Source organism: Triticum urartu, chromosome 2A (assembly GCF_056163025.1).
Source record: "Triticum urartu cultivar PI428250 chromosome 2A, HENAU_Tu73, whole genome shotgun sequence".
Classification (NCBI taxonomy): domain Eukaryota; kingdom Viridiplantae; phylum Streptophyta; class Magnoliopsida; order Poales; family Poaceae; genus Triticum; species Triticum urartu.
Window position 1 is genome coordinate 688,613,586 of NC_141874.1, and position 144,179 is coordinate 688,757,764.

Sequence of the window (144,179 nt, forward strand, 5' to 3'; positions counted from 1 at the left end):
AGTTATGATGCGTAACCATGATAGCTGGTGTTGAACTCATATACACACTAATGTTCTGATATGCCAAAATAAACTCATTAGAATCTTTTTAATTATCCCTACTATTTTTCAGAGGTTGTTCTGCCGGTGCTAATTATGATGTTCTGCTACTGCTATTGCATATAGAGGGAGATCAGGGAGGAGAGCAGCAGCCTGCTCCTGCGATTTTGTTCATGCTGTTGCTTGGTTACTACTACACATCTATACAGAGAACACACAGAAGGCTGCTACTTGCATACGTAACTCTGGCGAGTCGTGGTGACGAGATTTTGATCTTTAGATTCAGAGTGGACAATGCATCCACATCAAGGAAGTAAATGTGCCCGTGCGTTGCCCATGCGCTGGAAAGTGTTTCATTATAAAAAACTGTGGCTGCAAAACCAACGCTCAAATTGAATATCCATTCCATTGAACCGTGGGGACAACATGAGGTATTTGTCTCTGATTTGTTGTTACTTTGGTAGATAATATGTACTGTGCGTGCGTGCATGTGTTGATAAGTAGCAGATTTGCTTGGCCGCCTATGAGACTCATGTCAAATCCTTGACATTTCTGGGGTTATACAAGCATCATGTTTTCTAAGGTTTTGTTTTCCCTGCCTCCATCTCTTCCATGGCAAGCAGCACAAGTTTCTTTGTTTGTAAATTAAGCAGTCTGGTAGATTTGGAAAGGAGGAACAGGGTACTGAACTTTTATATATCTGCATAAGGTACATCCCAATTAAGCAGATTTGTTTTTCTGTTCTGAACAATGTACTGAACTTGATAATTTTACCTTTCTGTTCTGAATTGCAGATTTGCAAGAATATTATGTTATGTAAGAACATGGCAGTGCAGTCACCCGAGGTGAAGAAGCTCCGTCACCTACCAACACCTCCTCCACTAGGCTGACAAGCACAACTGCTGACAACTGACAAGTTTGCTAATCCACCCTCATCTGCATCGCTTCCTCCCAGCCTGTGGTTTATTACTTGGAGCATGTTGTTCTTTTAAATCTGTCCATGCTTAAATGTGGTCATTACGTTGTGGAACAGGAGAAACAATATAGTGTTATTTAGCAGATGCAAACCTGTCCATGCTTGATTTGGACCAAGAATTACTGGTGTTGCCTATTTGGTATGTAAACATATTTTTTTGGATGTCACAGAAAATTACCATGCTACTACATAGGTTTGAATCAAACAAATTAAATTTGGAATAGGATCCCTGAAAGTAATAAAGTGCTTCTTGAATGCATGGAAACAAAAAGTTAGATATCTCAGAGGTACTATGTCATATATTCTGAAAGTGGCGCACATGGATATGTATATTCTTGGTTAGCTTTATGTTCAATTTCTGTTGTACATGCTCCAAGAGTAAATGTGTTATTCTGAAAGGAGATGAAGTGAATTGTCTTCTACTGCAACCAATGGACATTTCATTCTACACATATGTCCTGATATTGTAGTGCCACTTGATTTCCTTTAAAATTTCAGTACCAATTGAGCAATACTGGCCTTTCCTTTTTCCTGTATTAAGTAGTGATCATGGAGTCAAAGCTCATGGAGATGGTCTGTTACTGATTGTTGCACCTATAGAGCTCACTAATATAACATTTGCTGGTTCATCTAACTTATTTGATCTATATGTTGTTTTTACCTGCAACACGAATAGAAAAACAACCTCGATTAGTTCATAAATTTTAAAATTGTACATTTTGTATAATTTATGCTGGTTCCAGTCACAACATGCCAGCATCTAATCCTTGCAGCAACACCAGGACAAGACTTTGGATATTTTCCTATACATTTGACATTAAAGTTATACCAACTTGCATCCATCGATCACTAGCTATTACATGCAGTGTGTAATTATGCGATGCCAATGGAACATACAAATCATTCAAATACGACCTCTTATTCTACACAATTGTTTATGCTTTTACAAATGACAAAGCAGAAATCAATTTTAAGATAATCTATAATTATAATAAAAAGGGATTGTTTTCTTAAAGGAAAAACAAGGGATTGTTTTCTTGAAAGAAAAACGAGGGATTATTAATATGTTTAAATATGAGGATTTGCAGTACTGTAGGTCCTTACCTCTTCTTTTCCAAAGTAGAGAAGACAAAAAAAAAACTGACCCCACTAATCGGTACGTGCAGCAGTGAGGAACCAAGCAAAAGGGGAGCTTGGCTGCCAACGGGGTGATGGACAGATTGTAGGGGGTGCTTGCCACATATCTTCAATGTGAGAATATTGATTTCTCTTCTACAGTATCAATTAATAAGCATTTTCCAACCTGTACGGAAAGAATGTTCAGGAGTTAATCTACTTTGCTTACTATTCATGCGAGATGGCAGAATACTTTGCTTACTATTCTCTTCAATTATTTCCAGATTACAACGATGCCAATGTTCAAGAGTTAATCTACTGCAGAAAAAATGACACACCATTGTCAAGTTGGTAGGAAATCAGCCTGCTGTATCTGTTTGTTTTTTTGCTTCTGGCATATCCATCGACTCTGTTAACACCAAACAAAGTAACAAACTTGACAAAACTGAAACTCATCTCCCAGATTTCTCTATGCACCGCCATAGATTCTGATTTGTCCATTGTCTTTATAATTCACATTTTGTATGTATCTGGAAGCTAATTCAGCATGACCCACGAGTGTTGATTTGTATGTTAGTGTGATAGCATCTCACTGAAAATATTGACAGAATAAAGGAAAATATATATTAGGTGTGTGTTATAAGAATTAGTAGCCCATGCTGCCATGCAACCAATATGTAGTCAGACTTTAAAACCATTGTCATGCAAAAATTACGATAACTTTTCGAGTACTTCGGTTATCCAGGTTTTTATATAGAGGTTCCCTTTGTTGTAGGATGTCTCCATCTATGGTCGAAATTATTTTATTTCAAAGAAATTCAGTAAAAGTGCTCTTTTCTACACTCCAGAATTCTTCCTGACTGCTCCCCAAACTCAACCTCGGTCATCATTTCCTTCTAAAATAATGTCACCACTCATATAGTTTTTCAAAATATTGCTTCTTACCTGAATTTAAGAATGTATTAGAAAACAACACCAACTCACGATGTATTAGAAGTGCTCTTTTCTACACTCCAGAATTCTTACTGACTGCTCCCTCAACTAAACCTCGGTCATCATTTCCTTCTAATAATACTAAATAATGTCTCCACTCATATAGTGTTTCAAATTATTGCTTCTTATCCAAATTTAAGAATGTATTAGAAGCATTTATCTACTGGCAGGTTGCAGACAAAGGAATCCACCCACCTTGTGACAGTTGAAGAGAGCGGTGCTAGCGGACTCAACATGATGAGTTCTATGATCCAGATAAGGTTTACCCTAGCCAAGAGGGGCATTCAGGTGATGTGGATGCTGATATTGTAACATGAGTCAAGAAGAAACTTATTCTTTGAAGAGTTGTAGTGTCTTCTCCATGGTGGACCGTTGATGGCTTTGAGGGGAGACGTACAGACTGTTTCCTATAACCTTTCTATTTTTTTTGCTAGGCTCATTCAGTAGCTTTTGTGATAACAGTTGTGGCAAGCTTTTGTTGTTGTTGAAGCTACCAAAGTAGAAGGGCACAACATATTTTTTGCTTCCCTGTTTCTTATAGTCTGCTTACTTCTGAGGGTACATGCTCAGATTCTTTGGCCTCGGAAGGTGTTGACGGAAGACTTGATGTACTATCAGCATTTTTGGGCTAATAGAGGGATAATCGTGTTCATTGTAAATGAAATGAATTAATCTTTATGTTAACAATTTATATCGGGGAATGCTAATAGAGGCCATTTTGACATGTTTGCGTGCGGCTCTGCTTTAGATGAGGATGGAAAAAGTACAATGAGATACTTGCTTCCGGCTTATGTTAGACACAATCTACATGACATGCCATGCCACTACTGCACATAGCGGGTGGAGTTGAGAAAGATATCCTTGCCGACTTCCGGTACCATCCAAATGTTGTCATGCCACATCGAGTTCTGGTTGGACGGTGGTCGAAGTCGAGGAAGACAAAACCTAAGAAATTTGATTACCCCGTTGCAACGCACGGGCATGTTTACTAGTGCGTATTAAAAAAAGTACTATTCAGTAATCATTTTACTATTTCTCCAAAAAAAATACTTACTTTAATAAATGACATTTTAGTGAATAATTTAACAGGTCAGTAAAAAAGTTTCGTCTCGTATTTAATTTTGTTCATACGGCTTTGTGAAACTTATTCATGTATGTTAAATTAAATATTCACATTATTAGAAATAAAATCTTACAATTATATTTTTTTGTTCAAACCCATATTATACGTGAAATAATGTTTTCCTTATAATTTGGAAATATTCATGCATTTCAAATATATATATGGTTTGCATATCTTAAAAAGTTGCTTAAATATTTCAGATCAAAATGTCCAGATGTGTGAAAATTAATGTCGACACATTCATGATGAAGTACTAGTAAAAAAGGAAATAAATAATAAATAATAAAATAAGTCAATTAATAGAAAAAGTCTCATGTCCCATAACAATAAAATAGAACACTAAATCATAAAACTTTAAATACAATGTGACATTTCTAAATTGAAGAGGAAAAAATATAAGAAAACATAATAGAAATAACATAAATGAGAAAATAACTAAATAAAAAAAGGGAAAAAATTGAGAGATTAATCTAAGCTTCAAGGGTTGCATCCTCTTTAGTGAAGGGAGCATGGCATTTGTTGGTCGAGACTGAAAGAACAAACCAATACATTTGTTGTCATTGAGGGCATAAGTTGGCTTCCACCTGTCCGTGGAGTTTAGCAACCCCAAACCTCCCATCCCAAGGGTATGAACTCCGGGATAACTTAGCAAGTGCTATCTATTTTATCATATATGTTGTTCCACTTAGCGATGTGCATAAATTTAATTCCGTGATCCCAAAAATCAACTAAGAAAAGGTTGAAATTTTAGTCGCCTATTCAACCCATGCCCCTCCCTCTGGTAGACATCTTTGATCCTTCATCCTAACTTAGGCATTATCATGTATTTGGTTAGTTGTGAGACAAGGAGACCATATTGAGGTGAATTTTAACTTAACGAGGAAAGGGTAGCTCACCGTAAATTAGAAATTCGACTCATTCCGTCCTAGGATCAATTGGCTGGTGGGTTTACTAAATTAGTTCGATTTGCTTAATAGTTTAACACATACACACGCAACACCCTGCATGGGTGTAGATACGCTTCGTCGCATATTGTAGTCCTCTATTCTAGCAACAGGGTTATAGGATTTTTGACCCCGTTTCAGCGTTGTCGATTATGTCCTCGAAGATGCTCTCTGACCTAAACATCCTCTGGTCTGAAAGCCCACCTTCAAAGCAAAGAGACGAGACGATGAGTGGCTACATGACTAGGGCTTATTCTGTTGATAGGTGAGAGAGTAGTGCCAAGGTGAGGGAGGTGAAGTCGATGCATAGGTGTAAGAGGTAGTCTAGCGTTGTGGGTTGTGTGAATTGACAACTTCGATGGCCTCCTGCGTGCAACATGTGGAGCATCCACATTCTATCACCATATTACCCGCTTCCTATTGACAACTGGCAAATATATAAGTGTTGACCTAAGCCCATGTGCAATGGCTCGGCTCCCAAACTGTGCTGAGCAGTATATTATGGTTCTCCTAAGAAGGCCGAAGCCCCCAAGTAGTGTGAATTGACAACCTCCACGACCTCCTGCGTGCAAGATGTGGAGTGTCTGCTCATATAGGTCACTGCACTACCACTTCATAGGAACTGTGGGGATGGACCGGTTGGAATTTTTTTAAACCGGATAGCTTTCTTGCGAACCATTCAAAATCATGTCCAAAATGTAGAATTGTTGTGGACCAGCCGGTCGCAATGTGCAACAAACGACAATAACCGATTCAAATTGTAGCAACTGCCACTTTGCTCTAAATTACAATTTACTACTCCCTTCATTTCTAAATATAAGCCTCTTTTAGAGATTTCAATACGGACTATATACGGATGTAGATTCACTCATTTTATTTCGTATGTAGTCCGTATTGAAATCTCTAAAAGGGCTTATATTTAGGAATGGAGGAGTATAATATTTATTGCTACTCTCTCACCTATCAACAGAGTAAATTGGAGACCAAAGTTGATTCTTATATATAATTATTAGTTAGCTTGTTGCACATTTTGAAAAAGGTGTGCAACAATACACATTCCAAGACCAGATAGCACCAAAGCCCTTTTATAATTGTAGGCTTGACGATGTACAACTTGGCCAACTGAGAAATCAACCAACCGAAAAATAGTGAAGCAAAAACAAAAAAAATCCAAGCAACTTGACTGCAGTTTATTGTTGTTGATATGTTTTTTTCCACCAATGGGTGCTTATGAAGGATGATGACAAATGAAGAATGAATTTCCGAGGATGGGGAGAGCTGAGTTTGCACAATCACGTCGAGAAACAAATGTGTTTCAGGATCCGGTTTTGATTTTGGGAACGACCAAATAAATATCCAAATGATAAGTGTCACACGAGTAGCACGAAGTAACACCGCCCTCACGTTTCTACAACTACATTTGTCATAAAAAATAAAAAAAAAAAAAAACTTACCATCCAAACAGAAAATTGTCATGCTTCACATTAAAATTGAATAAATCTAAAAGAATGAAGAAAAAAGGTGCAACTTTAGATTTGACGATATGCAGCACTACACATTTCAAGACGAGATTTATATACTTGATATCGGAATGGCCATGAGCATATGACTTATGCTCCGTCTACATCCTCGCCCCGTCGCCATTGTCTCGGGCGACTCGTCAAACCCTAGCCGCCAGATTCACCACCACCTCTCTCCCTTCCCTCTGCGGCTTTGCCTCTATGCGGAGGATGCTGCTGGGCTAAGGCGGGTTCTCCTCCCTGGCTCACATAGGAGGGGTGGGGCGGGACCTCCTCGCGCGAGACGGCGCGACCGCGATCTGACCCACTGGTAGAAAAAGGGCCTATAGTCCCGGTTCGTAAGGGCCTTTAGTCCCGGTTCCGGAACCGGGACTAAAGTGTCGGTACTAATACCTCCCCCCTTTAGTCCCGGTTCAATTCAGAACCGGGACTAAAGGCCCTCCACGTGGGCAGTGCGCACAGCCCAGTCAGGAGACCCTTTGGTCCCGGTTGATGGCACCAACCGGGACCAATAGGCATCCACACGTCAGCACTTCTGTGGCTGGGGTTTTTGTTTTTTTTTTGAAAGGGGGGGGGGGTGGTTGGGGGTTTTGGGGGGTTAATTTAGGTGTTTCATATATTGTGTTAGCTAGTTATAATTAATAGAGAGAAGTGTCCTCTCTTATGTCCGTGCTTGGTCGACGCTACGTACTATACATACGTATATAGAGAGGACTAGACACGCTAGCTAGCTAGTAAGCAAACGAAGGAAACAGAAGATCGTCATGAACATATATGCATATATACAGAGAGAAGTGATATCGACCACCTCTCCTTCTCCGAGAGATTGGTCGAACAGCAAGTTCTCGTATATCTATCTGACACTACCGGCTACATATATACAATAATTATCTCTTACAAATATAATCATACGGACTCAGGGTCTACATAGAATTCTCCGTCTTCAGGGATCACGTGGTCAAGAAAGAATGCCGCCAATTCCTCTTGAATTGCTCGCATGCGAGCTGGTGCTAGGAGTTCATCCCGCTTCCGAAACATCTAATTTGAAGAAGGGGGTCAATACATATATATATATATATATATATAAATGAATGAAACTCAACACAAATGATGGTAATAAAATAAAATTGTGAATATTGTTATTTACGTACTTCATATTGTTCGTTAGAGTACCCGCCCCGCTCACAGGTCGTGTGGCGGATGGACTCGCAGATGTAGTATCCACAGAAATCATTCCCTTGTTCCTGCCACAACCACTTTACAAGAAATAGAGGTCAATCAAACTGATAAGCAAGAATGCTAAATGGTATTGATGAAACTAGCGCTTGAATCACTAGGAGATGCGCGGAACATGCTACTATAGTACTTACTTTCGGGTGTCTAAATTCCAGCTCCTTCGGCAGTCCCGGAACTGTTTTGGTGAATTTTCTCCAAACCCTGCCGGACAAAGAAAACAATTACTTGATATCAGGAAATGAACAAAGTTGCTGATATGGTGGATAATGATCGATTTAACTTACTTCTTGAGGATTTCAGTCATGTCCGCATACTCCTTGGGATCTTTTCGTTTAGAGTCCAAGACGGTTACTACTCCCTGCTCAAGCTTAATCTCTAGGAGAATATAGTGGTAACTGCACACACATGCATAACTCATCAATTACATTACTATAACCTTGACTAATATATAAGGGAAACCGAATACGCACAAGACAGTAACACTCACCTGAAGTTGTAAGGAAAGAGTATTATATCTTTGTTTTGATTTATTATGAACGATCGTAGCAAGTTGGCCTCGGTAGCTGCGGCATGAAGTTTAACCTGAGTTGCATCTATGAGATATGTGTTAATGAACCCAATATCACCGACTTGTCTTTTCTTCAATTCGGCGATCTTCAATCTGCATAATATAGTGAGGATGATTATAAATACATGCAATAAAAGAGCTAAGCTATATAGAGAAACTTAATGACAGAAATAGTACTACTTACAGACAGTAGCAGGCGACCGTTGTTTTATCGAGGGCCAATTAATTGAAAAACTGATAGAACTCCTCAAATGGAACAGGCAACAGATCAATTCCAACGAGGTCATGCTCCGGTTTAACTCTCGCATACAAAGTACTCCTCCCCCCAGAGTCTCTGCAGATTTTCAAGTACCAATCATGCAATCTTCGCATCATCGTTGATAGAGATCTTTCAACTTTGACGAGAGGCTTCCCGTACTCGTATCTTTGTATCTGCACCTCCATGGGTTCATAATGTACTTCGTCGGGCAGGTAATCTGCAAGATTGCTATAACCGGGCACCATCCTCGGATCATTATCGACGTTGTGGCTAGGCACCTTGAGCGGGGGGCACGATTGCTTCGCTTGTTCGCCGAGCTGGGCAATTTGTTTCCCAGCTCATCGTTCTTTCAGCCTTTGATCACTGACAGTACTTCCCGACCGCTCCGCTTCGGCAAATTCCTTTCCAATAATGCGGTCATAGTTTCCTTTCGGCGGATCAGACTTCGATGGTTTTGTCAGGGCAGCCAGAGTGCGCTTCACTTTCATCCGATCTACCTTCTCCTCCGGAGGTGGATGTTTCTTTGCTTTCACCCCTTCAAAGAAGTTCCTCACTTCTTCTCGCGCGATCTCGGCGTTCTCCTCCAGGGTCCTCTCATATGGTAACTTCTCTGGAGTCTTCAGAGAAGGACTGAATCTGTATGTCCTCCTGCCTCTGGTTGTACTGCTAGACGCCGACCGAGCAGACGGAGCGGTTGTCTTATTTACTTGCTTAAGCGATGGAGGAGAAGGACTACGACGCGCCGGAGCAGCTGGAGCGGCGGCAGGTCTCTTCCGCCCTTGCTGACGAGGCGGAGAAGGAGGAGGTTGGCTGCTCGGGCGCGTCGGCGCAGGCGGAGAAGGAGGCGGAGTGCCGCCACGCGCCGGAGAAGGAGCCGGCCGAGGGCCCTGATCGTCACTCGCTGGAGGAGGAGGCGGTGGAGGCGGAGTGCCCTGACTCTCCGGAGGAGGAGGAGGAGGCGGTGGCGTCCAGTTCGGAAGGTTGATGAGCTCCTTCCGCCATAGGCATGGAGTCTTCAGAGCAGACCCCAGCCGAGTCTCCCCTTCACCGGTAGGGTGGTCAAGCTGGAGGTCCTCAAATCCCTCCGTTATCTCATCCACCATCACCCTAGCATATCCTTCTGGAATCGGCCGGCAGTGAAAAGTTGCGCCGGGTTCAGTAGGATAAACAGAGCCAACAGCCGCCTTGACCTTCAAATTCATCCATTGCGTCATAAGGTGGCAATTTTGAGACTCCGTTATAGCATCCACGGGATAGCTGGCAGGAGCCGTCAAGGCATGCTCCAGCTGAAGCAGCTCGGTGGAAGCCACACTGCTTCTGCGCTGAGATGGCGGGGTAGCTTCGGGGGAGGCTTCGGCAGTACGTTTGCTGCGATTTGCTTCTCGTTCCTCTATCGCGTCTACCCTTGCTTGCAGCACCTGTATTTGGGTCTGCTGCACTTTTTTCCTCCTCTCATGGGATTTGTAACCGCCTGCGTCCGGAAACCCAACCTTCCACGGAATGGAGCCTGGCGTGCCTCGTGTCCGTCCAGGGTGCTCAGGATTCCCGAGGGCCATTGTGAGCTCGTCGTTCTCTCTGTCTGGAAAGAACGTCCCTTCCTGCGCTGCTTCGATATACTGCTTAAGCTTACTGACCGGTGTGTCCATTTGATCGTTCGTCCAAATGCACTTCCCTATTACAGGGTCCAGTGTTCCGCCAGCCCCGAAGAACCAAGTCCGGCAACGGTCTGGCCAGTTAATTGTCTCTGGTTCGATCCCTTTATAAACCAGATCATTCTCAGTCTTGGACCACTTAGGCCGGGCTACGAGGTAGCCACCTGACCCCGTGCGATGGTGAAGCTTCTTCTTCGCAGCATTTTGCTTGTTTGTCGCCGACATCTTCTTACTCTTTTTTGATGTCTTGTGGGCCACAAATGCGGGCCAGTGATCTCTGATCTTCTCATATCTGCCCTTGAATTCTGGTGTCTCATTATTTTCGACAAACTTATTCAGCTCTTTCTTCCACCTCCTGAATAGTTCTGCCATCCTCTTCAGAGCAAAAGACTTGATTAATTTCTCTTTAACTGGGTTCTCTGGATTATCCTCAGGCGGTAGGGTGAAATTTGACTTCAGCTCAGTCCAAAGATCATTTTTCTGCATATCATTGACATAAGACACCCCAGGGTCTTCTGTAGCCGGCTTAAACCATTGCTGGATGCTTATCGGGATCTTGTCCCTAACCAGAACCCCGCACTGAGCAACAAATGTGCTCTTTGTCCAGAGGGGTTCAATAGGTTGGCCGTCGGGCGCGATTGCTATGATCTCAAACTTTTCATCCGAGCTCAACTTTTTCTTCGGGCCTCGTCTCTTTACCGAAGTTGTGCTCGATTCGGAGGGCTAGAAAAAAGAACAAAGACTTAATTAATATGTGTACATACCAAAACAATGAATGCATCAATCAGCTAGTCAGCATAGGCTTAACTAATATATATACCTGGCCGGACTCGGTTCGGTCACCGGAGCCGTCATCACGGTCTCCTTCTTGCACCGGCATTGGGTCACTGGAGCCGTCCTCATGTTCTTCTTCTTGCACCGGCATTAGGTCACCATAGCCAGCTTGTTCACCCTCTCCTTCCAGACCATCGGTTTCGTTGAGAAACAACGAGATGGCATCACTTCCTTCTGCGATTATGTCCCTCAACAACGCTTCTTTTGTTGCTTCGTCTAGGGTGGTGTCCATAGTTTCTACAAATATTTACAACATGGCAATTATTATTCAAACATGACAGATGGATATATTAGTGCCAAACGTAGAACTAGCTACCTAATCATAGTAAGCTATCGGGAGGGGGTATATATCGACAACGACGACACTACATCTATGTCCCTCGACGACCCTCGTTCCCGATAAAAAAAAGAGGAAGAAGAAGAAAAAAAAGAGGAGAAGAAAGAATAGAGGAGAAGATTCTCCTCTATTCTTTCTTCTCCTCTTTTTTTCTTCTTCCTCTTCTTTTTTTATCCTCTTCTTCCTCTCATGTTCGATAGGATCGCCGAGGGGTCGGGAGGTTGCCTAGTGTCAAGGGATTCAACAAAACCATGTCTTCATCATTAGGCGAAAGTAACATGTGCATGATGGTACGAAGCTCTTCAAAGTTGTTCTGGAACGGAGTCCCAGATAGGATAATTCGCTTTTTGGTACAAAGTTCAGCAAGAGCCTTCCGAATATCGCTATTTGGAAGGCCTTTGCTGAATTCGTACCAAAAGGTGGATTATTCTATCCGGGACTCCATTCCAGAATAACTTTGCAGAACTTCGTACCAACATGCCCTGGTTACTTCCGGCTAATGATGAAGGCATGGATTTCTTCAATACTTTCACACTAGGAAACCTCTCTCTACTTCCGGCTAATAAGAATAAGAATAAGAAGAAGAAGAAGAAGAAGAAAAGAAAAAAAAGAGGAGAAGAAGAAAGGAATAGTGGAGAAGAAGAGAAAATAGAATATATTCTATTTTCTCTTCTTCTCCACTATTCCTTTCTTCTTCTCCTCTTCTTTTTCTTCTTTTTTCTTCTTCTTATTTATTTCTCCTCTTCTTTTCGGTAGAGGAAACCCTAAATAGCTAGCAAGTATCGTGGGTGTGAGATACATGTGGCCTTCGGTGTCGGACACTACATCCACGTCCCACAAGTGACGTGGGCGTCGAAGCCCGCGCCACTTGTGGGATGTGGGTGTAGTGTCCGACACCGACGGTACATGTATCTCACACCGACGATACTTTCTATTTAGGGTTTATCCTCTACCGCTCCTCGACCTCTCGACGACCCTCGTTCCCGATAAAATAAAGAGGAAGAAGAAGAAGAAGAAAAAGAGAAGAAAGAATAGAGGAGAAGACTTCCTCTTCTTCCTCTCCTCTTCTTCTCCCTCTTCTTCCCCTTCTTCCTCGCCTCTCTCATGAATGTCCGGCGTTCTTGACCCCCCCCCCACGTGTCGAAGAAAAAAAAGAAGAAAAAAAAAGAGGAGAAGAAGAAAGGAATAGAGGAGAAAAGAGAAAATAGAATATATTCTATTTTCTCTTCTTCTCCACTATTCCTTTCTTCTTCTCCTCTTCTTTTTCTTCTTTTTTCTTCTTCTTATTTATTTCTCCTCTTCTTTTCCTCTCCTCTTCTTCTTTCTTTCCTCTTCTTATTTTCTTCTTTCCTATCCTTATTTTTCTAAAATTGTAACTTTTGCATATATAAAACTCTTCTAAAATTGTAACTTTCTATATAAAACTTTCCTATCGGGAGGGGGAGAAGATCGAAGAAAAAAAAGAAGAAAAAAAAGAGGAGAAGAAGAAAGGAATAGAGGAGAAGAAGAAAAAATAGAAAAAAATTTCTATTTTTTCTTCTTCTCCTCTTCCTTTTCTTCCTCTCCTCGTCTTCTCCTTCTTCCTCTCCACTGACATAAAATGCACTAACCTAAAATGCAACAAATATAAAATGCACTAAATCGATCAACTAACCTAAAATCAGTGATAAAATGCACTAACCTAAAATCGATATCTACTAACAACTTAAAAAAAATAGCACATATATGAAAAAATGCATATATGAAAAAAAACATCATCATATCATCAACAGAAAAAAAACATCATCATATCATCAACAGAAAAAAAACATCATCATATCATCAACCTAAAATCAGTGATAAAAAGGGCGCCGGCGGCCAGACCAAAAGTGGCGGCGTGTGGTCGGGGCGACGGCGACGGGGTTGGGGAAGGGGCGGCGCGCGCGGCGACGGCGACGGGGTCAGGGAAGGGGCGGCGCGCGGCGGGCGCGGGGCGGGGCGGGGCGACGGCGCGGGGACGGGGCAGGGCGACGGCGCGGGGATGGGGCGGGCTCGGGGACGGGGCAGGGCAGGCTCGGGGACGGGGCGGGGCGACGACGGGCTCGGGGACGGGGCGGGGCGACGGCGGCAGGCGCGGGGCGACGGCGACGGCGACGGGGTCAGGGAAGGGGCGGCGCGGGGCGATGACGGGCTCGGGGCGGCGCGCGGCGGGCACGGGGAGGCGACGGGCTCGGGGCGGTGACGACGACGACGAACGGCCTGGGGGCGAATGGGAGCGGTTGGCCAAAATTTCACAAGTGTTGGCTTATATAGCCAGAGCAATGGTCCCGGTTCGTGGCATCAACCGGGACCAATGCCACCCTTTAGTCCCGGTTGGAGCCACGAACCGGGACCAAAGGCCAATTTTCAGCAGCCGAAAGGGCGGGAAGCGGCGGCCTTTGGTCCCGGTTGGTGGCACCAACCAGGACTAAAGGGTGGCATTGGTCCCGGTTGATGCCACGAACCGGGACCAATGCCCCCTTTAGTCCCTGTTGGTGCTACCAACCGGGACCAATGGCCTTTGCTGCCCCGCGCCCAAAAGTATAGTCCCACATCGCTAGCTGAAGGGCGCCGGCACTGGTTTATAAGCGCGGGTGTGCCTCCCCATTCGAGCTCCTCTCTAATGCAGGCTTTCGGGCCTAAACTTGCTACTGCCTGTGGGCCTATTGGGCCTTCTGCGGGCCTGAATCCTGGCCCATGTAGGGTTTCTAGTCGTATTTAGGCCGTGGAGGCCCAGTAGGAGGCATTTTTTTTGGTTTTTTCTTTTTTATTTCTACATTTTTTTGGTTTTTTATTTTTTTTATTTCTACTTACAACTAAATACTTACAGTTTTTTAGTGATTTCTTTTTCCTTTTAGGTCACAAAAATTATAAACTTTCTGTTAGTGCCATTAGTTTTAAATTTTGAATAGTTTAAATTTGAATTTTTAAAAATATGTGTGAATCACTAGTTTATGAATAACTTTACTAAAAAAATAGAATTTTTTTCTATTTATTTTTTATTTATACTTACAACTAAATACTTATAGTTTTTTAGTGATTTCTTTTTGATTTTAGGTCACAAAAATTATAAACTTTCTGTTAGTGCCATTAGTTTTAAATTTTGAATAGTTTAAATTTGAATTTTTAAAAATTTGTGTGAATCACTAGTTTATGAATAACTTTACTATAAAAATAGAATTTTTTTTCTTCTTTGCTATTTATTTTTTATTTATACTTACAATTAAATACTTATAGTTTGATTTTAGGTCACAAAAATTAAATACTATAAAAATTCTTTTTGCTATTGAAGAATATTATAGTTTTATTTTAGTTGATCATAACATAATATTTTAATTGATTGTTTTTATTTTCATAAAAGTTTTGTAGTTCATTCTGTTTGCTATTAATTCATTCTTTGAGCTAAATGACTCTGAAATTGGAAAGCATTTCAAAATGAACTCTGAAAAGGTTGAAAGTTGGCATGGTATCATCATTTCACCCACATAGCATGTTCAAAAAGTAGAGAGGGTTACGACAAAAACTTGATGCACTTCATGTACAAAATGGACAATCACTTTCGAAGTATCAAAGTTTCAAACCATAAGACATGAAAGCATTTCAAATGAACTCTGAAAAAGTTGAAAGTTGGGATGGTATCATAATTTCACCCACATAGCATGTGCATGTACAAAACGGACAATGGTAGCATGTTCGTCTGTTACAAATTTGGCATGGTATCATCATAATAGTTGCGGGAGAAAGTCTTCACTTTTTCTTCGCTTGTGTCATTTGCTTATTGCGCCGTAACCATGGATAATCTTGATTGTTTATCAGGATGCTTGGGTCAGCCTTGACATTGAAGGGAGGAATTTCATGAAACTTTTCATAATCTTCAGACATGTCTGTCTTGCCGTCCACTCCCAGGATGTCCCTTTTTCCTGAAAGAACTATGTGGCGCTTTGGCTCATCGTATGATGTATTCGCTTCCTTATCTTTTCTTTTTCTCGGTTTGGTAGACATGTCCTTCACATAGATAACCTGTGCCACATCATTGGCTAGGACGAACGGTTCGTCAGTGTACCCAAGATTTTTCAGATCCACTGTTGTCATTTCGTACTGTGGGTCTACCTGTACCCCGCCGCCTAACAGATTGACCCATTTGCACTTAAACAAAGGGACCTTAAAATCAGGTCCGTAGTCAAGTTCCCATATGTCCACTATGTAACCATAATATGTGTCCTTTCCGCTCTCGGTTACTGCATCAAAGCGGACACCGCTGTTTTGGTTGGTGCTTTTTTGATCTTGGGCAATCGTGTAAAATGTATTTCCATTTATCTCGTATCCTTTGTAAGTCAATACAGTCAAAGATGGTCCCCTGGACAACAAGTACAACTCATCACAAACAGTGTTGTCACCTCTGAGACGTGTTTCCAACCAACTGCTGAAAGTCCTGATGTGTTCACATGTAATCCAGTCGTCGCACTGCTCCGGGTGTTTGGAGCGCAGACTGTTCTTGTGTTCATCGACATACGGGGTCACCAAGGTAGAGTTCTGTAGAATTGTGTAGCGTGCTTGAGACCAAGAATATCCGTCCCTGCATATTATTGAGTCTCTTCCAAGAGTGCCTTTTCCAGTCAGTCTCCTCTCATACCGCGATTTAGGGAGACCTATCTTGTTAAGGCTAGGAATGAAGTCAACACAAAACCCGATAACATACTCTGTTTGATGGCCCATGGAGATGCTTCCTTCTGGCCTAGCGCGGTTACGGACATATTTCTTTAGGACTCCCATGAACCTCTCAAAGGGGAACATATTGTGTAGAAATACGGGCCCCAGGATGACAATCTCGTCGACTAGATGAACTAGGACGTGCGTCATGATATAGAAGAAGGATGGTGGGAACACCAGCTCGAAACTGATAAGACATTGCGCCACATCACTCCTTAGCCTTGGTACGATTTCTGGATCGATCACCTTCTGAGAGATTGCATTGAGGAATGCACATAGCTTCACAATGGCTAATCGGACGTTTTCCGGTAGAAGCCCCCTCAATGCAACCGGAAGCAGTTGCGTCATAATCACGTGGCAGTCATGGGACTTTAGGTTCTGAAACTTTTTCTCTGGCATATTTATTATTCCCTTTATATTCGACGAGAAGCCAGTCGTGACCTTCATACTGAGCAGGCATTCAAAGAAGATTTCTTTCTCTTCTTTCGTAAGAGCGTAGCTGGCAGGACCTTTATACTGCTTCGGAGGCATGCCGTCTTTTTCGTGCAAATGTTGCAGGTTCTCTCGTGCCTCAGGTGTATCTTTTGTCTTCCCATACACGCCCAAGAAGCCTAGCAGGTTCACGCAAAGGTTCTTCGTCACGTGCATCACGTCGATTGAGGAGCGGACCTCTAGGTCTTTCCAGTAGGGTAGGTCCCAAAATATAGATTTCTTCTTCCACATGGGTGCGTGTCCCTCAGCGTCATTCGGAACAGCTAGTCCACCGGGACCCTTTCCAAAGATTACATAGTGTAAATCATTGACCATAGCAAGCACGTGATCATCGATGCGCATGGCGGGCTTCTTCCGGTGATCTGCCTCGCTTTTGAAATGCTTGCCTTTCTTTCGACATTGATGGTTGGTCGGAAGAAATCGACGATGGCCCAGGTACACATTCTTCCTGCATTTGTCCAGGTATATACTTTCAGTTTCATCTAAACAGTGCGTGCATGCGTGGTATCCTTTGTTTGTCTGTCCTGAAAGGTTACTGAGAGCGGGCCAATCGTTGATGGTCACGAACAGCAACGCCTTAAGGTTAAATTCCTCCTGTCTGTGCTCATCCCACGTACGTACACCGTTTTCATTCCACAGCTGTAAAAGTTCTTCAACTAATGGCCTTAGGTACACATCAATTTCGTTGCCGGGTTGCTTAGGGCCTTGGATGAGAACTGGCATCATAATGAACTTCCGCTTCATGCACATCCAAGGAGGAATGTTATACATACATAGAGTCACGGGCCAGATGCTGTGATTGCTGCTCTGCTCCCCGAAAGGATTAATGCCATCCGCGCTTAAAGCAAACCATACATTCCTTGGGTCCTTTGCAAACTCATCCCAGTACTTTCTCTCGATTTTTCTCCACTGCGACCCGTCAACGGGTGCTCTCAACTTCCCATATTTCTTTCGGTTCTCACTGTGCCATCGCATCAACTTGGCATGCTCTTCGTTTCTGAACAGACGTTTCAACCGTGGTATTATAGGAGCATACCACATCACCTTCGCAGGAACCCTCTTCCTGAGGGGCTCGCCGTCAACATCACCAGGGTCATCTCGTCTGATCTTATACCGCAACGCACCGCATACTGGGCATGCGTTCAGATCCTTGTATGCACCGCGGTAGAGGATGCAGTCATTAGGGCATGCATGTATCTTCTCCACCTCCAATCCTAGAGGGCATACGACCTTCTTTGCTGCGTATGTACTGTCGGGCAATTCGTTATCCTTTGGAAGCTTCTTCTTCAATATTTTCAGTAGCTTCTCAAATCCTTTGTCAGCCACAGCATTCTCTGCCTTCCACTGCAGCAATTCCAGTACGGTACCGAGCTTTGTGTTGCCATCTTCGCAATTGGGGTATAACCCTTTTTGTGATCCTCTAACATGTGATCGAACTTCAGCTTCTCCTTTTGACTAATGCATTGCGTCCTTGCATCGACAATGACCCGGCGGAGATCATCATCATCGGGCACATCGTCTGGTTCCTCTTGATCTTCAGCAGCTTCACCCGTGGCAGCATCATTGGGCACATCGTCTGGTTCCTCTTGATCTTCACCAGCTCCCCCCGTTGCAGCATCACCGTATTCAGGGGGCACATAGTTGTCATTGTACTCTTCTTCTTCACCGTCTTCCATCATAACCCCTATTTCTCCGTGCCTCGTCCAAACATTATAGTGTGGCATGAAACCCTTGTAAAGCAGGTGGGAGTGAAGGACTTTCCGGTTAGAGTAAGACCTCGTATTCCCACATTCAGTGCATGGACAACACATAAAACCATTTTGCTTGTTTGCCTCAGCCGCATCGAGAAACTCATGCACGCCCTTAATGTACTCGCGGGTGTGTCTGTCACCGTACATCCATTGCCGGTTCATCTGCGTGCATTATATATAATTAAGTGTCCAAATTAATAGAAGTGTACAAATCTCGAGGAAAATGGAGCTTGGAGGTCGAGCTTCGAGAGGAGAAAGCTTAAGTAGTGTGGCTCGGGCATTCCATCGAACACCTCATGTTCATAGGAGGTGAGCTAGAGCACCACAAAGCCCTCTCCCCCTCGGCCAGAAAAAACATAGCACTGTGCTCTGCTCTTGCGCGAGGGGGTATATATAGGCACCTCACTGGTCCCGGTTGGTGGCATGAACCGGGACTAAAGGGGAGCCTTTGGTCCCGGTTCAAGCCACCAACCGGGACCAATGGTGGTGGGCCAGGAGCGAGGCCCATTGGTCCCGGTTCGTCCCACCAACCGGGACCAAAAGGTCCAGACGAACCGGGACCAATGGCCCACGTGGCCCGGCCGGCCCCCTGGGCTCACGAACCGGGACTAATGGGCTGAGCCGGCCTGGACCATAGCCCTGTTTTCTACTAGTGACCTATGGAGGCGCGACAACGTGCTCCGGGCGGCGGCGAGCCTGCCTAGTGGCGGGCCGCCGCCAACGGCGTGGAGAGGGCACAGTGGAGGTCCGGGTTGGCCAGATCGTGGCGGGTGCATGCGTGCGTCTCCTGGTCTCCTGGCTTGGATCCTGGGGCGGTGAGCCTGGAAGGTGGAGGCGGGTGAAGCTCAAGCGACCCGCGGCGGCATGGAGTGTGATGTCCCTGGCCAAGGAAAAACTCCACCGGCAATCTGGTGGCTTGGGCTTCGGATTAGACCAGATTAGTGACACGGCGACTGTCGAGGTTTGGCGAGGTGAGGTGGCAGTCCTCCCCCTGAACTCCAGTGGTGGCACACGCAGGTAGTGACCGGTGTGTCAGGGCTCCCACGGTGTCAATGCTTCTAAAGGTGGTCGCTGGACTAGAAGACTAGATGTGGGGCTTTGAAGGTGTTCTGGCCGATGCACAAGATGTCGGATGGATGCATGTGGGACAAGATCCAGGTGAAAACCTTATCTACGGCCGATGGCCGGAGCCGGTGATGGTGACACTCTTGGCGGTTTCCTTCTTGGAGACATCATCGAGGTGATGTTCCCGCCTCCTTCCGCTACCTTCGAGGGAAACCCTTGATCATTCGATCAGGTGATGGTGGGACTCAGGTGTCGTTCCTCCCGTGAGGGCGTCATTATTGGAGGTGGCATTGGCTTGAGGGACTAGTGGACGGTTCCAGCGGTGGAGAGGATTTCCATGTGACGCATCGACAACGTGGAATCTCGGCGGCGTGGCGCGGCAGAGTCTCGCCGATGGATGTGTGATGATGAATGCGCGTAGGGATGAGGTGTTGTCTGGCGCCGTGGGGGCGTCGACGGCAGGCCTGATAAGTTTGATGCGTCAGTACCTGCTCTAAAGATGGATCGGTGGAAGACGACGGCGACGGCCTCGAAAGTGCGCCGGACCGGTGTGTGTGCCCCAGTCCCGGCAATGTGGCTTGGTTGAGGCCTTTGACTTTAGATGTTAGGCTTTGGTGCGATGTCTGTTTAGCATACGGCTCGGACAATCGGCACTCCTTCATCAAATGAATAGAAGTAGCGACAGATGCTGACAAGATGGTGGCTTCAGACTACTTTGTAAGGTCTTTATATGAATAATTAATAAAACGTATGTATGCATCGTCCGGATGCAGAGGCCGGGGGTTATCCTCTTTTTTAGAAAAATGGACTTGATTGAAATCAAGCCACCGGAAAATAGTGAATCTAAAAGAAAAATCTAAAGAACTTGGCTGCAGTTTGTTGGTGCTGGTGTTGTTGTTGCTCTGTTCTTTGTATGCCAAAGGAGTGATTATGCTTGCGAAGGATGATGACGGCAGGGAGAACTGTCAAACACGTCGGAAAACTTATCTTTCCCTCGAAAAAAAACACGTCGGGAAACCAAATCTGTTTCAGGGTCCGGGTCCGGTTACGGTTACGGTTTCGGGAATGACTAAAGACTCTTCCACTTTCACTTTGGATTTCACAGTTGATTGTTCCTTTCTAATGTTCTCTGGAATCCAGATATAAATAAATGATTATCCCTCTCTTGGTCTTTTCACTTTGTCCGTTTTGTCGTGTGTGCTAGCCGTACGGGGCCCCTATAAAATCCTCCAAACCATTTCGAGCTTTAAACCTCAAGTGCAGACGACGAACAAATACAATGGTGGATTCCATGGCGAGCGTCACCGAGCTCGGTGCCATGATCTCCGACGCGTGCCAGGAAGCGGAGAAGCTGCCCGGAGCTCTCATCTCGTGCGGCGTCGTCGAAGCGGCGGCTGCACTCTGCCTGATCATCTCCAGCGCGCCCATAGGCTTGTTTCTCCACCACGGCAAGGCGCCTTACTACTTGTACTACGGCATCCTGGTCGCCGTGGCCATCTTCGGGCTCTTGGAGGCGTCGGCCGGCTTCTGGGTGTCCGGCGACGTGGTCGGACGGCGTGCCGTCGGGAAGACGATCATGTGGGTGTCTATCGTGCCCCTGGTCAGCGTCCTTGCAATCGGAGGGTTGGTCATCCTGAACGTGAAATAGCTGATCCTATTTCTCGAAGTATTTCTGGCTTGTTTCGTTTGCTGTCATATACTGCTAGTTTGGTACTGTTGCAAAATAAGCAGGGGTGAGGTGCGTTGCTTTGTGCCAGTTGTGTCTGTACTTGTAATCTGTATGTGTTTGCTATGTTCGCGAGAGTGAGCATGTTTGCTATGTTTGCTACGTTTCATTTACGCTGTGATTATCCTGTGCCTTTTAAGCGATGTTTTTGTCATCAGTTTTTTCAATAAGAAAGAAACTCCATTTTTTTTACGTGAGAACGAAACTGCATTTGTTTTGATCGGAAGCAGAGGAACGAGACAGTCTTTTTTTTTTGAGAAGAAGGAACGAGACAGTCTTTTTTTTTGAGACTAAACACACTTTATTAATCATAAAAGTTCATAGGAATACAACGAATGTCTGGTGGGTTTATAAGCCATACATGACGCCCATAATCTAGGCCGAAAGCGTGTTTAGCGAGGCTATGTGCCTCGATGTTTGTCGATCTGCCCTCAAAGATGAAGTTGCATTGATCAAAGTCCGGTGCCGTCTCCTTGATCTCCTTAATAGTAGTAGCATATAATCCTCCTATGCTTTCTTTGATGTCCCTGATCACGCCCTGGCAGTCCGAAGCAATAACAAGCCGGGGAAGATTCAAGTCCGATACTAGAGCAAGCGCCTCACGACAGGCCAAGGCTTCTAGAGTTGCCGGATCCACCACTCCTGGGATCTTGATCACAGAGGCACCTAGGAATACACCCATGTCATCTCTGCATACGGCGCTGAACGTACCATCAAGGGTATTTCTCGCTGTTGCTCCATCAACTCTAATCTTCGCCACTCCCGGCGGCGGTGGTATCCATTTAGCCTGATCCTGGACCGGGTTTTGGGTCGCAGCTCCTCGAGTCACTTTGGGCTTGCATTCCTCGATCTCCCGAATGTACTTTGAAATGAAGCTATGCGTTGCCAACGGGCTCTGGAATACATTCTCATGCAGCGCCTGTCTCCTTGAGTGCCACAGCGCCCACATGGTGACCGCGACCTGGATGAACTCAGTCGGCGACAACATTTCCAATAGGGCAAACAACCACCTCTTCGCGTCCGGCTCTGTTGTGTTGTTCAGAGCTTCAGCTCCGGATCTTGCAGCGCCCACACACAACGAGCGACTGTGCAGTGTAGTAGCGAGTGTTGCCATGAATCTTCTGCCCCGCACAAGCCACACCGTGTGCTTGTGGACATGTTTCGGTGATGAAGCAAATCTGCCATGGGGATAGATTGCTGAGCAAGCCTCCATAAAAAGATCTTCACCTTGGGGGGTACATTAACTTTCCATAACTACTCCCACGCCTTTGAATCCCTGTCAATATCTGAGGAGTTAGCTCGGCCTTCTAGCCATGCTTCTCTCCTCATCTTGGTGTTAACCAGCATGCGGTAAGCGGACCTTACAGAGAACACCCCATTCTTTTCATGGATCCAAGACCAGAAATCCTCAATGTGTCTTGTACATAAGGGTATTGACATAATCGCCTGTGCATTTGTTGGAAGAAAAATCTCTGAGATCGCTGTGCTGTCCCATTGTGCACCTGGCAATATTAGTTCGTTCACCCCCTGAGGTGGATTCGCTATTCTGCTCACTATCGGTCTCATATTAGCCGGACATGGTAGCCAGTTTTGGTTCCAAATATGCGTGGTTAGGCCATCACCAATACGCCAGATTAGTCCCTAATTTAGCACTTCTCGTCCATCCATGATAGCTCGCCAGATTTGGGAGGGGGCCGAACCCAGCTCCGCGCTTAAGAAATCCGTTGTAGGGTGGTACTTTGCTTTCAGGACTCGGGCGCTAAGGGATTGCGGATCCGTCAAAATTCTCCAGGCTTGTCTCGCTAGCAACGCTAGGTTGAAAAGCTCAATATCCTGAAATCCTAATCCACCATAGAATTTTGGCATGCTCATAGTGCTCCATGAAACCCAGCTCGCCTTCCGTTTCCCTTCTTTGCTACCCCACCAAAACTTTCTAATGAGCGTGTTGATATGCTCACATAGGCCTCATGGGAGCTTAAAACATGACATGGAGTAAACGGGAACCGCTTGTGCTACGGATTTAATCAGAACCTCTTTTCCTCCAGCAGACAATAGCTTTTCCATCCACCCCTTAACCTTGCTCCATACTCTGTCTTTAAGAAATTTGAAGCCTCCGTTTTTGCTCGCTCCCACATCGGTGGGCATGCCCAAATATCTATCAGAAAGAGATTCATTTGGAATATTCAAAATGTTTTTTACCTCCGTTTTCAGCGAATTCGGGGTGCCCTTACTGAAAAACACTGAAGACTTTGCTAAATTTATTCTCTGGCCTGAGGCATTACAATAACTATCCATCAAGGAAGACAACTCATTTGCTCCAGTTGAACTGGCTTTGACAAACAGCAGGCTATCATCTGCGAAAAGCAAGTGGCTTACCGGCGGTGCCGTCGGAGCCACTCGAATACCACCGAGGTGCGATGATTCATCTTGGGTTTTTAAGAGGCACGAAAGGCCCTCCGCTGCGATCAAAAACAGTTATGGAGAAATAGGGTCTCCCTGACGGATCCCTTTGGATGGTGTGAATTCCTCAAGCTTGTTTCCATTGAATAGGATAGAAATTTTTACTGAAGTCACCATTCTCATGATTGAGGCTACCCAAGTAGGTGCAAATCCCATCTTGGTCATGATAGCCTCAAGGTAGTTCCACTCAACACGGTCATAGGCCTTCATCATATCCAGTTTAACTGCACAATATCTATTCCGTTGAGCCTTGTTCCTTTTCATGAAATGCAGGCATTCATAGGCTGTTATGATATTATCCGTGATTAAACGGCCAGGCACAAACGCAGACTGCTCCTCCGAGATGATGTCAGGCAATATCTGTTTCAATCTATTGGATAACACCTTGAAGGCAATCTTATATAAAATGTTGCATAAGCTGATGGGTCTAAACTGTGTCAAGTCAGAGGGATCTTTTACCTTTGGTATTAGGACAAGAATTGTCTCATTAATAGCCTCCGGTCCTTCCTCTCCACGCAAAATGCGAAGCACTACTTTAGTTACCTCGCCACCACACAGCTCCCAATGTCGCTGGAAAAAGTGCGCCGGGTATCCGTCCGGCCCCGGAGCCTTCGTAGGATACATTTGGAAGAGGGCAGTTTTCACCTCGTCCCCACTATACGGAGCGGTGAGTAGCAAGTTCTATCCGGGGTGACCTTGGAGGGAACTGCATCCAGCACCGTATCCATTCCTGTCGTACCCTCTGACGTGAATAAGTTTTTATAGAACTCATTTGTGATCGAGGCCATCTCAACCTGATCATCGGTTGACGTTCCATCCGCTCGCTGCAGGGTTTTGATAGTATTCTTCCGTCGACGCATACTTGCCCTTCGTTGAAAGAACTTGGTATTTCTGTCCCCTTCAGTGAGCCAGTCAACACGCGAGCGTTGACGTTGCATTATTTCCTCCATATGATAGAGCTCAACAAGACGATCAGAAATTTTTGTCTCTGCATGTGACGGCGCGATTCTCTGGGGGTCATTCTGCAAAGTAGCCAGCTCCCTCTTTAGTTTCTTTATTTCTTTTCCCACACAGCCTATCGTCGCCCCGCTCCACTGTCGCAGCGATGCCGACAGGTCGCCCAATTTTTTACTCAGTTGCATGATGCTTTGGCCAGCCGGAGAGCCACTCCACATCGCCTCCAAAGAAGGACCAAATTCCTCGTGCCGTTCCCAGTACATTTCATACCTAAACAACTTTTGTTTAGCTTGTGATGCAGTAGGAGGTTCCAGCTGCAAACGTAATGGGCAATGGTCGGACGAGGCAGCAGTCTCATGAGACAGTTGGGCCTGAGGGAAGGCAGCCATCCAATCCGTATTTTAAAGTGCACGATCAAGACGTACTCTGCAATATCCTTCCCCTGCCGTTTTCTTTTCAAAAGTCCAAGGCTTGCCGTGGTATCCCAGATCAGTAAAGGCACAAACATCTACCACTTCGCGGAAAGCTTGAATTTGTGTGTGCCTTCTCTGTCCAGTCCCCATGTGTTCATGTGGGTTAAGAACCTCATTAAAATCACCTATGCAGAGCCATGGCAATGTGCTCGCGGACACAAGTGATTTAAGTAGATCCCAGGTTTTATGTCTCTCACTCACCTGGGCTTCACCGTAAACGCATGTCAGCCTCCAATCACTATGGTTGGGCATAGACACTTTAGCATCCACATGATACTGAGAATAGCCGAAAACATCGAGATTTATTCCATTATTCCAAAACAAACCGATTCCACCGCTGCGGCCCGAACTGCCAACAGCATAAGCATGATTAAAACCTAAGGTACTAGCAAGATTTTTGACACGTGCTTTTGAGATCTGAGTTTCTACAATACATAGCACTGTCGGGGCAAATTGCTTCGCTAAGTCGCAAAGCTCTCGAATTGTCGCGGCTTTGCCCACACCACGACAATTCCAGCATAGGACATTCATTGTGCCCGACGATCCTCCTCTCGGGAGGTCGCCGATTTTGCTTGGTTGAGTTTCTCAGATGCTGCATTCTTTTTCGGGGCAGTCTTGTCAGGGTTGACTCGTGGCCGCTTCGGGTCCTGCTTGGAGGAAGGGCTGGCAGGGATCTCTGGAGGCGGTAGCGCTGGTGCTGTGGAAGACGATGGGAGAGCTAGCACGCCCCCTCCCTTAGGCTCTGACGTGCGTTTCCTGCTTCCATCAGCATCCTGCATGAGTTCGTCAGACTTGTTCACATAAGAGTTTTCCATATCAGGCTCACTTGGGGTGTCATGCTCCTGGGTACGGCCTGCTGATCGTCCTCCACGATGACCCCGCGTCGTCCTCTACCTCGCCCCGCTCTCGGGCCTGTCCCAACCACTACAAGAAATTTGTTAATACATGACGGATCTTGTCTGTCACGGATCAGTGCAAAACTGTCATGGGTGCCCATCCTTGACGGATTTGTAATCCGTCATGTATATCGCGTCATAATTTCATATTGTACCTTCCATGACAGTTCTTGGCCGTCATGGATATGCCCCAGGCCCGCCCAAGCCCAGACCTCTATGACAGAACAATCCGTCATAGATTAATGCCATGTAGGCGCCACATAGGATTTTCAATTGACCAAATTGAATGACGTGGCTGCCTACGTGGATACTATTTTCCGTCACTAAATTTGGTTGAGCCCATTTCTTCTCGCCCAACATTGACCCAATACGTTTTTAGCATAATATGTTTCACAAATCCTAATGCTAATTTTGGCCCAACAAAAAGTATTTGCAAAGTGTCAAACATTAGGTTTATTTGATATGCTGCCAGCCATATTTATGTATCTACAACATAGCAGTTTACAAAATCCTTTATGAAATGATAACTAACAACATAGATTCACAAAAATATATTACACAACAGGGTTAAGAACCAGTACAATCCATTTTACATGAACATAACATATAAACTATTGAGGTTGTCATTCATGCTCTCGCGGTCAACGCTCTTGATGGCAACTTATATGTCGTGGCTGATTGTGATGTGCAGCACCAAGTAGCCTGCGATATGATCGTACCTAGCATATTTACAAGAATATTAGACATTTGTAGATACACATAGATAGTAGAAATAAGAGAATTGCAACAAACATAAAAATGAATTACATGATGTCCAAATTCTTAAATCGTATAGTGCCTACAAATGAGAATAACATTGTATCTACTATATACAAAACAAGAGTAAACATGAGGTTGCTTAAAATTAATCCAGAGAGAAGTGTGTAAAATGAAAGTCAAATGACTAACAAACACACATCACAAAACTCAAGTACTATAGCAGTACTGTAGTAAATAAAAATAATACTTGCTTGCAAGTGATTTTCAAATGGCATGAAAAATATCAACGAAGAATATGATACAGTTTCCTTGAGCGATATGCCACATTAAGCCATGTACTGTTATTAGATGAAAAACACAAATGGAAAAAAAGTTCTTTCTGAGTTTTTCGCCATCTCTTCTCTCTAGACAGGAGTGCTCAAAATTTGTAATGTAGTGGACTATGAAACTTGAAAAATACTTGATAAACAGTGAAACAAAAGATAGGAAAGTGTAGCTTGAAATGATCATGCGTTATTTATATATTCATTCAGGATAGATAGAAAAGCACTTTTCTATCATAAATCCATTGGTTCAATTATCCATGTTAATTCTGTGCATAACAATTCCATATGCTGCCCACTTGACCAACATACTACTATTATTTATAACAGGAAACAGTAATGAAATGTAATGTACCAGTATATATTTATACAATGTGATGGCAGTAGGAACAAGGCTTGCCCATGTGTAGCAAACCTCATCAGCTTGAACAAGAATTACAAATTTAGTCTATACATGGCTTAAAAATTACTTCACGATTATTAAGGTATAAGCCGAATCAGAACACATGAACAGCGGGTAATGGCCAATCTAGTAGCGTATCGAAGCAATGCAAAGTTGTTAAGGTAGAAGCCAAAGTATGAAGTTGCTTTTTTTCGTTGGTTCATCCTGTACAGATTGCATTTTAGATATGCTCAATCTAGGGGAACCCAAAAGGTATCACCATGAAACAAAAAACATTGTTTAACTATAAAATCCACACTTATGGTTGTAGAGGAGGAACAACAAGCGTAAGTACTTGCATCTGATTCAGAAGATAAAAGAGAGTAGCAAAAATTAAATTGACCATTAACAGCAAATCAAGGAAAGGAGAAGGTGCATGATAACTAGCTGAGGAGCCCAGGCTAACTAGTCCTCTGCACTGAATTTGGTGTAAGGTGCATATATTGATACTACAGAGCCTTATTTCAAATATCTGCTGTATCCTCACTGTGATGTTATAATTCAGAATTTATGAAACATTTAACAAACCTTCTCAAAAGGCTAGCTTCTAATGAAATCGATTTTCCAAGAGCTGTTATTGAATACAATATGAAATTAGGAAGCAGATCATGCGCAAAGCTTGTTGCGCAATACAAAAACAGTAAACTTTATCAAGATGAGATACACCTGAATGCTGACCTTAGGAAATAAAGCATCCACTCAGCTTGTTATGCAAAAAGCACCTAAGAAACAACATGCAGGCTATCAGATTAACAAGTTTCCCTCACTGTCCAACAAACAATTTAAACAACTGGAGGTGCGCAACTCCTACATGAAGAAAATAGAATTCCTACCTGCAAAATTATTTCTTTCTTCAGGCCCATACAAGCTAGTAATCTACATGTAACAGTGTACAAGTTTAATCACGGGATCTGAGCAGAGGAGGGATGCAGAGGTACGGTGCTCACCGAAGAGGTCTGTAGGCGATGCGGCGGTCGCATTGCAGGTCGGCGTTCGCCGTCACGCGGCAGAGGGGGTCGCGGCAGGATGCACGGCCGCGTGGGACACGAGGCAGAGGAGGTCGGGGTCGCCGTCGTCCAGCCCAACGTGCGCGAGCGGACCAAGCTAAGGGTGCCCGCCATCCAAGAGGCGGAGAGGGCGCGAGGGGGCGCTGTGTGCGACAGAGAGGAGCCGCCGGAGATGCGCCGTCGATGCAGGTGACACCGCAGCCGAAAACCTAGCCATGGGCTAGGGGTCGTGGGCGAGCGTCGGAAACCGGGAGCGGCGGATCCAACCGACCTGGAGGACGGAGGGGTCAGAGACCAGGTTGTGAGTGTGTTGCGCGGTGGCCGACGTCGCCGGAATCGGCGTGCGTTGGTCGCGGTACGAGGGTTCGCACGAGAGAGAGAAATGGGTTGCGGGAGGGATGGTTTGGTTGGGGAGCGGCGGATCTGGCACCGGCGGAGCCGCGGAGCGGCGAGCTGAGGTGAGGGGGAGGCCCAGCGGCGAGCTGTGGGAGGACAGAGGCGAGGATGTGGTGGGTGGCGGCGATGGGGAATCGGGAGGAGGAAGATAGGAGCGGCGCACAGGAGGAGGGTCTTAGGGTTACCTCCTTTTGTACTGGGAACGGTTAGACGGGCTTCAGCGGGCTTGCACGGGCTTACCAGACCGTCCATGACGATTTCCGAAAATGTCATCAGAAATCCGTCATGAATTAACACATTTCTTGTAACACGCATATTCCAATCTGCTCTCAGATTTTTGAAGTGTAACGCGCGGACGGAGGGTGGATCCCATTACCATGCTCCTTATAGGCATGACCAAGATGACCACAGACTGCGCACCAGTCGGGTAGCCGCTCATACTTCACCCGATAGATCTGCCTCTTGCCATCGCGGATCATTGATACCGCATTCTTCAGAGGTTTGTGCACATTGATCCTTACCCAGACACGATAAAAATTACCAGCAAAGTCTTGGGTCATTGTTTCAGTAAAGAGGACCTCGCCAACTCTTGCCGCCAACGGCTCGACTAGGTGTGCATACAGGTCAGGCACATCGTGGATTTGGATCCATATATCCAGAGTGTCCAGCTTTACCTCAGTTGGTTTCGTGATCCCATCGTACGACGCAATGATGACTGCATCTCCTCTGAAGTTCCACGGCCCCTCCTGCATCACTCTTTCCCAATCACCGAGGCAGAAAAATTGCAATGTGTAGAGGTTGTCTTGAAGGGGTCGGAACTTCACATCGTGAGCCAGATCCCAAGCTGCCCTCATGTTTTTGAAAAACCAGTATTGGCTGTAGGGTTTTTCAATATGAACCCTAGCCACCGCCATCCACCTGATTGCATCTGGTGGAGCTTGCTTCTCGTCAAAGACAACATCATCGAGATCTTCCTCGCGGAGTCCCAATTCTGCCATCATCTTCTCTACTTCCGACGCGGAGGAGGAACCCGATGCTTCGTCCTGCTTCGATCCCATCGCCGCTGAAACTTGAAACCCTAGCCCGAAAAAAGAGAGATCGGATCGTGCAACGAACCCTAACTCTCCCAACACCGCCAGAAGAAGTCAATCAAGGCCGGGAAGTGATGCTAGATCACCCCTTGATCAGCCCGAATCGATCTCCACCGGGGCAGAACGGGAGGAGGGAAGGTGAAGGCTCCACGGCGGCGGAGATCGCCCCGGGAGAAGGAAACCCTAACCAGAGGGAAAAAAGCACCACAGAGGAACGAGACAGTCAAGAACAGAACATGCGTCCAGCAAGTCTGGGCCGAACTCACCTGGAAATAGCGCGTCTAAATGCCCAGTAAACGCACAAGGGCCACGCGACTGGCCCGGGCCCTGAACGCTTGAAGGTAGCGACTCGGACCTAACGACCTATTTTTCCCTGTATCGCTTTCTAGCGTCTTTTTACGTTTTCAGTCATGTTTTTCATTCGGTTTAAAAATATCATTATAATAAGTGCAAAACTTATAATAAAATTTATTAAGCGAATTTTATATTTTTAAAATTTTGATTTTTCCCAAAAGGAACACTTAAAAACCTGAATATGTTTTTAACTATTTAAATTTGAAAAGGTAGAATATTGCAAAAAAATATGAAAAAAAAATTAAAGGTCAAAAATAAAATATGAAAAATAAAAAATAAAAAATAAAGACAAAAATGGACTGGAACATTCTCCAATAGATGCAATGTGCCTTATATAATAAATGTGGATGAAAACATCCGATCAAACTTCTAGTTTTTTTTAGAGAGAAGGTCAAGCTTTTTGTTAGTCTTTTTTTTAAAACACCTGTATCTGTATTCATACTTGTAATCATTAGAAATACTCGCAATCATTACAAGCACACTGTTTTGGATATACGACCCAAAAAAATTATAAAGTAACTTGTACAACTAAGAATTAAAATGAAATTTCCCTAAAGAAAGTAATTACAACAAAATTTCTTGTAGGCATCCTTATTGTAGTATCAATCTTTGCAAGACAAAAACTGTCAATATTTTAGTAGAGGGACTACAGTTTAACTGGAGTAGTGATACTGTCACTCATTTATCTGCACCGATTTTGACTACTGATGAAGGTTTCTGAAAGCCCCTTGAGTTATTCATCCGAAAAGATGGGAAGCCGTGAATGATGGACCCACTTGGGCCAGTGATGATTTCTTACAAGTGCAGACCGTTGAATCTCAAAATATTCACTTTAACGTCGAGAAAAGATTTCAAGTCCACAAAGAATCAAACCAACAAAAGCAACATGACACATAAACTCACCAGGTCTGAATAATCAGATCCGCGAGAACATAGACCTCTCAGGGTACATGGCACAACCACAACGAACCGGCGTAATTTATTTGTAAAACTCCGCGACTACCACTAGATGTTGATGAGGACTAGAAATTTCTTGAAGATTCGAGATCTCCCACCTCTCAACATCAAGATGGCAGCCAGAGGCGAGGGAACGAGAAGGTTTTCAGCCAGGGCTTTACTTAAAGAAGCAGGTGCTGAAAAGTACACCACCAATCAATGAAGGAAGGGATGTTGGGTTTCGTTACCCGGCTGACCACTTGGCGCAAGGGCCAGTTGAAGATTGTGTAGATGTTATAAGATGAAGGGAACATCACCCTTGATGAGACCCGAACGGGTGATATTCCACAAGTTACGACAAAAGAGAATGGTATCCTCACGACACCTTTCTATGAAGAGGAGGTCAGAATTGCGGTGTTCCAAATGGAACACAGCAAATCTCCAGGTCTAGATGGCTTCCCTGTGGAATTCTATCATACTTTCTAGGATGTCATCAAGGTTGATCTATTAGAATTGTCCAATTATCTTCATGCTGAACAACTTGTCTTATTTAGGATTAATTTCGGTGAGATTGCTTTGTTGCTGAAAATTAAGGAGGCTGGAAGAATCCAGCAATATAGACCCATATTCATTCTTAATGCCAGCTTCAAGGTATTCACCAAAGTGGCTACTAATATGCTCAAATCGGTAGCTGAGCATGCCGTCCATCCATCTCAAATGGCTTTCATGCAAGGGAAATATACTTGACGAAGTAGTAATCCTACACTAGACTGAACTGGAAAAACATGAGTGGAGTGGTATTAAACTTTGACTGTGAAAAGTGTTATGACAAAGTCAAATGGTCATTTCTTCAATAGACCCCAAGAATTAAAAACTTCTCATGGAAATGGCACCAGTGGGTCCAAAATTTTGTTACTAAAGGTAGCGTTGCTATCAAAGTCAATGATGAAATAGGCCTACTTTTAGACAAAAAAGGACTACGTTAGGGTGACCCCATGTTGGCTATCCTGTTTGATCGCATCAAGAAGGATGGTCAGATTGCAAGAGTTGCACCACATATTGTGGATGCTGGATTCCCCATTTTGCAATATGCCGATGATACACATCTTTTTATGGAACATCACCTGGATAAGGCTGGAAATTTGAAGCTTTTGCTTTCAGTTTTTGAGCAAATGTCAAGTTTTAAATTTAACTTTCATTAAAATGAATTGTTCTTCTTGGGAGAAGCCATTGAGGCAGCGAATGAATATGTTACCTGTTTGATTGTGCACAAGGCCAATTCCGATTAAGTATTTGGGGATTTTAATTCATTATCGGCTAATGCGGAGTGGAAACATGTAAAACAGTTTTAGAGAAATGGTTGAGTAGTTGGAAATGCAAGTCGCTCTCCGTTAGTGGATGGCTGGTCTTGATTAGTTATGTCCTCACTAATATGGTTCTATGTATGCTATCCTTTTTCACACTCCTAAAAGGGGTCCTTGAAAGGTTGGATTAAGATTTATTTGGCAAGGGGACAACGAAAATAAAAGGTACAGACTCACTGAAAGGAGCATGTTATGTAGGCCAAAAGACCAAGGCGGTCTAGGATGCCTTACTTAGTAAATGATTGTACGAAGTACTTACTGAGGATGACGTTCGACAAACCCTACTACGTAATAAGTTAGGCTAAAAAGTTGTGTCTAAGGCCTGTTGAAAACCTGGTTATTTACACTTTTGAGTTGGTCTAATGGGGACAAAGAAACATCATTTCTGCTTTGGATCCTTCGTGATAAAAGACTTCTCAAAGATACATCTCTGGTAGGACAAGTGGCTAGGTAATGTCACTCTTCGGGAACGATATCCAACTTTATACTCCCTCCATTTCTAAATATAAGTCTTTTTTAGAGATGTCAATACAAACTACATACAGATGTATATAAACATATTTTAGAGCGTAGATTCACTCATTTTGCTCCGTATGTAGTCCCTTATTAGAATATCTAAAAAGACTTATATTTAGGAATGATGGGAGTACTATATTGTATCCAATGATACTCTTGCGCAGGTGCTCAATTCATTCCGGCCGGAAATATCATTCAGAGGAGATTTGATTGAGCCCCGTCTTTTGTGATGGCAAAATCTTCCCTATCATTTGGACTCGATCAACCTGACACAAGGACGAGATGTGTTTGACTAGAATCTCACTAAATCGGGGTCCTTTATGGTCGACTCTATGTACCGTGCACTTGAGACCCCAGTGGATAATAACATGAAAATTTGAAAGACGAAGATTCCACTAAATATTAAGATTTTTATCTCTAAAGGGGGTTGTACTAATAAAAGATAATCTCGCCCATCGCAATTTGGCAAGGAAGTAAGAAGTGTAGTTTTTGTACTGACCGACACAATCAAACACCTCCTTTTCCAGTGCAATTTTGTGCGTTTTACCTGGTCAGTATTCCAAATAGCATTCAATTTGTATCCGCCCGCAAGTGTTGCTAATATTTTTATCACTGGCTCGATGGAAACCTAAATAGGTTTAAAACGCTAATAAGGATGGGAGCGCATGCCTTATTATGGCCGCTTTGACTGTAGAAATGGTTTTGTTTTCGATGGCAAAATCTTCTCTTTCCAGGTAATTTTTTATTGTACCCACTAGCTTCGTATGTGGTCTATACTACACCGAACGGAACATCAAATGTTGTTTAAAACGGTGTGTATGCAGTTGGCGCGAGTGACCAGAAAGGTTTTTACTCAACATGAGCGACATCATAATCTCCGGATCGGTCCACCACCTCATTCAACATAGGAATATTGTTGGTCCTATATAAATTTATTGTTTCCAATATGTTGGTTTATCTTTAGTTTTTTAAATTATTGGTGTGCTGCGGTTGGCCTGGGGCAGAGGTAGTGCGATACAAGAGCTGACTGCCAGCACACGTGCGCGCACACAGAGAGAGAGAGAGAGATGTGCCAAGGCCGACGCATGTGTGGGAAGCACGTCACCTGCCAAGACAGCGAGCCGATCGGCGAAGGTTGAGATCGGTCACCCGACCCAAATCGTTTATCTTACTTTTTTGGTAGAACGAGTAATATATTACAACATGAGGGGCGCTGCTACGCGTCCGCCGGCCGATGTTTAGATATTATTCGTCGCCTTGACGGTCGTTGGATGCCCGAGCTGATAGCGTCCGATCTAGTGTCCGCGCCCCGCACACCTATTTGTTATTTCCCGCAACAGACGCTATGTTGCAAAAACAATACACTCTTGCCCCAGCCCCGACAGAGCTGCGTCCCACGCGGCGCCACCGCCAACTCACCCATCAGATCTCACACCATCAAGTGACCGAGCTTCGTCCTTCCCACTCCAACAGAGGTAACGTTGCAGAATTTTTTTGAAACAAAGGTCGTGTTGCAAAAACTTTTGTAACAGAGGTCATGTTGTAAAAAAATTGCAACAACATACTTGTTGCATTCCTTTTTGCAACAAGGTCTATGTTTCAGAAAAGCATCTGCAGCACGCAGTCAGCTCGCAGTCGTGTCCATCGTGGATTTTTTTTGCAACAAAAGTCTTGTTGCAAAAAAAAATTTGCAACAGCGGTCTCGTTGCGGAATTTTTTCCTGCAATAAAGGTCTTGTCACACATTTGTTTTGCAGAAGTGGACGGTGGCCTTTCCGTCGTCAATGGCGAGCAGAGATCATCTTCTTCATCACCCGGTAGCAACAAGAGCGGGCCACGAATTCCGCCAGATGGTGGTGAGGGAGGATCGACGCCGCCCGTCCTTGCCTTCACGCCGCCGCAGGCGAGCATCGGACCTCCAACCAGGTCGCCTAGCTGTCATCCCTTCCTTTTGTTTTTCCCGTCTGTCTGACTCTTGCCGTGGGAGCGCCGAGCGTCACCGTCATCGCGGGTCCTCAGCCGCCAGACTTCGCCGAGCGGAGCCCCTACCGCTCCCGGATGTCCCTGCCTCTTGCCCGCTCGTCATCCTCGCTAGATCCGGCGAGATCCGGCCAGAATCCTTGCTGGCGTCGCCCTCCCATACGCACGAGTCTCCGCCCGCCACGGGATCTAGTCAGGCAGTTGCAAACTCTATTTTCTGAAACAAAGCATGAGTTGCAGAAACGTGGACACAGAGAGGTTAATCTCGACCGTCTGATCAAGAGTCAATTTGATGGACACAAAGGCGGTGGACGCTCGCACGCGATCAGCCGGCTGAAGGTAAACTTTTCCCTTACAACATGGGAGTTATAAAATACACTAGGTCTTCAACATAATGTTTAGATACCATAAAAAGATTGTACACCGTCTATTTTTTAACAGATTGTACACACTAGAGAAAACCCTTTCTCCCATCTATCTTTCCGCAAATTTGTCTGCTTTTTGCAATGCTGCTTCGGTGACCGTGGCGGAGAGGGAAATCATGTTGTCTCGGTTCTGGCTAGTAAATATGTTAGGATTTTAGTCCTCGCAGGGGGTGCTTCACCTTCGAGCCGGTCTTCCGGGCTCCCCTCCTCCTCGAGTTTGTCCATCGGGACATATTCGACAACATTTGTTATTTGGTTCTTCGGATCGATTCGAGGGTTCAATGATGACGAATGTGGCTTTGAAGCATTGGTCCTTAGAGGCATGTGCACAAAGACTTCTCGCCATCGACAAGGTTGGATCGGCTCCGGTATGAGAGTGGCAACCGCGGCGTGCAAGGGGTCAGTTAGGTAGTGGTCATTCGACGGTTCAGAAATTCCAGTGTAATTTCCATTATGTTATGGATTTGGATGTTTTGTATAGATTTGGGTCTTTTGAAGAAAAAGTCACAAATAACAAATCGCAGACCACGAGGATCGAATCGGCCGCCGAATGGTCTGGCAGCGGCGAAGGCACGAGGAAAGAGGAGAGGGGGTTACGGTGGTGGCTGGAGGCCTCCGGCTCCAGGATCATCGCCCGCGAGAGCGACCCGGCCGGCAGGCACGGGCGTGAACACCTATGTAAGAACAGCTGCCATGTAGTAATGGACACCCCCGCTTCTAGTTCCTATCGCATTGTGTATTGTTTCTCTCCTCTGCTCGGCTGCTTCCTCCTCTAGGGACTGACCATCGCTGAAACTGCTTCTGCCGGATCTGATGGAGGCCGCGATTCCATGGCTGGCGCAGACCATCCTTGCAGCCCTCCTGGTTGACAAACTTGATGCGTGGATTCGCCAAGCCGGGCTTGTCGACGACATCGAGAAGCTCAAGTCGGAGGTGAGGAGAGTCAGGCTGGTGGTCTCTGCCGTGAAAGGGAGGGCGATTGGGAACGAGCCGCTGGCTGAATCTCTCACCCTTCTCAAGGAGCTGCTCTGCGACGCCGACGATGTTGTCGACGAGCTCGACTACTACAGGCTCCAACAGCAGGTAGAAGGAGGTACGCCCACTGCCTGCAAATACACGTTTGCTTGCTTCCTTTTATCTTTTCTGTTCAAGCAGGATCATGCCGACTCATTTGCTGTGTCTTGGCGCACCCGCAGTTGACGATCCCGAAGGAGTGCAAGCAGCAGAGCAAGTACATCCATCAAGAGGCAATTCTGACATCCCAAGTAACCGTGGCGGCAAGAAACGATGGTCCAAGGCGTGGGAAATTTTTGATGTCACGGAAGAAGACGGCAATGGAAAGCCTGTCAAAGCGAGATGTAAGCATTGTTTCACGGAGATCAAGTGCAGAACCCTGAACGGGACCTCTGGGATGCTCAGCCATAACAAGGCTTGTAAGAAGAAACCAGCTGGATCAAATGGCCACCCACCAAACCTGTCAAGGTAGCTAAGCAATTTTTAACTTTTTTAGAAGTAGTTGAAGCGGCTTAATCGTGGTTCTAATGGCCAATCCACCGCCTCTATTGCAGCACCGGTGATTCAACTACCAGAAAAAGAAGGAGAGAGGACGAGGAGCCAACAGAAATCACCGCAGATGACACGCATGTCCATTGGGACAAGGCCGAGTTATCCAATAGGATACAGAAAATTACTAGTCAGTTACAAGACATCAGCGGGGAAGTGAGTGAGTTCCTCAAGCTACATGGATTAGATTCCGGCTCTGCTTCAAGTTCATATCATCACCACAATACAGCCTCACATCAGTATGAAAGAACATCAAGCATTGTTCCAAGAAGAGTGTATGGGAGAGTGGCAGAAAAGAACTCCATCATAAAGCTGATACTAGAAGACAAAACAGATAATCTTAGGGTTCTGCCTATTGTAGGCATTGCAGGTGTTGGAAAGACAACTCTAGCTCAACTCATATACAATGATCCAGATGTGCAAAGTCAGTTTGACCTCAGGATATGGGTTTGGGTTTCTCACAATTTTGACCAAGTAAGGCTCACAAGGGAGATGTTAGACTTTGTTCCTCGAGAAACACATGATTATGCTTCTCTTCACAAAAATGCAAGTCATGAAGGAATACACAGTTTGGCGAAGCTTCAGGAGATCTTGAAGAGTAACACAATCACAAAGAGGCTTTTAATTGTTTTAGATGATGTCTGGGATGACATGAATGATTGGCAATGGGACAAAGTATTGGCTCCTTTGGTATCGAGTCATTTGGAGGGCAGTGTGATTCTAGTCACAACTAGAAATTTGTCTGTTGCCCAGAGGTTTGGCACACTCAACACGGTGAAGTTAGGTGCTTTGGGCCATGATGATTTTTGGTTATTGTTCGAATCACGTGCATTTGGTGATGAGAACTACGAGGAGCATCAAAGTCTAAGTACCATCGGGCGGAAAATAGCGGAGAAGTTAGAAGGCAACCCATTAGCAGCAGAATCTACAGGAGAACTATTAAGGAAGGAACTTAACATTGGTCACTGGAATAACATTCTGAAGAATGAAGATTGGAAATCCCTGCAACTTAGTAGAGGAATCATGTCCGCTCTGAAACTTAGCTATGATCAACTTCCCTACCATTTACAACAATGTTTCTCCTATTGTGCTATATTCCCCGACAGTTATCAGTTTCTTGGTCAGGAGTTGGTCTGTTTTTGGATATCACAGGGATTTGTAAAATGCAACAACTTTAGTCAAACATTGGAGGAGATAGGACAGGGCTATCTGACTGATTTGGTTAACCTGGGCTTCTTTCAACAAGTTAAGAGAGAAGAATCTCATCTATGCAATCAAATTATGTATGTTGTGTGTGGTCTCATGCATGATTTTGCGATGACGGTTTCAAGAATAGAATGTGCAACTATATGTGGTCTACAGTGCAACAAAATATCTCCGACTACACGACATTTGTCAATATTAACGGATTCTGGATACATCAAAGATGAGCATGGGAACATTCCTCGTAATGAGAAGTTTGAAGAAAATCTGAAAAATGCAGTTACTTCAGTAAGCAAATTGAGGACATTGGTGTTACTTGGGCAATATGACTCTTTCTTCTTACAGTTGTTTCAAGATATATTCAAAAGGGCATACAATTTACGCTTGCTACACATGTCTGCCGCATCTGCTGACTTTCTAAAATGTGGGTCTGATGAGGTGGATGGGGCTTTCCCTCAAGTATTGAGCAAGCTGTACCATCTTCAAGTATTACATGTTGGGTCATACACTGATCTTAATATACCTGATGGTATTAATAATCTTTTTAGCTTGAAGCATCTTGTTGTATGGAAGGGGGTGTACGCTTCCATTGCTACCATTGACAGCATGACATTATTTCAGAAGCTACATGGTTTTAAGTTTCAAATTTCTAGCAACTTTGAAATAACACGATCCGAATTCATGAGCAAGCTTGTACAGGGTCGGTTGCATCAACTGGACAATGTTAAAACTATGGAGGGGGTTTATGAGGCAGTACTGAAAGAAAACGAACTGTTAGAAAAACTGCACTTATCCTGGAAGGAATCTTCTGCGGAAACAGGCATGGCGCTCTTGCCAATGGATGAAAGTGGCCCAACTTCCGAGCCTTCTGTGGGCACAACAAGAGAGATGCTTGAGGAAGATGAACTCTGTTCGCACTTAGTGATTCTCCAGATATCTGGGAACAATGATGCTACCACACCAAATGGGCTTGCCAACATTTGCTCAGTTACCTCCTTGGTGACGCTTCATCTGTATGGTTGTGGAGAATGGCAAACACTTCCATCTCTAGACAAGTTTCTGTTTCTGACAAAGCTGATGTTGAGCAACCTGCCGAAAGTAATAGAACTATTGGTTCCTTCACTGGAAGAGCTTGTTTTAGTTGAAATGCCGAAGTTGGAGAGATGTTCATGCACTTCCGTGGATGGTATGAGGTCTAGCTTAAGAGCATTGCAGATTGAGGATTGCCAAGCACTGAAGGAGTTTGATCTGTTTGGGAACAATGATAAATTCCAAAGTGAGCCAAGGTTATGGTTGTCTGGTCTTAGAAAATTAATTTTGCGCGATTGCCCTCAACTGGAAGTGTTGAAGCCTCTTCCACCTTCGACCACCCTTTGTGAGTTGAGAAGGACTTCGGTACAACCCCCCCCCCCCCCAATAAACTTTTAAGGGGTAGTATTGTCCATACTAAATTATGTATTAGTGTACCCGCCGTCCGTCGTAGGGCCGGCCGCCCGTGTACGTCGCGCCCCGTACTCCCGCGTCGTACGCGTGCGGTTCGGTAGTGCGATCGGGAAAGGAAAAAAAAGTACGCCCCACCCCGACACCCCATCTCCGCGTACGAAACCCTAGCAGCATCAACGCCGCCGTGGTCCACCGCTGTCACGATGTCGGGCGGCGTCCGTAGTCACCCACGCGCCGTGAAACCGACACCCCATCCCCGCCTAGGAAACCCTAGCGGCATCAACGCCGCCGTGGTCCACCGCCGTCACGACGTCGACCCCGACGTGCCCGTCTAGTCGCGAGCACCGACGGCGTCCGTAGTCACCCACACGCCGTGTCGCCGGTGAAACGCCCAGCGCTCCCGTGAACGTTCTGTCCTGGTACGCGCCCTCCACGACGTGGGTGGCAGCAACGCATCGGCGTCGACCTCGACGGTGCACAGTAGGTTAGGATGGCTCTTTTTGTTCTTTTTTTGATTTGTTCATTGCATTTTTGTGCATTTTTTTATGCAAAATGATTCCCTACTTAGGTAAATAAGAGAGGAGAGTAGTGACCTCTTAATGACCTCATAATGATTTTGTATGTTCAAATTTGTATGCATGCCACATAGTCATGTCACTGTTGACGAATTTACTGTATTCGCGATGATGTTTTGTGGAATGTTGGCATTGATCTCACACCTTATTTGTATGTGCATAGATGGAGCAAGTAACCGGATACGTCAGTGATGATTCCGGTAGCGATAATGGATCCTCGTCATTGAATGCGAACCAACCTCTCGGAGACAACTATATGAGTCAGGATGAATCGTACAGTGGTAATGTAAGTGCCTTCAATGTTGACCAAAACATATTGAATACAAACTAGTTATTTGACACTAACATGTCCTTTTAAATTTGTACAGCTACATGGCAATGCTGACAATGAGGAATATGATATAGATGAACAATTTTATGCAGATAGTGTGAGCCAGGTATGTTGAAAAAATTGTAGAGAAATGCTTGACATTAAAATTGTATGACCACTTATGTTACTTTACATGTGCACAGATAAATGCTAATGGTGACAATGAGCATAATAATATAGATGATGACAATGCCAGAGCGAGGTCGATGCATCTCGTAGTGTGAGCGGTAGCCAAGTAAGTTCTTTAAATTATTTATGGTTAGTAACAATACAAGAACAGATTGACATGCAAGGTTATATGTCATATTTTGCAGGGAGGTGTTGATGGTCCTAGTGGGAATGATGAGCACAGCGATGATGATCAGTTTGACCTTGACATGTGCTATGATGAATATCAGCAAGAGTCACTTGATAGGCATTGGGCAGTGATGGTAAATACATTCAGGTCATTAGACGAGGTGTGCACGTTCTACAACAAGCACGCGAGAGAACGTGGGTTCAGCATCAGGAAGGACTCGCTAAAATTTTCAAAGGATCGCGCAAGGACTCCGCGCTTGAGGAGGTATCTCTGTTCCGTCGCAGGAAAACGACAGGCCAAGTTCTGTACCATGGAAGGCCGGACCCGCAGGCTTAGACCGGAGAGTCGATTCTTATGCGAAGCCCATTTGACAGTTAAGCTTGATAAAAAGCTCAATCTTTGGTATGTCAGCAGTTTCTCCGATGATCACAGCCACACTCTTGCACGACCGGACGAAGTCCCTTTCCTCCGATCTCATAATCAGATCAAAGCATTTGAGAGAGCTGAGATCTTAGCTATGGCTGGAGCTGGGATAAGAAAACATATCATTTTTGACAACATCGTTAGCAGGTATGGGTCGTATGCAAAGTCACCATTTCAGAGGACAAAGCTGTATAACATGTGCTATAGGGAGAAGATGAAATTGCTTGCACAAGGTGATGCTGCTACTGCCGTAGGAATCATGTTGACCAGAAAGGACAGAGATCCAGACTTCTTCTTTGAGCACACGGTTGACGCTGAAGGCAGGCTCCAAAACCTCTTCCGGTGTGATTCGCAGTCACGCCGGGATTATCTAGACTATGGTGATGTTGTTGTGTTCGATAGCACATACAAGATGAACAGGTATGGAATGCCGTTCATCCCTTTTGTGGGTCTGAACAACCACCGTTGCACTACGGTATTCGCCTGCGCCATTGTTTCAGACGAGACTGAGGCTACATATGTTTGGTTGCTTAACACGTCCTTGAAAGCTAACTGTCAGAAGAGGCCCAAATCTGTAATTATAGATGGAGATGCAGCGATGATAAGGGCTATTAGGAAGGTGCTTTCTGACGTGTGGCATCTGAAGGAAATATGCCCTAGAGGCAATAATGAAGTTATTATTTATTTCCTTATATCATGATAAATGTTTATTATTCATGCTAGAATTGTATTAACCAGAAACATAGTACATGTGTGAATACATAGACAAACAGAGTGTCACTAGTATGCCTCTACTTGACTAGCTCGTTGATCAAAGATGGTTAAGTTTCCTAGCCATTGACATGGGTTGTCATTTGATTAACGGGATCACATCATTAGGAGAATGATGTGATTGACATGACCCATTCCGTTAGCTTAGCACCCGATCGTTTAGTATGTTGCTATTGCTTTCTTCATGACTTATACATGTTCCTATGACTATGAGATTATGCAACTCCCGTTTGCCGGAGGAACACTTTGGGTGCTACCAAACGTCACAACGTAACCGGGTGATTATAAAGGAGTACTAAAGGTGTCTCCAAAGGTAGATGTTGGGTTGGCGTATTTCGAGATTAGGATTTGTCACTCCGATTGTCGGAGAGGTATCTCTGGGCCCTCTCGGTAATGCACATCACATAAGCCTTGCAAGCATTGCAACTAATGAGTTAGTTGCGGGATGATGCATTACGGAACGAGTAAAGAGACTTGCCGGTAACGAGATTGAACTAGGTATTGGATACCGACGATCGAATCTCGGGCAAGTAACATACCGATAACAAAGGGAACAACGTATGTTGTTATGCGGTCTGACCGATAAAGATCTTCGTAGAATATGTAGGAACCAATATGGGCATCCAGGTCCCGCTATTGGTTATTGACCAGAGATGTGTCTCAGTCATGTCTACATTGTTCTCAAACCGTAGGGTCCGCACACTTAACGTTACGATGACAGTTATTATGAGTTTATGCATTTTGATGTACCGAAGGTTGTTCGGAGTCCCGGATGTGATCACGGACATGACGAGGAGTCTCGAAATGGTCGAGACATAAAGATTGATATATTGGAAGCCTATGTTTGGACATCCGAAGTGTTCCGGGTGAAATCAGGATTTTACCGGATTAGCGGGAGGTTACCGGAACACCCCGGGAGTCATATGGGCCTTATTGGGTTTTAGTGGAAAGGTGAAAGGGGCTGCCCATAGTGGGCTGCGCGCCTCCCCCCTCCCCTAGTCCTATTAGGACTAGGAGAGGTGGCCGGCCACCTCTCTCTCTCTTTCCCCCTTGGGAGTCCTATTTGGAATAGGATTGGGGGGGAGTCCTACTCCCGGTAGGAGTAGGACTCCTCCTGCGCCTCCATAGGGCTGGCCGCACCCCTCCCCCTTGGCTTCTTTATATACGGAGGCAGGGGGCACCTCTAGACACACAAGGTGATCATTGAGATCGTTCCTTAGCCGTGTGCGGTGCCCCCTGCCACCATATTCCACCTCGATCATATCGTTGTAGTGCTTAGGCGAAGCCCTGCGTCGGTAATACATCAAGATCGTCACCACGCCGTCGTGCTGACGGAACTCCTCCCCGAAGCTTTGCTGGATCGGAGCCCGGGGATCGTCATCGAGCTGTACATGTGCTAAGAACTCGGAGGTGCCGGAGTAACGGTGCTTGGATCGGTCAAATCGGGAAGAAGACGTACGACTACTTCCTCTATGTTGTGTCAACGCTTCCGTTGCGATCTACAAGGGTACGTAGATCATACTCTCCCCTCGTTGCTATGCATCACCATGATCTTGCGTGTGCGTAGGAAATTTTTTGAAATTACTACGAAACCCAACAGTGGTATCAGAGCCTATGTTTTATGGGTTGATGTTATATGCACGAGTAGAACACAAGTGAGTTGTGGGCGATATAAGTCATACTGCCTACCAGCATGTCATACTTTGGTTCGGCGGTATTGTTGGATGAAGCGGCCCAGACCGACATTACGCATACGCTTACGCGAGACCGGTTTCCCCGACGTGCTTTGCACAAAGGTGACTTGCGGGTGACTGTTTCTCCAACTTTAGTTGAACCGAGTGTGACTACGCCCGGTCCTTGCGAAGGTTAAAACGGAGTCTATTTGATAAACTATCGTTGTGGTTTTGATGCGTAGGTGAGATTGGTTCTTGCTTAAGCCCGTAGCAGCCATGTAAAACTTGCAACAACAAAGTAGAGGACGTCTAACTTGTTTTTGCAGGGCATGTTGTGATGTGATATGGTCAAGACGTGATGAGATATAAGTTGTGTATGAGATGATCATGTTTTGTTGAAGTTATCAGCAACTGGCAAAATCCTTATGGTTGTCTCTCTATTGCATGAGATGCAAGCGTCCAATAATTGCTTTACTTTATCGCTATGCGATAGCAATAGTTGCAAGAGCAATTGTTGGCGAGACGACCACGCGACGACACATTGATATAGATCAAGATGATGGAGATCATGGTGTCATGCCGGTGACGATATAGATCATGACAGTACTTTGGAGATGGAGATCAAAGAAGCAAGATGATGATGGCCATATCATGTCACATATTTTGATTGCATATGATGTTTATCTTTTATACATCTTATTTTTGCTTTGATTGACGGTAGCATTAAAAGATGATCTCTCACTAAATTATCAAGAAGTGTTCTCCCTGAGTATGCACCGTTGCCAAAGTTCGTCGTGCCCAGACACCACGTGATGATCGGGTGTGATAAGCTCTACGTCCATCTACAACGGGTGCAAGCCAGTTTTGCACACGCAGAATACTCAGGTTAAACTTGACGAGCCTAGCATATGCAGATATGGCCTCGGAACACGGAGACCGAAAGGTCGAGCGTGAATCATATAGTAGATATGATCAACATAACGATGTTCACCATTGAAAACTACTCCATCTCACGTGATGATCGGTTATGGTTTAGTTGATTTGGATCACGTGTTCACTTAGAGGATTAGAGGGATATCTATCTAAGTGGGAGTTCTTAAGTAATATGATTAATTGAACTTAAATTTATCATGAACTTAGTCCTGGTAGTATTTTGCAAATTATGTTGTAGATCAATAGCTCGCGTTGTTGCTTCCCTGTGTTTATTTTGATATGTTCCTAGAGAAAATTGTGTTGAAAGATGTTAGTAGCAATGATGCGGATTGGATCCATGATCTGAGGTTTATCCTCATTGCTGCACAGAAGAATTATGTCCTTGATGCACCGCTAGGTGACGGACCTATTGCAGGAGCAGATGCAGACGTTATGAACGTTTGGCTAGCTCAATATGATGACTACTTGATAGTTTAGTGCACCGTGCTTAATGGCTTAGAATCGGGACTTCAAAGACGTTTTTTGAACGTCATGGAGCATATGAGATGTTCCAGGAGTTGAAGTTAATATTTCGAGCAAATACCCGAGTTGAGAGATATGAAATCTCCAACAAGTTCTATAGCTAAAAGATGGAGGAGAATCGCTCAACTAGTGAGCATGTGCTCAGATTGTCTGAGTACTACAATCGCTTGAATCAAGTGGGAGTTAATCTTCCAGATAAGATAGTGATTGACAGAATTCTCTAGTCACCATCACCAAGTTAGTAGAACTTCATGATGAACTATAATATGCAAGGGATAACGGAAACAACTCCCAAGCTCTTCGTGATGCTGAAATCAACGAAGGTAGAAATCAAGAAAAAACATCAAGTGTTGATGGTTGACAAGACCACTAGTTTCAAGAAAAGGGCAAAGGGAAGCAGGGTAACTTCAAGAAGAACGGCAAGCAAGTTGCTGCTCAAGTGAAGAAGCCCAAGTCTGGTCCTAAGCCTGAGACTAAGTGCTTCTACTGCAAAGGGACTGGTCACTGGAAGCGGAACTGCCCCAAGTATTTGGCGGATAAGAAGGATGGCAAAGTGAACATAAGTATATTTGATATACATGTTATTGATGTGTACTTTACTAGTGTTTATAGCAACCCCTCAGTATTTGATACTAGTTCAGTTGCTAAGAGTAGTAACTCGAAACATGAGTTGCAGAATGAACAGAGACTAGTTAAGGGTGAAGTGACGATGTGTGTTGGAAGTGGTTCCAAGATTGATATGATCATCATCGCACACTTCCCTATACTTTAGGGATTAGTGTTGAACCTAAATAAGTGTTATTTGGTATTTGCGTTGAGCATGAATATGATTTGATCATGTTTATTGTAATACGGTTATTCATTTAAGTAAGAGAATAAATTGTTGTTCTGTTTACATGAATAAAACCTTATATGGTTACACACCCAATGAAAATAGTCCGTTGGATCTCGATCGTAGTGATACACATAATCATAATATTGAAACCAAAAGATGCAAAGTTAATAATGATAGTGCAACTTATTTGTGGCACTGCTGTTTAGGTCATATTGGTGTAAAGCGCATGAAGAAACTCCATGCTGATGGGCTTTTGGAATCACTTGATTATGAATCAGTTGATGCTTGCGAACCATGCCTCATGGGCAAGATGACTAAGATTCCGTTCTTCAGAACAATGGAGCGAGCAACAAATTTCAATGGAAATCATACATACTGATGTATGTGGTCCGATGAATATTGAGACTCGCGACATGTATCATTATTTTCTGAACTTCACAGATGATTTGAGCAGATATGGGTATATCTACTTCATGAAACATAAGTCTGAAACATTTGAGAAGTTCAAAGAATTTCAGAGTGAAGTGGAAAATCATCGTGACAAGAAAATAAAGTTTCTACGATCTGATCGCGGAGACAAATATTTGAGTTACGAGTTTGGTCTTCAGTTAAAAACAATGTGAAATAGTTTCACTACTCACGCCACCTGGAACACTACAATATAATGGTGTGTCTGAACGTCATAACCGTACTTTATTAGATATGGTGCAACCTATGATGTTTCTTACCGATTTACCACTATCGTTTTGGGGTTATGCATTAAAGACAGCTGCATTCATGTTTAAAAGGGCACCATCAAAATCCGTTGAGACGACGCCTTATGAACTGTGGTTTGGCAAGAAACCAAAGTTGTCGTTTCTTAAAGTTTGGGGTTGTGATGCTTATGTGAAAAAGTTTCATCCTGATAAGCTCAAACCCAAATCGGAAAGGTGCGTCTTCATAGGATACCCTAAAGAAAATGTTGGGTACACCTTCTATCACAGATCCAAAGGCAAGACATTCGTTGCTGAGAATGGATACTTTCTAGAGAAGGAGTTTCTCTCGAAAGAAGTGAGTGGGAGGAAAGTAGAAAACTTGATAAGGTAATTATACCTTCTCCCTTATTGGAAAGTAGTTTATCACAGAAATTTGTTCCTGCGACTCCTACACCAATTAGTGAGGAAGCTAATGATGATGATCATGTAACTTCAGATCAATTTACTACCGAACCTCGTAGGTAAACCAGATTGAGATCCGCACCAAAGTGGTACGGTAATCCTGTTCTGGAGGTCATGTTACTTGACCATGACGAACCTACGAACTATGAGGAAGCGATGATGAGCCCAAATTCCGAGAAATGGCTTGAGGCCATGAAATCTGAGATATGATCCATGTATGAGAACAAAGTTTGGACTTTGGTTGACTTGCCCGATGATCAGCAAGCAATTGAGAATAAATGGATCTTCAAGAGGAAGACGGACGCTGATAGTAGTGTTACTATCTACAAAGCTAGAATTGTCGCAAAAGGTTTTCGACAAGTTCAAGGTGTTGACTATGATGAGAGTTTCTCACTCGTATCTATGCTTAAGCTTGTCCGAATCATGTTAGCAATTGCCGCATTTTATGAAATCTGGCAAATGGATAAACAAAACTGCATTCTTTAATAGATTTATTAAAGAAGAGTTGTATATGATACAACCAGAAGGTTTTGTCAATCCTAAAGGTGCTAACAAAATATGCAAGCTCCAGCGATCCATCTATGGACTGGTGCAAGAATCTCGGAGTTGGAATATACGTTTTGATAAGTTGATCAAAGCATATAGTTTTATACAGACTTGCAGTGAAGCCTGTATTTACAAGAAAGTGAGTGGGAGCACTACAACATTTCTGATAAGTATATGTGAATGACATATTGTTGATCGGAAATAATGTAGAATTATCCTGTAAAGCATAAAGGAGTGTTTGAAAGGAGTTTTTCGAAGAAAGACTTCGGTAAAGCTGCTTACATATTAAGCTTCAAGATCTATAGAGATAGATCAAGACGCTTGATAAGTTTTTTCAATGAGTACATACCTTGACAAGATTTTGAAGTAGTTCAAAATGGAGCAGTCAAAGAAAGAGTTCTTGCCTGTATTACAAGGTGTGAAGTTGAGTAAGACTCAAAGCCCGACCACGGCAGAAGATAGAAAGAGAATGAAAGTCATTCCCTATGCCTTGGCCATAGGTTCTATAAAGTATGTCATGCTGTATACCAGATCTATTGTATACCCTGCACTGATTTGGCAAGGGAGTACAATAGTGATCTAGGAGTAGATCACTGGACAGCGGTCAGAATTATCCTTAGTGAAATAAGGATATGTTTCTCGATTATGGACGTGACAAAAAGGTTCGTCGTAAAGGGTTACGTCGATGCAAATTTTGACACTGATCTGGATGACTCTAAGTCTCGATCTAGATACATATTGAAAGTGGGAGCAATTAGCTAGAGTAGCTCCGTGCAGAGCATTGTAGACATAGAAAATTGCAAAATACATAACGGATCTGAATGTGAAAGACCCGTTGACTAAGATTCTCTCACAGGCAAAACATGATCACACCTTAGTACTCTTTGGGTGTTAATCACATAGAGATGTGAACTAAATTACTGAATCTAGTAAACCCTTTGGGTGTTGGTCACATGGCGATGTGAACTATGGGTGTTAATCACATGATGATGTGAACTATCGATGTTAATCACATGGTGATGTGATCTAGATTATTGACTCTAGTGCAAGTGGGAGACTGAAGGAAATATGCCCTAGAGGCAATAATGAAGTTATTATTTATTTCCTTATATCATGATAAATGTTTATTATTCATGCTAGAATTGTATTAACCAGAAACATAATACATGTGTGAATACATAGACAAACAGAGTGTCACTAGTATGCCTCTACTTAACTAGCTCGTTGATCAAAGATGGTTAAGTTTCCTAGCCATTGACATGGGTTGTCATTTGATTAACGGGATCACATCATTAGGAGAATGATGTGATTGACATGACCCATTCCGTTAGCTTAGCACCCGATCGTTTAGTATGTTGCTATTGCTTTCTTCATGACTTATACATGTTCCTATGACTATGAGATTATGCAACTCCCGTTTGCCGGAGGAACACTTTGGGTGCTACCAAACGTCACAACGTAACCGGGTGATTATAAAGGAGTACTACAGGTGTCTCCAAAGGTAGATGTTGGGTTGGCGTATTTCGAGATTAGGATTTGTCACTCCGATTGTCGGAGAGGTATCTCTGGGCCCTCTCGGTAATGCACATCACATAAGCCTTGCAAGCATTGCAACTAATGAGTTAGTTGCGGGATGATGCATTACGGAACGAGTAAAGAGACTTGCCGGTAACGAGATTGAACTAGGTATTGGATACCGACGATCGAATCTCGGGCAAGTAACATACCGATGACAAAGGGAACAACGTATGTTGTTATGCGGTCTGACCGATAAAGATCTTCGTAGAATATGTAGGAACCAATATGGGCATCCAGGTCCCGCTATTGTTTATTGACCAGAGATGTGTCTCATTCATGTCTACATTGTTCTCGAACCGTAGGGTCCGCACGCTTAACGTTACGATGACAGTTATTATGAGTTTATGCATTTTGATGTACCGAAGGTTGTTCGGAGTCCCGGATGTGATCACGGACATGACGAGGAGTCTCGAAATGGTCGAGACATAAAGATTGATATATTGGAAGCCTATGTTTGGACATAGGAAGTGTTCCGGGTGAAATCAGGATTTTACTGGATTACCGGGAGGTTACCGGAACACCCCGGGAGTCATATGGGCCTTATTGGGTTTTAGTGGAAAGGTGAAAGGGGCTGCCCATAGTGGGCTGCGCGCCTCCCCCCCTCCCCTAGTCCTATTAGGACTAGGAGAGGTGGCCGGCCACCTCTCTCTCTCTCTTTCCCCCTTGGGAGTCCTATTTGGAATAGGATTGGGGGGGGGAGTCCTACTCCCGGTAGGAGTAGGACTCCTCCTGCGCCTCCATAGGGCTGGCCGCACCCCTCCCCCTTGGCTCCTTTATATACGGAGGCAGGGGGCACCTCTAGACACACAAGTTGATCATTGAGATCGTTCCTTAGCCGTGTGCGGTTCCCCCTGCCACCATATTCCACCTCGATCATATCGTTGTAGTGCTTAGGCGAAGCCCTGCGTCGGTAATACATCAAGATCGTCACCACGCCGTCGTGCTGACGGAACTCCTCCCCGAAGCTTTGCTGGATTGGAGCCCGGGGATCGTCATCGAGCTGTACGTGTGCTAAGAACTCAGAGGTGCCGGAGTAACGGTGCTTGGATCGGTCAGATTGGGAAGAAGACGTACGACTACTTCCTCTACGTTGTGTCAACGCTTCCGTTGCGATCTACAAGGGTACGTAGATCATACTCTCCCCTCGTTGCTATGCATCACCATGATCTTGCGTGTGCGTAGGAAATTTTTTGAAATTACTACGAAACCCAACAGCATTGTCTATGTTCATGGCATATTGAAAAGAATATGCAGAAACACCTCAACCACAAGTCATTGAAGGAGTTTAGGGCATTATTGTACTATGCCACTACACATAAGGTTTTTGAGGAGAGATGGGCCACGTTTGTGCGCAAATGGTAGACGGAGAAAACGAAAACATGGCTCCATAGGATGTACAGGAAGAGGACGCTTTGGGCTGCATCATATTTGTCTGGTGGGTTTTTCCTTGGTATGCGCAGTAATCAGAGGAGTGAGAGTCTGAACTCCAGTCTGCACCTTCATCTTGACTATGGTATGACGATCGTTGACATGATTGTACACTACGAGAATTGTATTGTTCACCTCCGTGAGAATGAAGCTTATGATGACTACACGACCTCACAGACTCTTCCAGTAACAGTGACTGAGTGTCAGGCCATTGAGTCGTATGCTGCGAAAGCATTCACGCAGGCAAACTTTTATATGTTGCAACAAGATATGAAGAAGGTACAGGAGCTTGAGGTAATTGATAGACTGACAGGGACCGATAGTCAGAGATTTGTGGTTGCGTGGAAGAATAACAGGGATCACAGATTTAATGTGGACTATACGCCAGGTAACTCGGCAGAAACTATAAAGTGCAGTTGTCGAAGTATGACTCGCAAAGGGCTTCCTTGCAAGCATATTATTCATGTTTTGAATGCACTGAACTTACCTGTGATACCCAAGTGTTGTGTCCTGCGAAGATTCTCAAAAAAAGCACGAGCTGGACTGCCCGTGAAGCGCACCAGCGATTTGTTTGCGTGGGGTTGGTCGAGTGGTGAGGACAGAGCTAGATATAGTGAGTTGACCATCAAATCTTCAGAAGCATGTCATGTCGCATGCAGTAATCCTTTCTTATTCGACAAGTTGATGGCAGCTCTGGATGATATTATAGTGAATAAGGACATTCAGGGAAATGAAGATGATATTCAGCGAAGCTTCGTGAACAATAATCCATTTGAGCCTAACCGAGATCATATTCTGGTTCGTGATCCAGTAAAGGTTTTCACCAAGGGCGCACCTAAGCAGAACAGTAGAGGTCACGGTAAGGGTGGCCTAGATGTGTTAAAAAATGAGAGGCCTAAAGCATTTGACGAGAAATCTAGACGAAAATGTAGCATATGCAGCGGCTCAGGTCATAACAGGAGCACATGCAGCAAAAATGAAGAGTATGTCTATTATTTGCTTATGTCAGTTTTGTTGTTTCATTAACGGTGCATTGATTCTCATATTTTTTTGTATGCAGCAACTGGGCTTGAACACAGAAGGTGAGGACGGTGCATCTGTTTTACTACTTCCATTTGTACGTAACTGTACGTCTTTTTGCTTTGTTTATATTAGTTCCGTTGATTCATCTACCGTACATTGATTCTCATAATTTTTTATTTATTCTATGCAGTAGCTGGGCTTGAAGACTCAAGTGAAGACGATGCAAGTGTTTTACCTCTTCCATTTATATGAAAAACATTTGTTAAATTTATGTTCGTGTTGAGTATTTTATATGTGTGAAACAAGATTATTGCCTACAGAAGACCGTTGTCATTTGAGACTTGTTATTTTCTGTCCACTACAATAAAATTACTGTGGTGACAATTGTTATGTTGAGACATCATTGTTGTTGATATAAATATTCACTATTCATTGTTTATATTATGAATTCTGCATGTATTTACTACAGTCCCGTCGGCTGTCAAATATATTAAAATAAGAGAAGTAATCTGCGAATTGTTGTTGAAAAAAAGTGAAAAAAATGCCCGCCCGTCTCCACAGCGTGTCTTAGTAAGCCCGTCGTTATCAAGCCCAACGGGCGACTACAACAGGCGTTTCGGAGCACGTCGTGGAAACCAGGCCCAACAGGGCAGCATCGACGCGACACATCGACGGGGTAGTAATCAGAGGAGTTCAATGTGCCGACGGAAGCTGAGTATATAAACTGGTCGTCGTCGCCTTCGGCCGGCGAGGTGGGACTAAACTAGTTAGTTTCCCTGGCGCGGCGTCTCAGCGGGGGTAACTGGGCCGGCCCACGGCGTCGAGCCGTCGAGAAGACCGCGCCGTCCATTGCCTTTTTGGGCCGGCCCACGTCGCGTGTGGCTGTGTCCACGTCGCCCCGCGGCCGACGCAAGTTTAGTCCCACCTCGCCGGCCGAAGGGGACGACGACCAGCTTATATACTCAGCTCCCGTCGGCACATTGAACTCCTCTGATTACTACCCGTCGATGTGCCGCGTCGATGCTGCCCTGTTGGGCCTGGTTTCCACGGCGTGCTCCGAAACGCCTGTCGTAATCGCCCGGTGGGCTTGATAACGACGGGCTTACTAAGACACGCTGTGGACGGGCAGGCAATTTTTTTATGTAAAATATTTTTTACGCTTTTCTAAACTAGACTAACACCCAGTGTGCTGTAAACCAAGTTTTTGCTAACAAAGTAACATGCAGTGTGCTGCCATAGTTTAGTGTACAAAAACTTAACGACGACACGATTACATGATTACATATAACTATTCGGCAACAAAAAAATCATGTAAACAAAAAAAGACTGATTATATAATATTTATGAAACAAAATATCATGTGGACATAAAAAACATTTGGAAAAGTGCCGAGTCTATTACATATAACTATTCGGAAGCAGAGTCTATTACATAAAATTTATAAGCAAGTGCGCAAAGCGTTTGGAAAATATAGTCCTCCAGTACCACCCAATCACATGCAAAACTCCTCCGTGCCGCATCTATTTCTTCTTCTTTGATATCCGAATAACTTTGTTTTTCACTTCATCAAGCTTGTTTCTTTCCGAAAAGATAAGTTGCGCAATCATTAACTCTCTCGAATCATCAATTGAGCTCTGAAAAAAAAATGGTGTTAGCACAACGTTCACTGTACATCGTAGTCCAAACATGACTTGCGTACCTGTGAAAATAAGCCTGTCCATTTGTCACCATCCCAATATTGAAAGCATCGAAGGAGAAATATTCCACACGAATTCCTAGTGCATACAATTTACGAAGATTAAATATCTACTGTACATACAAGACCGACATTCTGTCAGAGTAAGAACTCACCCATCATGTTGTTTTGGCATGTCATATGTTTTAATAGGACAATTGGAAACATCCGGATAATTCACAATTCCGGTTGCATTTGCTTCTTGGATATCTTCTGCTAGTTGTTTTCTCTAAAGATATAATAAACATGGTGGAAAGAATGTCATTCAGTGTACTAAAGAAAACGAATGTTACCAAATGCACATTTGAAAGTTAAACCTACCAGGTCCTCAACGAGTTCTCTAGTAACACTGTCAAGTTTTTCGGTCATCAACGAGTCAAAAACCTGAAACTCTCTCTTCCCGCTATGCATGACGACAGTAATCCAGTGATTATTTTGCTTGTTTAGAGGAATGTAAGTCTGCATCACAAGGACCATAAAACACAATCATCACATACTATCGTATGTATGTACCGTGTTAACAATCAAACTTACCTTTGATTTTTTGAAATACTCGTCCTCACATCTGTTCACGGGGCCATTACTATGCGACTCTGCTTCATAATCGTTACCGGCGGTCTTCTTTCCGGATCTAATGTGAAGCAACCAATGTATCCTCCAAGTTGTCAACATGAAACGATCATCATTAACTTTGTCGACCAAAAATGATGAGTATGCATTAATTACCTATAAATATTGTGTTAGATTTAACAATGGTATTTTCGAATCAATTGTAAAACAATATATGAAATTAACTTACGTCGCCACTTAGCCACTCATGGTTAATAATCTGACAAGCTCTCCGCACAGTGAGACCTTCTTCCATGCCATCATTGAAAATTTCTGTTTTGGCATGTTTTTATGAATGCTCATGCGCGCGCACGTACTTGATGGACGCTTTCACCACATCATACTCATCACCAGATTTGTTAACACCACCATTTTGGAACAATTCTGTAACACACAACTCAAATAATTATAAACGCAAATACATAAATAATTATTACGCAATAACAATTAGAAACACAAAAAACTTACTTCCTTTGGCAGAACGTTTTGCACGTTTGTTCGGTTTAGGGACCACATAAGGAGACTTGACATGTTGTGATCCTTTGCGCTTGCGCCTGCCAGTAACCTCCTCCACTTCCTCTTGTACTCTTTGAGAACCAAGCAACGCATGCGATGCGATTTCGTCCGTCTCTAAAGATGTGGCAGCTTTTTCATCTAATACTTCTGGTACTTGGATAGGATCATCCATATCACCCTTGAAACTATCGCAGTACTCAGGTGTGCAGTAAAAAGGTGTGTTTCCACTAGAAGTTACATCAACGCCGTCATCATCCTTTTGCAAATTCATTTTGGAAGGTGTGCGGAACCGGTCTGAATCATCTTTTTGATATACAAACTCTTTTTTCGGACGTCCACCATCGTTTGAAGACTCATTAATGCCTCCGTAAAGATTCTCTTCGTCCTCTTCCAGGTTACTGGGTTTGTAGGAGACGCCGGTTTTGTTCAGTTTCTCAATCACCCTTTGCAAGAAAACATTTCATCTTAGTTCTTCAATTCAGTGATGGACATTAAAGTGACGTGCTCAAGTGTTACCTGTGCGCATAACTCTGGCAAACGAAGCATTTCCTTCCGAAGCTCATTCATCTCACTCAAAATCCGGTCCATAGTAGGCTTCTGGCTCGAAGCCTCCGAGGTACTGCCCTCTTTCCTCGTTCCAGTAACGTTAGATTTTTTGCTACTAGCTTTCTTGGTTTTTTGAGCTTCTTCTTCCGCAATTTTTTTCAGCCTATACTCCTCTGTAATGTTGTCATCAATCTACAAGTGCAACAAGAGAATTATACATACAAACCATATGCACACTTTACTTTATTTCATAAATGTAAAAAAACATGATTACTAGGATTACCATCCCAACACCACGACCATATTCATAGTCGTATTTGTCTCTTCTCACAGCCATATCTTCCGTCCAGTTCCTCATCAGCGAGCTCAACAATGCCAACGGATCATATTTTGGACCGGTGATTGGTTGCACCTTCTCCCAGTATAGGTACTGCAAAACACATAAACTAATTAAATTACATGTTCTTCCGTGACATTTTATAACAAAAGTGTTGAAATTAATAAATACAACGTACTTGCGAAAGGGCGAGGTTCCCCTGGGGCCACTGCCTAACATGGCCGTCCTGCAGAAGCTTACCAATCTCCGATAAACAGAATCGTGAAGTGAATGCATTCCAGTTGAACTTCCTTATCAACTTAATATTTTGCACTAAGGCATAGTATTTTTTCAGAACGTATTCATGAGACACTGGAGCAATTATAGTTTCTAAGAGAACTAGAAATGTCATCCGAATAAAGTCATCATCAGTGCTCTTATTCTTGACAATCTTTTCTATGAGATCATCAATCATGATCTTACCATTTTTCTTGCTAACAAAACTAACAGGTATCTTTTTGGTTGCTTTTTCTCCTTCAGTACTAAGAAACCCAAAAACATCCACTCCATTGTTTTTCCAACCAAATATGGAGTACACATCATCAGGCCTTAGTGAAATAAGAGCTTTACATCCAGCAGTACTTCCAGAACTCTCTTCAACCATGAATTTTTTGCTACTCGGATTGTAACCTTGGAATAAAAAGTGAAGCAAAAAATCACGCATCTTTATCGATGGTATTCTAAACATGCCCTGCATATCCGTTTCATAAAACCTGAATTTCTGACTGGGTGACAGTTTGTCAACTAGGCTAACCCACTTTTGAATAGAACATGGAATCACACCGTCGATATTCATACTGCATCAAATAGATTTCTGTCACATACCATCATACTGTTATGAGCCTCGTCGTATAAAAAACTGGAAAAAACTTACACGACAGCGACGGTGGGAGAGGCACCGGCGGCATATAGAGGGCGACGGGTCAGGGGACGCAAGCCGGCGCAGGCGCACCGACGACGTTTGTACGGTGGGGCGACGATGGAAGAGGCACCGGCAGCGTATAGAGGGCGACGGGTCAGGTCAGGGCAGGCCGGCGCGGCCGCACCGGCGCCGTTTTGGAGTGTGGGGCGACGGGCGTCGTACGCTGGTAGCACGTGCAGATCGCGGCGGCGGCGAGACGGGCTGACGTAGAAGGAAAATTTGCATGCACGTCGGCTAACGACGTCGCCCGAGCGCTGATTGCGGCGTCGTTGTTAGTGGGACGGCCCCATGCACGCATGCGCGTCGGTTAGCGAGACGGCCGGCGTTTTTTTGTGCAGGGCCTCATTTTTTTTAACTAAATAAAATAGGCACATTTTTTTAACTGTATCAAATTTTTTTACCTTAACCAATTTTTTTTAACTTAGCCAAACGTGCCCAATTTTATTAACTTAATCAAATAGGCTCTTTTTTTAACTTAGCCAAACGGGTCCAATTTTTTTCCACGTGCTACTGTGCCCTAGCAGGGCACGCACGCAAAAATTTGTCCCGTTTTGAGTCCGTATGGATTTTCTACGATTTTCCGGGCCGAAAACCCAGAAAATACTGCCCAGACGTGACGCAACATGCGTTCGTTGTCGGATTTTGTTCATTTTGGCCGTGGGGTGACCGGGTGGGGCCCCACACGCGCTGGCAAAAGTTGGGTGCAATCCGTCAAACCGCTCAGGTACTTGCTGTGGAAGGGGGTGGTTTCAGTATGGCTGGAGGGGACCCTCGGTCGCACATCTCCGCTTCGCATCCGCCAAACGTGCCAAATTTTTTTCCACGTGCTACTGTGCCCTAGCAGGGCACGCACACGAAAATTTGTCCCGTTTCGAGTCCGTATGGATTTTCTACGATTTTCCGGGCCGAAAACCCAGAAAATACTGCCCGGACGTGACGCAACGTGCGTTTGTTGTCGGATTTCGTTCATTTTGGCCGTGGGGTGCCTGGGTGGGGCCCCACACGCGCTGGAAAAAGTTGGGTGCAATCCGCCAAACTGCTCAGGTACTTGCTGTGGAAGGGGGTGGTTTCGGTATGGCCGGAGGGGACCCTCGGTCGCACGTCTCCGCTTCGCATCCGCCAAACGTGCCCAATTTTTTTTCCACGTGCTACTGTGCCCTAGTAGGGCACGCACGCAAAAATTTGTCCCGTTTCGAGTCCGTATGGATTTTCTACGATTTTCCGGGCCGAAAACCCAGAAAATACTGCCCGGACGTGACGCAACGTGCGTTCGTTCTCGGATTTTGTTCATTTTGGCCGTGGGGTGCCCGGGTGGGGCCCCACACGTGCTGGCAAAAGTTGGGTGCAATCCGTCAAACCGCTCAGGTACTTGCTGTGGAAGGGGGTGGTTTCGGTATGGCCGGAGGGGACCCTCAGTCGCACGTCTCTGCTTCGCATCCGCCAAACGTGCCCAATTTTTTTCCACGTGCTACTGTGCCCTAGCAGGGCACGCACGCAAAAATTTGTCCCGTTTCGAGTCCGTATGGATTTTCTACGATTTTCCGGGCCGAAAACCCAGAAAATACTGCCCGGACGTGACGCAATGTGCGTTCATTGTCGGATTTCGTTCATTTTGGCCGTGGGGTGCTCGGGTAGGGCCCCACACGCGCTGGCAAAAGTTGGGTGCAATCCGTCAAACCGCTCAGGTACTTGCTGTGGAAGGGGGTGGTTTCGGTATGGCCGGAGGGGACCCTCGGTCGCACGTCTCCGCTTCGCATCCGCCAAACGTGCCCAATTTTTTTCCACGTGCTACTGCGCCCTAGCAGGGCACGCACGCAAAAATTTGTCCCGTTTCGAGTCCGTATGAATTTTCTACGATTTTCCGGGCCGAAAACCCAGAAAATACTGCCCGGACGTGACGCAACGTGCGTTTGTTGTCGGATTTCGTTGATTTTGGCCGTGGGGTGCCCGGGTGGGGCCCCACACGCGTTGGCAAAAGTTGGGTGCAATCCGTCAAACCGCTTAGGTACTTGCTGTGGAAGGGGGTGGTTTCGGTATGGCCGGAGGGGACCCTCGGTCGCACGTCTCCGCTTCGCATCCGCCAAACGTGCCCAATTTTTTTCCACGTGCTACTGTGCCCTAGCAGGGCACGCACGCAAAAATTTGTCCCGTTTCGAGTCCGTATGGATTTTCTACGATTTTCCGGGCCGAAAACCCAGAAAATACTGCCCGGACGTGACGCAATGTGCGTTCATTGTCGGATTTTGTTCATTTTGGCCTTGGGGTGCTCGGGTAGGGCCCCACACGCGCTGGCAAAAGTTGGGTGCAATCCGTCAAACCGCTCAGGTACTTGCTGTGGAAGGGGGTGGTTTCGGTATGGCCGGAGGGGACCCTCGGTCGCACGTCTTCGCTTCGCATCCGCCAAATGTGCCCAATTTTTTTCCACGTGCTACTGTGCCCTAGCAGGGCACGCACGCAAAAATTTGTCCCGTTTCGAGTCCGTATGAATTTTCTACGATTTTCCGGGCCGAAAACCCAGAAAATACTGCCCGGACGTGACGCAACGTGCGTTTGTTGTCGGATTTCGTTCATTTTGGCCGTGGGGTGCCCGGGTGGGGCCCCACACGCGCTGGCAAAAGTTGGGTGCAATCCGTCAAACCGCTTAGGTACTTGCTGTGGAAGGGGGTGGTTTCGGTATGGCCGGAGGGGACCCTCGGTCGCACGTCTCCGCTTCGCATCCGCCAAACGTGCCCAATTTTTTTCCACGTGCTACTGTGCCCTAGCAGGGCACGCACGCAAAAATTTGTCCCGTTTCGAGTCCGTATGGATTTTCTATGATTTTCCGGGCCGAAAACCCAGAAAATACTGCCCGGACGTGACGCAACGTGCGTTTGTTGTCGGATTTCGTTCATTTTGGCCGTGGGTGCCCGGGTGGGGCCCCACACGCGATGGCAAAAGTTGGGTGCAATCCGTCAAACCGCTCAGGTACTTGTTGTGGAAGGGGGTGGTTTCGGTATGGCCGGAGGGGACCCTCGGTCGCACGTCTCCGCTTCGCATCCGCCAAACGTGCCCAATTTTTTTCCACGTGCTACTGTGCGCTAGCAGGGCACACACACAAAAATTTGTCCCGTTTCGAGTCCGTATGGATTTTCTATGATTTTCCGGGCCGAAAACCCAGAAAATACTGCCCGGACGTGACGCAACGTGCGTTCGTTGTCGGATTTCGTTCATTTTGGCCGTGGGGTGCCCGGGTGGGGCCCCACACGCGCTGGCAAAAGTTGGGTGCAATCCGTCAAACCGCTCAGGTACTTGCTATGGAAGGGGGTGGTTTCAGTATGGCCGGAGGGGACCCTCGGTCGCACGTCTCCGCTTCGCATCCGCCAAACGTGCCCAATTTTTTCCACGTGCTACTGTGCCCTAGCAGGGCACGCACGCAAAAATTTGTCCCGTTTCGAGTCCGTATGGATTTTCTACGATTTTCCGGGCCGAAAACCCAGAAAATACTGCCCGGACGTGACGCAACGTGCGTTCGTTGTCGGATTTCGTTCATTTTGGCCGTGGGGTGCCCGGGTGGGGCCCCACACGCGCTGGCAAAAGTTGGGTGCAATCCGTCAAACCGCTCAGGTATTTATGAATCTTTTTAATTTAACAAATTCTTGTATTCATATATAACAAATTCATATATGTTAATAAATTCTTGTATTTTATTTGTTATATCTCACCTTTTTAATTCTTGTATTTTATTCATATATGTTAAAAAATCAAAAATAAATTCTTGTATTCATATATTTTAATTTTGTTATTCCTATATAAAACAAAAAATATAACAAATTCTTGTATTCATATATGTTAATGAATTTAAAAATATTCTCTAATTCATAAATGTTAATGAATTTAATAATATTTCAGAGAATGTTAATGAATTAAAATATCTCACCTTTTTAATTTTTTTGTTTTTTATTTGTTGTATTTTTTATTTCAAAATTTCAATTTTTTCATCCACCGGCTTTACTATATGGGCATATTTAAACAAAATCTGAACATTTCTAAAACACTTTATAAACATTTAGATACACTTTTTATTTTTTATTTTATGTGTTTTCATGATTTTTTTATTCTACAATTTTTCGATAATTGCATACCTTATTATGTGCTATGTATATTCGATGCAAATTTTTTAAATATATTGTGAACATTTTTATGCATGGGTTGGAAAATTTTCAATTTTTCTCAAAATAAGCGTTCAATATTTAGCTAATTTTTTGAACAAACTTTGAAGACAAATTTAAACAAGACTCGAACAAACTAGATTGAACATAGAGATATTTTACATAGTCCATTCAACAATACCGAAACCAAATGAGTTTTTTGGAACCTAAACTATACACAGTTCATACTTAGAACATTAAAAAAAAAAACTACTACTCCTCCTCCTCGCTAGCCAACAGATCGACGACCTCCGCGCCGTCACCGCCGTCACCCCCGCCGTCGTCGTCATCGTCGTCGCTGACCTGGGCTAACCGCTCCCAGTCGATGATGTCGTCGTCCGACGACTCTGACGCCTCCGCCTCCGCCTGCGGGACCACTGGCGGAATCGCCGCCGCCTGCTCGGCGGCCTCCCTTGCAGCCGCCGCCGCCTCTGCAGCCGCCGCTGCAGCCGCCGCCGCCTCTGCAGCCGCCGCTGCAGCCGCCGCCGACGCGCGCAGGGCGACGAGGTAACCCGGCGTATCGTCGGGATCGCCGTCCTCCCGAAGAACCAACTGCTCCGGCGGCAGTTCCACCTCCGGCGGGGCGGGGGGATCGGCGGGCGCCGGCGCAGGTGGTGGAGGAGCCCGACGGCCGCGCGCTGCTGGACGGGGGCGCGGGACAAGAAGGCGGCGACGGTCGCCGATGAGGTCAGGCGTGACGCCAGACTCCGCCAGCCGGTACGCGCCGATGACGGCGGCGTAGTCTTTGCCGTCCCAGAACGCATGACGGCCGGCGATGTTGTTGCGGCCGCCGGTCCGCTTCTCCTCCGCGGTGGCGCCGGGCCCGCGCGTCGGGTAGCCGTCCTTGTCGAGTTTCCAGTCGTGCGGAAGACGGCAACCCGGCGGCACGAGGAGCCCGAACCGGTAAAGCTCCTCCGTCTCCGGCATGCTCAGGCTCGACGGCCACGCGTTGGGTCCGTCGTCGCCGCCGGTGCCGGAGCTGCTGCCGCCGTGGAACGACATGTCGCCGGCGGCCTTTTGGGAGGTGGAGACGGGAGAGGAGCGGTGTTTGCGGCGACGGGCGGGGAGGAGCGGTGTTTGCGGCGACGGGCAGACGGGGGTGAGATTTATAGGGAGACGGCGGGGCAGCGGGCGGACGGGTGGTTGGGCTATCAATTCGACGGCAGTCGAGGGCGGCGGCGCGGCAGACGAGGGGACGGGGCGGCGGGGCGGCAGACGAGGGGACGGACGGGACGGGGCGGCGGGCCGCAGTTCACGCGCCACGACGCGCTTTCACCGGGCGACGCGCGGTTTGACCACCGACACGCTTGACCACCGACGCGGTAAAAATAACGTACGTCGCCACAGAAAAAAAAAGCGTACACGTACGTACGTCGACGGGCCGCGCGAGTACGTCGTGGGGCCGGGACTGGGGGAGGGGCAGGGGCAATGACCATCCTACCCTTTTTTAAGTTTTCAGACGAAGGGGTATAGGACGATCTGGACCGTTGATGTTTTCAGGGGGGTTGTACCGAAGAAGAAGTGTTGTGAGTTACTCATCACTCGAGTTTCAACACTTCTGAGTATGAAGGGATCATCTACTGAAAAGTTACGCATTGGACATATTGATGAGGATGGAGATGATGAATTTGGTGAATCTTCTGACAGCTTGAGGATACTAGATGATACAATTTTGGCATTCCATAATCTTAGAAACCTCAAATCAATGAAGTTATATGGTTGCGATAATCTAAGGTCTTTTTCATTTGAAGGTTTTAGTCATCTCGTCTCTTTAAAGAGTTTGAAAATAAAAAAGTGTGAAGAACTTTTCTCTTCAGATTTGATGCCAGAGTATACCGTTGAAGTTGCGAGAGCTGCAAACTGCAAGGCCTTCCCATCTCTTGCAAGGCTGAGTATCATGTCATGTGGAATAGCGGGGAAGTGGCTATCCTTGATGCTGCAACATGCACCAAACCTAGAGAAATTGGAATTAAGCTGCTGCGAACATATAACAACCGTGCTGCTATCGACGGAAGAGGAAGAAAACAGTCAATCAAATCTTATTTCAGACGGGGAAAACTCGTCATCAGGAAATCAGGACGACATATTGATCTGGTTAACTCGAGACGGACTCTTGCACATTACATCAAATCTCATCTTCTCTCTCAAGGAGATAACTATAGATAGGTGCCCTCGTCTAACATTTAACGGGGGCAAGGGATGCTTCTCCTTGTTTACCTCCCTTGAGAAACTAGTTATTTGGGGATGCCCCAGGTTGCTCTCATCTTTGGTGCATAAGGAAGGAAGTGGTTATCAGGCGAATGGAAGATGGTTACTCCCTACAGCACTTGAAGAACTTGCAATCACTGGCTATTACCATGAAGCGCTCCAACCCCTGCTTTCCTAGTGATATCACCAGCCTTAAAAAGTTAAAGATATGGAGCGGCCAAGGTTTGCAATCTCTACACCTACACTCATGCACGGCACTGGAAGAATTGATTATGAGATGTTCCGAATCGATCACTGCACTAGAGGGCCTGCAATCCCTTGGCAGCCTCAGGCATTTGCATCTATCAGCCTGCCCTGGCTTGTCACCATGTTTGGAAAGCTTTTCATGGCAGTTGTGCCCTCGGCTAGAAAGCCTTTACATTACGGACCTATCTGTCCTTACCACGTCATTCTGCAAGCACCTCGTCTCCCTGCAGCGCCTAAAACTTGACGGCTTGAAGCTAGTAACAAGACTAACAGATGAGCAAGAGCGAGCCCTTGTGCTCCTCAAGTCCCTGAAAGAGCTCGAATTTTTTCTCTGTACTGATCTAGTAGATCTTCCTGGTGGGCTCTACACCCTTTCTTCCCTCAGGGCTTGTTCGGTTGAGGTGGATTTGAAGGAGATTGAGGGGGAATTAATCCCCTGCAAGCCAAAATCCCTGCAAATCCCCTCCAATCCACCTGGGATTGGGATTAACCGAACAAAGCCTCAAGAGGTTGAAATTACTATGCTGTACAGGCATCTCAAGGCTGCCGAAAGCAGGCCTACCACTTTCCCTGGAACATCTGGAAATCGAGTATTGCACAACAGAGCTAGCTGATCAATGCAGGCTGCTAGCAACGAACAAGCTAGATGTCAAAATTAGCTGCCTTTGAATTGATTATGGGACGACATGTTAGAGCATCTCCACTAGCCTCCCCAGAACGCCCCCTAGGACACCTTTTTAGGCTCGGTTTTAGGCTCGGATGGCACTTTTCGCTCAAAAACGGCCCAGCCACACCCCCAACACCCCCAGGACGTCAAAATAGCGCCGGCAAACCCTGGCGAAACCCGGCGCGTTGGGGGTCTCTTGGGGGCGCCGGCGGAAGTTTCGGCGAATCGTGTCTCACCACATGTCCTTTTTCTTGGCCCACTTAATCATCTCCTCACAAACTTTTGCTTGAGGTGGGGTCTGACTGGGAAGATGCCCTCTTTATTTCGCCGGATGACCCCCAAGACACCAACTTTTTTGGTTCGGTGATGTTCTTGGGGGTGCCAACGGCTGGAGATGATCTTAAGCCCATGTTTCTACGGACAATACATATATCGCTGGGTTGCCTTGGAGGAAATCTTGTGCCATATATCCTCAGAGTTTTTTTTTCTTTTTTGCGGGATATATCCCTCATGAGTTGATGCCCTCATTCTACAACGACCTGTCTCTGCAGGCATTCAAGCTGCTCGACATATCATGTAACAGGTAAACTAGCATGTTCTGCTGTTTGCTATTCAACTTCTCTTGTCAACAAAAAACAGATGATTAATTTTTCATTTCTTTGACTGCAGAGAGAACTACATGTGATAAACCCGAAGATTTGTTATCTTGTTTGTCACACAAGTTGAAGTTGGTTTAGTTCGGAATTCCCTTGATACATCATGCACATACGCTCTGCAGCTGCAGTAAAGCACTTCGGAGAGAGGGATACTAGCTCTCAGTACTGTACTGTTAACTAAATTGATGTCTAACGAATCGGCACCTGATGCTGCCTGACGCTGCTCAATCGTGGAACATCTCTGTCTGTGGATCGTCAGAGCTCCCCGTAGAGTTGATCTCTCCTCTCTCACCCCCTGGTGTAACGCTCGTATGTGACCCGGTAGGCCTCGAGCCCTTGTAACCGCCAGACCTCTCCAGCATGTGCTTGTTTTTGAATGAAAAGTCAGGTGGGCGATTGCCTCTGTTGTTTCACTGAATTATTTTACTAAATTTGATATGAGTGATCTGGTGTGCCATCGCTGATTACTATAGTTTCCTTTGTTGTGATATGACTAATGCAGACATGATGACATGTGTGTGTGCTTTTGCTATGCTATCTTGACATGCCCTAACAATTGCATCTTTTCACATCTTTTTGACTCTCTGAAGCTTCAAACTATCAAACTGTTCATACAATTTTGCTCCCCATTTTTAGTCATTCTGTCAGTGGTTGTTTGCTTGACGTACTTGTGGTTTTCGATTTCTTCAAGCTTACGTACCCTGAAGCTTGCTGGAGCCGTGGTTGGGAATGTGTGACATAAATAGAATTATCATCAAATATAAGAAATTGAAGGCCAAGATGAGATACCTGAGTGAATGTTTAGATCAACAAAGAAGAACAAGCATCAACTCTCCGTTTTAATTTCTGGATATGAAACTCAGCACCTAGGCTCAGGCAAAACAGCTGGCATTACGTACACAAACAGATGTGCTAGAGAAAACACATCAATATAAAACCACCTTCAGATCAGAAAGCCAGATGAACTACAACATGACTCAGTACCCTCCACTTTTCACTTCTATAGACATAGTCGAGCTGAGCTATCAGATTACCCACAAAGCCAGCCATCCACTAGGAACTAAGTTAACTAAATCCAAGCCGACATGAACATCTCGGAAATAAGTAATCACATCATCCACTTACTCAAATCCTACTGTTAGAACGAGCTCCTCTACACCAGAGAACGAGCATTGCCAGCTTCTGAGGTGCTGCCCCCGAGCTCCCTGACCCTGAACCTGCAAACAGAGTCAAATGGGAAACATTGTAGTAGGAAGTTTAATTCATGAAGAATAAACGATGTTTCTGGAAAAGGGGAAGAGTAAACAGTGAGTTCGACGGTACCACTGGATAAAGAATAAACGGTGTTTCTCAAAAAAGAAAAGAAGAAACAGTCGCTTCGACAGTATCACTGTGCATGAGGAAGAACCACCAGAGACACTCTATCATCAGCACCACTCTCGGCGTCCACTGATTGGTAAGTCAGCGGTCTCATCCTCAATATCTACATACTCATCCACCACTACATTCGCCTTCTCAGGATTCCCGCTCTCCTGTAAATAACAAAACAAAACAGAACAACTGAGAGTCCAATTTGCATATGCGCTAACTGAAAACGAGAACAACACATGTAGGAACAGCACCATTCGCAGCCTCAGAGCTCCAGCGCCATCGTCAACCTCGGAAACGTCCTTCTGCAGTAAGGAACTGGCCGCAGCGCTTCCTCATAGCCGCCCGGAGCTTCGCCGGAGGCGGGGGGAGGTTCTCCTGCGGAGCCCTGCTGCTGCTCCTGCTGCAGCGTGTAGATGCACGGGAGGAGGGCGCGGACCTGGCTGGGCGTGCCCCCGAGGAGTTCCGGTCCTGGAACGCACTGGCATCGCGTTGGGTTAACCTCGCCGGCCGGAACGTGAGGCAACCGGGCGGCGGCGAGCCACCGGATATAGGAGCTATCCACAATGTAACAGAAAGGAAGAGCTGAAAAGACAAGCGGAACAACACAACCACCCTCCCTCTCCCCTCCCGCAGCCGGGCAAACCCCCTTTCCGCCTTCTCTCCACACCCCCCCCCCCCCCCCCCCCCCCCGCCGCCGCCACGGGGCGCCTGGCCGGCACAGGCGGCGGCGGGACTTCTCGCCCTCTCGCGCATGGGAGCTAGTGCGGGGCGGCTTCGATCGGCCTAAGCGCCGCGGTCTGGTGGAGTCAGACGTCAGCCGAGGCCCAGATAAGCAGTTTTCTGGTCGGTTTCCAGACGGTTTTCTTTGCTATGTAGATTTTCTGGTCGTTTTTCATATTCTGTTTTTATCTTTTTTATTTTATTTTCTTCTCTTCTGCTTTTTACTGATCTTATTTTTGTTTTTTCATTCTTGAACATCTATTTGACAATTCTTCTATGTGTTGTTCCCGGGGCTTCTGGTTTTTATGGGTTTTCTATTTTCTCCATCGCCTTTTTTTTTCAGAAAAACTGCTCAATTATTCATCCTAAAAACGTTCGGTGTGTATTAGAAAAGTTCACCCTATAGTAAAAAAAGATCATCGTATATTAGAAATACCAATTTTCTATAGGTATTTGTTCATATATACAAAATTTCATTGTATATACAGAATTTCTATTTTATATTAGAAATTTGTTCGGTGTGTATATTTAAAATGTTCACCGTATATTAACTAATGTTCCATGTATATTATAAAAAATTCACTGTGCACTGTAAAAAAAGTTCCTAGTATATAAAGATTGTTCATTGTATATTAGAAATCCGCAGACAGATCGTGCTTTCGGTCTTCAGTTTAAGGGACCGATCGTGAACGGTTCTAGGGACTTCATCAACGATCTAACCAATTATTCTTCCACTGACAACTCGAAGTTGGTAACAATTCGATCAAAGCTTATTTGCATCTTCATAGTGATTCGGGAGTATGATCAATAGGACGAATTTTTTGTTTTCTACTACGTTTTCAATATATATTTGATTGAACGGTCCTTCAGGGCACCCCGTATGGTGTTTTGGATCGCACGCACGTGGCCTCACGCGCAGTGGAGATTTGGGTCGCCCTATCATGATCAGCGTCCTTCAGCCCTGGCCAGGTTACTTCGCTCATGCCAGCTAGGCCCGCACATACACCCGACTCGGCTTGTGACCGTCCACTCGGCCGACGGGCGAGCCGGGTCGCCATGTCAGCATCCTTCGACCCCAGTCCGCGGTGCTTCGCTCGCGCTAGCCAAGGCCGTGCGTGCGCCCGGCTCGGCGTGCGACCGTCCATCCAGCTAGCCCTAATGGCCATCCGACCATGGGGCGTGGAGGTAAGAGGTCGAGCAGCGAGAGGCTGTTTCGCTGTCAGAAGCTTCGTGTGTGGGGCCTGTCCGAACGTGTCTGCATTTGCCGGCCAGTGATTACGTCTCAAACGTGTTTATAATTTTTGTTGTTTCATGCTATTATAATATCACTTTTGTATACTTTTATAGCAATTTTTATTACTTTTCTAGACTAACCTACCCAGAGCCAATTGTTTTCTATATGTTTTAGGGCCTGTTTGGATTAGTGCCAAAACCTGCCCAGTCAATTTATTGGCTTTGATTGCTGCGTGAGCAACTGTTTGGAACGAAGCCAATTTTTTGGGGTGCCCTGGGTCGCGCATCCTTCCGGTTCACTTCTGCATGGATTTTGACGCCAATCATTGTTGAATCGTGGGCGGGCGCTGGCTTTGCCCTTAGACTTTTCAGAAAATCAGTATCTGTGTAGCTCAAAATACCACGGGGATTTATGAGATTTTTTTCAAGTTATGAAGATTCCAGAAAGTGCTGGCAGGGGCCATGGCGCCACACCAGGCACCCACGCGGCCAGGTGGTGCGGCTTAGGCTCCATCCGTGTGGGGAGGCCATATGGAGCCCCATGGCACCACGTTATGTTGATTCTTTTGCCTATAAATCCCATAATCCGAGAGACCCTTCATATCATTTTTGCGATTTGTTTCACCGTCGCAAGTTTCTGCTTCGGGAGATCCAATCTAGAGGCTTGTTCCGGCACCCTGCTGGAGGGGAAATTAATCACCGGAACCATCTTTATCAACCTTGCTGCTAACATGCATAACCAAGTGTGAGTAGTTTTTTTAGGACCTTGGCGTCCATAGCAGTAGCTAGATGACATCCTCTCTTTCTTGTGAGTTGTTTTCTTAGGACCTCAATCGAGGTGAAGTAATCTAGCAATAAGTATTTTCCTCAGTAAAGAACAAAGGTTTATCGAACCAAAAGGAGTTCTTACAGCAAACAAAGTCACTAGTACCTGTGCACAAAACACAACACAAACTTGTCCCCAACACGTCAAGAATGTTGTCAAGCTTTTTAATAGAGAGATAAATTAAAAGAAACAGTACAACAAAGAATATTATTTTTGTTGAGGTTTTCAGTCATAGAGAATAGACCCAGAGGGCCATAGGTTCACTTTCTCATAAGCATACAAGTGTGGTGAACAAATTATAATTGGGCGGCGATTAAATTGCAATATTTATATTTATGACTATGATCATTCATAGTATAATATTATATAGGCATTGCGTCTGTGATATGTAGATTGTTATCCAACTGCAGCTACAACTAATATTCGCAAAATGCTCAATGGAGCTCAGCCTCTAGGGAGGCCGAATTTGAAATGATCAAAATTCAAATTTGCGTATTTCAAAATAAAAAATAAAAAAATATACATATACTTAGAGACATAATACACAAATGTGTAAATTTTCAGGACAACAAAAATTAAAATGAGTGCTAGAAAATAAATCAAAGCCATTTTAGTAGATGCACTATTCATCCTCAAAGTCAATGAATTTGTGTTTTTTTGCACAGATCACATTTCAAGGTATTTCATGTTGGAAATATGCCCTAGAGGCAATAATAAAATAGTTATTATTATATTTCCTTGTTCATGATAATTGTCTATTGTTCATGATATAATTGTGTTATCCGGAAATCGTAATACATGTGTGAATACATAGACCAAAACACGTCCCTAGTGAGCCACTAGTTGACTAGCTCGTTGATCAAAAGATAGTCATGGTTTCCTGACTATGGACATTAGATGTCATTGATAACGGGATCACATCATTAGGAGAATGATGTGATGGACAAGACCCAATCCTAAGCATAGCACAAGATCGTGTAGTTCGTTTGCTAGAGCTTTTCCAAATGTCAAGTATCATTTCCTTAGACCATGAGATTGTGCAACTCCCGGATACCGTAGGAGTGCTTTGGGTGTGCCAAACGTCACAACGTAACTGGGTGACTATAAAGGTGCACTACGGGTATCTCCAAAAGTGTTTGTTGGGTTGACACGGATCAAGACTGGGATTTGTCACTCCGTATGACGGAGAGGTATCACTGGGCCCACTCGGTAATGCATCATCATAATGAGCTCAAAGTGACCAAGTGTCTGGTCACAGGATCATGCATTACGGTACGAGTAAAGTGACTTGCCGGTAACGAGATTGAACGAGGTATTGGGATACCGATGATCGAATCTCGGGCGAGTAACATACCGATTGACAAAGGGAATTGTATACGGGATTGATTGAATCCTTGACATCATGGTTCATCCGATGAGATCATCGAGGAGCATGTGGGAGCCAACATGGGTATCCAGATCCCGCTGTTGGTTATTGACCGGAGAGTCGTCTCGGTCATGTCTGCGTGTCTCCCGAACCCGTAGGGTCTACACACTTAAGGTTCGGTGACGCTAGGGTTGTTAAGATATTAGTATGAGGTAACCCGAAAGTTGTTCCGAGTCCCGGATGAGATCCCGGACATCACGAGGAGTTCCGGAATGGTCCGGAGGTGAAGAATTGTATATAGGAAGTCTAGTTTCGGCCACCGGGAAAGTTTCGGGGGTCACCGGTATTGTACCGGGACCACCGGAAGGGTCCCGGGGGGTCCACTAGGTGGGGCCACCTATTCCGGAGGGCCCCATGGGCTGAAGTGGGAGGGGAACCAGCCCCTGGTGGGCTGGTGCGCCCCCCTTGGGCCTCCCCCTGCGCCTAGGGTTGGAAACCCTAGGGGTGGGGGCGCCCCACTTGGCTTGGGAGGCAAGCCACCCCCTTGGCCGCCGCCCCCCCCATCTAGATGGGATCTAGAGGGGCCAGCGCCCCCCCCTTGGGCCCCTATATAAAGAGGGAGGGAGGGCTGCGCAACCTAGCCCCTGGCGCCTCCCTCTCCCTCCCGTGACACCTCTCCCTCTCGCTGAGCTTGGCGAAGCCCTGCCGAGATCCCGCTACTTCCACCACCACGCCGTCGTGTTGCTGGATCTCCATCAACCTCTCCGTCCCCCTTGCTGGATCAAGAAGGAGGAGACATCTTCCCCAACCGTACGTGTGTTGAACGCGGAGGTGCCGTCCGTTCGGTGCTAGGTCATCGGTGATTTGGATCACGACGAGTACGACTCCATCAACCCCGTTCTCTTGAACGCTTCCGCTCGCGATCTACAAGGGTATGTAGATGCACTCCTTTCCTCTCATTGCTAGAAGACTCCATAGATTGATCTTGGTGATGCGTAGAAAATTTTAAATTCTCCTACGTTCCCCAACAGTGGCATCATGAGCTAGGTCTATGCGTAGTTTCTATGCACGAGTAGAACACAAAGCAGTTGTGGGCGTCGATATTGTCAATTTACTTTCCGTTACTAGTCTTATCTTGATTCGGCGGCATCGTGGGATGAAGCGGCCCGGACCGACCTTACACGTACGCTTACGTGAGACAGGTTCCACCGACTGACATGCACTAGTTGCATAAGGTGGCTAGCGGGTGTCTGTCTCTCCCACTTTAGTCGGATCAGATTCAATGAAAAGGGTCCTTATGAAGGGTAAATAGAAATTGGCATATCACATTGTGGTTTTGGCGTAGGTAAGAAACGTTCTTCCTAAGAAACCTATAGCAGTCACGTAAAAATTTGCAACAACAATTAGAGGACGTCTAACTTGTTTTTGCAGCATGTGCCGTGTGATGTGATATGGCCAAAAGGATGTGATGAATGATATATGTGATGTATGAGATTGATCATGTTCTTGTAATAGGAATCACAACTTGCATGTCGATGAGTATGACAACCAGCAGGAGCCATAGGAGTTGTCTTAATTTATTTATGACCTACGTGTCAACATATAACGTCATGTAATTACTTTACTTTATTGCTAAACCGTTAGCCATAGTAGTAGAAGTAATAGATGACGAGACAACTTCATGAAGACACGACGATGGAGATCATGATGATGGAGATCATGGTGTCATGCCGGTGACGACGATGATCATGGCGCCCCAAAGATGGAGATCATAAGGAGCAAAATGATATTGGCCATATCATGTCACTATTTGATTGCATGTGATGTTTATCATGTTTTACATCTTATTTGCTTAGAACGACGGTAGCTTAAATAAGATGATCCCTCGCAATAATTTCAAGAAAGTGTTCCCCCTAACTGTGCACCGTTGCGAAGGTTCGTTGTTTCGAAGCACCACGTGATGATCGGGTGTGATAGATTCTAACGTTCGAATACAACGGGTGTAAGCCAGATTTACACACGCAATACACTTAGGTTGACTTGACGAGCCTAGCATGTACAAACATGGCCTCGGAACACGGAAGACCGAAAGGTCGAGCATGAGTCGTATAGAAGATACGATCAACATGAAGATGTTCACCGATGTTGACTAGTCCGTCTCACGTGATGATTGGACACGGCCTAGTTGACTCGGATCATGTTTCATTTAGATGACTAGAGGCATGTCTATCTGAGTGGGAGTTCATTGAATAATTTGATTAGATGAACTTAATTATCATGAACTTAGTCTAAAATCTTTACAATATGTCTTGTAGATCAAATGGCCCACGCTAATGTTGCCCTCAACTTCAACGCGTTCCTAGAGAAAACCAAGCTGACAGATGATGGCAGCAACTATACGGACTGGGTCCAAAACCTGAGGATCATCCTCATAGCTGCCAAGAAAGATTATGTCCTAGAAGCACCGCTAGGTGACGCACCCATCCCAGAGAACCAAGACGTTATGAACGCTTGGAAGCAGCGTGCTGATGATTATTCCCTCGTTCAGTGCGGCATGCTTTACAGCTTAGAACCGGGGCTCCAAAAGCGTTTTGAGCAACACGGAGCATATGAGATGTTCGAAGAGCTGAAAATGGTTTTCCAAGCTCATGCCCTGGTCGAGAGATATGAAGTCTCCGACAAGTTCTTCAGTTGTAAGATGGAGGAAAATAGTTCTGTCAGTGAGCACATACTCAAAATGTCTGGGTTGCCCAACTGCTTGACTCAGTTGGGAGTTAATCTCCCGGATGACGCGGTCATTGACAGAATCCTTCAGTCGCTTCCACCGAGCTACAAGAGCTTTGTGATGAACTTCAATATGCAGGGGATGGAAAAGACCATTCCTGAGGTATATTCAATGCTGAAATCAGCGAAGGTGGAGATCAAAAAGGAACATCAAGTGTTCATGGTGAATAAAACCACTAAGTTTAAGAAAGGCAAGGGTAAGAAGAACTTCAAGAAGGACGGCAAGGGAGTTGCCGCACCCGGTAAGCTAGTTGCCGGGAAGAAGCCAAAGAATGGATCCAAGCCTGAGACCGAGTGCTTTTATTGCAAGGGAAGTGGTCACTGGAAGCGGAACTGCCCCAAATACTTAGCGGACAAGAAGGCCGGCAACACTAAAGGTATATGTGATATACATGTAATTGATGTGTACCTTACCAGTACTCGTAGTAGCCCCTGGGTATTTGATACCGGTGCGGTTGCTCACATTTGTAACTCAAAGCAGGAGCTGTGGAATAAGCGAAGACTGGCGAAGGACGAGGTGACGATGCGCGTCGGGAATGGTTCCAAGGTCGATGTGATCGCCGTCGGCACGCTACCTCTACATTTACCTACGGGATTAGTTTTAAACCTCAATAATTGTTATTTAGTGCCAACTTTGAGCATGAACATTGTATCAGGATCTCGTTTAATTCGAGATGGCTACTCATTTAAATCCGAGAATAATGGTTGTTCTATTTATATGAGAGATATGTTTTATGGTCATGCCCCGCCGGTGAATGGTTTATTCTTAATGAATCTCGAGCGTAATGTTACACATATTCATAGTGTGAATACCAAAAGATGTAAGGTTGATAATGATAGTCCCACATACTTGTGGCACTGCCGCCTTGGTCACATAGGTGTCAAACGCATGAAGAAGCTCCATGCAGATGGACTTTTGGAGTCTCTTGATTACGAATCATTTGACACGTGCGAACCATGCCTCGTGGGTAAAATGACCAAGACTTCGTTCTCAGGAACAATGGAGCGAGCAACCAACTTATTGGAAATCATACATACTGATGTGTGCGGTCCAATGAGTGTTGAGGCTCGCGGTGGCTATCGTTATGTTCTCACTCTCACTGATGACTTGAGTAGATATGGGTATGTCTACTTAATGAAACACAAGTCTGAGACCTTTGAAAAGTTCAAGGAATTTCAGAGTGAGGTTGAGAATCAACGTGACAGGAAAATAAAGTTCTTACGATCAGATCGTGGAGGGGAATATTTGAGTTACGAATTTGGCACACACTTAAGGAAATGTGGAATAGTTTCACAACTCACGCCGCCTGGAACACCTCAGCGAAATGGTGTGTCCGAACGTCATAATCGCACTCTATTGGATATGGTGCGATCTATGATGTCTCTTACCGATCTACTGCTCTCTTTTTGGGGCTATGCTTTAGAGACTGCCGCATTCACTTTAAATAGGGCTCCGTCGAAATCTGTTGAGACGACACCGTATGAATTATGGTTTGGGAAGAAATCTAAGCTGTCGTTTCTAAAAGTTTGGGGATGCGATGCTTATGTCAAGAAACATCAACCTGAAAATCTCGAACCCAAGTCGGAAAAATGCGTCTTCATAGGATACCCTAAGGAAACCATTGGGTATACCTTCTACCTCAGATCCGAAGGCAAGATCTTTGTTGCCAAGAACGGATCCTTTCTGGAGAAAGAGTTTCTCTCGAAAGAAGTAAGTGGGAGGAAAGTAGAGCTTGATGAAGTACTGCCTCTTGAAATGGAAAGTAGCGCAGCTCAGGAAGATGTTCCTGTGGTGCCTGCACCGACTAGAGAGGAAGTTAATGATGATGATCAAGATACTTCGGATCAAGCTCCTACTGAACTTCGTAGGTCCACAAGGACACATTCCGCACCAGAGTGGTACAGCAACCCTATCTTGGAAATCATGTTGTTAGACAACGGTGAACCTTCGAACTATAAAGAAGCGATGGCGGGCCCAGATTCCGACAAATGGCTAGAAGCCATGAAATCCGAGATAGGATCCATGTATGAAAACGAAGTATGGACTTTGACTGACTTGCTCGATGATCGGCGAGCCATAGAAAATAAATGGATCTTTAAGAAGAAGACAGACGCAGATGGTAATGTGTGTTGGAAATATGCCCTAGAGGCAATAATAAATTGATTATTATTATATTTCCTTGTTCGTGATAATCGTTTATTATCCATGCTAGAATTGTATTGATAGGAAACTCAGATACATGTGTGGATACATAGACAACACCATGTCCCTAGTAAGCCTCTAGTTGACTAGCTCGTTGATCAATAGATGGTTACGGTTTCCTGACCATGGACATTGGATGTCGTTGATAACGGGATCACATCATTAGGAGAATGATGTGATGGACAAAGACCCAATCCTAAGCCTAGCACAAGATCATGTAGTTCGTATGCTAAAGCTTTTCTAATGTCAAGTATCATTTCCTTAGACCATGAGATTGTGCAACTCCCGGATACCGTAGGAGTGCTTTGGATGTGCCAAACGTCACAACGTAACTGGGTGACTATAAAGGTGCACTACGGGTATCTCCGAAAGTGTCTGTTGGGTTGGCACGAATCGAGACTGGGATTTGTCACTCCGTGTAAACGGAGAGGTATCTCTGGGCCCACTCGGTAGGACATCATCATAATGTGCACAATGTGATCAAGGAGTTGATCACGGGATGATGTGTTACGAAACGAGTAAAGAGACTTGCCGGTAACGAGATTGAACAAGGTATCGGGATACCGACGATCGAATCTCGGGCAAGTATCGTACCGCTAGACAAAGGGAATTGTATACGGGATTGATTAAGTCCTTGACATCGTGGTTCATCCGATGAGATAGTCGTGGAACATGTGGGAGCCAACATGGGTATCCAGATCCTGCTGTTGGTTATTAACCGGAGAGTCATCTCGGTCATGTCTGCATGTCTCCCGAACCCGTAGGGTCTACACACTTAAGGTTCGGTGACGCTAGGGTTATAGAGATATTAGTATGCGGTAACCCGAAAGTTGTTCGGAGTCCCGGATGAGATCCCGGACGTCACGAGGAGTTATGGAATGGTCCGGAGGTAAAGATTTATATATGGGAAGTCTTGTTTTGGTCACCGGAAAAGTTTCGTGCATTATCGGTATTGTACCGAGAGTGCCGAAAGGGGAACGGGGGTCCACCAAGGGGGTCCACCTGCCCCGGGGGCCCACATGGGTTGTAGGGTTGTGCACCTTGGCCTATATGGGCCAAGGGCACCAGCCCCAAGAGGCCCATCCGCCAAGAGATAAGGGAAAGAAAGAGTCCTAAAGGGGGAAGGCACCTCCTAGGTGCCTTGGGGAGGATGGACTCCTCCCTGGCCGCACCCTTCCTTGGAGGAAGGGCCAAGGCTGCCCCCCCTCTCCCTTGGCCCTATATATAGTGGGGGGAAGGGAGGGCAGCAACACCTAAGCCCTGGCGCCTCCCTCTCCCTCCCATGACACATCTCCCTCCTCCCGCAGCGCTTGGCGAAGCCCTGTTGGAATCCTGCTACTTCCACCACCACGCCGTCGTGCTGCTGGATCTCCATCAACCTCCCCCCCTTGCTGGATCAAGAAGGAGGAGACGTCACTGCTCCGTACGTGTGTTGAACGCGGAGGTGCCGTCCGTTCGGCGCTTAGGATCATCGGTGATTTGGATCACGACGAGTACGACTCCATCAACCCCGTTCTCTTGAACGCTTCCGCGCGCGATCTACAAGGATATGTAGATCCACTCCTCCCTCGTTGCTAGATGACTCCATAGATTGATCTTGGTGATACGTAGAAAATTTTGAATTATTGCTACGTTCCCCAACAGTGGCATCATGAGCTAGGTCTATGCGTAGTTTCTATGCACGAGTAGAACACAAAGTAGTTGTGGGCGTTGATTTTGTTCAATATGCTTACCGTTACTAGTCCAATCTTGATTCGGTGGAATTGTGGGATGAAGCGGCCCGGACCGACCTTACACGTACTCTTACGTGAGACTGGTTCCACCGACTAACATGCACTAGTTGCATAAGGTGGCTAGCGGGTGTTTGTCTCTCCCACTTTAGTCGGATCGGATTCCATGAAAAGGGTCCTTATGAAGGGTAAATAGCAATTGGCATATCACGTTGTGGTTCTTGCGTAGGTAGGAAACGTTCTTGCTAGAAACCCATAGCAGCCACGTAAAACATGCAAACAACAATTAGAGGACGTCTAACTTGTTTTTGCAGGGTATGCTATGTGATGTGATATGGCCAAAAGGATGTGATGAATGATATGTGATGTATGAGATTGATCATGTTCTTGTAATAGGAATCACGACTTGCATGTCGATGAGTATGACAACCGGCAGGAGCCATAGGAGTTGTCTTTTTTTTATTTATGACCTGCGTGTCAACATAAACGTCATGTAATTACTTTACTTTATTGCTAACCGGTAGCCATAGAAGTAGAAGTAATAGTTGTCGAGACAACTTCATGAAGACACGATGATGGAGATCATGATGATGGAGATCATGGTGTCATGCGGGTGACGATGATGATCATGGAGCCCCGAAGATGGAGATCAAAAGGAGCAATATGATATTGGCCATATCATGTCACTATTTGATTGCATGTGATGTTTATCATGTTTATGCATCTTATTTGCTTAGAACGACGGTAGTAAATAAGATGATCCCTCATTAAAATTTCAAGAAAGTGTACCCCCTAACTGTGCACCGTTGTGAAAGTTCGTCGTTTCGAAGCACCACGTGATAATCGGGTGTGATAGATTCTTACGTTCGAATACAACGGGTGTTGACGAGCCTAGCATGTACAGACATGGCCTCGGAACACATGCAAAACACTTGGGTTGACTTGACGAGCCAAGCATGTACAGACATGGCCTCGGAACACAAGAGACCGAAAGGTCGAGCATGAGTCGTATGGTAGATACGATCATCATGAAGATGTTCACCGATGATGACTAGTCCGTCTCACGTGATGATCGGACACGGCTTAGTTGACTCGGATCATGTAATCACTTAGATGACTAGAGGGATGTCTATCTGAGTGGGAGTTCATAAGATGAACTTAATTATCCTGAACATAGTCAAAAGGTCTTCGCAAATTACGTCGAAGCTCGCGCTTTAGTTCCACTGTTTAGATATGTTCCTAGAGAAAATTTAGTTGAAAGTTGGTAGTAGCAATTATGTGGACTAGGTCCGTAAACTGAGGATTGTCCTCATTGCTTCATAGAAGGCTTATGTCCTTAATGCACCGCTCAGTGTGCTGAACCTCGAACGTCGTCTGTGGATGTTGCGAACATCTGACATACACATTTTGATAACTACGTGATAGTTCAGTTAAACGGTTTAGAATTGAGGCACCGAAGACGGTTTTGAAACGTCACGAAACATATGAGATGTTTCGAGGGCTGAAATTGGGATTTTAGGCTTGTGCCCACGTCAAGAGGTATAAGACCTCCGACGATTTTCTTAGCCTACAAACTAAGGAAAAAAGCTCAATTGTTGAGCTTGTGCTCAGATTGTCTGAGTACAACAATCGCTTGAATCAAATGGGAGTTGATCTTCCAGATGAGAAAGTGATGTTTCTCCGAAGTCATTACCACCAAGCTGCTAGAGCTTCGTGATGAACTATAATATATCAGGGACATATATGATGATCCTTGAGATATTCGCGATGTTTGACACCACAAAAGTAGAAATCAAGAAGGAGCATCAATTCTTGATGGTTGGTGAAACCACTAGTTTCAAGAAGGGCAAGGGCACGAAGGGATACTTCATGAAACGGCAATTCAGCTGCTGCTCTAGTAAAGAAACCCAAGGTTGAACCCAAACCCGAGACTAAGTGCTTCTGTAATAAGGGGAACAGCCACTGGAGCAGAGTTACCCTAGATACTTGGTAGATAAGAAGGCTGGCATGGTCGATAGAAGTATATTGGATGTATTATGTTAATGTGTACTTTACTAGTACTCCTAGTAGCACCAGGGTATTAGATACCGGTTCGGTTGCTAAGTGTTAGTTACTCGAAATAAAAGCTACGGAATAAACGGAGACTAGCTAAAGGTGAGATGACGATATGTGTTGGAAGTATTTCCAAGGTTGATCAAATATCATACGCTCTCTCTACCATCGAGATTGGTGTTTGCGTTGAGCATAGACATGATTGGATTATGTCTATCGCAATACGGTTATTCATTTAAGGAGAATAACGGTTACTCTGTTTATTTGAATAATACCTTCAATGGTCTTGCACCTAAAATGAATGGTTCATTGAATCTCGATCATAGTGATACACATGTTCATGCCAAAAGATATAAGATAGTAATGATAGTACCACCTACTTGTGGCACTGCCACTTAAGTCATATCGGTATAAAACGCATGAAGAAGCTCCATGTTGATGGATCTTTGGACTCACTCATTTTTGAAAGGATTGAGACATGCGAACCATGTTTGTTGGTAGATATGCATGAAGAAACTCTATACAGATGGATCGTTTGGACTCACTTGATTTTGAATCACTTGAGACATGCAAATCATACCACATGGGCAAGATGACCGAAAGCCTCGTTTTCAGTAAAATGGAACTAGAAAGCAACTTGTTGGAAGTAATACATTTTGATGTGTGCAGTCCAATGAGTGCTGAGGCGTGTAGTGGATATCGTTATGTTCTTACTTCACAGATGATTTGAGTAGATGTTGAGTATATTTACTTGATGAATCACGAGTCTGAATTATTGAAAGGTTCAAGTAATTTCAGGGTGAAGTTGAAAGATCGTCGTGACAAGAGGATAAAATATCTATGATATGATCATAGAGATCAATATCTGAATTACGAGTTTGGCACAGAATTAAGACATTGTGGAAATTGTTTCACAACTAATACATCCTGGAACACCACAGTGTGATGGTGTGTCCGAACATCATAACTGCACCCTATTGGATATGATGCATACCATGATGTCTCTTATCGAATTACCACGATAGTTTATGGGTTAGGCATTAAAGACAACCACATTCACTTTAAATAGGGCACCATGTAATTCCGATGAGATGACACCATATGAACTATGGTTTAGAGAAACCTAAGCTGTCATTTCTTAGAAGTTTGGGGCTGCGACGCTTATGTGAAAAAGTGTCAGGCTGATAAGCTCGAACCCAAAGCGGATAAATGCATCTTCATAGGACACCCAAAACAGTTGGGTATACCTCTTGTCTCAGATCGAAAGCAATAATGGATTGTTTCTAGAATCGGGTCCTTTCTCGAGGAAAAGTTTCTCTCGAAAGAATTGAGTGGGAGGATGGTGGAGACTTGATGATGTTATTGAACCGTCTCTTCAACTAGTGTGTGGCAGGGCACAGGAGTTGTTCCTGTGGCACCTACACCAATTGAAGTGGAAGCTTATGATAGTGATCATGAAACTTCAGATCAAGTCACTACCAAACCTCGTGGGATGACAAGGATGCGTACTACTTCAGAGTGGTACGTAATCCTGTCTTGGAAGTCATGTTGCTAGACAACAATGAACCTACGAGCTATGGAGAAGCGATGGTGGGCCTGGATTCCAAAATGGCTCGAGGCCATATAATCCGAGAGAGGATCCATATATGACAACAAAGTGTAGACTTTGGGAGAACTTCTTGATGGTCATAAGGCTGTTAGGTACATATGGATTTTAAAAGGAAGACGGACAATGATGGTAGGTATCACCATTAAGAAAGCTCGACTTGTCGTTAAGATGTTTTCCGACAAGTTCAAGGAGTTGATGCGATGAGACTTTCTCACTCGTAGCGATGCTAAGAGTCTGTTGGAATTATATTAGCAATTACTGCATTATTTGTGAAATCTTGCAGATAGGATGCCAAAAAAACCATTGTTTCCTCGACGATTTTTGAGGAAAGGTTGTATGTGATACAACCAGAAGGTGTCCAAAGAAGTGAGTGGGAGCACTATAGAATTTCTGATAAATATATGTTGACATATTATTGATCAGAAATGACGTAGAATTTCTGGAAAGCATATAGGGTTATTTGGAAAGTATTTTTCAATGGAAAGCCTGGATTAAGCTACTTGAACATTGAGCATCAAGATCTATAAGGATAGATCAAAATTCTTAATGGTACTTTCAAATGAGCATATACCTTGACATGATCTTGAAGGTGTTCAAGATGGACCAGTCAAAGAAGGAGTTCTTGCCTGAGTTGTAAGGTATGAACTTAAGACTTAAAGCTCGACCACGACAGAAGAAAGAGGAAGGACGTAGGTCGTCCCCTATGCTTTTGTCATAGGCTCTATACGGTATGCCATGCTGAGTACCACACCTGATGTGTGCCTTGCCACATATCTGGCAAGAGGGTACAAAGGTAATCTAGGAGTAGATCACCAGATAGCGGTCTAAATTATCGTTAGAGGAATAAGGATATGTTTCTCGGTTATGGAGGTGATAAAGAGTTCGACGTAAAGAGTTACGTCGATGCAAGCTTAACACCTATCCGGATAGCTCTGAGTAGAGATACCGGATACGTATGATGGAGCAACAATTTAGAATAGCTCCAAGTAGAACAGTTATTTGAAATGGCTCCAAATATAGCGTAGTAGCTGCATCTACAAGATGACATAGAGATTTGCGAAGTACATACGGATCTGAAAGATTCAGACCCGTTGACTATAACATCTCTCACAAGCATAACATGTTCGAACCCAGAACTCATCGAGTGTTGATCACATGGTAATTTGAACTAGATTATTGACTCTAGTAAACTCTTTGGGTGTTAGTCACATGGGGATGTGACCTTGAGTGTTAATCACATATCGATGTGAACTGGATTATTGACTCTAGTGCAAGTGGGAGACTGTTGGAAATATGCCCTAGAGGCAATAATAAATTGATTATTATTATATTTCCTTGTTCGTGATAATCGTTTATTATCCATGCTAGAATTGTATTGATAGGAAACTCAGATACATGTGTGGATACATAGACAACACCATGTCCCTAGTAAGCCTCTAGTTGACTAGCTCGTTGATCAATAGATGGTTACGGTTTCCTGACCATGGACATTGGATGTCGTTGATAACGGGATCACATCATTAGGAGAATGATGTGATGGATAAGACCCAATCCTAAGCCTAGCACAAGATCATGTAGTTCGTATGCTAAAGCTTTTCTAATGTCAAGTATCATTTCCTTAGACCATGAGATTGTGCAACTCCTGGATACCGTAGGAGTGCTTTGGGTGTGCCAAACGTCACAACGTAACTGGGTGACTATAACGGTGCACTACGGGTATCTCCGAAAGTGTCTGTTGGGTTGGCACGAATCGAGACTGGGATTTGTCACTCCGTGTAAACGGAGAGGTATCTCTGGGCCCACTCGGTAGGACATCATCATAATGTGCACAATGTGATCAAGGAGTTGATCACGGGATGATGTGTTACGAAACGAGTAAAGAGACTTGCCGGTAACGAGATTGAACAAGGTATCGGGATACCGACGATCGAATCTCGGGCAAGTGTCGTACCGATAGACAAAGGGAATTGAATACGGGATTGATTAAGTCCTTGACATCGTGGTTCATCCGATGAGATCATCGTGGAACATGTGGGAGCCAACATGGGTATCCAGATCCCGCTGTTGGTTATTGACCGGAGAGTCATCTCGGTCATGTCTGCATGTCTCCCGAACCCGTAGGGTCTACACACTTAAGGTTCGGTGACGCTAGGGTTATAGAGATATTAGTATGCGGTAACCCGAAAGTTGTTCGGAGTCCCGGATGAGATCTCGGACGTCACGAGGAGTTCTGGAATGGTCCGGAGGTAAAGAATTATATATAGGAAGTGCTATTTCGGCCATCGGGACAAGTTTTGGGGTCACCGGTATTGTACCGGGACCACCGGAAGGGTCCCGGGGGTCCACCGGGTGGGGCCACCTGCCCCGGGGGGCCACATGGGCTGTAGGGGGTGCGCCTTGGCCTATATGGGCCAAGGGCACCAGCCCCAAGAGGCCCATGCGCCAAGAGAAGAGGGAAAGGAAGAGTCCTAAAGGGGGAAGGCACCTCCGAGGTGCCTTGGGGAGGAGGGACTCCTCCCCTGGCCGCACCCTTCCTTGGAGGAAGGGCCAAGGCTGCGCCTCCTCCCTCTCCCTTGGCCCTATATATAGTGGGGGGGGAAGGGAGGGCAGCCCAACCTAAGCCCTGGCGCCGCCCTCTCCCTCCCATGACACATCTTCCTCCTCCTGCAGCGCTTGGCGAAGCCCTGTTGGAATCCCGCTACTTCCACCACCACGCCGTCGTGCTGCTGGATCTCCATCGACCTCTCCTTCCCCCTTGCTGGATCAAGAAGGAGGAGACGTCGCTGCTCCGTACGTGTGTTGAACGCGGAGGTGCCGTCCGTTCGGCGCTAGGATCATCGGTGATTTGGATCACAACGAGTACGACTCCATCAACCCCGTTCTCTTGAACGCTTCCGCGCGCGATCTACAAGGGTATGTAGATCCACTCCTCCCTCATTGCTAGATGACTCCATAGATAGATCTTGGTGACACGTAGGAAAATTTTGAATTTATGCTACGTTCCCCAACAGTGGCATCATGAGCTAGGTCTATGCGTAGTTTCTATGCACGAGTAGAACACAAAGTAGTTGTGGGCGTTGATTTTGTTCAATATGCTTACCGTTACTCGTCCAATCTTGATTCGGTGGCATTGTGGGATGAAGCGGCCCGGACCGACCTTACACGTACTCTGACGTGAGACTGGTTCCACCGACTGACATGCACTAGTTGCATAAAGGTGGCTAGCAGGTGTCTGTCTCTCCCACTTTAGTCAGATCGGATTTGATGAAAAGGGTCCTTATGAAGGGTAAATAGCAATTGGCATATCACGTTGTGGTTTTTGTGTAGGTAAGAAACGTTCTTGCTAGAAACCCATAGCAGCCACGTAAAACATGCAAACAACAATTAGAGGACGTCTAACTTGTTTTTGCAGGGTATGCTATGTGATGTGATATGGCCAAAAGGATGTGATGAATGATATATGTGATGTATGAGATTGATCATGTTCTTGTAATAGGAATCACGACTTGCATGTCGATGAGTATGACAACCGGCAGGAGCCATAGGAGTTGTCTTAATTTATTTATGACCTGCGTGTCAACATAAACGTCATGTAATTACTTTACTTTATTGCTAACCGTTAGCTATAGTAGTAGAAGTAATAGTTGACGAGACAACTTCATGAAGACACGATGATAGAGATCATGATGATGGAGATCATGGTGTCATTCCGGTGACAAGATGATCATGGAGCACCAAGATGGAGATCAAAGGAGCTATATGATATTGGCCATATCATGTCACTATTATTTGATTGCATGTGATGTTTATCATGTTTATACATCTTGTTTACTTAGAACGACGGTAGTAAATAAGATGATCCCTCACTAAAATTTCAAGAAGGTGTTCCCCCTAACTGTGCACCGTTGCGAAAGTTCGTCGTTTCGAAGCACCACGTGATGATCGGGTGTGATAGATTCTTACGTTCACATACAACGGGTGTAAGCCAGATTTACACACGCGAAACACTTAGGTTGACTTGACGAGTCTAGCATGTATAGACATGGCCTCGGAACACAAGAGACCGAAAGGTCGAGCATGAGTCGTATGGTAGATACAATCAACATGAAGATGTTCACCGATGATGACTAGTCCGTCTCACGTGATGATCGGACACGGCCTAGTTGACTCAGATCATGTAATCACTTAGATGACTAGAGGGATGTCTATCTGAGTGGGAGTTCATAAGATGAACTTAATTATCCTGAACATAGTCAAAAGGTCTTCGCAAATTATGTCGTAGCTCGCGCTTTAGTTCTACTGTTTAGATATGTTCCTAGAGAAAATTTAGTTGAAAGTTGATAGTAGCAATTATGCGGACTAGGTCCATAAACTGAGGATTGTCCTCATTGCTTCATAGAAGGCTTATGTCCTTAATGCACCGCTCAGTGTGCTGAACCTCGAACGTCGTCTGTGGATGTTGCGAACATCTGACATACACATTTTGATAACTACGTGATAGTTCAGTTAAACGGTTTAGAATTGAGGCACCGAAGACGGTTTTGAAATGTCGCAAAACATATGAGATGTTTTGAGGGCTGAAATTGGGATTTCAGGCTCGTGCCCACGTCAAAAGGTATAAGACCTCCGACGATTTTCTTAGCCTACAAACTAAGGGAGAAAAGCTCAATTCTTGAGCTTGTGCTCAGATTGTCTAAGTACAACAATCGCTTGAATCGAGTGGGAATTGATCTTCCAGATGAAATAGTGATGGTTCTCCGAAGTCATTACCACCAAGCTGCTAGAGCTTCGTGATGAACTATGATATATCAGGGACATATATGATGATCCTTGAGATATTCGCGATGTTTGACACCGCGAAAGTAGAAATCAAGAAGGAGCATCAATTGTTGATGGTTGGTGAAACCACTAGTTTCAAGAAGGGCAAGGGAACAAAGGGATACTTCATGAAACGGCAATTCAGCTGCTGCTCTAGTGAAGAAACCCAAGGTTGAACCCAAACCCGAGACTGAGTGCTTCTGTAATAAGGGGAACAACCACTGGAGCAGAATTACCCTAGATACTTGGTAGATGAGAAGGCTGGCAAGGTCGGTAGAAGTATATTGGATATACATTGTGTTGATGTGTACTTTACTAGTACTCCTAGTAGCACCAGGGTATTAGATACCGGTTCGGTTGCTAAGTGTTAGTAACTCGAAACAAAAGGCTACGGAATAAACGGAGACTAGCTAAAGGTGAGCTGACGATATGTGTTGGAAGTGTTTCCAGGGTTGATATGATCAAGCATCGCACGCTCCCTCTACCATCGAGATTGGTATTAAAACCTAAATAATTGTTATTTGGTGTTTGCGTTGAGCATAGACATGATTGGATTATGTCTATCGCAATACGGTTATTCATTTAAAGAGAATAACGGTTACTCTGTTTATTTGAATAATACCTTCAATGGTCTTACACCTGAAATGAATGGTTTATTGAATCTCGATTGTAGTGATACACATGTTCATGCCAAAAGATAGTAATGATAGTACCACCTACTTGTGGCACTGCCACTTAAGTCATATCGGTATAAAACGCATGAAGAAGCTCCATGTTGATGGATCTTTGGACTCACTCATTTTTGAAAGGATTGAGACATGCGAACCATGTTTGTTGGTAGATGTGCATGAAGAAACTCTATACAGGTGGATCGTTTGGACTCACTTGATTTTGAATCACTTGAGACATGCAAATCATACCACATGGGCAAGATGACTGAAAGCCTCGTTTTCAGTAAAATGGAACTAGAAAGCAACTTGTTGGAAGTAATACATTTTGATGTGTGCAATCCAATGAGTGCTGAGGCATGTAGTGGATATCGTTATGTTCTTACTTCACAGATGATTTGAGTAGATGTTGAGTACATTTACTTGATGAATCACGAGTTTGAATTATTGAAAGGTTCAAGTAATTTTAGGGTGAAGTTGAAAGATCGTTGTGACAAGAGGATAAAAGATCTATGATATGATCATAGAGATCAATATCTGAATTACGAGTTTGGCACAGAATTAAGACATTGTGGAAATTGTTTCACAACTAATACAGCTTGGAACACCGTAGTGTGATGTCCGAACATCATAACTACACCCTATTGGATATGATGCATACCATGATGTCTCTTATCGAATTACCACGATAGTTTATGGGTTAGGCATTAAAGACAACCACATTCACTTTAAATAGGGCACCACGTAATTCCAATGAGATGACACCGTATGAACTATGGTTTAGGGAAACCTAAGCTGTCATTTCTTAGAAGTTTGGGGCTGCGACGCTTATGTGAAAAAGTTTCAGGCTGATAAGCTCGAACCCAAAGCGGATAAATGCATCTTCATAGGATACCCAAAACAGTTGGGTATACCTCCTGTCTCAGATCCGAAAGCAATAAGGGATTGTTTCTGGAATCGGGTCCTTTCTCGAGGAAAAGTTTCTCTCAAAAGAATTGAGTGGGAGGATGGTGGAGACTTGATGAGGTTATTGAACCGTCTCTTCAACTAGTGTGTGAAAGGGCACAGGGAGTTGTTCCTGTGGCACCTACACCAATTGAAGTGGAAGCTTATGATAGTGATCATGAAACTTCAGATCAAGTCACTACCAAACCTCGTGGGATGACAAGGATGCGTACTACTTCAGAGTGGTACGTAATCCTGTCTTGGAAGTCATGTTGCTAGACAACAATGAACCTACGAGCTATGGAGAAGCGATGGTGGGCCTGGATTCCGATAAATGGCTCGAGGCCATAAAATCCGAGAAAGGATCCATGTATGAAAACAAAGTGTAGACTTTGCCAGAACAACTCGATGGTCGTAAGGCTATTGAGTGCAGATGGATTTTAAAAGGAAGACGGACAATGATGGTAAATGTCACCATTAAGAAAGCTCGACTTGTCGTTAAGATGTTTTCCGACAAGTTCAAAGAGTTGACTACGATGAGACTTTCTCACTCGTAGCGATGCTAAGAGTCTGTTGGAATTATATTAGCGATTACTGCATTATTTATGAAATCTTGCGGATAGGATGTCAAAACATTGTTTCCTCGACGATTTTCTTGAGGAAAGGTTGTATGTGATACAACCGGAAGGTTTTGTCAATCCTGAAAGATGCTAATAAGTATGCAAAGCTCCAGCAATCCTTCTAGGGACTGGAGTAAGCATCTCGGAGTTGGAATGTATGCTTTGATGATGATCAAAGATTTTGGGTTTATACAAAGTTTATGAGAAACTTGTATTTCCAAAGAAGTGAGTGGGAGCACTATAGAATTTCTGATAAATATATGTTGTTGACATATTGTTGATTAGAAATGACGTAGAATTTCTGGAAAGCATATAGGGTTATTTGGAAAGTGTTTTTCAATGGAAAGCCTGGATTAAGCTACTTGAACATTGAGCATCAAGATCTATAAGGATAGATCAAAACGCTTAATGGTACTTTCAAATGAGCACATACCTTGACATGATCTTGAAGGTGTTCAAGATGGATCAGTCAAAGAAGGAGTTCTTGCCTGAGTTGTAAGGTATGAAGTTAAGACTTAAATTTCGACCACGGCAGAAGAAAGAGGAAGGATGAAGGTCGTCCCCTATGCTTTTATCATAGGCTCTCTACAGTATGCTATGCTGTGTACCGCACCTGAAGTGTGCCTTGCCATGAGTTAGTCAAGGGGTACAAGAGTGATCCTAGAATGGATCACAGGACAGCGGTCAAAGTTATCCTTAGTAACTAGTGGACTAAGGAATTTTCTCGATTATGGAGGTGGTAAAAGAGTTCGTCGTAAAGGGTTACGCCGATGCAAACTTTGACACTAATCCAGATTATTCTGAGTAGTAGACTGGATTCGTATAGTAGAACAGTTATTTGGAATAGCTCCAAATATAGCGTAGTAGCTGCATCTACAAGATGACATAGAGATTTGCGAAGTACATACGGATCTGAAAGATTCAGACCCGTTGACTATAACATCTCTCACAAGCATAACATGTTCAAACCCAGAACTCATCGAGTGTTAATCACATGGTAATGTGAACTAGATTATTGACTCTAGTAAACTCTTTGGGTGTTAGTCACATGGGGATGTGACCTTGAGTGTTAATCACATATCGATGTGAACTGGATTATTGACTCTAGTGCAAGTGGGAGACTGTTGGAAATATGCCCTAGAGGCAATAATAAATTAGTTATTATTATATTTCCTTGTTCATGAAAATCGTTTATTATCCATGCTAGAATTGTATTGATAGGAAACTCAGATACATGTGTGGATACATAGACAACACCATGTCCCTAGTAAGCCTCTAGTTGACTAGCTCGTTGATCAATAGATGGTTACGGTTTCCTGACCATGGACATTGGATGTCATTGATAACGGGATCACATCATTAGGAGAATGATGTGATGGACAAAGACCCAATCCTAAGCCTAGCACAAGACCATGTAGTTCGTATGCTAAAGCTTTTCTAATGTCAAGTATCATTTCCTTAGACCATGAGATTGTGCAACTCCCGGATACCGTAGGAGTGCTTTGGGTGTGCCAAACATCACAACGTAACTGGGTGGCTATAAAGGTACACTACAGGTATCTCCGAAAGTGTCTGTTGGGTTGGCACGAATCGAGACTGGGATTTGTCACTCCGTGTAAACGAAGAGGTATCTCTGGGCCCACTCGGTAGGACATCATCATAATGTGCACAATGTGATCAAGGAGTTGATCACGGGATGATGTGTTATGGAACGAGTAAAGAGACTTGCCGGTAACGAGATTGAACAAGGTATCGGGATACCGACAATCGAATCTCGGGCAAGTATCGTACCGATAGACAAAGGGAATTGTATACGGGATTGATTAAGTCCTTGACATCGTGGTTCATCCGATGAGATCATCGTGGAACATGTGGGAGCCAACATGGGTATCCAGATCCCGCTGTTGGTTATTGACCGGAGAGTCATCTCGGTCATGTCTGCATGTCTCCCGAACCCGTAGGGTCTACACACTTAAGGTTCGGTGACGCTAGGGTTATAGAGATATTAGTATGCGGTAACCCGAAAGTTGGTCGGAGTCCCGGATGAGATCCCAGACGTCACGAGGAGTTCCGGAATGGTCCGGAGGTAAAGAATTATATATAGGAAGTGCTATTTCGGCCATCGGGACAAGTTTCGGGGTCACCGGTATTGTACCGGGACCACCGGAAGGGTCCCGGGGGTCCACCGGGTGGGGCCACCTGCCCCGGGGGGCCACATGGGCTGTAGGGGGTGCGCCTTGGCCTATATGGGCCAAGGGCACCAGCCCCAAGAGGCCCATGCGCCAAGAGAAGAGGGAAAGGAAGAGTCCTAAAGGGGGAAGGCACCTCCGAGGTGCCTTGGGGAGGAGGGACTCCTCCCCTGGCCGCACCCTTCCTTGGAGGAAGGGCCAAGGCTGCGCCTCCCCCCTCTCCCTTGGCCCTATATATAGTGGGGGGGAAGGGAGGGCAGCCCAACCTAAGCCCTGGCGCCGCCCTCTCCCTCCCATGACACATCTTCCTCCTCCCGCAGCGCTTGGCGAAGCCCTGTTGGAATCCCGCTACTTCCACCACCACGCCGTCGTGCTGCTGGATCTCCATCAACCTCTCCTTCCCCCTTGCTGGATCAAGGAGGAGGAGACGTCGCTGCTCCATACGTGTGTTGAACGCGGAGGTGCCGTCCGTTCGGCGCTAGGATCATCGGTGATTTGGATCACGACGAGTACGACTCCATCAACCCTGTTCTCTTGAACGCTTCCGCGTGCGATCTACAAGGGTATGTAGATCCACTCGTCCCTCGTTGCTAGATGACTCCATAGATAGATCTTTGTGACACGTAGGAAAATTTTGAATTTATGCTACGTTCCCCAACAAAAACGGCATTCCTAACGGCTTTCTTAAGGAAGAATTGTATATGATGCAGCCGGAAGGTTTTGTCGATCCTAAGAATGCTAACAAGGTGTGCAAGCTCCAACGCTCAATCTATGGGCTGGTGCAAGCATCTCGGAGTTGGAACATTAGATTTGATGAGATTATCAAGGCGTTTGGGTTTACACAGACTTATGGAGAAGTCTGTGTTTACAAGAAAGTGAGTGGGAGCTCCGTAGCATTTCTCATATTATATGTGGATGACATACTCTTGATGAGAAATGATATAGAATTCTTGGAAAGCATAAAGGCCTACTTGAACAAGTGTTTTTCAATGAAGGACCTTGGAGAAGCTGTTTATATATAGGCATCAAGATCTATAGAGATAGATCGAGACGCCTCATTGGTCTTTCACAAAGTACGTACCTTGACAAGATATTGAAGAAGTTCAATATGGATCAGTCCAAGAAGGGGTTCTTGCCTGTATTGCAAGGTATGCAATTGAGCACGGCTCAATGCCCGACCACGGTAGAAGATAGAGAAAATATGAGTGTCATCCCTTATGCCTCGGCCATAGGGTCTATTATGTATGCCATGCTGTGTACCAGACCTAATGTAAACCTTGCCGTAAGTTTGGTAGGAAGGTACCAAAGTAATCCCGGCATGGAACACTGGACAGCGGTCAAGAATATCCTGAAGTACCTGAAGAGGACTAAGGATATGTTTCTCGTTTATGAAGGTGACGAAGAGCTTGTCGTAAAGGGTTACGTCGATGCTAGCTTCGACACAGATCTGGATGACTCCAAGTCACAAACCGGATACGTGTATATTTTGAATGGTGGGGTAGTAAGCTGGTGCAGTTGCAAGCAAAGCGTCGTGGCGGGATCTACATGTGAAGCGGAGTACATGGCAGCCTCGGAGACAGCGCATGAAGCAATCTGGATGAAGGAGTTCATCACCGACCTAGGAGTCATACCCAATGCGTCGAGGCCGATCACTCTCTTCTGTGACAACACTGGAGCTATTGCCCCTGCCAAGGAGCCCAGGTTTCACAGGAAGACCAGGCATATCAAGCGTCGCTTCAACTTCATTCGTGAAAGTGTTCAAAATGGAGACATAGATATTTGTAAAGTACATACGGACCTAAATGTAGCAGATCCGTTGACTAAACCTCTCCCTAGAGCAAAACATGATCAACACCAGAACTCTATGGGTGTTCGATTCATCACAATGTAACTAGATTATTGACTCTAGTGCAAGTGGGAGACTTTGGAAATATGCCCTAGAGGCAATAATAAAATAGCTATTATTATATTTCCTTGTTCATGATAATTGTCTAGTGTTCATGCTATAATTGTGTTATCCGGAAATCATAATACATGTGTGAATACATAGACCACAACACGTCCCTAGTGAGCCTCTAGTTGACTAGCTCGTTGATCAAAAGATAGTCATGGTTTCCTGATTATGGACATTAGATGTCATTGATAACGGGATCACATCATTAGGAGAATGATGTGATGGACAAGACCCAATCCTAAGCATAGCACAAGATCGTGTAGTTCGTTTGCTAGAGCTTTTCCAAATGTCAAAGATCATTTCCTTAGACCATGAGATTGTGCAACTCCCAGATACCATAGGAGTGCTTTGGGTGTGCCAAACGTCACAACATAACTGGGTGACTATAAAGGTGCACTACGGGTATCTCCGAAAGTGTTTTTTGGGTTGGCACGAATCGACACTGGGATTTATCACTCCGTATGACGGAGAGGTATCTCTGGGCCCACTCGATAATGCATCATCATAATGAGCTCAATGTGACCAAGTGGTTGATCACGGGATCATGCATTACGGTACAAGTAAAGTGACTCGCCGGTAACGAGATTGAACGAGGTATTGGGATACCGACGATCGAATCTCGGGCGAGTAACGTACCGATTGACAAAGGGAATTGTATACGGGATTGATTGAATCCTCGACATCGTGGTTCATCCGATGAGATCATCGAGGAGCATGTGGGAGCCAACATGGGTATCCAGATCCCGCTGTTGGTTATTGACCGGAGAGTCGTCTCGGTCATGTCTGCGTGCCTCCCGAACCTGTAGGGTCTACACACTTAAGGTTCGGTGACGCTAGGGTTGTTAAGATATTAGTATGCGGTAACCCGAAAGTTGTTCGGAGTCCCGGATGAGATCCCGGATGTCACGAGGAGTTCCAGAATGGTCCGGAGGTGAAGAATTATATATAGGAAGTCTAGTTTCGGCCACCGGGAAAGTTTCGGGGGTCACCGGTATTGTACCGGGACCACCGGAAGGGTCCCGGGGGTCCACCGGGTGGAGCCACCTATCCCGGAGGGCCCATGGGCTGAAGTGGGAGGGGAACCAGCCCCTGGTGGGATGGTGCGCCCCCCTTGGGCCTCCCCCTGTGCCTAGGGATGGAAACCCTAGGGGTGGGGGCGCCCCACTTGGCTTGGGGGCAAGCCACCCCCTTGGCCGCCGCCCCCCCCATCTAGATGGGATCTAGAGGGGCCGGCGCCCCCCTTGGACCCCTATATAAATCGGGGGAGGGAGGGCTGCGAAACCTAGCCCCTGGCGCCTCTCTCTCCCTCCCGTGACACCTCTCCCTCTCGCTGAGCTTGGCGAAGCCCTGCCGAGATCCCGCTACTTCCACCACCACGCCGTCGTGCTGCTGGATCTCCATCAACCTCTCCTTCCCCCTTGCTGGATCAAGAAGGAGGAGACGTCTTCCCCAACCGTACGTGTGTTGAACGCGGAGGTGTCGTCCGTTCGGCGCTAGGTCATCGGTGATTTGGATCACGACGAGTACGACTCCATCAACCCCGTTCTCTTGAACGCTTCCGCTCGCGATCTACAAGGATATGTAGATGCACTCCTTTCCTCTCGTTGCTAGAAGACTCCATAGATTGATCTTGGTGATGCGTAGAAAATTTTAAATTCTGCTACGTTTCCCAACATTTCAACCTGAAATTTTAAACACATACACTCACATCTTTGTTTACTTGTGCAAATTTGTTTTAGATTTTTTCAAAACTAAAATGTTCAAATCTTGAAGTTTCAAAAAATCCGGCCTCCATAAAGGCCGAGCTCCAAAACGTTCCATTCATGCCAACGACGCTATATTTCCAGTGTGTCTGCAAAAGGTTCCCTAAACAAAGGTGTGTTTGCATAAACGGTTGGATCACTTGCTCTCAATTCTCATATAAAGCATGACCTGAACTATATTAATCTCCTTAGCTAGTTATGCTAGGCATACCCATCGTATTACCTCCGTTTCAATTTACAAGTCCTATACGTATACCTAGGTTGCTAATTGTATCCCCCTAATATAAACTATATAACACAAAAATTATATTTTCTGAAAAATAGAACATTTGAAGTTTATATTAGTATATGTTTTGTAATATATGACTTGTATTAGGTTGGTCAAATTGATAACCTAGGGATACGCGCACGCACTGTAAACTGAGAGAGAGGTCATACTGTTGTTTGGCTATGCTCTGGCTCTAAGAATGTTGAGAACTTATGTCTCGCTGATTGTAATCCTCATGATTGAGTTATACAAGTCCTATTTGCGCGCAAAAAGAAGTGTGTCGTCAGCAAAGCGCCACTACTAGTACGTGTACCTGTCTAAAAAAAGAAAGCAGTAATTATTACTCCTTTTGTTTTGAAATAGATGATCCAATTTTATATTAATTTTATATTAAAGTTAGTATAAAACTGAGTCATCCATTTTAGAACGGATGGAAATACATGTCAGCCGTATCTTGTGCACAAGCACAACCACGTCGCGAAACCGGAAACCGAGCGTTCGGTTCTGGTTCCTTGGCTTCGCATGACTCGGTGACGGAGAACGAAGGCGACGGTCGTCTCGCGGACCCACAGCATCCACTCACTCACCTTTCCCATGCCCGCATAGCTTATTATTTCGACCCCACATGCTGTGTGACGATCTTTTTTTATGTGATGATCTTTTTTTGTGTGATGATCTTGTTGATTGTTGACTATCATACTCATGCGGCACCCTTTTCTGCCAATCATCCTTGGCCACGGGTCTTAAACCAAAAAAGCCCTTGATCGGTTCTGGTTTGAGTCGGCTCGGTTATGGTTCGTTTAATTTTTTTAAGTAATACACTTTTCTAAATAAATTTGAGAAATATTACACCGTTTTGATTTTTTCTAAAAATAATATAGCTTCGGCTTGCGGGAAGCCGATTGGCTTCTGTCGGCCACGGGCAAGACGATAAGGCGCAGTCGGCCTGCGCGAAGCCGAGTAAGGCCCAGTCGGCCACGGCTAAGCCGATAAGTAGCTATATGCATGCAAATGTGTACGTTCACAAAGCTAGGCAGGTTAAATGTAGTTGCAAGCGGAGTCGCTCACGTACACTAGCAAGTTTCAAGCTGATTGCTTGTCATTGCACCCAAGATGACACTGCTCACTAGTAAGAGCAACTCGGCGTACGCTCGACCGACCGTCCGCTCGGCGTCCGGCCTATTTAACATTTAGATCGACAATGCATCCAATACATCGACCTATATATACCAACATGGCCGGTCCGCCGTCTTTTTTCAACACATATGCACACGTTTTGGATTATTTGACAAGCAGACATATAAAAGATGTCATAGTTTCATAATCAAATAAAGCATAGTTTTACAATCAAATAAATTAAGCATAATTTTACAAGTCGAATAAAAAATAAACTGTCTCAAATGCATGTGAAAAAAAGACATATATATCACAGCCCTGCCGAATGAAAACTAAATTGTATCTTGCGGAGTCGACTCTCTCAAGTAGTCGGGCCAAATACAGCAATCACAACCCTGCATAAACCTGTACATGGACTATAGACATGTAGACTCGCTCATACGGACGTACTCATCAATGAGATCACCGGGTATTCCGTATGCAAGCATCCATATGGTTGCAGTGCATTTCTGGTAAGATGAGAAGCTAATCTTTTCAAAGGCGTCCTTTTTACACTCGAAATAGTTATCGCCTCCCTTGGACCAGGTGGCTGGGCTGGACACGCGCGGCGAGCGTGCAGGAGTCCGACGAGCGTGCCAGCGTTAGTACGAAGGAGCTGGCCGGGGGCGGCGAGGCGGCTTCCAGCTCGTGACGGCGTCGGGAAGCTTTGGTGCCTGTGCGGCGAGATAGTGGTGGCGGCGACGAGATGACGACGTTGGGGGAAGGTGTGTCGGCACCGGCTGCTAGCAGAGGCACTGACAAATGGGCGCCGGTAGACGGACGAAAAACGAACGCGCGTCTGTTTGAATCGGCGCGTTTGACCGACTTTTTTATTCACCGTGACCTAAATATAGATGGAATGGGTCGGTGTGTTTGAGTTGCTCTGATATATTGCAAACTGGAGCACTCAGCTGACTTGGGACTCCCATCCGAGCGTAAGCATACGTACGTGTGTGTAGCTAGCTAGCTGTTGGTTGATCTTGATTAGTATAGCTAGCTTTTGTCCGTAACGAATGTATGCATGTGCGTTTGAGCTTGCATGCACACTTATCGGCTTCGCCGAAGCCGATAGACTGGCCTCTCGGCGTCACCATGGCCGACTGCATGCGGACCGGCCGACTGGCCGTGCGTCAGGTGACCCAGCCACTAATCGGCTTAGCCGTGGCCGACTCGGCCCTACTCGGCTTCTCGCGGGCCGACTGGTCCTTATCGGCTTCCCACACGCCGAAGCTGTATTATTTTTGAAAAATATCAAAATGGCGTAATATTTCTTAAATTTATTTAAAAAACTGTATTATTAAAAAAAAATAGCTTATGGTTCGGGCATCCCACACGGCCAGGTCGTTGTCTCAATCTGTCTTGACTCTTGAGTAAAAGAACCACATCAGTTTGGGTCGTGGAATGATGAATCTATCAAGAGACTAGTAGCATCACAAAAAGAATGAAACTTCCCCGCAGAAATAATGTACAGTTTAGTACCTCGCTTCTAATAATTACTCCCTCCGTCCCGTAGTCTCGGTGATATTTGTGCAAAACGACCAAGAAGTAGCAATTCTGAAAGGAAAATCTAAGAGGGAACAAGGTCATTCATCTAGTACTACACTAATAATGAGCTTCAGTAGTAATAAAGTGTCACCGAGTAAACAACCAAAACACATGGTAATTAGTACACAGCCAAGTATTAAGTTGAATACAGCAACTTTTCGTCACGGAGATTGTTTACTACTCCGTAGAGCTGAGCAGTTAACGACGCCATATGCTCTGAAACTTTGTTTAAGCAGTAAAACATGATCCATTCAAGCCTTACAGCATGCCATGTGCTTACCCAAGGGTTGGAAAATCAAATGCGCGCGGTTCGGTTCTGGTTCGGTTCGGCTCTGGGTTCTTGGGGCTGTAGAAGTCATGCTCCACTCTGCGCGTCTAAAGTCCGGTGCCTTATATAAATCCTTCGCCATCTCCAAGCTCTGAACCTCAACACAAATTCATTTCTCCAGCAAACACCACCACCCAAGAGACGAACAATGGGGTTCCTGGCCGCCTTCTGGAACCTGCTCGCCTTGATTTCCGCCGCATGTAGCAACGCCGAGAAGCTGCCGGCTGCTCTCATCTCCTGCGGCGTCGTCGAAGCAGCCGCGGCGCTCTGCCTCGTCATATCCAAGGCGCCCGGAGGTATATTTCTCCACCACGGCAAAGCACCCTTCTTCTTGTACTACGGCATCCTCGTCGTCGTGTTCGTCTTCGGGCTCCTCAAGGCATCGCCGGCTTATGGGTATCGGGCGATGTGGTCGGACGACGTGCCGCCGGGAAGACGATCCTCTGGTTGGGCCTCCTGCCCATCGTTTTCGTGGCTGCGCTTGGAGGCTTTGTCATTCTGAGCATGAAATAGTTGATCCTCCTGCGCCAGTTGTGTGTGTGCACGCCTGTACGTGCGTGTGTCAGTGAGTGAGCTTGATCACTTCCAAAGTCCCCAGTCTGCTCATGTTGATCTTCCTCTTCTCTTAGTACAGCAGCTTTCAACTTTGAGCAACCACTTCTGTTATGAGCAGCTCCTTTGCAATAGCCACAGTGCATAATAGCCCCATGTCTACTGAGTTTAGTGCCATCTTCTGTCTCCTCTGGTTGCTGCCTTCTGTTCTTTCTTCTCCTTCCAGCTCTTTTCTCATATAGTGGTGGCAATATAGGTAGTGCATCTACATGTGGCCACTCATCTTTGTCCCTTGTAGGATATACTTGAACTCCATAAGCTGACAAGTATGTTTGCACAAAGTAGCAAGAAGACAACATGGTTTCAGGTTTAATCCTTTCATGTCTACAACAGGCACAAGCATGGCTGCAAGGAATTCCAGTGAGTTGCCACCTTCTGCAGGTGCATGTATACATATTCAACTCCACTATGTATGTCTTGCCATTTGATAAGACACCAAAGACACCCATCCCTGACGCTTCAGGGTGACAATTGGCTGACAACTCTACATTTTTTCTTAATTTGTCTCTAATTTTTGGAGTTATGTTGCCTATCCACTTTTCAGTGGCCTCCTTTTTCTTTGACATATGCCTATGCATTATCTGTGATTTAATCCTCTCAAGCATGGTCAAAACAGGTAGCTCTCTAGCTTCTAAAATGTACCTACAACACAACATTTTGACAAAGTTCAGTTTCAGTTACTATTCAATTTCTGACAAAAATCAGTTACTGTTCATTTTCAGACAAAATTCAGTTATTGTTCAATTTCAGACAAAGTTTAGTTTCAGATACAGGATTAAGTGGTATTACCTGTTGAAAACTTCACAAGTGTTATTCAACAAAATGTCACACTTGGGAAAAACATCAAAAAAGGCCCTTGACCATTGATTTGGAGGCTTATCTTCCAACCAAGCATAAGCTTCTGGATTATCTTCCCTCATCTTCTCCATATTAATTTCAAACAAGGTTGGAGTGGTTGATTTGGCACAAGTCCATAGTTGTTGTCTGATTGTCTCACCTTTGTGTGCTGAGTGCAAGTTTTGGTACAAGTGTCTCACACAAAACCTATGCTCTGAGTCAGGGAACTGTTCATTCACAGCTTTTATGAGCCCCTATGTGAGAAAACAACAGAATTATCACACTAGTGCAAGTAAGAAGCAAAACAAGAAAAGAATGTAAACAGTAACTGAACCTATGAACAGTATCTGAACCTATGAACAGTATCTGAACCTATGAACAGTAACTGAACTTATTATACCTTCTGTTTATCACTCATAATACTGAATGTGCTAGTGTTCATTATGTTAAGATCTTGCTTCAGTGTAGCAAGGAACCATGCCCAAGATCCATAGCATTCTGTCTCCACCACTGCCATTGCAATTGGATATATTGAATCATTTCCATCTATACCTACTGCTGTAAGTAATTGGCCACCATACTTTGTCTTTATGAATGTGCCATCAATACATATGATTGGCCTACATCCCTTCAGCCACCCTACTTTGCAAGCTGCCAAACTGAAATAACAAGTAATAAACAACCCATTCTCCAGGTTTAGATAGAAAGATGAACCTGGATTGCTATGTCTCACTTCCTCTGCATATCTCCAAAGCAGTGAGTACTGCTTCACCTCATCCCCATGCACCACTTCCAATGTTGCTTTCCTAGCTCTACCTAGCTTGTGTCTGCTAACTTCCATGTTAAATTTCTTCCTAACTTTCCTTGAAAATGTAGCTAGAGAAATCTTCTCATTATCTCTGAACTTCTCCACATATTTGCTAGCAAGAAAGGGGGTTGTTAGTTCTTTGACATCCCAGACCTTCTCACAAGTGTGCTCTGCAATTAAAGTCTTCACAAGAAAAGATTGTGTCCTATTGTCATTGACAGCCACTAGTTTCCAAGGGCAACCCTCTTCACACACTGCCTCAAATCTTTGTTTATTATTTCTTTTCTTCCTAATTTGCACCCTGTTCTTCACTGCATATTGTGCTACTACTTTCCTAAGGAGCTCCACAGAATCAAAAACCATGCCCAGCTTGAATTGAGGGTTTTCCATGTCAACAGTTGGGTTAAATGGTTTAAACCTATAAATGGGTTTCTCCTTCTTTTTTTTTCTTCTTATACTCCTCATCATCAGAGTCACTTTTATGTTTTCTATCCTAGTCATCCTCTTCTGGCAGCTGCAAATCATCTTCATACACATCATCTGTCCCAGGAACATGCCTGTACTCAGCACCAATAATTTTGCCTTTCTCAATTAAAGCATCGTGCACAACAACATCTACATTCTTGTCATACTCCTCATCATCCTCCTCCATTCCATAATCACTGTCATACCAAGTAGGATCTATGTCTGAATCACATTCATACTCTTCTTCTGAAACTTCTAATTTTCTGATATATCTGCATCTTCTTGTTGCTCTGAATTTTCTGCCTCCTCTGACAGTTTCTCTGTTTTCATCTTCTTGTCCTTTCTAAGTGGACTAAATATAACTTTGGGTAGAACAGGGCAACCTTTGAACACAATGTCATCTTCCTCCTGCATCTCAGGTTTTCTGATATGCCTGACAAACAAAACCAGTACCTTTGAGTGAACAGAGGCTTTGACCATCTTCTGACAATGAACTTCCAGGATGATTTCCATCATATCTGCAAGTGTTTTTCCAGGTGGGCACCAATACATAATTTTCTCATGATCAGGATCATTCAATTGTGCTAGCATGTAGTAGATGCAGTCACCGCAAAAAGTTCTTCTGTCCAAATTGTCAAACCAACATATCTTCTCATCCAAATATGTCAGATTCACTCCCTTCCCCACAAAAAACCCACCATGATGCACCTCCACACTGAATTTCCTGATTCATAACCTACATTCAACAATGGACAGTGCATTCAATAAATACATTCAAAAAACACACTACTAACCCTAGCTGCCATCCCCAAAAATATTATGTGATACAAATCGTAGATGAATACCAACACACCCTAACTACTACTGCTCATTGAAGTCATAAAACTACTAATATGCTCCAGCGATCATCATCTATTGCCGAAGGGAGAAAACCCTAACTAAATTGGGGAAAAACTTACCGTATATCGGCCTCCCATGCGCTTCGGTCCTCAGGAGTGGCAACTCCATCGCCGGATCCACTATCGTCGCCGATGACTGGCTTGCCGCCGACCAGCTCGCCGCGCCAGTGGCGCCACCTGTCTCCTCTCCCATCGGCGAAGAACACGAACAGGCAGAGAACAGAGGAAAAGGGGGCTATGCACCTTTTTCCCTGGATCCAGGGGTCTTTGTGCAAAAAAACGATGCAGTCCAGAGGCCTCACGTGCGCCGCGCGTGACAGCGAAACAGAAAAAACCGGGCGACGGCGCGGTTCAGCTGGTGTGTGTGACTTGATTCCACCCGCAACGCAAGTTCTGCGACGGGTTTTTCCGGTTTGCAAGTACTGTGACTTAAGTGCACCCGCGGTGCAAGTTCTTAGACCGCCAGTGCTATTTACTCCATTCTGAGCATGAAATAGTTGATCCTCCTGCGCCAGTTGTGTGTGTGCACGCCTGTACGTGCGTGTGTCAGTGAGTGAGCTTGATGTACCATTTGCTTCCACCTGTTACCCGTTTTAGTACATGTTTGTGGCAATGAGGTTTTTTTTCAAATCGAAACAGAGAGTTTCAGGTTCTGTTAGGGGATGGTAACAGAGTTTTAGGTTCTGTCCTGCTTTCAGATCGATGTGCGATTATCATTGATCTGGTCTCTGCCTTGTTACGAACGGAAATCGTCTTCTGTTGCATTTTGGCACATATTTGTTCCCCTCTCAGAAATCAGAGGAAAGTGGCAGTCAATGACTTCCTTTCTTCAGTACCATCTGGGGAATTCATACGCCCGAAACGCCCCCCTGCAGCTGCAGGCGGACGATGTTGTGGCTGGGCCTCCTGCACGTCGTCTTGCTGGCTGCACTTGTAGGCTTTGTCATTCCTATTCTTTTTCACTTGTAGGCTATGTCATTCCTATTCTTTTTTTGAAAAGGAGGATAACTCCCGGACGATGCATATAGCCATATACCATCGATGGAAAAAAGTGGAAAATTGAGAAACAGTAAAACTGAGCCAGCTATGAGCCTCCACGACGATTTGGAGCTGTAAACCGTCGGATCACTCTAACGTGCGATGTAGATCATTCCCAGGTCGTTCAGACGTTCCATTTACCGTCTCGTGGGCCGCTACTCCGCGGAACGAGCTCCCGCTCCTGTCAGTGATTGGGCCTTGAAAGGCCCATGCCCAGGTACGTGGCCACGCACTACGGTTTCTGTCTCTTGGAGTGTTTGTCCATGGCGGCTGCCGTCCCTTCTCTCTCTCTCTCTGCAGGCGGCGGCAATGACCGCGGGCGTACGGGAGAGACGGCCACAACAAAGACGGGACTTCACCGATAGGACAGCGACGGGTGCGTGCGACCTAACCTTCAGGTTCTACATCGCCGTACCCCATCACAGCCGGGCAGGTCAGATCCCCTTGTCGGCAGGATGGATGAACCAGAGGAGAGGAGGTAAGAATGAAGATTGAGGGAGTAGATGGGCCCCCACGTTCAGGCTGGCAGCAGACTCTGGCCCTTCCATTATCTGCCTCTCCTGGAGTCCTGGTACTCAGGCAAGGAGTTGATCTCCAAAACCTAGCAACTCTCAATTTGGAGCACTTTACTGGATGCGGATCCAATTCCATGATCCTTTGATGATTTGAAGTGTGTCAACCTTCCATGGATTGTAAGCTGCTACTCTGTTTCAAAAAAAATTTACCTGCTCGGATAACCAAATTTTGTTTGATCTCTTGAGATAATTTTATCATGGGTTTGTCTTCCAGGGTAGTCTAAAATTGGTGAACATTTTAGTCTGATGTGGCTGTTAGAGATATGGTTGACTAGATGAAAATTTTAAGTAGGGCTAGATGAATTAATAACCATTCTCCATCCTGATTCTTCATTGTTTTATGTTTTCAAATTCCACCAATCCTATTTTTTATTGTTGGATATCTGCAGTTAAAAGAAATAAAATTCTTGATGGATAGACTAGAACCAAATGCTCCCTTATCTGATGGTACTACAACACAGTATAAGGTTGCAGAATCTAGACTGCAATCCTCCAGCTTCTATCTTCTCAAAATCCTCGAGTGAAGCAGTCCCGAACGGTTTAGCTCATAGAAGCTAGAAACGAGAAGTTGAGGGATCCCATAGTGCAAAAATGATATTACCCGCGATCTGCCACCGCTAAAGAAAACGATTCACTGGTTCCTCGTAAGAAAAACGATTCGGTACACGATCTCTCTTCTCTCCCTCGAAATGGGCTGCATCCAGCGGCCCAACGCACTCCTAACAGGCCACTGCCCTCCAGCTGGGCTGCAGCTCCGCGAGAAGCTGTCGCTGGCTCCCGAACGTTCCTGGGTTCGCTACCTGGAGTGAGAAGCGAGGAGGAGAAGTTGATTCCCTGGAGTTCTATGAAGCCGGGTCATTGCCGAACACGCCCTTAGTATTTGCATTTGATTATATTTGCAAGCCAGGACATTGATATATAACTGCAGTTTGTTAATGAAATTGTAGGTACTATTTATTTTCTTAGGTGCAAAGATATATATGTCCATCTTTTCTTGTGTTTTATGGGTGGGCATTTGCAAATAGCTAAATGCTGCAGCCATGAACATGACTCATTGTCTAAACAGCATCATAAGCACTATTGAGCTGATCGTTTTCTATGTTTTTGCACTTCCTCACTAAAACTAAAATCCAGATATCTCCCCCCTGATGTAGATGTGTTGATGTGTAAACATCAAGAGATTCAAATTTTCTACACTATACTCGAAGGATACTATTCATTTGCATGTTATTTTCAAAATATATAATGAATTTGTTTTAATCATGGGCATGAGCTCCGCCAATCATTAAAGGAGAGTTCACAGAATGAACTTGCACAAAACAAGTTAATACAATACCAAACTGAGAATCAATTACTAGCTAAAAATAAGAAGCTACTACTTTCTTGAGCAAAAGAAACAGGCTCGTTGTATATATATATATCAACCCTCTTCTTTTATTCCTCTATGCTTGCAAATCACACGTTGACGGTCGAGAGTGCACAACTTAACATTTTTTATGGACATCTTGTGGACAATTTATCATGGTAAGTAACTTGGCCCAATGGTTCTCTATTGGCTAATCTTCTTGTGGTAGAAAGAAGAGCTCAATACATGCTACAGTCCATAAGGCCTTCCAACAGGTTTGATCATATTAGTATAATCGCAGGTGGCAATTTGCTACAGTTAGCAGGTTTGTTCGATCACTCTGAAGAACTGTAGCTAATTATGGCGGATTTCATATATACGATGTTTGTGTCCAGGAAAGAAGTGGTGTTTTAAATACAGTCCAGCTTTGTGTAACTTCTGTTTGCTCGGTATTTTCTCACTTGCTACTCCTCAACAATTTGTAACCTATCAATGAAAAAGGGAGATTACGGGAGCTATAATGCACTTCACTATTTAGGTGATATTTATAGTTCTAGCTTTTTTTTACGAAGTTACCATCTATGTAATGTTAATGTCTATAATAGAGAAATTGAACCTTTTTACCGCTCAGTTATCTTTTACATGCTTGATTGTTCAAACCACATTAGGCCTTTGATTTGTTCTTTTCTGTTAGTGAGGAAAAAAACTTCAGTTGTTGGTGTTCCTGACCATCGGTCGGTTTTGAATATATAATAAGGTAGATGTCTTTTTTTCAAAAGAAAAGAAAAGTGGGATATGCTAAAGAAATTAAATGAATCACTGTATATCTGCTCATCCTTTTTATCCAGTTATGCATGTGTCTGAATTTTATATTTGTTTATAGAACATCTTTTAATTGTTTATATTGAAAAGTAAAAGCATAATCATCGTAGTTCGTTTCATCACTTTACTGCATCAACACTGGCGGGCGCGGCAACGCACGTCTTTATGTTCTAGTAAACCCTAAGACCATATAGCTCGTGACAGTAACTCCTTCAGATAACCACTAACCCTACGATACAAGACACAACATAAAACGAAAAATACACAACTCCTAGGCTACCCCTTCAAGAAGGAATTGCCACACGTGCGCCGATGATGGCGAGTCCACCACAAGGTTGAACTTTGGATTCTCATTCCCAAAACAAAGCTTCAATCCACCATCTTCACCAAGGACACGACACGACGCAGGCGCACGACGACATAGCATGATCAGAGCTTGTGTTTCCACCGGAGTGCATAAGCTCGTCGTTGAAACTGTCTGTACCATCCGCCTTTATTCGTCTACTGACGCATCGATAGCTGGATACCTCTGGAGGAGACAACGGAAGACAAAGACGTCCCATACCGCCTGCCTCCCGCTACTGTCGCACCACTTTCGATCCAACAACAACAGGCTAAACTTGACACCTCCGCCAGAGCCGCAGTGCATCACCTGCCGGTACCAGGCATGACTTGACGTCTCCGTATAAGACATCATGCGTAGCATCCGCCGGTAGCACATCCACCGGTGGCTTCACCTGTCGACGATAGGCACCGCTCGACAACTCCGATAGAGGCTCATGTGTCACCTGCCGAGCCATATCGAACCCGGTCTGTTGATGGAAGGGGCGTCCCACACCGCCATTAGCCACAGAAGTGTTGGGGAATGTAGTAATTTCAAAAAAATTCCTACGCACACGCAAGATCATGGTGATGCATAGCAACGAGAGGGGAGAGTGTTGTCTACGTACCCTCGTAGACCGGAAGCGGAAGCGTTATGACAACGCGGTTGATGTAGTCGTACGTCTTCATGGCCCGACCGATCAAGCACCGAAACTACGGCACCTCCGAGTTTTAGCACACGTGCAGCTCGATGACGATCCCCGGACTCCGATCCAGCAAAGTGTCGGGGAAGAGTTCCATCAGCACGACGGCGTGGTGACGATCTTGATGTTCTACCGTCGCAGGGCTTCGCCTAAGCACCGCTACAATATTATCGAGGATTACGGTGTAAGGGGGCACCGCACACGGCTAAGAAAACGATCACGTGGATCAACTTGTGTGTCTATGGGGTGCCCCCTGCCCCCGTATATAAAGGAGTGGAGGAGGGGAGGGCCGGCCCTCTCTATGGCGCGCCCTAGGGGAGTCCTACTCCCACCGAGAGTAGGATTTCCCCTTTCCTAGTCCAACTAGGAGTCCTTCCATGTAGTAGGAGTAGGAGACAAGGAAGGGGAAGAGGGAAGAGAAGGAAGGAGGGGGCGCAACCCCTCCCCCTAGTCCAATTCGGACTAGGCCTTGGGGGGGGGCAGCCTGCCTCTCCCTCTCCCCTAAAGCCCAGTAAGGCCCATATACTTCTTCTCCCGTATTCCCGTAACTCTCCGATACTCCGAAAAATACCCGAACCACTCGGAACCTTTCCGATGTCCGAATATAGTCGTCCAATATATCGATCTTTACGTCTCGACCATTTCAAGACTCCTCGCCATGTCCTCGATCTCATCCGGGACTCCAAACTCCTTCGGTATATCAAAACTCATAAACTCATAATATAACTGTCATCGAAACCTTAAGCGTGCGGACCCTACGGGTTCGAGAACAATGTAGACATGACCGAGACACGTCTCCGGTCAATAACCAATAGCGGAACCTGGATGCTCATGTTGGCTCCTACATATTCTACGAAGATCTTTATCGGCCAGACCGCATAACAACATACGTTGTTCCCTTTGTCATCGGTATGTTACTTGCCCGAGATTCGATCGTCGGTATCTCAATACCTAGTTCAATCTCGTTACTGGCAAGTCTCTTTACTCGTTCCGTAATACATCATCTCGCAACTAACTCATTAGTTGCAATGCTTGCAAGGCTTATGTGATGTGCATTACCGAGAGGGCCCAGAGATACCTCTCCGACAATCGGAGTGACAAATCCTAATCTCGAAATACGCCAACCCAACATTTACCTTTGGAGACACCTGTAGAGCTCCTTTATAATCACCCAGTTACGTTATGACGTTTGGTAGCACACAAAGTGTTACTCCGGCAAACGGGAGTTGCATAATCTCATAGTCATAGGAACATGTATAAGTCATGAAGAAAGCAATAGCAACATACTAAATGATCGGGTGCTAAGCTAATGGAATGGGTAATGTCAATCACATCATTCTCCTAATAATGTGATCCCGTTAATCAAATAACAACTCTTTGTCTATGGTTAGGAAACATAACCATCTTTGATTAACGAGCTAGTCAAGTAGAGGCATACTAGTGACACTCTGTTTGTCTATGTATTCACACATGTATTATGTTTCCGGTTAATACAATTCTAGCATGAATAATAAACATTTATCATGAAATAAGGAAATAAATAATAACTTTATTATTGCCTCTAGGGCATATTTCCTTCAGTCTCCCACTTGCACTAGAGTCAATAATCTAGTTCACATCGCCATGTGATCTAACTTCAAGAGGTCACATCTTTATGTGGTTAACACCCATAGTTCACATCGATATGTGACCAACACCCAAAGGGTTTACTAGAGTCAGTAATCTAGTTCACATTGCTATGTAATTAACACCCAAAGAGTATTAAGGTGTGATCATGTTTTGCCTGTGAGAGAAGTTTAGTCAACGGGTCTGCCATATTCAGATCCGCAAGTATTTTGCAATTTTCTATGTCTACAATGCTTTGCACGGAGCTACTTTAGCTAATTGCTCCCACTTTTAATATGTATCCAGATGAAGACTAAGAGTCATCCGGATCAGTGCCAAAACTTGTATCGACGTAACCCTTTTACGACGAACCTTTTGTCACCTCCATAATCGAGAAACATATCCTTATTCCACTAAGGATAATTTTGACCGCTGTCCAGTGATCTACTCCTAGATCACTATTGTACTCCCTTGCCAAAATTAGTGTAGGGTATACAATAGGTCTGGTACACAGCATGGCATACTTTATAGAACCTATGGCCAAGGCATAGGGAATGACTTTCATTCTGATTCTATTTTCTGCCGTGGTCGGGCTTTGATTCTTACTCAATTTCACACCTTGTAACACAGGCAAGAATTCTTTCTTTGACTGTTCCATTTTGAACTACTTCAAAATCTTGTCAAGGTATGTACTCATTGAAAAAAAACTTATCAAGCGACTTGATCTATCTCTATAAATCTTGATGCTCAATATGTAAGCAGCTTCATCGAGGTTTTCTTTGAAAAAATCCTTTCAAACACTCCTTTATGCTTTGCAGAATAATTCTACATTATTTCCGATCAACAATATGGCATACACATATACTTATCAGAAATGCTGTAGTGCTCCCACTCACTTTCTTGTAAATACAGGCTTCACCGCAAGTCTGTATAAAACTATATGCTTTGATCAACTTATCAAAGCGTATATTCCAACTCTGAGATGCTTGCACCAGTCTATAGATGGATCGCTGGAGCTTGCATATTTTGTTAGCACCTTTAGGATTGACAAAACCTTCTGGTTGCATCATATACAACTCTTCTTTAAATCCATTAAGGAATGTAGTTTTGTTTATCCATTTGCCAGATTTCATAAAAATGCGGCAATTGCTAACATGATTTGGACAGACTTAAGCATCGCTACGAGTGAGAAAATTTCATCGTAGTCAACACCTTGAACTTTGTCAAAAACCTTTTTCGACAAGTCTAGCTTTGTAGATAGTAACACTACTATCAGCGTCCATCTTCCTCTTGAAGATCCATTTATTTTCTATGGCTTGCCGATCATCGGGCAAATCCATCAAAGTCCATACTTTGTTCTCATACGTGGATCATATCTCAGATTTCATGGCCTCAAACCATTTCGTGGAATCTGGGCTCTTCATCGCTTCCTCATAGTTCGCAAGTTCGTCATGGTCTAGTAACATGACTTCCAGAACAGGATTACTGTACCACTCTGGTGCGGATCTCACTCTGGTTTACCTACGAGATTCGGTAGTAACTTGATCTGAAGTTACATGATCATCATCATTAGCTTCCTCACTAATTGGTGTAGTAGTCACAAGAACAGATTTCTGTGATGAACTACTTTCCAATAAGGGAGAAGGTACAATTACCTTATCAAGTTTTCTACTTTCCTCCCTGAAAGGACATGCAGTGCCCCCATGTGTGGTTTTCGTAATTGATGACAATCTCTATGGACTAACAGTTGCCTTGAGTTATATTTGAAGCATTTGTCCATAGGATTGTCTTGAAGTCCATGTGTTGGTTTCAAGGAGTTTATGAGATGGCCAAAGTGCTTTTCAAGGAATTATCCAATGATTGGTCATGTGTGAGTTGAGATGGCCAAAGTGCTTTTCAAGGAATTATCCAAAGATTGATCATGTGTGAGTTGAGATGGCCAAAGTGCTTTTCAAGGAATTATCCAAAGATTGGTCATGTGTGAGTTGAGCTTATTGCAAGCATGTCTTGAAGAAGAAGATTGTGTGATCATTCATGTTTACCTTCAAGACATCATCCAAATGAAGAGAGTTGGAAAGATTCAATGTTGATCAAGACTAAGTCAAGAGTAAATCAAGTTGATCAACTCACAAAGCGTAGAAGAAGTACCGAGAGGGATCAAGTGATCCCATGGTATGGTAAGCATTGTCCATTAGGCTTTGTGTACTAACCCATGGTCTACGTGAGAGTTCTTTGTGGGGTTAGGTATGTTTCCATGGTCTTGCGTCAAGAGGAAGATCTCATACAACCCATGGAGGATGACATCAAGTGGTGATCGTCATCAAGTTTGCAGTGTGCAAGTTCAAGTGGAGCAACTCGAAGAGTGGCTCACCCATAATGGAGTATGGGGGATCAATCAAGCTTGAAGCTTGCCATCCATTGTGGTGTCAATGGAATTTTGAAGATGTGCCAAAGAGTGGCTCACCCATAGTGGAGTATGGGGGAGCAATCAACTAGTCTTCATCGAGCCAACACAATCAAGAAAGGTGGTCCAACTTGAGGAAGTCAAGATCGTCATCATCTAGCTCAAGTGGACTATGTGCAAGGCAAAGGTTTGCCCTTGATAGGTTTTCTATTTTACTGGTCTCATAGTGGTAGTTGGGAGACCGGGTTGTAGGATCGATTGCCGTACTATCAAGGGGGGCTCTCTAGGAAGTAGCTTGATCGTATCATTAGTCAAGAGCTCAAACCATTGCATCCTTGCATCATATTTCTTGGTTCTTGTTTGGTTCCATTTGTGAGTCTTAGAGCTTATGGTCATCTTGATGACAAGCTTGAGTTCATCGAAAACGGAGTTCGCATGCATCTTCTATGATGTTTTCGGTGTTGGAGGTTTTACCGGTCTTTTCCGAGGAAGGGTTCTCACCATTTTATTATGGTCCTTTTCTCACTTGCTTCTTATTGATATTTCTCTCAATATTGTGTTAGCCCTTGTCGTTAGCTTTCCAACAAACTTGGTTTCGTTGAATTCGGAGCTCGTATGCGAAAGTTGTGGCTGTTTTGATATTGCCTGTTTTACACAGAGAGGTTGTACCGCCCCATGGAGAGGTTGTACCGCTTGACCGGTACAACCGGTGTTTGGAGCGGTTGTACCGCTCCAGAATTGGTCCGGAGGTTGTACCGGTCATGTACCACTCTACCACCGGACTGGTCTCTGTTGTGGTGCGGTTGTTGGGCGGTTGTGGCCCGGTTGTACCGCTTATTGCCTGTTACCGGTTGTACCGGTGCTCATAGAGGTTGTACCGCTCCTATGTTGTGCTGTACATAACGGGCAGATTCGTGGGGACCTATTTAAGGGGGTCTTCTTCCCCAATGGTTCCCCATCTCTTGAGCTTGTTTTTGCCCCCATTGTTGACCTTCTTTGAGCTTGCTAACTCTCACTCCCTCCATGGATTCTTGCTAGTTTTTGAGGGAAAAGAGAGAGGAGATCTAGATCCACATTTCCACCAATCACTTTCTCCTCTATGTGAGGGGAATCCCTTGGATCTAGATCTTGGAGTTCTTGGTGTTCTCCGTCTTGTTCTTCCTCTCATTTTCCTCCCTAGCATTAGTTGCTCCGGTGGGATTTGCGAGAGAAGGACTTGGGCACTCCGTGTGCCCTTGCCATTGCATTTGGTGCATCGGTTTGAGTTCTCCACGGTGATACGTGGAAGTGAAGTTTGAGAAGCTTATTACTCTTGGGTGTTTGGGCACCCTAGAGCTTGTTCCTCTTGGGTGCCTTGGCGCCCTAGACGGTTGGTGTTATTCGAAGCTCAATCATTGTGGTGTAAAGCTCCGGGCAAGCGTCGGGGTCTCCAATTAGGTTGTGGAGATCGCCCCGAGCAATTTGACGGGTACCGGTGACCGCCCCCCAAGGGTTGCCTTTTGTACGGGTTCGGTGACCACCCTCAAGGGTCCCTTAGTGGAATCACGGCATCTTGCATTGTGCGAGGGCATGAGGAGATTACGGTGGCCGTAGTGGCTTCTTGGGGAGCATTGTGCCTCCACGCCGCTCCAAACGGAGATTAGCATCTGCAAGGGTGTGAACTTCGGGATACATCGTCGTCTCCGTGTGCCTCGGTTATCTCTTACCCGAGCTCTTTACTTATGCACTTTACTTTGTGATAGCCATATTGTTTCTTGTCATATATCTTGCTATCACATAGTTGCTTGTCTTGATTAGCATAAGTTGTTGGTGCACATAGGTGAGCCTAATTGTTTTAGGTTTTGTGCTTGACAAATTAACCGCTAGGTTTATTCAGCATTTGTTCAAGCCTAAATTGTAATTATTTTAAAACGCCTATTCACCCCCCTCTAGGCGACATCCACGATCTTTCATTTGGTATCAGAGCCTCGTCTCTCTTTATTAGGCTTAACCGCCTAGAGAGTAAGGATGTCGACTAGGGGTTTAGGATTTTTTGACACTCTTAGTTTCGATGGCACAAATTTTGATGTTTGGGTAATTCGCATGCTTAATCTCTTTAGGGTCATGGACCCAAATTTAGAGCGAATTGTAGATATGGGTTTTTCTCCTCCAAAGGATCCCCAAAGATTATCTTTAGAGGATGAGAAAAACTCTTATCTCAATGCTCAAGCTTATAATGTGCTTTTCGATGCTTTGAGCAATGTAGTTATATTTCAACTCATGCCGTTCCGGGATGCTCATGAGTTGTGGACGAAGCTTCAATAAAAATATGGTGTGTCCAAGATTTGTGGGGATGATTGTTCTCCCTCCACCTCCGATCGTATAGTCTTCTCAACTTCTTCTACTTCACCTACATGTGGTTTGCCACAAGGTAATGATATGGTGAGTAGTGTTGGTCATTGCAATGATGATAGTATGCTTATTGTGGATGATCCTTCATCACTATCTTATTGCAATGCTCCTTCTTTGGACTTTAACACTTCGAGCACTCTAAATGTTTCACATGCTTGTGTTAAAAGTTCTTGCATATCTTGTAGAAATTGCTTGCTCAAATCTCATGATGATATGCTTGCTATGTCTTGTTGCCGTGATAAAAATGTATCTATTTCCTCGAGTTGTTGTGCTAACAATGTAGAGGAAACCCAACACTCCATGGAACAAGATGTGGTCTTGAACGGTGCTTCAAGGGATCCTACATCATCATCGGTTGCTTTTTGCCTTATGGCCAAGGCTTCAAAGGTATCTCCCACTTTGAATCCCAATATATCTTGTGATAATATTGATGATGGCAAGAGTGATGATGATGTCGATTATGATGAAGAGAATGATGATGTTGCCTCCTTAAAAGTTAAGGGGGAAATAATTTTTAAAGCTCTTCTTAAGAATACAATTGCTCGTTCCAACTTCATGGAAATCATGTCTATTGCTATTGAGGGCAAGAAATATATTGATGAGTTGGAATCTTGTCTTGAGGAGCATGAGGTCACCATTGATAAAATGGAAGGTCATGAGCGTGATTACGCTAATGAGATTGCGGACCTCTCTCAAGCTCTTGAACTTGAACAAACCACCAAGGAATCTCTTGAGGAGACTTTTGCTCTAGAGTTATCTAGAGTGAAGGAATCTCATGATAGAGCTCTTGAGGTGGCCAATGTTTTTGAAACTAAAAATGCTAAGCTTGAAGTTGCTCATGCTGGACTCCTTGAGGATTTTGAGCACCTCAAAAATGGCTCAAGGGTCATCAAGGGTGAGCTCATCAAACTCACCGAGTCTCATGCTCAACTTGAAGCTTCATATTCAAAAGAGCTTGCCAAGTTGTCTTCTCCTCTTGTTTCTAATGATGATTCTTGTGCCACTAACTCTATCTCTTGTGAAGCATCCATATTGAAGGAGAATGTTGAGCTAAGGGCTCAACTTGAGTTGCTATCTAGCAATTATGGGATGTTGGAAGAAAATCATGTAAAGCTCACAAGCTCTCATGATGATCTTCTAGTATCCCATAATGTGCTAAAGTTAGCTCATGAGGCCATGCTTGCTAAGGTAACATCTAGTGAGCCTCATGTGGATACTAGCACCACTTTTATTCAAAATGCTATATTGCCGTGTGCTAGTCCTCGCGATTCATCCATGCATAACATTGGTACATCTTGTGATGAATTGCTTTCCTTACCTTGTTGCTCTAAAGATGAATCTTATACTTCCTCTAGTTCTTGTGTTGAGACTAACCATGTAGAGGAAATCAAAGAGCTCAAGGCCCAAGTCACTTCTTTGAAGAAAGACTTGGAAAAGAGTCATGAAGGGAAATTCACACTCAACAATATCTTGAGTGTGCAAAAATCCCCCAATGACAAAGGTGGACTTGGATTCAACTCCAACAAGAAGAAGAAGTCCAAGGTGAACAAAAAGAAGGGCCAAGAACAAGTCAAGAATTCGGCCAAGATTGTTTGCTTCAAGTGCAAAGTAGAAGGGCATCATGTTAGATCTTGCCCATTGAAGAAGAAGCCCATTAGTGACAAGCAACAAGGGAAGCGGCCACAAGTTCACTCTCATTCTCAACCTCAAGTTGAAGAAAGGCCTCTTCCCAAGAAAACTCAAGCAAATGCTTCTCAAGTTGAGAAATCAAGTGAGAAGAAAGTAAAGAGTAGACGTTGCTACCTATGTCGTGAAAAAGGTCACGTCGCTTCTTCATGCACAAATGGTACCTTATCCAACCCTATTCTAATTGATGATATCTATTCTCTTGGGAAGGATAAAGTTGGCAATGTGTTTGCCAAATTTGTTGGTGCTCAAAGTGGTGTCAAGAAAAGAACCATTTGGGTAGCCAAGCCTATTGTGACTAACCTCTTAGGACCCAACTTGGTTGGGGACCAACAAGCTCAAACTTGATCAATAGGTGATATTGGAGGTCATTGGAGACTTGGCTACATTATGAAGAATTAAGGGGACTTCATCATTCTCATTGTCTCAAGCCAAGTCATTCGGATTATCAAGTTTCTATCTTATATCCAATGTTCCTCCTTGCGGTAACTCGTGCTTAAAGTGTCTACATTGATAGTTACTTGCCCCTTTGCATGTTTGGTTTCGTTCCTTGCATGTGTTTGTATATGTTGTGCTTCCAACTTGATTATCTTGAGCAATCAAGTATGTGTGTGTTGGTTTGCACATCATGTACATGTGTGTCATGCGTTGAGCCTTTTGCATCTTGTTTTTTTTCTTAGTTGGCTCTTGTGAGAGATTAATGGAATATCCCATTATGGGGGAGTGATGTGCTTTGTGCACTTCACAATCCTATAAAGGTGGGTACATGGGAAATACCACTTAGTATTGATATTGTGAGCTTATCTAGTCACTATGTGGTATGTCTTCTCATGAGAAATTCAAATTCTAAATAGTCCATTAATTATCTCTTGTTGGATCCTTTAATTGCCTCTTATCTATCTTTAATTGGTATCACATTATGGGGGAGTAATATGCTATGTGTATATTACTAGCCTAGAAAATGTGTACATTTGAGGTATTGTCATCTAGAGTTGATATTGTAAATTATCTTGTTCCTAGGTGGCATGTTAGCTCTATAAGTTGCAATTTGCTTTTTGTTTGGTGTGAATATGATGTCGGATATCCTTGCTATCTACCACCGGGAATTATTTCCAAATACTTCTTGTCTTTTGAAAATTGGTACTCACTTGTGTGGTAGATATTATTGATCATCTTTACATTAGCCTTTGCTTTTATTTGCCCTTTCTCTTGCCAAGGATTGTATCAACTCCCTTTGCCTTCCATACCACTTGTGGATCTTGTTTATTTCTTGATCTTGTCTAGTGTTTGTATAGATATAGTGAAAGTGGTGATCCCATCTTGTGCTTTTTGTATTCAAATGCAAATTCTCCATATTGCACAATGCTTGGGGGAGCTATCCTATTTTTCTATAAAACACTCTTCTTGTGATCCTTATCAAGTGTGTGTCGGTGGAAGGCAAGTCGTTTCTTTTGGGTACTTTGTGCCATCATGAAACTTTGTAGAGATCTTGGTTTGTTTGGAACCATCCTCTATTTTGGGGGTTTGATATCCTTTATTTAGTGGGTATCAATGGATATCTCATTCCTTGATGTATCTTTTATTGATATCCTCCAAGTGATGATTTATTCATTTGGTATCTTTTCTTCACTTGGTATTTCTTTTTCTTTTGGTATCGGTTCTTGAAAGTCTTGAGCATGCGTATTAACTTCGTGTAGTATCTTTGGCATGCTTTCTTTCTTTGACCAAATATATAGGGGAAGCTCCACCAAGTCTCAAATTGGATGAGATGTGCATGAAATTTATTTTCGTATCTATGTGCACATTTTTATGTGGAGTTTGTCCTATGTATTGTCGGTTCTCTAACTCTTTGGTCCCAATGAGTTTGGGTACCATTTTGTTTATGTTGTTGTTCTAGGAACAATTGGAGATACATTGGAAGCTCGGCTCACTCACAAGGAAGGTGTTGTCATCATGTGCTTATTGGAGTCGAGCTAGGATGATCAATGAACTACTATCTACCTTCAATTGGTATCTACTACATCCTTCCAATGTTAACTCGGTAACAAGTATCTTCATATTCTTCATACACACATTTCTTGTATCAACCTTGTGTAGGTTGTATCATGGCATGTTATTCATTCATTCTTGTGATACTTGTTTTCTTTCTCAAAGCATCCCAACAATGATCTCTTGTTGCTAGTTGTGATGTCTTTGTTGTTCGTGTGTGGACTTCATTTATATACAATAAGACCATATCTAGCCATGAGCTATGCTTCCAAGAAAATATCTTATTGGTATATGTATGACCTCCCTTTGGATATCTTGTTCCTCGTGTTGTAACTATTTCAGGTGTACATCCTTCTTTGTAGATATATATCATCATGATTTCGTCTACCTAGAATCTTATACACTTGAGAGAAGTTGCATATCTAGTTGATATCCTTTATTTCACGGCCACCTTGTCTTTCTTATGTTATTACTTTGGTGGCTCCGTGAAAGCTTTTGCCTTGAGTGCGTGTCTTCTATCGTTGCATCTTGATGCACTCTTGTGTGTGGTGAAGATTATTTTCCTCATGCTTACCTTTACAAGGCTTTTGCCATCTTAATTGGTATCCCTCGTCTTGATGAGGCTTTCATCTTCTATCTTCACCACGGGTTGTCACAAGCATAGGTTCTTAATATGCTTATTAGTAAGCTTGTGAACCCATTTGCTAGTTGTGTGTGGGAATGATAGGCCTTGCACCGTGTGCCTCGTTCTTTCAAGACTTTATTGATGCCTAATGCTCATCCGTACATTAGTCTTCTCAAGTGCATTGCCTTGACTCACACACATCATTTTGGTTGAGCCCATTCTTAAGTTGCCTCTTTTATTACTTGTTGCTCAACCATGTGTGTGTTGCAAGTACTAGGCTTTGTTTCCTATATGCTCACTTGCACTTATTGTAAGTTTCTATTGATTTTGGGGGAGCTGTGATCCTATTTTGTGCACTTTGTATCCAAATACAAAAATTCTTATGTGTGCACAAATCATGGGGAGCTTCTCTAGTTTCTTTAGAACACTCCTTCGCTCATATCATAATATCCTTTATTCATGTAGCTCGTAGGATCTTTGGTCTAGTTGGTTCAATTGATACCCGTTGATTGCTTGCTTCAATTGGTACCTTTTGATTGCTTGATTGCTTGTTTCTTTCTTTGTTATGTCCTTGTGGCATATCATTCCTTTAGCAATCTTGGTGCCTCAATATAGTTGGTCTTCCTCCAAGTATTACAGTTGGATATGTGTATTGCATTCCACTCTCTTATTGAGAAATACACAACTTATGGAGGAACATAATTTATATTGGCCTTCTAAGCTTTTCGCCCATTTCGGCAATCGATGCCAATGGGGGAGAAGTTTCAGAGAGTTTTGTGGATAAGTTTAGAGAGTTTTTTTCTTCTTGCTTTGGTTTTGTACCTAAGCATTTGCATCTCATACACATGCATTGTTGGTTGTTGCGTTGCATGGTGATAAATAATTCCTTATATAAACTCTCTTGAAAGTGATTGTCATCAATTACGAAAATGGGGGAGATTGAAAGGACATGTGGTGCCCCCATGTGTGGTTTTGGTAATTGATGACAATCTCTATGGACTAACAATTGCCTTGAGTTATATTTGAAGCATTTGTCCATAGGATTGTCTTGAAGTCCATGTGTTGGTTTCAAGGAGTTTATGAGATGGCCAAAGTGCTTTTCAAGGAATTATCCAAAGATTGGTCATGTGTGAGTTGAGATGGCCAAAGTGCTTTTCAAGGAATAATCCAAAGATTGGTCATGTGTGAGTTGAGATGGCCAAAGTGCTTTTCAAGGAATTATCCAAAGATTGGTCATGTGTGAGTTGAGCTTATTGCAAGCATGTCTTGAAGAAGAAGATTGTGTGATCATTCATGTTTACCTTCAAGACATCATCCAAATGAAGAGAGTTGGAAAGATTCAATGTTGATCAAGACTAATTCAAGAGTGAATCAAGTTGATCAACTCACAAAGCATAGAAGAAGTACCGAGAGGGATCAAGTGATCCCATGGTATGGTAAGCATTGTCCATTAGGCTTTGTGTACTAACCCATGGTCTACGTGAGAGTTCTTTGTGGGGTTAGGTATGTTCCCATGGTCTTGCGTCAAGAGGAAGATCTCATACAACCCATGGAGGATGACATCAAGTGGTGATCGTCATCAAGTTTGCAGTGTGCAAGTTCAAGTGGAGCAACTCGAAGAGTGGCTCACCCATAATGGAGTATGGGGGAGCAATCAAGCTTGAAGCTTTCCGTCCATTGTGGTGTCAATGGAATTTTGAAGATGTGCCAAAGAGTGGCTCACCCATAGTGGAGTACGGGGGAGCAATCAACTAGTCTTCATCGAGCCAACACAATCAAGAAAGGTGGTCCAACTTGAGGAAGTCAAGATCGTCATCATCTAGCTCAAGTGGACTATGTGCAAGGCAAAGGTTTGCCCTTGATAGGTTTTCTATTTTACCGGTCTCATAGTGGTAGTTGGGAGACCATGTTGTAGGATCGATTGCCGTACTATCAAGGGGGGCTCTCTAGGAAGTAGCTTGATCGTATCATTAGTCAAGAGCTCAAACCATTGCATCCTTGCATCATCTTTCTTGGTTCTTGTTTGGTTCCATTTGTGAGTCTTAGAGCTTATGGTCATCTTGATGACAAGCTTGAGTTCATCGAAAACGGAGTTCGCATGCATCTTCTATGATGTTTTCGGTGTTGGAGGTTTTACCGGTCTTTTCCGAGGAAGGGTTCTCACCATTTTATTATGGTCCTTTTCTCACTTGCTTCTTATTGATATTTCTCTCAAGATTGTGTTAGCCCTTGTCGTTAGCTTTCCAACAAACTTGGTTTCGTTGAATTCGGAGCTCGTATGCGAAAGTTGTGGCTGTTTTGGTATTGCCTGTTTTACACAGAGAGGTTGTACTGCCCCATGGAGAGGTTGTACCGCTTGACCGGTACAACCGGTGTTTGGAGCGGTTGTACCGCTCCAGAATTGGTCCGGAGGTTGTACCGGTCATGTACCGCTCTACCACTGGACTGGTCTCTGTTGTGGTGTGGTTGTTGGGCGGTTGTGGGCCGGTTGTACCGCTTATTGCCTGTTACCGGTTGTACCGGTGCTCATAGAGGTTGTACCGCTCCTATGTTGTTCTGTACATAACGGGCAGATTCGTGGGGACCTATTTAAGGGGGGGTCTTCTTCCCCAATGGTTCCCCATCTCTTGAGCTTGTTTTTGCCCCCATTGTTGACCTTCTTTGAGCTTGCTAACTCTCACTCCCTCCATGGATTCTTACTAGTTTTTGAGGGAAAAGAGAGAGGAGATCTAGATCCACATTTCCACCAATCACTTTCTCCTCTATGTGAGGGGAATCCCTTGGATCTAGATCTTGGAGTTCTTGGTGTTCTTCGTCTTGTTCTTCCTCTCATTTTCCTCCCTAGCATTAGTTGCTCCGGTGGGATTTGCGAGAGAAGGACTTGGGCACTCCGTGTGCCCTTGCCATTGCATTTGGTGCATCGGTTTGAGTTCTCCACGGTGATACGTGGAAGTGAAGTTTGAGAAGCTTATTACTCTTGGGTGTTTGGGCACCCTAGAGTTTGTTCCTCTTGGGTGCCTTGGCGCCCTAGACGGTTGGTGTTGTTCGAAGCTCAATCATTGTGGTGTAAAGCTCCGGGGTAGCGTCGGGGTCTCCAATTAGGTTGTGGAGATCGCCCCGAGCAATTTGACGGGTACCGGTGACCGCCCACCAAGGGTTGCCTTTTGTACGGGTTCGGTGACCGCCCTCAAGGGTCCCTTAGTGGAATCACGGCATCTTGCATTGTGCGAGGGCATGAGGAGATTACGGTGGCCCTAGTGGCTTCTTGGGGAGCATTGTGCCTCCACGCCGCTCCAAACGGAGATTAGCATCCGCAAGGGTGTGAACTTTGGGATACATCGTCGTCTCCGCGTGCCTCGGTTATCTCTTACCCGAGCTCTTTACTTATGCACTTTACTTTGTGATAGCCATATTGTTTCTTGTCATATATCTTGCTATCACATAGTTGCTTGTCTTGATTAGCATAAGTTGTTGGTGCACATAGGTGAGCCTAATTGTTTTAGGTTTTGTGCTTGACAAATTAACCGCTAGGTTTATTCCGCATTTGTTCAATCCTAAATCGTAATTATTTTAAAACGCCTATTCACCCCCCTCTAGGCGACATCCACGATCTTTCACTCCCACTCACTTCTTTCGAGAGAAACTCCTTCTCTAGAAAGGATCCATTCCCAGCAACGAATAGCTTGACTTCGGATCTGTGATAGAAGGTGTAGCCAACATTTTTCTTTTTGGGTATCCTATGAAGACGCACTTCTCCGATTTGTGTTTGAGCTTATCAAGTTGAACCTTTTTCACATAAGCATTGCAACCTCAAACTTTTAAGAAACGACAACTTAGGTTTCTTGCCAAACCATAGTTCATACGGTGTCGTCTCAACGGATTTAGATGGTGCCCTATTTAACGTGAATGTAGTTGACTCTAATGCATAACCCCAAAACAATAGCGGTAAATCAGTAAGAGACGTCATAGATTGCACCATATATAATAAAGCACGGTTACGACGTTTGGACACACTATTACACTGTGGTGTTCCAGGTGGCGTGAGTAGTGAAACTATTTCACATTGTTTTAACTGAAGGCCAAACTCGTAACTCAAATATTTTACTTATGCGATCATATCGTAGAAACTTTTATTTTGTTATGATGATTCTCCACTTCACTCTGAAATTCTTTGAACTTTTCAGACTTATGTTTCATCAAGTACATATACTCATATCTGCTTAAATCATCTGTGAAGGTCAGGAAATAATGATACTTGTCGCGAGCTTTAATATTCATCGGACCACATACATCAGTATGTATGATTTCCAAAAAATCTGTTGCTCGCTCATTGTTCCAGAGAACGGAGTCTTAGTCATCTTGCCCGTAAGGCATGGTTCGCAAGCATCAAGTGATTCATAATCAAGTGATTCCAAAATCCCATCAACATGAAGTTTCTTCATGCGCTTTACACCAATATGACCTAAACGGCAGTGCCACAAATAAGTTGCACTATCATTATTAACTTTGCATCTTTTGTCTTCAATATTATGAATATGTGTATTACTACGATCGAGATCCAATGAACCATTTTCATTGGGTGTGTAACCATATAAGGTTTTATTCATGTAAACAGAACAACAATTATTCTCTAACTTAAATGAATAACCGTATTGCAATAAACATGATCAAATCATATTCATGCTCAACGCAAACACCAAATAACACTTATTTAGGTTCAACATTAATCCCGAAAGTATAGGGAGTGTGCGATGATGATCATATCAATCTTGGAACTACTTCCAACACACATCTTCACTTCACCCTTAACTAGTTTCTGTTCATTCTGCAACTCCTGTTTTGAGTTACTACTCTTAGCAACTGAACCAGTATCAAATACCGAGGGGTTGCTATGAACACTAGTAAAATACACATTAATAATCAAATATACCTTTGTTCACTTTGCCATCCTTCTTATCGTCCAAATACTTTGGGTAGTTCTGCTTCCAGTGACCAGTTCCTTTGCAGTAGAAGCACTTAGTCTCAGGCTTAGGTCCAGACTTGGGCTTCTTCACTTGAGCAGCAACTCGCTTGTCGTTCTTCTTGAAGTTCCCTTTCTTCCCTTTGCCCTTTTCTTGAAACTAGTGGTCTTGTCAACCATCAACACTTGATGTTTTTCTTGATTTCTACCTTCGTCGATTTCAGCATTACGAAAAGCTTGGGAATCGTTTCCGTTATCCCTTGCATATCATAGTTCATCACGAAGTTCTACTAACTTGGTGATGGTGACTAGAGAATTCTGTCAATCACTATTTTATCTGGAAGATTAACTCCCACTTGATTCAAGTGATTGTAGTACCCAGACAATCTGAGCACATGCTCACTAGTTGAGTGATTCTCCTCCATCTTTTAGCTATAGAACTTGTTGGAGACTTCATATCTCTCAACTCGGGTATTTGCTTGAAATATTAACTTCAACTCCTGGAACATCTCATATGGTCCATGACGTTCAAAACGTCTTTGAAGTCCCGATTCTAAGCTGTTAAGCATGGTGCACTAAACTATCAAGTAGTCATCATATTGAGCTAGCCAAATGTTCATAACGTCTGCATCTGCTCCTGCAATAGGTCTGTCACCTAGCGGTGCATCAAGGACATAATTCTTCTGTGCAGTAATGAGGATAAACCTCAAATCACGGATCCAATCCGCATCATTGCTACTAACATCTTTCAACATAATTTTTTCTAGGAACATATCAAAATAAACAGAGGGAAGCAACAACGCGAGCTATTGATCTACAACATAATTTGCAAAATACTACTAGGACTAAGTTCATGATAAATTTAAGTTCAATTAATCATATTACTTAAGAACTCCCACTTAGATAGACATCCCTCTAATCCTCTAAGTGATCACGTGATCCAAATCAACTAAACCATGTCCGATCATCACGTGAGATGGAGTAGTTTCATTGGTGAACATCACTATGTTGATCATATCTACTATATGATTCACGCTCGACCTTTCGGTCTCCGTATTCCGAGGCCATATCTGTATATGCTTGGCTCGTCAAGTATAACCTGAGTATTCCACGTGTGCAACTGTTTTGCACCCGTTGTATTTGAACGTAGAGCCTATCACACCCGATCATCACGTGGTGTCTCAGCACGAAGAACTTTCGCAACGGTGCATACTCAGGGAGAACACTTCTTGATAATTAGTGAGAGATCATCTTAAAATGCTACCGTCAAACTAAGCAAAATAAGATGTATAAAAGATAAACATCATATGCAATCAAAATATGTGACATGATATGGCCATCATCATCTTGTGCCTTTGATTTCCATCTCCAAAGTACTGTCATGATCTCTATCGTCACCGGCATGACACCATGATCTCCATCATCTTGACCTATATCAATGTGTCGTCACATGGTCGTCTCGCCAACAATTGCTCTTGCAACTATTGCTATCGCATAGCGATAAAGTAAAGCAATTATTGGGCACTTGCATCTTATGCAATAGAGAGACAACCATAAGGATTTTGCCAGTTGCCGATAAGTTCAACAAAACATGATTCATACAACAACTTATATCTCATCACGTCTTGACCATATCATATCACAACATGCCCTGCAAAAACAAGTTAGACGTCCTCTACTTTGTTGTTGCAAGTTTTACGTGGCTGCTACGGGCTTAAGCAAGAACCAATCTTACCTACGCATCAAAACCACAACGATAGTTTGTCAAGTTGGTGCTGTTTTAACCTTCGCAAGGACCGGGCGTAGCCACACTCGGTTCAACTAAAGTTGGAGAAACTGACACCCACCAGCCACCTGTGTGCAAAGCACGTCGGTAGAACCAGTCTCGCGTAAGCGTACGCGTAATGTCGGTCCGGGCCGCTTCATCCAACAATACCGCCGAACCAAAGTATGACATGCTGGTAAGCAGTATGACTTATATCGCCCACAACTCACTTGTGTTCTACTCGTGCATATAACACCAACACATAAAACCTAGGCTCTGATACCACTGTTGGGGAACGTAGTAATTTCAAAAAAATTCCTACGCACACGTAAGATCATGGTGATGCATAGCAACGAGAGGGGAGAGTGTTGTCTACGTACCCTCGTAGACCAGAAGCGGAAGCGTTATGACAACGCGGTTGATGTAGTCGTACGTCTTCACGGCCCGACCGATCAATCACCGAAACTACGGCACCTCTGAGTTTTAGCACACGTTTAGCTCGATGACGATCCCCGGACTCCGATCCAGCAAAGTGTCGGGGAAGAGTTCCGTCAGCACGACGGCGTGGTGACGATCTTGATGTTCTACCATCGCAGGGCTTCGCCTAAGCACCGCTACAATATTATCGAGGATTATGGTGGAAGGGGGCACCACACACGGCTAAGAAAACGATCACGTGGATCAACTTGTGTGTCTATGGGGTGCCCCCTGCCCCCGTATATAAAGGAGTGGAGGAGGGGAGGGCCGGCCCTCTCTATGGCGCGCCCTAGGGGAGTCCTACTCCCATCGGGAGTAGGATTCCCCCTTTCCTAGTCCAACTAGGAGTCCTTCCATGTAGTAGGAGTAGGAGACAAGGAAGGGGAAGAGGGAAGAGAAGGAAGGAGGGGGCGCAGCCCCTCCCCCTAGTCCAATTCGGACTAGGCCTTGGGGGGCGCATGGCCTGCTTCTCCCTCTCCCCTAAAGCCCAGTAAGGCCCATATACTTCTTCTCCTGTATTCCCGTAACTCCCCGGTACTCCGAAAAATACCCGAACCACTCGGAACCTTTCCGATGTCCGAATATAGTCGTCCAATATATCGATCTTTACGTCTCGACCATTTCGAGACTCCTCGTCATGTCCTCGATCTCATCTGGGACTCCGAACTCCTTCGGTACATCAAAACTCATAAACTCATAATATAACTGTCATCGAAACCTTAAGCGTGCGGACCCTACGGGTTCGAGAACAATGTAGACATGACCGAGACACATCTCCGGTCAATAACCAATAGCGGAACCTGGATGCTCATATTGGCTCCTACATATTCTACGAAGATCTTTATCGGTCAGACCGCATAACAACATACGTTGTTCCCTTTGTCATCGGTATGTTACTTGCCCGAGATTCGATCGTCGGTATCTCAATACCTAGTTCAATATCGTTACCGGCAAGTCTCTTTACTCGTTCCATAATACATCATCCCGTAACTAACTCATTAGTTACAATGCTTGCAACGCTTAAGTGATGTGCATTACCAAGAGGGCCCAGAGATACCCCTCCGACAATCGGAGTGACATATCCTAATCTCGAAATACGCCAACCCAACAAGTACCTTCGGAGACACCTGTAGAGCACCTTTATAATCACTCAGTTACGTTGTGACGTTTGGTAGCACACAAAGTGTTCCTCCGGTAAACGGGAGTTGCATAATCTCATAGTCATAGGAACATGTATAAGTCATGAAGAAAGCAATAGAAACATACTAAACGATCGGGTGCTAAGCTAATGGAATGGGTCATGTCAATCACATCATTCTCCTAATAATGTGATCCCATTAATCAAATAACAACTCTTTGTCTATGGTTAGGAAAGATAACCATCTTTGATTAACGAGCTAGTCAAGTAGAGGCATACTAGTGACACTCTGTTTGTCTATGTATTCACACATGTATTATGTTTCCGGTTAATACAATTCTAGCATGAATAATAAACATTTATCATGAAATAAGGAAATAAATAATAACTTTATTATTGCCTCTAGGGCATATTTCCTTCAAGAAGGTCATCACCATCTCGAGATCCGGACTCCGAGTCGCCCACACGACCCCGGAGTCCGCCGCCGTTGATGAAGAGGGCGCCGCCCCGATTCCGAGCGCTACAGGGAGCACCCACTGCCGCGCCCACCGCTGTTGTTGCCCATAATAGATGATCCCCACCTTTCAACGTTTGCTAGCATGTAATGATACTGTTGTAATCTGTTCGTCCATGTCAGTTATACCCTGTGCGCGTGGGCGCATCTTCATTACCTTCACTTGCGTTATGCACCGGTCTGTTTGTGCCTTTGTGGATCGATGGACAATGGAGGATGGATGTTCTGTTGCGCCTTGGATACATGTGAAATTCTTAGTAATGTGGTCTCCCCTGCTCTTTTTTTGAGAATGATCTCTTTTTTCCTGTATACAAACGAAAATACATCAGTTGTAGCGGAAACAGAGAGGGAAACAAAGTTCATCTAGATACATAGAGATAGTTGCATCTATAGTCCTCCTGCTCGCTGGTGAAAGTGCGTTATATCGACTAGAGGGGGGGTGAATAGGCGATTTTTATGAAAGTCTTCAAAACGTGGGAGTTTCGAAGACAAACGATAGAAATAAACCTATTACCATGCAGCGGAAGGTAGACTACACTAGGCAAACCATAGTCAAGTATTCAATGAAGTGAAAGCACAATGACTAATAGCAGCTAGGTAGTAAGGATCAGGTAGGAAGATATTATGAAGCCAAACAGAACACGCAGTCACTCAGTGAAGACAAAAGATAGTGCAATCATACAATGACTTCACAAGGACCAACAGTAAGTAAAGGGAAGGGAAGGATGAAACCAGTGACTCGTTGAAGACAATGATTTGTTGGACCAGTTCCAGTTGCTGTGACAACTGTACGTCTGGTTAGGGCGGCTAGGTATTTAAACTTGAGGACACACAGTCCCGGACACCTAGTCCTGAACACGCAGCTCAGGACACCCAGTCCTCATCGTATTCCCCTTGAGCTAAGGTCACACAGACCTCGCCCAATCACTCTGGTAAGTCTTCAAGGTAGACTCCCAAACCTTCACAGACTTCGTTCACCGGCGATCCACAATGTCTCTTGGATGCTCAGAACGCGACGCCTAACCGGCTGGAGCATTCACAGTCCTCAAGTGTAATAAGTCTTCAGATCAAACAGACAAGAAGACTTAAGTGATGCCTAACTCTCTTTGGCTCTGGGTGGTTAGGGCTTTATCCTCGCAAGGAATTCTCTCTCAAAGGCTTCGAGGTGGGTTGCTCTCAAACGACAAAAGCCGTACACTAACTCTGAGCAGCCAACCGTTTATGGTTGTAGGGGGTGGGCTATTTATAGCCACTAGGCAACCCGACCTGATTTGTCCGAAATGACCCTGGGTCACTAAGGAACTGACACGTGTTCCAACGGTCAGATTTCAAACTCACATGACAACTTTACTTGGGCTACAAGCAAAGCTGACTTGTCCGACTCTAGACAAAATTCGCTCTCATAGTCTTCACTCGAAGACATAGGTTTTGGTTAAGCATCACTTCAGTCATTCTGACTGGTTCTCTTGGACCCCACTTAACAGTACGGTGGTTCCTATGACTCAACAAAGAAGAAAAAGAACTGCGAAAGATCTAAGTCTTCGAGCTCCATAGGCTTCATGCGATGTCTTGTCTTGTCATAGTCTTCGATGTGAATATCTTCATATACCACCTTTGACATCAATGTCTTCATATATTTTTAGGGGTCATCTCTGGTAGGAAAACCTAATCAATGAGGGACTTCTACCTGTGTTATCCTGCAATTCTCACAAACACATTAGTCCCTCAATTAGGTTTGTCGTCAATACTCCAAAACCAACTAGGGGTGGCACTAGATGCACTTACAATCTCCCCCTTTTTGGTGATTGATGACAAACTAGTTGAAGTTTTCAACGGGGAATATAATATGTGAAATTGCAAAAGTATAAAGAATTGTCTTCATAAGCTGCAATGGCTCCCCCTGAAGATGTGCATATAAGTAATTTGCTTTTGGAATGCAAATGCACATGGCAGGTTATACTCGAGGAGATCATCTTCAACTTATGATGACAATTCATTATGCATGAGAAGGTATGTGAAGATAATGACATGCATAATGGAAAATGGACATCTGCAAAATGATCTAAGTGCAGAATTTATCGTCGCACATGCGGAATTTATCGTCGCATCACAAAGTAGCAAATAAGTAGCAGACGACCATCGAGTTTAAGTGTTACAACTCAAAGAACCAAATGTATCAAAACGAGAGTTGTAAACACGAAGCAAAATATAAAGCAACCGCCCATATGGACCTGCTTGAAGACTATCAAACTCATATGCTTCTCCCCCTTTTGTCAGTAAGGACCAAAAAGGTTTGAAGACATGGAGCATCTACTCGTTCCCATGAAGAGTAGGTGAAGCAGCAGTGTCATCGGTGGTGTTCGGCGGTGCAGAAGAACTTGGAGCAGTGTCGAAGCGTGCTGAAGGAGGTGGCGGTGAAGTAGCATCGTCTTCGTCCTCGATCACTCTGGCATTCACAGTTGCAGCAGAGGAAGAGAACTCAGAGTCTTCAAGAGATGGAGTTCGTCGCAGCACTGCCCTTCGAGGAGGTGTGGAGTCAAACTTGAAGCGTTCAGAGAAGCCATCCTCTTGAAGATCATCTTCAGAGCACATCAGCGTCATCCCTTTCCATGTGCGTCGAGAGGTTTCATGGGCAAAAAAAGCATTCTTGGTGGCAAGATTGTGAATGCGGTTGACGTCCACCAAGAGGCTTTGCATTTGGCGCTTCAGCCAGTCATGATGCCTATCCTGTTTTTGATGAAGAGCCACCAGAAGCTCTCGGTCATTGAGAACACGAGTGCGCTTCTTGGGTCATTGGGCAATTGTGCTATCGGTGGTTTCAGTAAGGGCAGGATGTGGTGCACGTGTAGTTCCAGCCAAAGGATACACACGAGTGACTGCTTCAACTCCTTCAATGTTATGAGAAAAACTTTGATGCTCCGCATTCTGAAGACTTAGAGGTTCCTTGGCAGGCTCAGGATAAATGGCTTCAACAGACATATCCACATCAGGCAGAAAGATCCGATGATTGCGAGCAGATGGCTGATATGAGATAGCGGAGTGGAGTTTAATCAGCCGCATTATCCATGGAGCGTAGAACTTCAAGCCAAAAAGATCAGAGCCTGATGCAGCAAGTTGGCGGATGAAGAAGTCCTGTGCATTGAAGCATTTGCCATGAAGAATATAGAAGACTAAAGTATTCATTGCACCTTCTAGCTTGGCATGTGGAGAATGTCCTTTTATGGGCCAGAGAGTTCGCCTTATGATGTGATAAATAGTCCTTGGTAGATACTCAAGGTCTTCAACGAAGAACTCCTTGGGATATGCAGCATCTTGGGGCAATGGCTTCATCATACTGAGCATCTGACTCATGTTAGGTTCAGGCTTCTGAAAGATGCTCTCCACGGCTTCACTGTGAAGTTGACAGCCAGATTCGTAGAGATCGCCAGGAGTGGGTAGACCAGTGAGCTCAATGATATCAAATTCTTTGGCTTCGTGATGAACATTTCCCGTCATCCACTCCAGGACTCAAGTCTTCGGATCTCTGTTGTACCCACGGATGTGAAGTGTGGCATAGAACTGGAGCATCAACTCTTCATTCCAATGCTCTTGGTCGGTGACGAACGGCAGCAATCCAACCTCTTTGAAGCAATCCAGAGCTTCTTCCAGACAAGGCAAACCGGCTATTGCTTCAATGTCAAGACGCTTATGTGGGAAGATGCGACCTTGATTGTATAGAATGCAGGAGTAATAGCTTCACTGCGGATAGCTTCAGAACCGATCAGATGATATTCTTTCCCTTGAGTAGGGGTTCCTGGAGCTATTGAAGAAAGTGTTGTCTGCTTTGAAGCCATTGACATTGAAGGATCCAGGTGCTGATGCAGGACCTGGAAATCTGGGCAATCTTGGGATTGGCTTCTGTACCTGAGGCCTGTGCTCAACATGATAGTCAAACTGAGGACCAGCAGCAGGCGCAGGAACAGAAGCAGTGGGATCAGTGGCTTCACTGACTTCTGGTGCTTGGGTTGGTGAAGGCTCCACATTAGCTTCAGCCATGACAGCGTCAGTGGCTTCATTGCTGTTGGTGGTGGCAGCCTCAAGATTCTCAACCTCAACTTGACGAGCTGGAGGGTCGGTCACAGTCACGTTCTCCTCGAGAACAGCTTCTTGGTGGGACGGGGGAGTAGCAGCTTTTGGGGTTTCTTCTTCATCGGCTGATGCAGCCGGAATGTCTTCAACAGTTTTAGCTTCAGACTCAGAGACTGGAGGCCTTGGTCCTTTGCGAAGCCTGCGTAATGCTGGCGACGCCTCTGGAGTTGGAGTTGGCTGGGCCTCAAAGTCTTCTTCCTCTTGTGCTTGTGGACGATCAGCCCATGATGCATCCTGAGCAATTGGCGTCAGAGGACGACCAATGCTGATGAGTTCGTTGTGCGTTAGCACAGGCGATGATACCTGTTGGTGCTCGAGCTGAGGAAGAACTGCATCATCTTCAACATGGTCATGGTGACCAATGTCTTCAGCAGCGATGGGATCAGCTGCTGGAAAGTCTTCAGCTTCATGAGCCCCTGTGAAAGCAGGCTCATGGACAGTCAGTTGGCGCTCTTGAGATTCAGCGTCAGGGCGAACCATGGAGATGGGTTCAACAATCAAGGGCTCTGTGGGAGCAGCCCGTTCCTTCTTGGTCTTCCGCTTCTTCTTAGAGGGGGCAGTAGCAGAGGCTTCAGGATGTTTCCTCTTCCTTGCTTCAGCCTCAGCAGTCCTCGTCTTCTTCAGCTCTGAAGCAGTTGACCGGGCCTTTGGCTTCGAGCCAGTCATGCTAGTTGGGAAGACAATGGGATCTGCTTTCTGCCTTGGTGCGTTTGGTTCGGCCACAGTGGGCTTCTTCTTCTGCTTGGCAGCCATCCTGGTATCAATGCCCGGACGCCCAAGGGCCTTGCGCTTCTCAGCCTCGTTGTAGCCTTGCACACACTTGTCAGCCAGGCTCTTCATGCGCTCACGAGAACCCTGAGCTTCTGCGCGTTTCTTGAGAAAGGCTTCTTTGAGCTCGTGCAGCATAATCTTGAAGTTTTTCACCTCTTGCACGCTGAGCTTGGCCATATGCTTCTTGAACTGAGCTTTCTCAAAGTCAATCTTTTGCTTCAGTTCAACAATGTGCTGGGCGATAGCTAATTCTGAAGCAATAGCGCCATGAAAGGCGACACTGAGGCCAATGGGTAGTTGCAGATCTTCGAAGCTGATGTTGGGCGTGTCAAACCACTCATGAATGAAGTTGTGGATGATTGTCACGTCAAAGAGAGGCAGATCATTGAAGATTTCTGCTTCTTCTTTGCTCTTGATGAGTTGCTCAAGAGCGTCATCTGCAAGATCTTCATCACTGGACAGATCAATGGCATCGTTTCGTAGAATGGAAGCAGCAGTCAGTTCTTGGCCGGTGTGTGGCAGAGGCATCTTAACCTTCTGGGGCTTGGAGATGCGTGACAAATCTTCAGACTGCACACTGTCTTCAGGAGGTGCAGTGGCCAGTGGCTTCGCCCGTGAGATTTTTGGTGCAGAGGCAAGCTTTGAAGCTTTAGGCTGCTTCAACTTCTTTGGCTTCGGCACTGCAGGCGCTTCATCTGATTCAGCGTCATCTGCAGGCTCATTCACGGTTGTCCCTTGAACCATGATGTGAGTGATGAGACCTTCCAAGTTGTAGAAGGGCCCAAGAAGATTGGGTTCAGCTTCACGAGTTCCATCGGCACGGGGAGCAGAGGGACCAGGGTTGAAGTCTAATCCCAAAGACTTCTTGTTCTGCTTCGCTGAGTTCTGGGCAAACTGGAAGTTGCGCTTAAACAGATTGTCGTCACGACACCATAGCAGTGACGATGGGTCAACATTCGCAGGCTGTGGTCCACGGACCATGCAGGGATAGAAGCCTTGTTCAATGGCTTTATCTCTGGTCCTGGGTTGAAGATTTTTGTAGAGGATGTCTCCCCATGGTCGCTTGATGGCATTCATTTCAGCATATTCCTTTGTCACAAATCTGTACTTGAACCACTGTTCTGCCCAATAGCGTCGAATCCATTGGATTCGTGTCTTGCGCTGATTGTAATCCTCTTCAGGATCTGTCTTGTACAGCTCTGAGAGGTCATCGGGCAGATCTCTTGATGTTTCTCCTCAACGCTTTCTGCCACCCTTCCTTGCTGATTTCTCTGAAGCCATGAACTTTAAACTGAATGGCTTCAATACGTTCAAAGGCTTCAAAGGCTTTCGCTTGCTAGACAGACAGGAACTGGCTTCGGGAGAATTTATGTGATACTGTAAGAATTCTGCAAATGAATGCAGACTATGAGAACCAAGGGATTCTCCCATGGACATGTACCTGTGACAACATTAAGGTGCGAGGGAAGGGGAAGAGGTCATATGCATTCTTAGAAGATTTTAAAGATAAATCAGTTTAGAAGACATTGACCTCATCGTGCGAAGACATTCACTCATAGATAAGGAGTTGGTTCCAGATTTTTATGAATCCACGGATCAGTACAAGTGAGGAATCTAACTACTTTGTGAAGCATAAGTGAATATACTAGGCATGTTATGAGATGCAGTATGAAAGAGATCCAACTTGTGTGAATAGAAACTGCTTGTGGTAGAAAGTGACAAAGCTATAGGATCAAAGGGGCCGTAAAAAGGAAGTTTTATTTACCACACGTAGAACTGCTAGACGGAGTGGAAGAGGAGGCCGATCAGTTCGATCGTCCATGCCCTAACTTGGCGACGGAGGACACCTACGGCGACGGCGGAGAGGACGATGTCCGCGGTCGGCATGAAGACGGTGTCGGAGAGGTTGCGGCAGCGAAGCGCTTCGTCGCCGGCGTCGTCGAGAGCTAGCGGTGGCGCTAGGGTTCGTGCGAGAGTGGAAGAAGAGATAATGACTGTGGTGAGGCCTGTATTTATAGGGACAGGGGCGGCTCAGTGTTATTACACAGGTGCCCCTGGCGATTCACATCTGAGGAACACGTGGCCATCATGCAGCATATCGGGGGTCGTCCCACGTCCCACGGACGCCTGGATTGTCGGGTGGTCGTTCCCACTTCTCCGGGTTTCAGGTGAAGGAATGAGCATTGAAAACGGACTTAATGTTTGTCTCTGTATCTTCTGCTGACAAGGACGCAGAGAAGACATTCGACAGTTTCAATAGAATGCATATGATTTGGAGAGATAGAGTTTGAGATAGAAAGCATAGAAAGGTTAGGGTCCGATCACATTCACTTAGTTCAAAAGATTCAGCAAGAGCTATAAGTGAATGCTGTAGAGGATAGAACACTGGTATATATGTATAATCAACATAGTGAATATAATCATGAAGACATGTTGAGATTGAAGCCAAACCAAATGTGAAGACATAGTAAATGTAACGCCATGAGTGAAACACTTCAAACAGAACCTTTGGTGGTGGCGTTACCCACCGTATAGGAAGTATTAGACCCAGACACGGCGCACAATTATCGTGGCGCTCCGAAGTCAAATTCCACATTAATGTATTCACACTTAGAATGTATGTCTTCATTGATTTAAGATATACTTTACTCCGTGTGTTGCACATCTAAGTCATCAATATGCATAAGTGTTAGGATGTGTGCCCGATCACAGAACATTTGAGGATTTCAAGATATTTAGCTCACACCGTAACTTGCAAAATCTCTTCTCATCCAAGGGCTTGGTGAAGATATCTGCCAATTGCTCTTCAGTGTTGATGTGTATGATATCAATATCTTCCTTCACAACATGATCTCTGAGAAAGTGATGACGAATTTCAATGTGCTTTGTCTTCGAGTGCTGAACTTGGTTGTTGGCAATCTTGATGGCGCTTTCATTGTCGCAGTAGAGTGGCACTTGCTTCAGATGAATGCCATAGTCCTTGAGTGTTTGCTTCATCCACAGATGCTGAGCGCAGCAAGATCCAGCAGCAATGTATTCAGATTCAGCAGTGGAGAGAGACACACAGTTCTGCTTCTTTGAAGACCAACATACAAGTGATCGTCCCAGAAAGTGACATGTGCCTGATGTAGACTTGCGATCCACCTTGTCACCAGCATAATCAGCATCCGAGAATCCAACCAGATCAAACTCTGAGCCCTTTGGATACCATAATCCTAGAGTTGGGGTGTGAGCCAAATATCGAAGAATTCGCTTCACAGCTAAGTGATGCGACTCCTTTGGTGCCTCTTGGAATCGAGCACACATGCAAACACTAAGCATAATATCTGGCCTAGATGCACATAGATAAAGTAAAGAACCAATCATGGAGCAGTATACCTTTTGATCGAACTCTTTACTATTGTCGTCGGGACCCAGATGATGTTTGGCTGGCATTGGCGTCGTGAAGCCTTTGCAGTCTTGCATACCGAACTTCTTCAGGCAATCATTGAGATACTTCTCTTGAGATATGAAGATGTCGTTGCGTTGCTGCCGTATTTGAAGACCAAGGAAGAACTTCGGCTCTCCCATCATGGACATCTGATATTGCTCTTGCATCATATATCCAAACTCTTCACTGTACTTCTGATTGCTGCAGCCGAAGATAATGTCATCCACATATATTTGGCACACAAACAGTTCACCATCATATGTCTTCGTGAAGAGAGTGGGGTCGAGGGAACCAGGTACGAAGCCTTTGCTCTTCAGGAAGTATTTGAGTGTGTCATACCAAGCCCGAGGGGCTTGTTTGAGGCCATACAGTGCCTTGTTGAGCTTGTATACCATGTCGGGATGTTTTGGATCTTCAAAGCCAGGCGGTTGTGCAACATACACTTCTTCTTCAATCTTGCCATTGAGAAAAGCGCTCTTCACATCCATTTGATATAGAAGTATGTTATGATGATTTGCATAGGCCAGCAGTATGCGTATGGCTTCAAGTCGAGCCACGGGAGCAAATGTTTCATCGAAGTCAATGCCTTCCACTTGAGTATATCCTTGAGCAACGAGACGAGCTTTGTTTCTGACAACTTGACCATGCTCATCTTGTTTCTTGCGGTATATCCATTTGGTGCCTATTATATTGTTCTTCCGAGGGTCAGGACGCTTCACCAGTTCCCATATATTATTCAGCTCAAACTGTTGAAGTTCTTCTTGCATAGCTTGAATCCATTCAGGTTCCATGAAGGCTTCTTCAACTTTCTTGGGTTCTGTTATTGAGACGAATGCGAAGTGCCCATAGAAGCTGAGTTGCCCTTGAACGAGTGAGCGGACCGGGTGCATTGATGCTATCAATTATTCTCTCAATCTGCACTTCATTGGCAACACGAGGATGTACAGGGCGAAGATTTTGCTCTTGCTGATCATTGTCATTGTTAGTGGGATTGTCTTCAGGCTGAGCATTGTCTTCAGGTTGATCAGGTGCAGAGATGATAAGTTCCTCTTCAGGTTGAGCTTTAGAGGGTATGATTTCTCCAGTTCCCATTAGTTTGATTGATTCACTGGATGGAACTTCATCTAGTACATTTGGCAGGTGCTCTCTCTGTGAACCGTTAGTCTCATCGAACCGCACATCCACTGTTTCAACCACTTTATAATGAAAGAGATTGAAGACTCTGTAGGAGTGCGAATCCTTTCCATATCCAAGAATAAAACCCTCATGTGCTTTTGGTGCAAATTTTGAAGTGTGATGTGGATCCTTGATCCAGCACCTGGCGCCAAATACTCTGAAGTAACTGACATTTGGCTTCTTGCCAGTAAGGAGCTCATAAGATGTCTTGTTCAGAAGCTTGTGAAGATAAACACGATTGATTGTATGGCATGCAGTATCAATGGCTTCAGGCCAGAATTTTCTTGGAGTCTTGTATTCATCAAGCATCGTTCGAGCCATCTCAATGAGTGTTCTGTTCTTGCGTTCGACGACACCATTCTGCTGTGGCGTGTACGGGGCTGAGAATTCATGTGTGATGCCCAAAGTATCAAGATATGTATCAAGGCCAGTGTTCTTGAATTCAGTGCCATTGTCACTTCTGATGTGCTTTATCTTGGCGCCATAGTTGTTCATTGCTCGATTGGTGAAGCGTCTGAAGACATCCTACACTTCAGTCTTGTAGAGGATTATGTGCACCCAAGTATATCTAGAATAATCAACAACAATGACAAAGCCATAGAGACAAGCAGTAGTAGTAAGAGTTGAGTAATGAGTGGGACCGAAAAGATCCATGTGGAGCAGTTCGAAGGGTCGAGTAGTTGTCATGATTGTCTTCGAGGGATGTTTGGCCCTCATCATCTTTCCTGCTTCACAGACACCGCATAAGTGATCTTTCTTGAACTTAACGCCCTTGATGCCTATGACATGCTTCTTCTTTGCAAGGGTGTGGAGGTTCCTCATGCCAGGATGCCCTAGCCTCCGATGCCAGAGCCAGCATTCTGAAGCTTTTGCTAGAAGACATACGGCAAGTTGTGGTCCTGCTGAGAAATCTACCACGTACAAATCATCTTTCCGATACCCTTCAAACACTAGAGACTTGTCAGATTCCATTAGAACAAGGCAACGATATTTTCCAAATATTACGATCATATTCAAATCGCAAAGCATTGAGACAGACATTAAGTTGAAGCCAAGGGATTCAACAAGCATGACTTTATCCATGTGTTGATCCTTTGAGATTGCAACTCTACCTAGACCCAATAGCTTACTTTTACCAGTGTCAGCAAATGTGATGTGACTCTTGTCGGATGGACGTAAGGTTGAGTCCATAAGAAGGCTTCTTTTGCCAGTCATGTGATTGGTACACCCACTATCAATAATCCATTCTGAAGACGCTGGTGTCGTACCCTACAGTGTAGTTAGGGGGATAGGCTTCACGAAGAGAATTGTGAAGCAAAAACATTTGACGAACCAGTGGGTTATGAAAGCTTAGATCCAGATTAGGACTGATAGGGAGAGTAGCAGGCGATTCAGGAACGAAGTACATAATAAGACCATTCGGGCATTTGATCTTGCGCCCTACAAGATGTTTAAGGTCCCCAGCAATAGCGTCAAACGATTTTGGTTTTCTGCTGGAGACCTTTCCCTGCAAAAGAGAGTTAGGCTTTCTTAGCCACCCACATCTTCAAGGGTGGCTTAGAAGCAATAAGTCTAAGTGCAGCGTCTGAGAACTTTGGCTTTGGAGCCCTAGCAAAAAGTCTTGCAGGCGGACAATACTACTCATAAGAATAAGCAGAATAGTTCTTAGTCTTATGAACATGGCGGTTCGATGAACCGCGCTCATATTCATAGGCCTAAGTATGGTTTCCCTGCAAAACATTTGCGTTAGTGCGACTCAGGTGAGTCCTCTGTCTATATGAAGCCTTTGGGTCGTATGAAGCCTGTGGTCTGGGGTTTGTCTTCTTCACCTGTGGTGTCATGATGACATTCACAGGAAGATTTTCCAAACACTTTTTCGGCACCCAGATCTTCATCATAGGCGGCCCATTGCTGCAGTTAGTACCAATATACCTGGCAAACACTTCACCATTCTGATTCTTAAACAGTTTATAGTTTGCATCAAAGGATTTATCAATAACAATGGGGTTAGCACAAGTGAAGCCAGATAGATTGGATGGATCTGCTGAAGGTTCCTTTGCAGCAACCCATGTGGTTTTGGGGTAGTGCTCAGGTTTCTAGTAAGAGCCATCAGCATTGATTTTCCTTACGAACCCAACACCCTCTTTCCTCGGGTTTCGGTTCAGAATCTGCCTTTTGAGGACATCACATAATGTCTGATGCCCTTTAAGACTTTTGTACATCCCTGTTTCAAGCAATGTCTTCAACCTAGCATTCTCATCAGCAATAGCAGTGGTATCCTCAGCAGAGGGGTTAGTTCCCACATCAACAGTTGAAGATATTGCAACAGTAGCAGCAATAGAACATTTAGCAACAGAAGTAGCATTATCACGCTCAATGCATTTAAGACATGGTGGTTCAAATCCTTCCTGAGCGGAACTGATCTGTTCGGCGCGAAGTGACTCGTTTTCCTTTTGAAGATTTTCATGAGCCGCTCTCAATTTCTCAAGATCTTGCTTCCTTTGAAGATAATCATAGGAAAGCTTTTCATGAGTTGTTGAGAGCGTTTCATGACGACTTTCAAGTTCCTCATACTTAACGTGAAGATTTTTTATGTCTTCAATTAAGGACTCAGATCGAGTCATTTCAGCGCCTAACAGATCATCGCTTTTGTCTAACAGTTTTTGAATATGTTCCATAGCTTTCTGTTGTTCAGTTGCAATTTTAGCAAGTGTTTTGTAGCTGGGTCTTAAACCACAATCAGAGTCATCTTCACTAGATGTTTGATAGTGAGTAGTGCGTGTGTTTACCTTGGCACCGCGTGCCATGAAGCAGTAGGTAGGAGCGGAGTAGTCCTTGTCATTTGCATCGGTGTCGGTGATGAAGTCATTGTCTTCAGTGTTGAAGATGGACTTGGCAACGTATGTTGTAGCCAGACTTGCAACGCCAGAATCGGACTCCTCCTCAGACTCCACCTCCGCCTCCTCAGAAGCGGACTCCTCTTCTGAATCCATTTCCTTGCCAATAAATGCACGTGCCTTGCCAGATGAGCTCTTCTTGTGTGATGAAGACTTTGAGGAAGACTTGGAAGAAGACTTTGAGTATTTCTTCTTCTTCTTGTCGTCAGAGTCATATTCCTTGCTCTTCTTCTTCTTTTTTTCTCATTGTCCCACTGCGGACACTCAGAGATGAAGTGGTCAGTTTTCTTGCACTTGTGGCATGTTTTCTTCTTGTAGTCATGAGCAGAAGCTTCATCATTCCTTGAGCTTGATCGTGAAGACTTTTTGAAGCCTTTCTTCTTGGTGAATTTTTGGAACTTCTTCACAAGCATAGCAAGTTCCTTTCCAATGCCTTCAGGGTCATCAGAACTACTGTCAGATTCTTCTTCAGATGAGGAGACAGCTTTTGCCTTCAAGGCACGAGTTCGCCCATAGTTGGGACCGTAAATATCTCTTTTCTCAGAAAGCTGAAACTCATGTGTGTTGAGCCTCTCAAGTATGTCAGATGGATCGAGTGTCTTGAAATCAGGACGTTCTTGAATCATCGGGGCTAGGGTGTCAAACGAACTGTCAAGTGATCTCAGAGTGTCTTGACGACTTCATGCTTGGTGATCTCAGTAGCGCCGAGGGCTTGAAACTCATTTGTGATGTCAGTGAGTCGATCAAACGTGAGCTGGACATTCTCATTGTCATTTCTCTTGAAGCGGTTGAAGAGGTTGCGAAGGACACTGATTCTCTGATCTCTCTGGGTTGAGACGCCTTCGTTGACCTTGCAGAGCCAGTCCCAGACTAGCTTAGATGTTTCCAAAGCACTCACGCGGCCATACTGTCCTTTGGTCAGATGACCACAGATGATATTCTTGGCAGTAGAGTCCAGTTGAACGAACTTCTTGACGTCAGCGGCAGTGACACCTTCTCCAGCCTTGGGAACGCCGTTCTTGACGACATACCATAGGTCGACGTCAATGGCTTCAAGATGCATGCGCATCTTATTCTTCCAGTAGGGATATTCAGTTCCATCGAAGACGGGGCACGCAGCGGAGACTTTAATTATCCCTGCAGTCGACATAGCTAAAACTCCAGATGGTTAAACTGAATCACACAGAACAAGGGAGTACCTTGCTCTGATACCAATTGAAAGTGCGTTATATCGACTAGAGGGGGGGTGAATAGGCGATTTTTATGAAAGTCTTCAAAACGTGGAAGTTTCGAAGACAAACGATAGAAATAAACCTATTACCATGCAGCGGAAGGTAGACTACACTAGGCAAACCATAGTCAAGTATTCAATGAAGTGAAAGCACAATGACTAATAGCAACTAGGTAGTAAGGATCAGGTAGGAAGATATTATGAAGCCAAACAGAACACGCAGTCACTCAGTGAAGACAAAAGATAGTGCAATCATACAATGACTTCACAAGGACCAACAGTAAGTAAAGGAAAGGGAAGGATGAAACCAGTGACTCGTTGAAGACAATGATTTGTTGGACCAGTTCCAGTTGCTGTGACAACTGTACGTCTGGTTAGGGCGGCTAGGTATTTAAACTTGAGGACACACAGTCCCGGACACCTAGTCCTGAACACGCAGCTCAGGACACCCAGTCCTCATCGTATTCCCCTTGAGCTAAGGTCACACAGACCTCGCCCAATCACTCTGGTAAGTCTTCAAGGTAGACTCCCAAACCTTCACAGACTTCGTTCACCGGCGATCCACAATGTCTCTTGGATGCTCAGAACGCGACGCCTAACCGGCTGGAGCATTCACAGTCCTCAAGTGTAATAAGTCTTCAGATCAAACAGACAAGAAGACTTAAGTGATGCCTAACTCTCTTTGGCTCTGGGTGGTTAGGGCTTTATCCTCGCAAGGAATTCTCTCTCAAAGGCTTCGAGGTGGGTTGCTCTCAAACGACAAAAGCCGTACACTAACTCTGAGCAGCCAATCGTTTATGGTTGTAGTGGGTGGGCTATTTATAGACACTAGGCAACCCGACCTGATTTGTCCGAAATGACCCTGGGTCACTAAGGAACTGACACGTGTTCCAACGGTCAGATTTCAAACTCACACGGCAACTTTACTTGGGCTACAAGCAAAGCTAACTTGTCCGACTCTGGACAAGATTCGCTCTCATAGTCTTCACTCGAAGACATAGGTTTTGGTTAAGTATCACTTCAGTCATTCTGACTGGTTCTCTTGAACCCCACTTAACAGTACGGTGGTTCCTATGACTCAACAAAGAAGAAAAAGAACTGCGAAAGATCTAAGTCTTCGAGCTCCATAGGCTTCATGCGATGTCTTCTCTTGTCATAGTCTTCGATGTGAATATCTTCATATACCACCTTTGACATCAATGTCTTCATATATTTTTAGGGGTCATCTCTGGTAGGAAAACCGAATCAATGAGGGACTTCTACCTGTGTTATCCTGCAATCTCACAAACACATTAGTCCCTCAATTAGGTTTGTCGTCAATACTCCAAAACCAACTAGGGGTGACACTAGATGCACTTACAGCTGGTGACGTCCAACTTGGTCCTTGAAGTTACAAAGTGCTCTAATACAGCCCCGGTACATGAAATTACGTGATCAATGCAGTTCCTGAGGTTGAAACGTCAATCTTGGCTCTACACATTGCATACGTACTATGTATTCCGCCGTATGCCATGTCAGACTAGCACTGCTCGTTAGGTTGGACCCACCCGTCAACTCGAGGCCCACCTGTGGGAGTGGACAAGGCGCTGCATTGTTTCGTCTCCGTAGCTTCCGATGGGCGGCGCGAGCGTGACCTCCACCACCATGTCCCTCGGCGCGGAGAGCGAAGACGGCGGTAGCTCGTCCGGGTGCTCTGGCCCCTTCTTGCCACACGTGCGGTGACTTCTTCAAGTGGAAAAAATGCAGTATCCTATAATATATTACCTCCGTTCCGATTTATTTATCGTGGTTTTAGTTCAAATTACTAAAAATGGTGGTGGTGGCGGTCTTCTCTTGCAGCATCCTATAATATAACTAAAAAAACAGAACTAGCCTGGCCCAAAATTTTGACGAGCTATCTACAGGCCGAACTCACGCAGCCCATAGAGGTTTGTGCGTTCTACCATGGACTGAAAAAGTACTCGTTAATTAATTAGTGATTTCAAATAAGGAGGCTCATCGCATAGCTAAATATGCTACTAGTTTAGAATCTGGGCGACATCTTTGGTTGCTCGAGCCACCTGCTGGTCTTTGTATTCCTACGATCATTATGAGTTAAATAAAGTGTGCTGTTTCTCAAAAAAAGGTGATAACTATCTGGCGAGTACTCCTTCAGGAGCCTTTCAACGGTCACTTGGAGTGATCTAGGAGCGCGCCACTTGGCGCACTCTCAACCACCGTCACATGTCGCGCTGTGGGTGCTCCATCCAGATTTTTTTCTGTATGGATTTTTGGCTTTCAGATGTTTTTTCTGTTTTTTTTGGCCTTTCGGTTTCCTCCTGGTTTTTCTTAGGATTTGGACCAAGAAAAAAAATCGAAGAAAAATCATGTGTGAAAAAACGCGTTTTTTTCGCCAGAGACACCAATTTGCTTTCACGAGAGGCACGGTTGTGTCTCTTGGAAAGGGAAAAACACATTTTTTTCGTTCCGCGAGAGACATGAATTTACTTTTTGTGGAGACACGAATTTGCTTCCGCAAGAGGCGGGGTCGTGCCCCTCGAAAAGGAAAAAAACACGCGTTTTTTCATTCCACAAGAGGCACAGATTTACTTCTCGTGGAGGCACGGATTTCTTTCGCGAAAGGCACAGTCGTGCCTCTCGAAAAGTGAAAAAAAAAACGTGTTCTTTTCTTTCCGCGAGAGATATGGATTTACTTCTTGCGGAGACACAGATTTGCTTCCGCGAGAGACACGACCTCTCGGAAAGGGAAAAAATGTGTGCCTCTTCAAAAAGTGAAAATAACGTGCTCCCAGTTCGTTTTTTGTCATTTGTTTTAGAAAAAGTTCGTCAAAACCAATCAACATGAAATCTAGTTTTAAAGATTTCGACACGAGGAATCCAACGATGCAAATGGTTCAAGATTTGGATGCGAGAAAAACATACCCAGACTTTGACTTAAATGGAGGAAAGAACGTCAGCACTCCGACATGAACATGAACAATCACTATATGCAAAACTTCATGTATGATAGTGGCCGATCCCTCGAGAGTGACGTTTGTTACTTTGGATTTTGTTGACGCGGTGATCTTCTCTCTTTCCAAGAGTACTACCCTGTACGTAGTCTATGTCTGGGGAGATAGGTGCGGTAGAGAAGTCCCCCACATCGATTCCTGTCCCGTTAGCATCTCTGATCTGAGAGTTGGATGACTCCGTTAGTTTCGGTTGGGAGCCGGACGGTAATGAACCTACCACCCTTGCTTGTGGACCTGATGCAGAGCTAACCTTTGTTCTATTGATTTGGTGGTACATGAGTTAAGAGATAAAACGTTTTGAATAAATGAATCTATGAAAATGGGGAGAACTCCCAGGTTGCGACGAGTGGTGTCTATGGTGCGCACCACTTGTCACAATCTTACAAGTTGGGAGTGTATTTGGAAAGAGGGCTCCTTAATTAGTGATTTTGGTTTTCTTATCTGCTTGTGTCACTGGCTACCGCATTGTATATCGTATTGTTCAGAGACAAGCGTCCTCTTATAGCTTTTCCTACCTGCTGCATTGTATATCGCACTAGAGGCTGGGAGGCCATCTGGTGGTGCCACCTAGGCGGGCATGTGCGCACTTAGGGCATGTATAGTGGTTGGTAAGATAATCTTATTTTAAGTCTTGCATGTAATTTGAAGATGACAATAAACCATGTATAAAATGAGTTATCTTTTAGCCTTATCTTTGATAACTAGCTATTCCTAAAAATATGGTGAGATATATTTGTTGGGGAATGTAGTAATTTCAAAATTTTCCTACGCACATGCAAGATCATGGTGATGCATAGCAACGAGATGGGAGAGTGTTGTCCACGTACCCTCGTAGACCGAAAGCGGAAGCGTTAGCACAACGCGGTTGATGTAGTCGTACATCTTCATGATCCGACCGATCAAGTACCGAACGTACGGCACCTCCGAATTCAGCACACGTTCAGCCCGATGACGTCCCTCGAACTCCGATCCAGCCGAGTGTTGAGGGAGAGTTTCGTCAGCACGACGGCGTGGTGACGATGTTGATGTTCTACCGTCGCAGGGCTTCGCCTAAGCACCGCTACAGTATTATCGAGGTGGACTATGATGGAGGGGGCACCACACACGGCTAAGAGATCAATGATCAATTATTGTGTCTATGGGGTGCCCCTGCCCCCATATATAAAGGAGCAAGGGGGGTGCGGCCGGCCATAGGAGGAGGCGCGCAGGAGGAGTCCTACTCCCACCGGGAGTAGGACTCCCCTCCTTTTTCCTAGTTGGATTAGGACTTGGGGGGAAGGAGGAGAGAGGGGAAAGGAAAGGGGGGGCGCCCCCCCTCATTGTCCAATTCGGACTTGGGGGGGAGGGGCGTGCGGCTGCCCCTTGGCTGCCTCTCCTCTTCCTCCACTTTGGGCCCATAAGGCCCAATAGCCTCCAGGGGGTTCCGGTAAAATCACTATTTCACCTGGAACAATTCCGATATCCAAACATAGGCTTCCAATATATCAATCTTCATGTCTCGACCATTTCGAGACTCCTCGTCATGTCCGTGATCATATCCGGGACTCCGAACAACCTTTGGTACATCAAAACACATAAAATCATAATAAAATTGTCATCGTAACGTTAAGCGTGCGGACCCTACGGGTTCAAGAACTATGTAGACATGACCGAGACACGTCTCCGGTCAATAACCAATAGCGGAACCTGGATGCTCATATTGGCTCCTACATATTCTACGAAGATCTTTATTGGTCAGACCGCATAATAACATACGTTGTTCCCTTTGTCATCGGTATGTTACTTGCCCGAGATTCGATCGTCGGTATCTCAATACCTAGTTCAATCTCGTTACCGGCAAGTCTCTTTACTCGCTCCGTAATACATCATCCCGCAACTAACTCATTAGTTACAATGCTTGCAAGGCTTAAGTGATGTGCATTACCAAGAGGGCCTAGAGATACCCCTCCGACAATCGGAGTGACATATCCTAATCTCGAAATACGCCAACCCAACAAGTACCTTCGGAGACACCTGTAGAGCACCTTTATAATCACTCAGTTACGTTGTGACGTTTGGTAGCACACAAAGTGTTCCTCCGGTAAACGGGAGTTGCATAATCTCATAGTCATAGGAACATGTATAAGTCATGAAGAAAGCAATAGCAACATACTAAACGATCGTGTGCTAAGCTAACAGAATGGGTCATGTCAATCACATCATTCTCCTAATGATGTGATCCCGTTAATCAAATGACAACTCATGTCTATGGTTAGGAAACTTAACCATCTTGGATTAACGAGCTAGTCAAGTAGAGGCATACTAGTGACACTCTGTTTGTCTATATATTCACACATGTATTATGTTTCCGGTTAATACAATTCTAGCATGAATAATAAACATTTATCATGATATAAGGAAATAAATAATAACTTTATTATTGCCTCTAGGGCATATTTCCTTAAGTCTCCCACTTGCACTAGAGTCAATAATGTAGATTACACAGTAATGATTCTAACACCCATGGAGCCTTGGTGCTGATCATGTTTTGCTCGTGGAAGAGGCTTAGTCAATGGTTCTGCAACATTCAGATCCATATGTATCTTGCAAATTTCTATGTCTCCCACCTGGACAAGATCCCGGATGGAATTGAAGCGTCTCTTGATGTGCTTGGTTCTCTTGT

General features: G+C 44.7%; 5 protein-coding genes, 2 long non-coding RNA genes and 3 pseudogenes across 7 annotated transcripts; 4 read left to right on the plus strand and 6 right to left on the minus strand.

Moving 5' to 3' along the window:
- Nucleotides 1–20,921: 20,921 nt before the first annotated feature.
- On the plus strand, nt 20,922–21,281 carry LOC147986751 (uncharacterized). The gene has a single exon (XM_087544952.1). The coding sequence runs from the start codon at nt 20,925–20,927 to the stop codon at nt 21,279–21,281; it is 357 nt and encodes a 118-aa protein (XP_087401078.1). The 5' UTR covers nt 20,922–20,924.
- Nucleotides 21,282–21,663: 382 nt separating this feature from the next.
- Nucleotides 21,664–22,347, minus strand: LOC147986752 (uncharacterized). The gene has a single exon (XM_087542134.1). The coding sequence runs from the start codon at nt 22,345–22,347 to the stop codon at nt 21,664–21,666; it is 684 nt and encodes a 227-aa protein (XP_087398260.1).
- A 4,162-nt stretch (nt 22,348–26,509) lies between these two features.
- LOC125539736 (uncharacterized) lies at nt 26,510–29,245 on the minus strand. Its single transcript, XR_007296975.2, has 4 exons — nt 28,617–29,245; nt 28,503–28,545; nt 28,348–28,391; nt 26,510–26,864 (listed from the first exon to the last, which is right to left on the minus strand). It is a non-coding gene; the product is annotated as an uncharacterized LOC125539736 (long non-coding RNA).
- A 3,203-nt stretch (nt 29,246–32,448) lies between these two features.
- LOC147986753 (uncharacterized) lies at nt 32,449–33,052 on the plus strand (annotated as a pseudogene).
- Nucleotides 33,053–36,550: 3,498 nt separating this feature from the next.
- Nucleotides 36,551–64,775, plus strand: LOC125537887 (uncharacterized; annotated as a pseudogene).
- On the minus strand, nt 53,599–54,485 carry LOC147986754 (uncharacterized). Its single transcript, XM_087544950.1, has 5 exons — nt 54,348–54,485; nt 54,135–54,272; nt 53,930–54,042; nt 53,778–53,853; nt 53,599–53,712 (listed from the first exon to the last, which is right to left on the minus strand). Exons 1-5 carry the CDS (start codon nt 54,483–54,485, stop codon nt 53,599–53,601), a joined length of 579 nt encoding a protein of 192 aa, XP_087401076.1.
- Nucleotides 55,404–56,275, minus strand: LOC147986755 (uncharacterized). Its single transcript, XM_087544949.1, has 3 exons — nt 56,000–56,275; nt 55,768–55,914; nt 55,404–55,676 (listed from the first exon to the last, which is right to left on the minus strand). The coding sequence occupies exons 1-3, from the start codon at nt 56,273–56,275 to the stop codon at nt 55,404–55,406; spliced, it is 696 nt and encodes a 231-aa protein (XP_087401075.1).
- An 846-nt stretch (nt 64,776–65,621) lies between the features above and the next one.
- On the minus strand, nt 65,622–66,765 carry LOC125534098 (uncharacterized). The gene is made up of 3 exons (XR_007294408.2): nt 66,369–66,765; nt 66,070–66,278; nt 65,622–65,963 (listed from the first exon to the last, which is right to left on the minus strand). It is a non-coding gene; the product is annotated as an uncharacterized LOC125534098 (long non-coding RNA).
- A 30,271-nt stretch (nt 66,766–97,036) lies between these two features.
- On the plus strand, nt 97,037–97,406 carry LOC147986756 (uncharacterized; annotated as a pseudogene).
- Nucleotides 97,407–97,471: 65 nt separating this feature from the next.
- On the minus strand, nt 97,472–99,392 carry LOC125537877 (uncharacterized; the record flags this gene model as incomplete). Its single annotated transcript, XM_048701203.2, has 3 exons — nt 98,743–99,392; nt 98,295–98,596; nt 97,472–98,147 (listed from the first exon to the last, which is right to left on the minus strand). Coding segments are annotated over exons 1-3 (1,419 nt in total), but the record flags the coding sequence as incomplete, so codon positions are not given.
- Between the last annotated feature and the right edge of the window lie 44,787 nt (nt 99,393–144,179).

Excerpts from the sequence above, each read along its gene's own strand:
- LOC147986751 (XM_087544952.1), top strand. The coding sequence starts at position 20,925 with ATGGCGAGCGTCACCGAGCTCGGTGCCATGATCTCCGACGCGTGCCAG.
- LOC147986752 (XM_087542134.1), bottom strand. The coding sequence starts at position 22,347 with ATGTTGTCGCCGACTGAGTTCATCCAGGTCGCGGTCACCATGTGGGCG.
- LOC147986755 (XM_087544949.1), bottom strand. The coding sequence starts at position 56,275 with ATGATTGATGATCTCATAGAAAAGATTGTCAAGAATAAGAGCACTGAT. Across the intron at positions 55,915-55,999 it reads GGAACCTCGCCCTTTCGCAA|TACCTATACTGGGAGAAGGT; the intron begins GTACGTTGTATT and ends TGTGTTTTGCAG. Across the intron at positions 55,677-55,767 it reads ATGGTCGTGGTGTTGGGATG|ATTGATGACAACATTACAGA; the intron begins GTAATCCTAGTA and ends TTGCACTTGTAG.
- LOC147986754 (XM_087544950.1), bottom strand. The coding sequence starts at position 54,485 with ATGTTGACAACTTGGAGGATACATTGGTTGCTTCACATTAGATCCGGA. Across the intron at positions 54,043-54,134 it reads GAGAACTCGTTGAGGACCTG|AGAAAACAACTAGCAGAAGA; the intron begins GTAGGTTTAACT and ends TTATATCTTTAG. Across the intron at positions 53,713-53,777 it reads GGACAGGCTTATTTTCACAG|AGCTCAATTGATGATTCGAG; the intron begins GTACGCAAGTCA and ends TTTTTTTTTCAG.